The sequence below is a fragment of the Siniperca chuatsi genome, linkage group LG2, assembly GCF_020085105.1.
Source record: "Siniperca chuatsi isolate FFG_IHB_CAS linkage group LG2, ASM2008510v1, whole genome shotgun sequence".
In the NCBI taxonomy this organism is placed as follows: domain Eukaryota; kingdom Metazoa; phylum Chordata; class Actinopteri; order Centrarchiformes; family Sinipercidae; genus Siniperca; species Siniperca chuatsi.
The window spans coordinates 10602413-10724308 of NC_058043.1; the positions used below are offsets into that span (position 1 = coordinate 10602413).

At 39.5% G+C, this 121896-nt stretch overlaps 8 protein-coding genes across 12 annotated transcripts; 3 read left to right on the plus strand and 5 right to left on the minus strand.

The window, feature by feature from the left end:
* Positions 1–4328: 4328 nt before the first annotated feature.
* apcdd1l (adenomatosis polyposis coli down-regulated 1-like) lies at positions 4329–19648 on the plus strand. The gene is made up of 4 exons (XM_044215370.1): positions 4329–4848; positions 14573–14756; positions 15597–16116; positions 18583–19648. Exons 1-4 carry the CDS (start codon positions 4770–4772, stop codon positions 19354–19356), a joined length of 1557 nt encoding a protein of 518 aa, XP_044071305.1. The 5' UTR covers positions 4329–4769; the 3' UTR covers positions 19357–19648.
* Positions 19649–29548: 9900 nt separating this feature from the next.
* On the minus strand, positions 29549–51723 carry LOC122884900 (vesicle-associated membrane protein-associated protein B/C-like). Its single transcript, XM_044215393.1, has 6 exons — positions 51453–51723; positions 43266–43418; positions 37901–38004; positions 36209–36289; positions 34946–35125; positions 29549–32239 (listed from the first exon to the last, which is right to left on the minus strand). The coding sequence occupies exons 1-6, from the start codon at positions 51508–51510 to the stop codon at positions 32084–32086; spliced, it is 732 nt and encodes a 243-aa protein (XP_044071328.1). The 5' UTR covers positions 51511–51723; the 3' UTR covers positions 29549–32083.
* Positions 51724–53102: 1379 nt separating this feature from the next.
* Positions 53103–66366, minus strand: rab22a (RAB22A, member RAS oncogene family). 3 transcript variants are annotated; one of them, XM_044215440.1, is made up of 8 exons: positions 66229–66366; positions 64818–64897; positions 63339–63420; positions 59211–59282; positions 58297–58403; positions 57555–57664; positions 56700–56805; positions 53103–55281 (listed from the first exon to the last, which is right to left on the minus strand). In XM_044215440.1, exons 1-7 carry the CDS (start codon positions 66262–66264, stop codon positions 56708–56710), a joined length of 585 nt encoding a protein of 194 aa, XP_044071375.1. In that variant the 5' UTR covers positions 66265–66366; the 3' UTR covers positions 53103–55281; positions 56700–56707. The 3 variants fall into 3 exon arrangements, with proteins under 3 accessions (XP_044071375.1, XP_044071365.1, XP_044071384.1); XM_044215430.1 differs by lacking the exon at positions 53103–55281 and having other exon boundaries at positions 56528–56805; XM_044215449.1 differs by lacking the exon at positions 53103–55281 and having other exon boundaries at positions 56787–56939.
* A 367-nt stretch (positions 66367–66733) lies between these two features.
* On the plus strand, positions 66734–86148 carry ppp4r1l (protein phosphatase 4, regulatory subunit 1-like). The gene is made up of 20 exons (XM_044215403.1): positions 66734–66830; positions 68974–69018; positions 69564–69693; positions 71312–71418; positions 71643–71785; positions 71963–72109; positions 72655–72762; positions 73664–73729; positions 73928–74086; positions 74884–75008; positions 77407–77921; positions 78017–78324; positions 79167–79241; positions 79391–79576; positions 81052–81213; positions 81509–81609; positions 81944–82064; positions 82928–83062; positions 83474–83615; positions 84332–86148. The coding sequence occupies exons 1-20, from the start codon at positions 66824–66826 to the stop codon at positions 84475–84477; spliced, it is 2928 nt and encodes a 975-aa protein (XP_044071338.1). The 5' UTR covers positions 66734–66823; the 3' UTR covers positions 84478–86148.
* Positions 86149–86558: 410 nt separating this feature from the next.
* LOC122884912 (pre-miRNA 5'-monophosphate methyltransferase) lies at positions 86559–88251 on the minus strand. The gene is made up of 2 exons (XM_044215417.1): positions 87795–88251; positions 86559–87405 (listed from the first exon to the last, which is right to left on the minus strand). The coding sequence occupies exons 1-2, from the start codon at positions 88038–88040 to the stop codon at positions 86854–86856; spliced, it is 798 nt and encodes a 265-aa protein (XP_044071352.1). The 5' UTR covers positions 88041–88251; the 3' UTR covers positions 86559–86853.
* Positions 88252–89832: 1581 nt separating this feature from the next.
* On the plus strand, positions 89833–91585 carry LOC122884950 (cytochrome c oxidase assembly protein COX14 homolog). Its single transcript, XM_044215500.1, has 2 exons — positions 89833–89989; positions 91100–91585. The coding sequence occupies exon 2, from the start codon at positions 91110–91112 to the stop codon at positions 91284–91286; it is 177 nt and encodes a 58-aa protein (XP_044071435.1). The 5' UTR covers positions 89833–89989; positions 91100–91109; the 3' UTR covers positions 91287–91585.
* Positions 91586–91628: 43 nt separating this feature from the next.
* cers5 (ceramide synthase 5) lies at positions 91629–114405 on the minus strand. 3 transcript variants are annotated; one of them, XM_044215461.1, is made up of 10 exons: positions 113507–114405; positions 103059–103164; positions 102047–102177; positions 101598–101655; positions 101383–101433; positions 100909–101001; positions 98441–98569; positions 97678–97784; positions 95061–95217; positions 91629–92799 (listed from the first exon to the last, which is right to left on the minus strand). In XM_044215461.1, the coding sequence occupies exons 1-10, from the start codon at positions 113677–113679 to the stop codon at positions 92635–92637; spliced, it is 1170 nt and encodes a 389-aa protein (XP_044071396.1). In that variant the 5' UTR covers positions 113680–114405; the 3' UTR covers positions 91629–92634. The 3 variants fall into 3 exon arrangements, with proteins under 3 accessions (XP_044071396.1, XP_044071402.1, XP_044071409.1); XM_044215467.1 differs by lacking the exon at positions 113507–114405 and adding an exon at positions 111915–111952; XM_044215474.1 differs by lacking the exons at positions 103059–103164; positions 113507–114405 and having other exon boundaries at positions 101971–102176.
* Positions 114406–115785: 1380 nt separating this feature from the next.
* LOC122884945 (glycerol-3-phosphate dehydrogenase [NAD(+)], cytoplasmic-like) lies at positions 115786–121668 on the minus strand. Its single transcript, XM_044215486.1, has 8 exons — positions 121513–121668; positions 119593–119770; positions 119350–119490; positions 119036–119174; positions 118356–118468; positions 117467–117703; positions 117242–117348; positions 115786–116429 (listed from the first exon to the last, which is right to left on the minus strand). Exons 1-8 carry the CDS (start codon positions 121557–121559, stop codon positions 116333–116335), a joined length of 1059 nt encoding a protein of 352 aa, XP_044071421.1. The 5' UTR covers positions 121560–121668; the 3' UTR covers positions 115786–116332.
* Between the last annotated feature and the right edge of the window lie 228 nt (positions 121669–121896).

A 121896-nucleotide genomic window follows, 5' to 3' on the forward strand; every position in this document is an offset into this window, starting at 1 on the left:
TAAAAGTCTCCCTTTGTGAAACTTCTGTGTTCTAGTTTCTTATATTCTTTATTCTTTTCTTGTCTCTGTTCTGTTCATTTCTGTTTGCTTTTTTTGCTCCGTTCTGTTCTCCTCTTTTCTGTTTTGTTCTTTGTTGACTTCTGCTCTCTTTTACCCTGTTCTCTCTCAGTTGTTGTTTGATGCACATTGACTTTCAGCCCTACTGGGGGGCGCTATTAGCTCGTAAAGGGACCAGAAACAGCTTCGAATCAACCAGCCAGAATACAAAATGACCAGCATGAATGAACCCAGTCTAAAGTAAATATGCAGTCCATATGCACATATATGTGATTATTCAAGTGCGTATGTGTGTGCGCACGTGTGTGCACACGTGTGTGTTGACGTGTGGGTTGTGTGCCCAAGCAAACACACACCGCACACATAGCCCACCGTAGTTGATAGCTCGTGCTTGGTGGAGGGGTATTAGTTACAGGATTGAGAAATTATTTGATTATAAAATACTGTTGACTGTGTGTTCTTAGGCAACTCATGCCAGCTCCTGTATGTGTGTGCCAGCAGGCAGGGCCCAGTAGTTTGTCTGTGTGTGTATGTGTGGGGGGGGGGTTGTGTGGGTCTGTGTATTAGAGACAGGAAAGGGAAAAAAGGGAGTGAAAAATTGTGTATGCATGAATTTAAAAATTACATTTGAGTGCATTCAATTATGTACTTGATGTGTGTGTGTGTGTGTTTGTGTGTGTTTGTGTGTGTGCATTCCTGAGAGGACCCTGAGTGGATCAAAGCTGCTGACACCCCAGGCAGTGTCCTCCTGAGGGAGTCAGCTGTCTGATCTGGGATCAGAGATCAGCAGCGTCTGTCCTTCCTCCCCTTGGCTCTCTGTGCGGTCTGTCACAGCAAGTTAGCACTTAGCCAGAAGCACGATCAACAATCAGATTAGACTCTCCCAAAATAATAGCTATGACGACTGGCGGTGGGATTGGACTGTTCAAAGAAAGGTGTGCTGTTGTTTCTTTCAGCATTAAAGGACAACGGAGCAAGAAACACGAGGAGTCAGACAATTTGGCTGTAAACAAACCAACAGTTTTGCCAGATTATCTGAACAAGTCGTCTCCCATAATAACTTTACCTATCAAATCCTTCTATCGCTTACTCTGACAGTTGCTATTTCCTGGAAAACTCACCTTGCCAGGCAGCATGTTGTGTTACTATGGCATCCAGCAACCATGAGCTGTCATATCAACAGTGTTTGCTACAGAATTTCTGCATATTTAATAGGGTTTTTAATATGGTTATTTCAATGTTTTTTGCTTATTTCTTTTTAAAAGCATAAAAATGTAGCTAAAGCAAGTAAATGTTGCCTTGTGTTTATGCAACCCTGTCTCCTAAGAATTACATTTATATATTACTAATTTGAAATAGCAACTACATTCTAAAGGAAACATAATGCCACCCCGGTTAGGTTTTATATCAATGAGGAAACGTTGTTAATTAACGTATCTGACAAGTAGCAAACTGTTGATATTGAACGTATCAGTAAAATATTCACCAACAACATATTCTTGTTTTCCTACAATATCCACTCGTCGCAACTACAGCGTTATTAATGTTTTTTATAGTTATGTTTAGGCACTCAGAACTTTGTCAAAGGTAGGTTAAGATTGTGGTCTTTTAAACAGAAAAGTTCTGCAGTGACATCAAGATGTGTTTACTATATTGACATTTAACCAAAATCACGATCTTTCCCTAAACGTAACCAAAGTGCTTTTGTTGCCTAAACCTCAGGATGAGACTTTTGATGCCGAAGTCCGGCGCTTTGTACTCCAACCATGCACCCCGACCTTCTCCTTACAATTTCTGTGTGGTACAAAAATTTTGCTTCACTTGAAAAACACTGCCAGTGAACACAATATAGAAAGCAGTAACATTTCTTATCACAACGTAATTGGGAAAACAAACCGAAACGCACCCGAAATGTCCATAAGAATTCCTCATTGCACAGGAAAACATGTATCCACAACTATGGTAAGCATGATAAATGCTACAATTTAAACAGAAGGTCGGCCTGTAAATTGTTTTAGTAATAAGTTTACCGTTTGCCTTCATTTTCTCATTCCCGGTTTGACTAACTCAGGTGTTAGTTTCTAAAATTCTCACATTGTCTGACCACTCATGTTTCTTGACCTGTCAGACTTCTTTTTAGAGAAGTTGCAGTGTTTCCAGATCTCAGCAGTTAACTTGGGGAGTGCAATGTTATTATTACAGATAGGAATGATGGCAAAAACTACAAAAACAAGACCCAGATTGTAAAAACAAAATAAAACCAAATTATCGTTTAATACCCATCCATGTAGTGTTTCATGACCTTGAGAATATGGCATAAAGACTATGAGAAACTGTGTGCGAGTGCTTTGAACATACACAGATTTAGGCGAACTGACAATTGGCAAAGAAATGTTAATATAAGCAAGATGATGCATTACAGATCTGCCATATAAAACACAGAACTGGTGGTAAAATTACTCAGCCCAATTGCATTGGCCATTGCCTGTGTGTGTAATGGTGTCGGGAGTGTATGCACCCCTGACCGTGTGCCAGGGCTCTGGTCAGCCCACCCGTTGTAGATGTGCTGCCAACTCTCGCTTGGCAGGCACTTTGAAACCCATCTTTACCTCTGCAGCGGTCAACAGTGTCAACAGCTCCCTCAGACCACATGTATACGCAGAGCTGATGAATCAGTGTGACTGGAGCATTTGTGTGTGCATGTGCCTTTCTAATAGGGTGCGATATGGGTTTGTGCAAACTGTGTGTGTGCAGTTGCTGCACATTTGAGTTCAGACATTTCTTGCTGCTGAATTTCTCTCAGTTTAAAGGGTCGTTTCACCCAAACTACAAAAAACATACTTTCCCACTCACCTACAGTGGTATCCAGCCATGTAGACAGTTTTAGTTTTATGTGAAAAACTTTTGAGATGTTCGTCTCTAAGATTTCTGCCTCCACCCCAATAAAATGAAGGTGAACGGAATTTCATTTGCGGTTCTCACAGCATTAAAAAATGACGTTTAAAAAAACAGTGGCATCTCTTCCCAGAAACAGTGTTCGCATTACTCTCAATAAGCCACAGACCTCACTGTCAACAGTTTTCATTGGGACTATTTCTTTGGTAGAACATAGTTCCAATAAAAACTCTCCACAGTGAGGTCTGTGGATTACCCAGAGTCACTAAGACATTTAGACACGTTTCTGTTGACTTCTTTTTAACTTATTCAATAGTACAAACTTATGCTGTGCAACCAAACATTGTTCAAACCAACAGAACTTTATTTTAAATTCTAGAGGACATCCCAAAGTGTCCAAAAACCAAATAGGCTGGATTTTGTGGAAATGTGTATAAAGTGATGCACAAGATATATAAAATATTTCCATGTGATTGAATATCTTGGCTTAGTTTATGAAAACATCATGAAGCTTTAATGAAGAGGTGGAACAAGCTGTTAAATAATATATATGAAACTATCAGACCCTATTTAAAGGGGAAATCAAAGGAAACTGGAAGTTAAGGGGATAATAAACAGTGCTGGACAAGTTACTTAAAAAATGTAATCAATTCCTCATTACATATTACTTATTGAAAAGGTAGTTACATTATTTTACTAATTACACAGTCAGAAAAATTAATTTGTTACATTACTCAAGACATTACTTTTGTCAGCCCAGCTCCATGAAAGGTGCCTTAAACAGCTCCAAAGCCTCCACACCAACATGTGACATACTCTGTATCTAACACGTGTAAAAATAGAAAACGAGATATTAGAGATAACAAGCAGAGGTACTTACTGTACTGTCAAGCAAACCAGTTAAGAACACACAAAATGTAAATACAGTAACTGGGAGGTGCATTTCTCCTCTTTTTGTAGAGGCTGACCAACTCCCCACACCTCCAGCTCCTGCGCCAAGCTAACACATCCCAGACCAGTTTCTCGACTGAACGCAGACAGAGCAAACTGGTATCAAACCCCCAGTAAGACAGGAAACAAGCTGACCTCCAAATTGTTGAGCATTACTGCGATTAGTAACTGTAATGTAATAACTGGATTTCAAATTGTAATTCCTTACACTACTTGTTACTAAATAAAGTAATGACATAACTGTAGCATGTAACACTTACTGCTCAACTGTTAGTCATTTTTAAACGCTGTAAGAACATAAGAAATTTCATTCACCTCCACACACACACACACTGAAACTTTCTCTATCTCTGCCCTCCCTCCATCTCTCTCTCTCTCTCTCTTACTCCCTCCTCTCAGCTCAAAACTATAAGAGCCAGACAGGAGTGCACACACACACAAAGTACTCCTGCTCACATGCATACACACACACACTCGCCTGCACATGCATTGAGTGGAACAGATCCACAGGGCTGCACAGTAGTGAGGCAACGGTGTGTGTTTGAGAGAGGGGGGTCGGAGAGAGAGAGAGAGCACTTACTCTCCCTCTCGCCAACTTAAGGAAAGCACCAGTGTGGAGAAGTTGCATGAAGCGTGTGGTTCCAACTGAAGACTTTCTTATCAGACCATGGAAGCCAAGAAGTGGAAGTAGACGAACAAGAAGAAGAGAGAAAGCTGAGACCAGAGTTTGATCTGAGGGATTACTGGACTCATATATGTGCTCGTGTCATGGTGAAAGCCTACATGATCGTCTCTTGTTGACAGGAGCCTCTCTGTGTCTTGGATTTCCCAAGGATCAAAGTTTGTTTTTTGAGCAGAGTGTGTGAATGAAGTGTGCGGAAGCAGGAAACATGTCAAACGGACGTTTCAGTCACCTGTTGAGGGGAGTCTGGCTGCTGTGGCAAGGTGAGTTCAGGCACTGTCTACAGGATGACAGTGTGTTTTTTTAAGTCTTCCAGCTGTCTAAACAGCTTTTTGAATATATAGTTTTTCTATATATTTTGATCAAAATTTGAAGATAAATGTTTTAAAAGATTAAACTGATGCTGGTGTTTCATAATCACATGGTACATGAGTCCCAAAAATGCTAGTCAAAATTGCATTTTACTAAAGGTATTATTCCTAAGTATGAGAATAACTTGTTGCGGTGTAAATCTTGCGATTTTAAAAGATTGTAGCAGATTTCCTCCTGTAATCCAAAGTTTTTCCTTTATGAAAAAAAAAATAGATAAACGCTCTCTCGTGTGAGAAATCAGCTGAACACTTGCGGATTTAGCTTAAAGAACACATGAACACAGAGACAAAAAGGAAGACATTATAACAGACAAACTCATAATTACAAGGAAGTTATTATGTAATTTGTCACAATTCAAATGATTTGCAAAAATCAAAATGTGGATCAGCACTTTGAAAAATAAAAACACAACCTATGCTGACGTTAGACTTATGAATAGCTAGTCTGTGTTCCCCCTCTCCTCCTCTGTGTGTCTTCAAAGCGTCAGTCGGATCTGTGGCCAGCGGAGGAGTCTTAAAAAAGAGCTCTGGCTGGTGCCTTTAAACAATGGTTCCCTAGGAGCAGGGAAGTGTGGCCCTGGAACTAATGTTGCCATTATGTTAATGGTTAGAATAACAGGAGACAGCCATTACTGACCTTACCTCAGGCTGCTGTGTAGAGCCGATTGTCCAGCTACCGCAGCCTCGATCACGGAAGCACAGCATTTTGGCCATCAGTGCTGGTTAGGGTGATGAGCGGCGGGGGACAGACAGGAGGAGGCATCTGCCCAGTTATAATAATCATCCAGCAACCCAACATCAACCCCCACCCCTCCCTCCATCCCTAGCTGCTTCAGTGGTAGACTGGTAGACTGGTATCTGTGAATTGTTTTCTTTTTCACAGCTCAAGTCTAGTAGAGGAGACAGGCGAGGTTGAGTCACTGGCCCTAAACAGATCCCATAAGGAGCTGAGCAGTTCTTCAGCCCAAACAGAGCAGAAAACTGATCATAAAATTAAAAATAAAACGGACCATAAAATTTGTATTCAGATGAATTTTGACAGGTGCAATGGGATTTCTGTGAGAGGAAAGCTTCCCAAGCCAGTGTACTTTGTACTGACTTTTGAGATGAGTCGCAAATATTGATTCCCGACTATGAACTCTTTGCTTGTAATTTTCTGAGCACCCTTTGAACCCAAATTTTGACTTTAAAGCTACAAACACTCAGTTCTTGGAGTTTTGCCACACTTGATGAATTGCTTGAGAAAGATAAAAGTGACCAATTTGCTGTATGGAAGAGACCACAGTGAATATTTGGATAAGGTCTGGTGGACCCTTGGAAGAAAGAATTTCCTGTTTTTTCTTGTGTTTCCTAAACTGAACTGAACTGAACTGGACTGGATGGGAACATTTGGTGATCCCACCCTTTCACTGCTTCATTTTACCATACAGAAAAACCCCTAATCATATTCATATGAATTAAACTATGGATGCAGTGTTCCAGTTTTGGCCTGTAACAGTCCTGTTCCAACTTGAAAACTCTCCAAGTGTGTGATACAGCCACCGACCGGATCTCCCAAAACGTCTCCAAACCGAGCTTTTGGATTAAGGTGAAACCGATGTAATCTCAGCTCGAAAACATCAACGGACCATCAACTTCCCCTGTCCGCTATCTACATCTCGACTGCCTTGGCTGTCCACCAAGAAGAGACACCACAATGCACGTAAGGTGCTATTATAATCACGAATCCTCTCTATGGTCTAATAGCACAAAATCAAATTTACAAGTAACACAGCGCATGAAAAGTTGAGAAAATGGTGGAGTAGGCGGATGTGTTGGCTTGATGTGGCAGCTGTTTTATTCATGGTGAGGGTGTGAGATGCAGCAGGACGATGTGTGTGTTGTTGCTTTGTGAACAGGAGCCAGAGTTCGCTAACCACAGTGGAACTGGCAGCAGCGTCCAGTGGGCAAACCCCTGTAGATCCCTTGTCTAAATAAATGAGGCCGCTGGATTAACCAGCTTACACTGTGATGAAAAGACAACAGTGGTCGTCCATGCTCTGCCCGGGGACAGAGGGATACTCCTGGTCCGGGAGACCGCTATGAGATGCTGGGGTAAAAGCCCCAAAAATGTAAGGGGGACTCAGGGTTAGAATAACACAACAGACCTCATGTTCTTTGAAAATCCTCTAAATCACCCTGACCTTCGCATGACTTTGGCGACAAGGGAGAGAGGCAGAAACAGGGTACTGCAGCAAGAAGGCCTGGCCTGGCAAACTTAAAAATGCCTTGCATGGTTTCTGTTAGCCGTCCTCAGTCTCTCAAAGTGTTGGGCAGTAACACCTTACTTAGTAATGTGTTACAGTAGTATGATTACTTTTTTATAGTAACAAGTAGAGTAAGAGATTACAATTTTAAATCCAATAATTACATTCAGTTACGAATCCCAGTTACTCTCCAATATTTTGACAATTTGGCGGTCGACATGTTTGCTCTCTTCAGGCGCCTTTAGACTGCAACAACAACAATTGTGTACGTTTATTGCATGTCACACTGTGTGAGATGGGTCTAATCAAATCGTGGTCACAATCTGTGTCAGACTGTACGATATCACTTTGAGGCATGTCAGATTGTGCGATGAATGCGCAGCGAATCATAGCACTACGATGTAAATAGAAAAAAAGAGCAGACACGTTATCAGCTCGCGTCATCGGTGTATGCTTCTGTTTTAAAAATGCAGCAATGCAGGTTTTCTTCTTTACCACAGTCCCACAAACTTATTTGTTGTTTCGCCTCCATTGTTTTGGTTTGGGTGTGCACATGCGTATGTTTATTTTTTCTAAACTTTATTCAAAAATGGCACTCACGAAATGTTGCGCCGGTCCGGTGTATTCTGCGTCATGTCATGCCATATTCTGTTCGGTTGGTTTGTGGGTCGTTGCAGTAGTCACATTGTGAGAATTTGGAGCTAAATTTCAGACAGAATTTCGTCGCAGGCTATCTTTAGTCGCCAAAGTCATTAGTGGACGTGTCTCACAGCGTGATCTAGGACCACTATTTTGGATTGGAAAGATTTGTCTCAGACAGCTCAAGATTGCACAGTGTAAAGGGGCCTTTACTTGGAGTTAGCTGGAGGGTTGATTTCAATTTATACTGCTGTGAGATGTGTTAGCTTGCCTTAAATGCACCTCCTAGTAAGTCAAAAGCTGTCTTATTGACATGTTGTGTATTCTGAGCTGCCAGCTAGCCACCGTTAGCTTTGCTTACATTCTGACAGTTAGCCTACAGTTGAAGAGAGGACTTCTCTGGAGAGCTGCATGGAGTCAGTCACTGGGGCTCAGCTACAGTTAGTTGTTGATGGTCAGTAAATACCTCCAAACAGTAGGCTGACTGCCTGTTAAATGTCTTGTTTTCTATTTCTACATGTGATAAATAAAGAATATGTGCTTTGGAGTCATCTTTGTCTTTGAGTATTACATTTTCATTAGATTTACCCAACACTGGTTCCTGATCTGATATACAATCAAAGAAGAGGGAACTAATTTGAATAGTCCTAATGCAGTAAACTTTATCTGCAATAGTAAGTAATAGTTCAACCATTTAAACATGAGAGCTGCAGTGTGGCAGGACATCTAAAATGGCTTCCACTGTATAAATGAAAAACAAAACAGTTGTTCTTCGCTGTGGTCACTGAGATATTTATATCCTGTGTGTGTGCATGCTGGCCTCTGAGTAGAAAAATAGGAAGAATCTGCAAATCAGAAAACGGGACAGAATATGCAGCTGGTCATATTTTATGAAGAACTGTGGATAATTCTGGCGAAAATGTAGATGATTTAAAGGAAATTGATTTACCCATCAATACTGTATGTGCATGGTGAGAGCTTTCCCATTAGAAAACCAATCCAAGTATATTATAGCAGTGGTTCTCAACCTCGGAGTAAGGAACCTTCCAAGGGGTGACAATATAAATCTGAGGTGTTGTGAGATAGATGGGAATCACGGTCTTATAACACCTATCCAAGATCTGGAGGACAACTCAGCGACTCATTGAGCCTGGAAAAAACGGTGGGAACTGTGAATAATGTGCAGCAGTCACCTAAATATGTGGAATGAGCAGGATCTCTGAGCTACTGTAGCATCACCTCACCAATCTTGTCACTCCGACGCATGAAGACACCTCCTCCAACCCCTCATCCTCCTGACTAACTTCATTCACCTCATCAACCACTGACAGACACACAGAGAGAGAAAAAAACTAAACAAAGGCAAGAAAAAAGAAGAGAGGAATCTGAAATCCATCCAGGAGAAATGAGCCGTAAACATCATGGCTTTTTCATCGGGTGGAGTGGGGAGGAATCAGTGGAGGGGGAGGAGGGCCAGGAGAGCATGGGCACTTCACGGACAGTTTCGAGGGTTTTGTCCTGCAGCACTGAGGCAAAGAGAGATGAGAAAGGGGCTTTACAGGACACTGGGGGTAACCACACTGAAAGAAGTGGAGTGAGGATATTGTAAAAAAGTAGGAAACACATGAGGAAGTAGTTAAAATACTGGAACATGGAGGGATTGGTCCTGCTTTGCCATCGTTTCAGTGCACCAACAACATTTTTCTGGGACAAAATAGCTATTTTCTTTCACCTTCACTGCCTCCACTTTGGCAGGTTTAATCATTCTCCGTTAAAAGCCTCAATAGAAGCAGCTATGAAGCAGACAAAGGGGTCTCTCTCTAATGAACGGGGCACAGGGTTGACTTAAACGTCAAGTACTTGATTCCCCCTGTAAGCCCTGAATCAAAAGTGCCTGGATCTGGTTCTTGTTTTTACAGGATAGCTCCAAATAAAGACGCACATAAAACTGTATTTTGACTTTGGCGCTGTGGATGAGACATAAGAGAGGAGAGCGAAGGCTGCCAAACCGTAATCACAAATGCAAACAAACAAACAGAGTGCAGCCTGGAGGTCCTTTATAAATGGTATCCCTTCTGCAGTGTACTGTAAATCAATGTGTGCTGTGTGTTTTTGTGAACGTGCGTGCATGCATGTGTGTGTGTGTGTGTGTGTGTGGAAACAGGATGAATATGGGAGCTCAAAGACAGGTAGATTACTTTGGCCGGTCATCAGTCAGCTGAAGTGAAGGCCAGTGGCAGCGTCAATGTTGGTGGTGATGACAGACTGACCGTTCAGACCACACGCAGGTCACAGTCTGCTGCGCTGACCCCTTGTGGGAGAATCACAATACTGCATGAGGACAAACTGGGGGATGAGTGTTGTCTCTGCCTGTCTGTAATTTAATATCTGTGGTGTGTTGTTCAGCTGCACTTGACAATGAAATCAGGTTTACCGCAGCAGAGCAGAAAGGCAGGAAGACAGAGAGAAAAGGTGGCTTTAATCAGTCACAGTGGAACGACGGCTTCCCGCCCACTGTTTAAGGAAGGCTTGCACACAAACCGATTGGTCTATTGCGCTGTCAACCAACATATTAATAGCCCTGGCCCTCATGAGTAATGAGCTATCACAATTTGTTGTAACCTCCCTTTGTATGTTGTTATGGCAATCTAAGTAACATCAAAGTGCATCAAAGTTTGGCTGTGTCTCATTCTCCTTAAAGGAGAACAGTCAGGTGCCCATATGAACATTGAAACAGGCTTTGCTTGTTGTAATCATTCCTCTTAATCATACTGGTCATTAAGAGATCCCTTCCTAATGTAAGAGATAGGGGACAAAATCCACTCTTTGTCTTTGTTCTGTGCAAAAAATGTATTCCAAAGTTTATTTGAAGCTAATATGAAACTTCAGCAGTCTGAGTTGGACAAATCAAGTGAATATCTTCCAAAATCCCTTTAGTTCAAAATTTCCTCTGTGTTTCCCGGACAGTGTTTCTCTGCTGAGCTGCAGCGGAGGGAACAAAGAAGGAATTTCATACTAAGAAGACTTTGGAAGAGACTTCTGAAGCCTCATATTAGCTTCAGATAAGTCTTTAAACACATTGTTGCACAAAATGAGGACTTTGGATTTTGTCTCTTACACTGGAGACACATAAGAAATGGATGTTGTAATGGCCAGTATGAACATGAGGAATTACTACAGTACGCAAAACCTGTTTCAATGTTCATATGGGCACCAGACTTGAAAAAATATGAACATACCCTTTAATGGGTAGTGTTATTGGCTATGATGCTTTAATGAACAATTCACATGCTACGTGTTGATCCTTGACCCCTATGAGTCACAGAGGTTAGTGACATGGTTTGACTTAAGTAAAACTTGAGTCAAAGTTAATTTGAGTAAATGTTTGTTGTTGCACTTGCCTGTATTATGTTTTAGTTATGAGGCTGTATGATGCCCATAGTTGCTGTCAGATTCACCCGAAACCTCACAGATGATTAGTTGGATTACTGTTTTGCAATGAGCTTTCATATCTGACACCAACATAATTCTAATAAAAAGCACATTTTTTATGTGAATCTAAATTCTACATATGTATGTGTACACTCAGTTGCCAGTTTATTAGTTTATTTACCTTGCTAAAACTAATGCAGTATAATGCAACAATCCTGCAATAAATCCTTCCTTTATGAAGGTTATAATGTTCAGTTTTTGCTGAAACTGAGAGGTGTAGATTCAATTGTATGATCATTTTGGAGGATGAAGTTTGTAGTGCTGTTGAACTGTATTGTGATATACAGAGAGGTGTTTCTGTTATTTAGCCTACCCTCATTGACATAAATGAGATGGGCAAAATAATAGAAACTTTTGCTAGTATAACGCAGTATAATAAATCTAATAAACTGGCAACTGAGTGTATAATCCAACATAAACCATAAATGTAACTATTCACATGGGAGTTAAATCAATCTTACAGTGAGTTTTATTGGTAAAAATATGTGAAATCTGTTTTTGAAAGATGCACTGAGCACTACACTTCGATAGGGAGGTGCAGACTGCATCAAGGGGAAGTTTTAGGGCCCATAGTGGAAAAATAAATCAGTGGGAACCATTGCAGGGTAAAACTAATGATATCTGACTGCCTGTGTAGGAAGTGAATCAACTAAAATGGTCCCCCATCTCCTCCAAATTGAGATGGGGGTTGGATATTATCATATGTATTACAACATTGCCTCCCTTGTGGTTGGAATAGGCTCTTTTGTAGAAGAATACTTAAAAAACCCCACGATGAGCAATTTTGTTTTACTAAGCTCTGCTTTTATGAGTGCTCTTTTAGTAAATGCAACCATATGCCCAACTGGAATGAGATGCAAGAGAGGGAAAGGGGCTGAATGACAAGTGACCTCAAGAAACACTATAGAAATGCTTTGGCAATAACAGAAACTCAAATATAGCAACCCAAATGACTCCACATCACATACTGTGACTCTTGCCTTTCTGTCCATTCATTGCACTCTGTGTGAGTAACCACTTAGGCAACATATTGCATGCAGCTACAAAGGGTGGATAACACAAAACAGACCAATTGGATGACTTGCAAGAAGCAGTGGAAATTAATTAATCCTGATTAGTATTTCTGCTGCGAGCACTCCCGTGGGAGCGCAGCTGGGTCCGACTGACCGGGTTCCCTCGCCAGCTGCTGTGACATGGAGCATAAACAAACACATCACCGTATGGGGAAAATTGCAAACATGTTTCAATGCCTGTGACAGGAAAAATAAGTATTAATCATATCAACAAATTGACAGACTGCTCAAAGGAGGAGAAATGTGCCTTGAGCTTAAATCTGGTTTTGTGGTCTGCGACTGCACAGTTCAAACAATCCAAGCTCTACATATGTGCGTGTGTGTCAGGTGGAAGGATGCTAGGAAATGACTGCGCTGCACACATGTCTGTGGTTGTGGTGCATATGGGAAGCATTGCAAGAGTGAGGGGAACAAAAAATATCCTCCGTCTGACACTAACAAGTTTAATAAACGCCGATCACTCAGCCGCCATCTTGGAGCCTTTTACAGAAAAAAAATCCATCAGCAAGTCAACATCACACACTTTCCATACAAAGTCCCCATTTTCCTTCAGTTCCATCTGCTCAGTCATGAGAGAACAAACTTATCTGTGGCTCAACAACTAACTCCCAGCTCAACTGGAAGCTCGGCAGGTGATGTTCTCCCCAAGTGCATCTAAAGTCAAATGAGAGGAAAGTGGAGTGAGATTACACCCATAAAGCTGTCTAACCACAGATGACCCTGAGGAAAGTTGAGAAAGTGAGAGAAAGAATGTGAGAGCTATAAGGATGAAGGGGAGCAAGAGGGAATCAGAGAAAAGGAAAAAAGGAAATAGAGGAAAAAGCAAGCTGGATACGCTGACTTAAAGTAAAAGCTCAACATTTTCTGAAATAGTCTTATGGCAGAGAGTTAGATGGGAAGATTGAGACCAGTCTCATATTTGTCTGTTAAATCTAAGGCTACAGTCAGCAGACGGTTAGCGTAGCATAAAGACTGGAAGCAGGGGGAAACAGCTAGCCTGGCTCTGTCCAAAAGGTAACAAAATGCACCTACCAGCACCTCTAAAGCTCACTTATTAACATGTTATATTTAATTTGTTCGATCCGTACAAAAACCGATGTGTAAAAACAACATTTCACCATTAAGAATAAAAGTGAATGGACGAGTGCAAGAGGAAAACAAGAGAAAAAGTCAGAGAAAAAACGGGAGATGGAGGCGTCTGTGAGAACTCATCCCCCTTGCTTTTTGACATTTGTTGTGGGAGGATGAAACTGAAGCCATAATTTTCACACACACAAAAATGCACACACTGCCAGGACAGACCGCAGTGGGTTTCCTCACGTTGCAACCATGAGGGTGTAATCAGAAAATCCCCTTGCCGTGTCGACAACACGCACATCTCTGTGCAACAAGTGGATACAGCAGAAAGTGCAGTTATGACCAAAGACAGGCAGACCGATTGCAAATGTGCACGTGTCAGATCAATAAATGTTATAGAGTGAATAATGCTTTCATTTGGATTAACTTAACTGTCAGTGTTTGAGAAAACTCAAGCGAGAACATTCATCATTTTAACAGTTTTTCGAATCATATTATCAACAGATGTGTTTGGCTCGGCTGGCCTGCTTCTGTCAGTGACCCACTGTTTGCTTTATCTTGATGATAGAAATGCAATATATACAAAGAGCATACACTCGCACAGGTGCTGATGTGTACGCAAACACACAATCAACTACACACACACGCCTCCTGCCTCCAAGCAAATCCCAAAACAAGGCCTGTATTGCAGCTGCAGGCTGATTGGAGTGACAAGCCAAAACTGTCTGCACCGTGGCCAATGTCCTGATTCACAGCTATGTATGGTTTCTATAGCACCCACTCTCTACTCATTACATGGAAAATTTACCAAAATTACAGCCCTGAAATAGTTTGCAGTCAACCAGAAATGTGTTTAGATGTAAAGGGGAGATGTGAATTTTCCCTCAAGGCTATTATCTGTTCCCTTCATTTTCTGATGAAGGAGGCCGATAATCATCTCTGAACTAAATAATTTTGGTGTTCCCATTTCCTACATCCACCCAAAATCAGCCTGGAAATGTAAATTAAGTGTAATGGAACCTCTGTGTTTATCTATGGGAATACTGTGATTATTTACTCACTGTTTTCTGACTTTCCCTTCCTCTGTAGCTGTGTTTGTGGCTGGAACTGGGAGTAAACTATGGGAGGTGCCCAGAGCCTCCTTCACTTCCTCCTCCAACCTCAGTGAGAGCCTGCAGTGGGAGCAGGACTGTCAGTACCGCCACCTACAGGACAGAGTGAGAATCACAGCAGACATCCCCCCAAGGCTGGACGGCACATGGGTGTCAACAAGGTGATTTTTTGGTGATATTTAAAGCAGCTATGATCAATTAATCAATCAATTCTATTAACAATGGATCACATGACTACTTGTATGTGAAAGGAATTGCTCGTAGTGACAAACCTCCAGAGAATCACCCAAATCTATGAAGTCTTATAAGGTTTTTCAGCTCATTGTTTTGGTTTTTCTGGGCTGCATCTTTACTGTTTTGGTTCTCTCTCTTATCAGTGTTGTTTCCAGGAGCAGCAGGCAGCTGTTTTTAGTGAAAAAGCTCTAAAATAGTACTGTACACTACCTGTTCAGCACCAAACGGCAGGCAGAGTTAGTGACTAGCTGGTGAACATAGTGGAGCATTTAGCTGCTAAAGACTCAGATATTTCCTTCAGTTGGTGGAGACCAAAAACAGAGCTAAAATAAAGTGAATATTGGACTTAAATTAATCAGGTGGCCAGAAATACAACTCCAAACTAATGATAATGTTGCTAAGTAACTGCTGGATATGTGAATAAGCAACTGTTTACTAGCAAGTTTGCCATATCAACTCTTTAAGGTGATCATATGTTGCTGTTCCGCTGCTGCCTAGTGGCCATAAATCAGTTAATGCAGATTTAATTATTGAGCCAAAAATATGGAAAGGATTTAGATTCAGTTGTGTAAAAATACTATTAACTGCTCTGAAAGAAAAATGTTCAGAAACCTGAGATACTTTTTTCCTTAGGAAGACTTGTAACTTGACTTGGACTTGAACAGCACTGGATATGGCAGGAAACTAATCTCTGTTCACTGCTGCCAGAAATCTATACATGACACAACTAATCACTAATTTTAACCATTTCATTCCTCTGTGTTCAGATGTGAAGTTCGGCCTGGTCCAGAGTTCCTCACCCGCTCCTACACCTTCCACCCCAGCCGTCACTTCCAGGCTTTGCAGCACTATTACACAGGCAGCGGCTGTGAGGACCCAGCCTACTCCCTGATGATCAGGGGGAAGTTCCGTCTGCGCCAGGCCTCCTGGATCACCCGTGGGGGCACCGAAGCTGAACACCACCTCAGCAAGGTGGGCATCGTGGTGCACAGCCTGGCAGCCAAACAGAGGCTTGCCTCCAGGCTGCCGCCGACCTGCGTGGGTCTGATCCTGGGTCGAGTGGTGCCGGGGAAGCTGTATGAGTTGTACAACAAACGGGCAGGGAGGGGGTGTCTGGCAGTGTTGGGCTTCTCCATGATGGAGATGGGACTGATACGGGTGGAGACGCAGCACCACAGCCATGGAGGGAAGGTCCAGGAGCTGTTCTTAGGGGATATTCACACTGACTGGACACAGAGAACTCAATACAGACCTACAGGGTACCAACAGCCACTGCAGAACGCCATGGTGAGACATTATTGTGTATTTTTCAGTTTCTATTTACTAGAGAGAGATGATCAGAAGAGGGCGTGTGGAAGATGAACTGTAAGGGGAAACAGAGGTACTACAAACATCTTAGCTGCTGAGCAGCTCAACAGTAAAACAGTTAGGGTTTCAGTGCCATGCCCAAGGGCACTTGAACAATTTCAAAGGTCAAGAACCTTCGAGCCCAACTTTAACTGTTGTTTCAGGGAGTGTGGAAAATGTTCACTCCTCCTCATAAACCCACATTTCACACCTGTTATTTGGTTTCACAGTGGCACAAAACCTATTATTACATTTTATGTGATTACCACAATATACATTCTGTACCAAAAATAGTTTCTATGAACAATGAGGAAATGTTCATTATCAAAAAGCTCCTCTTGATCAGTGTAATCTTTATTTTTTGGAAAACTTCATTTATCAATTCATCCAGTTTCAACAACAATATTAACATTACAGACAAGAGAGAAAAAAAACATATATATATATATATATATATATATAAAAACAATATATTGTATATACACATATAAATGTATATACAGTGCCGCTAGAAAGTTTGTGAACCTGTTAGAATTCTCTGTATTTATGCATCCTAAAACTAGATAAAGAGGACCCAGTTAAAAAAAATAATACAAAAAATTATACGTATTCATTTATTTAGCAAAATTATCCAACATTAAATGTCTTTGTTGGAAAAAGTATGTGAACCTCCAGGATTATCAGTTAATGAAAGGGGAGTCATCAATGGGATGACAATCAGGTGTGAGTTTAGCGGACCCTGCCCTATTGGGGCCTGGGTCTTTACTTTCAAAGTCTGGTCTTCACCACACAGGTTTGTGGAAGTGTGCCGCCTCAATCAAAGGAGAGTTCTGCAGAACTCAGCTGAAAAGTTGTTGATGGTCACCAGGTTGGGAAAGGTTACAAAACCATTTCTAAAGAGTTTGGCCTTCACCAATCCACCGTCAGGCAGATAGCGTACAAATGGAGGAAATTCAACACCACTGTTACTCTCATCAGGAGTGGTCATCCAACAATCCGACAGCAAGGCGTGTAATACTCCAGGGGGTCACAGTGTAACCCCAGAGTAACATCTTGGCTAATGTCAATGTTTGTGAGTCCATCATCAAACACTGAACAAGAATGATGTGTATGGCAGAAGAGTAAGGAGAAAGCTACTACTCTCCAAGAAGAACATTGCTGCCCATCTAAAGTTTGCTAAAGGCCAAGTGGATGAACCAGAAGGCTATGGGAAAAATGTTGTGTAGATGGATGAGTTCAACATAGAACTTTTTTTGGTTTAAACAAGAAGCGTTGTGTTTGGTGCATTCCAGCATAAGAACCTCATCCCAACTGTGAAGCACGTTGGTGGTGGCAGTATCGTGGTTTGGGGCTGTTTTGCTACCTCTGGACCAGGGCGGCTTGCAATCAATGACGAAGCTATGAATTCTGGATCGTACCAGCAAATTCTACAGGACAATGTCAGGGTATCCGTTCGTAAACTGAAGCTTAACAAAGGTGGGTCATGCAGCAAGACAATGACCCTAAACGCACAAGTCAGTCTACCAAAGAATGGTTAAAGCAGTAAAGCTGTATGACGTTTTGAAATGGCTGAGTCAAAGTCCAGACCTTAATCCAATATAAATGCTGTGAAAAGACCTGAAGAGCAATTCATGCAACATCACTGAGTTGAAGCAGTTTTGTAAGGAGGAATGGGCCAAAATTCCTCCAAGCCAACGCGTGGGACTGATCAAAAGTTACTGCTCCTCAAGGGTAGATAATGTTAGATAATTTTTCTCAATAAAAAATTAAAAGGGTGGGGGGTTGTACTCTTTGTGTATTTTTTAGAACTTAGATGAAGCTCTGATCACATTTGAGATCCCATTTATACAGAAAATTCTAAAGGGTTCGCAAACTTTCTAGCAGCACTGAATTTCAATGACAGAACAACAGTTGTTTATTTGATTAATTGGTAAATTGTTTTGTTTATGAAATGTTAACAAAATGTAAAAATTCCCCTTACAGTTTCTCAGAGCACAAGGTGACATTTTGTTTTGTCTGACCAGAAGTCCTAAACCTGAAAATATTCACTTTTCTATCATAATGACAAGTAAAAGCAGCAAATCCTCATATTTGAAAATTGAAGGTAATTTTTGCTCAAAGAATAACAAACAATTGATTTCTAAAAATTGTTACTGATACATTTTCTGTTTGACTCAATTAATTGTTTCAGCTTTAAATATATACTTTGAGTTTTGGACTGTTTCCTGAACACAACAAGCCATTTACGGACATTTTCTTTGGCTCTGGAAAATTTAAATTTATCACAATTCTCTGACATTGTAAATTACTAAGCGATTAGTCAAAGAAAAAAACTTAATCGATAACAAAAATAATGAAGTTGCAGCCTTAAAACACATTGTCTGACCTCTACCTTAATTTTTGCAGCATCACATCCACCCCTGCCCTGTCTGCGCCCTGGTGTACCGCTCCTCAGAGCAGCGCCCCCCGCTGTTGCCCCGCAGCCCTGCAGCTCCTCTGTCTCTGGCCGGCCGCTGGGTCAGCCAGCGCTGTGAAACCCGTCCCAACGTCCTATTCCTCACCCGAGACTTCACCTTTGATACTGACCTGCACGCATGGGAGGGCATCTACCGGCACTACTCGGACCCTGGCTGTTCTCAACCCACTTTCACCCTGAGAGCCTCAGGTCACTACGCTCAGGGAAACCCCTCTGCCAAGGTCTCAGGAGCCACTGAGTTTGTCTTCAAGGTCACCCAGGTGAGAGTCACAGCTGCAGAGGAGCCCACAGCAAAGTTGCTGAATGGGACGAGGCCAGGAAAGTGTGGTCGGGCAGGAGGCTGGGAGGTCGGGGTGGAGCAGGACTTGACCCCCACAGATGGGTGCACCCTGCTGGGAATCAAGCTGCCACATAAGGAGTACGAGCTCTTTAAGACTGAGCTGGACCACAGGACACACCCGCTGCTGTTCATCGGAGAGAGGCCGGCTGACGGGTCCAGTCCAGAACGACCGCAGAGGAGGCCCACTTCCTTTCAGGCTCCCATGATGCTTTGCAGTGGGGGGGAGACACAGCCTTCACATCGCTATGGCTCAGGTTTTAACAGCAAGCAAGTCCAGTTAGCAGCCAGTGGGACAGAGAGACTGGCACAGCTGGTGTTACTGGTGCTGGGATCTGTGCTGTGCAGCTGGTTCTGTGTTTATTAGAGACATTGTTCACAAATCAAGCCTGTTACACAGCTGAAGTCATTGATGGACATTGTTTTCTGGCAGCTTTCTTTCACTCTTCCACCATATGATGATGATGATGATGATGACCACATGGGTGATGGTCAAGAAAAATCATGAGACACTCAGGAGAGCTGAATAATTTTTGATATCTGGCTTTCAGACGCTCCCTGTAGGTTCACTTTAATGCCTCTTAACTTCAGCTGCATTTCTACCTAAAACTAATCTGTATATATCATCAGTATGTAAAAATAAAGTCTTTTAAACCGTGTTCCTTTTTTTAAATTTTTTTTTTATTTTCTTGTCATGCTATTATTACAAAGCAAGATCACAGGGTTGCAATGTGGATCAGTTATTTCCACATCAAAATGAAAGCCATGGACATTCCTGCGGACTTCACACGAGAGCTCATTTTCATCCAAGATGCAGTATAACTTTGTTTTCTCAACATACTGGAGAAAAAAAAGCTAGAAAGTAGAACATTTATAATCAGCACTCTAATAGCTGCCATGTTCATTGGTCTGATGCCACTGTGGTGTGAAATGTTGCTTCATCTCTATCCTCTTTCAAAGCTTGTGTATTAGTCTGCTTTTCTAACAGCAGTCAATCTAAACAAATCAAATGAATATTTATTTTAACCATTTATACAGTACTTTTTGATAAGAGGAAGATTTTGGTCTAATATTTTAGTTAGTTTCGCCATTTAAGAAGTGATTATTTTCTATGTGTATTAAAAATGGCTTTTCATAACATCTTGTGTTCAATTAGTCTTTAAAACAAGACTGTCTACAGCCACACTGGCAGCTCTGTTAGACACAGGTAAATGTCAGCATGCTAACATGCTTACAATGACGATGCTAACATGCTGATGTTTAGCAGGTATAATCCTTGTTCACCACCTTAGTTTAGTGTGTTAGCATGCTAACATTTGCTAATTTGCACTAAACACAAAACATGGTTCAACTCATGGGGATGCCATTAGTTTTGTAGGTATTTAGTCATAAACCAATGTATTTGACAAATTGAAATTTTGACCTGATAATGGTACTACATAAAAAGTTAAAGGATCACCAAAGTTATTGCAATTTCTCCTTAAAGGGACATGAAAGTCTGTTTCATGGAATTTCATGGAAATCCATCCACTAGTTGTTGAGTTAGTCAAAACCACAAATGTGAACCTGGTGGCACTAATGGAAAAGTCAGGGGATCACCAAAATCAGTAGGATTAATCCTCTGGTGACCATGCATGTCTTTATAAAATATCATGGCAATCTGTCCAATAGTTGTCGAGATATTTCAGTCAGGACCAAAGTGGTGGACCGACCAACCGAAATAAAACTGCGGCTTTGGGACACAACAAAACTTTCATTTTTACTTGTGTCGTTTCCCAAAGCTGCTGTTTTATTTCAAGAACCAACAGAAAATTGGGACTGTAGCATCAACTGGATTTTGTCCTCTCTCTGGTGTTCATACTGTGGTCTGATTCAAAGCCCAGATAGTGGATGAGCATACTGCCATTTGATAAATAACTGTCATATGGCTCACACATTACACAAGGCATTCCAGTGCAGGTCCAACTGCTGAAAACACACAAGGATATCAGATTGAATGCACAGTGTTTCATGAGAACGCACAGACGTCAGCCAACAAAATAGATTTCGCAGTCGGTCTGACAATAAATGAGTCGAGAGGAGCAGCAGTTAGGAGACAACAGGAATATATATAGCTCCAGATTTTCAGTGTTATGACTGAAGCAAGTGAAGCGTCACACTCCACGGAGCGATATCCTCCATTTGTAAAATCCTGACGCCTGCTTCAACAAAATCACTGCAGGCAGTTCAGCTCAATTTAGTGCAGAATATCACCAACAATTATCTGCTGTGTCACATCTTTTACATACAAAATATTTTGGGTTTACATGCAAATAAACTGTAGTTTTGAACCAATGAGGAATGAAAACAAAATCCTGAAAGTGTTTCTTCTATTTTTCCATTAAAAGACAAATTGCACATTGGAACAAAATGTTTTAAATGCCTTAAAGACATATTTTCTCAATCTGTTTCTTAATGTGAGCAATAGGATCCTACATGAACACACAATTATCTGTCAAAGTTAGAACAGTTTTGGTTATTTGACAGAATTCTGTATTTATCTGTTCCTCTGCGCTCTTCCCACTGATTTGAAGTGGACGGGGAGACAGATCAGAATCTGATGACGGTTGGTTGGTTGTTTGGTAACTGTCAATCAAATCTGATCAAACCACACAAACACAGCCCTGATGAAGCACATTAGCTGAGTGTTAAACTCTCAGGAAATAGCTACTAAGGATGCTTTTTTCTAAATTTTCACTTTAATTGTTGCTTATGAATATATAATGTTATATTATCACCTTATAAAGTTGATATGGAGAACCTGTTAGCAAACTGTTACGGAGCAACATTATTATTCATTTGGAATCATGTTTTTGTCCACCTGGCGAATTTAAGTCCAATATTCACTCTCTTTTAGCTCTATTTTTGGTCTCCACCAACTCCTGAGAGAAATATCTGGCTCTTTAGCTGCTAAATGTGTTCGCAAGCTAGTCCCTAACTTTGTTTATATGCCATTTGGTGATAGGCAGGTAGAGCTGCCTCCTGCAGCAAGAAACAACGCTATGAGAGCTGTGAGACTGAAACAAAACAGTAAAGCTGTGCTGTGGGCTAGAAAACCAAAACAATGAGCTGAAAGATGCTATAATGCTGAGAGCTGCAGACACAGCAAATTCTCTGTGTGTTAATATAAACACTGCTTAAAGATTTGAAACCAACTTTTCAGAGGCTATGACATTACACAGTTTTGCATTGTAGGCTATCTTCTATGATGCAGCTTTAAAATGAGGGTGGAGAAAAAAATGTGGTTTCCAAGAAAAGCTACACAAAAAAATACATAAATAAATAATGAAGGCAAAATTATGTTAGCTGACTCTATAGCATTCAAATAGTGGGGACAGAAAGAGAGAGAGAAAAAAAGAGAGAGAGGTAGTCCTTTCCAGAGGCTACATGCTGTTCCTATTAACTCCTGCAAAAATGGTGATGGCAGCTGCTAGACCCATGAGGTCATCCTTCAGGCTTGGATGGAGAATATAGGTCTGTAACCCCCCCTAAGCCAACATACAAAGAACACAGACAAAGAAGAACTGGGAGTGGATGAGTGACATTTATCTGTACAATGATGTGCAGAATCTGTCATTAAATTAACCCAGAAATATCCTTGTTCTCTACCAGTAAATCCAACAGCAACCACACAGATCCACCCAGGTTGGTGATGATGACTGAAAGCAGGGCCAGGGGCAGCATAGTTTTTCATAGTCTGTTTGTGGTTTCTGTTGCGCACCATAAAGTAGAGACTGTCAAGACAGAGAGGAGTGCAGGGCCAACCTGTTAGCAATCAAGCCTATTGCCTTATTGAATGCATCCACTGACCAACAGAGACAAACAAAAGATAAAACACAGACCTCATTTAGATAGTAAAGTGAAAAGCAAGCATGATTGCATTCTGGATGGGTTTGTGTGTGTTTACACCAGATTAACAGACTGATATTTTGAGTCACTACCTAAAATAATGTGGATCTCCGAGGACAGTAAACTCCTGAAGCCAAGTTCCTTGAATAATTATTGGAGCTCAATTAAAAGAATAGTTTCATATTTTGGGATATACTCTTATTTGCTTTCTTGCCCAGAATTAGATGACAATATCAATATAACTCTCATGAGTATGAAGCTACAGCCAGGAGACAGATAGCTAAGCATAAAGACTGGAAACAGGGGAAAACAGCAAGCCTGGCTGTGTCAAGGTAGCAAAATCCACCAAACAGCACCTCTAAAGCTCACTAATTAATTATATCTTGTTTGTTTATTACGTAGAAAAACCATGAATGTAAAAAACAGCCCAGGCTAGCTGTTTCCCCCTGCTTCCAGTCTTTATGCTAGCTTAAGCTAACTATCGCCTAGCTATAGCACAGCTATGAGACTTAAATTAATCGATATGCTTATTCGATTTCTGGTAGAGAGTTAAGAAGTGGTATCAATTATATAGATCGATACCACTCTTATTTGTCTGCTAAATGTAAAGCTACAGCCATCAGCCGGTTAGCTCGGCTTAGCATAAAGACTGGAAGCAGGGGGAAACAGCGTGTCTGCCTCAGGTAAAAAAGGCTAGTTGTTTCCCCCTGCTCCCAGTCTTTATGCTAAGCTAAGCTAAGCTAACCGTCTCTGCTGATGATTTATATTTAACAGACGGCTGTTAGAGTGGTATTGATCTTCTCATGTAACTCAGAAAGTAAATACATTTATTTCCCAAAATGTCAAACTATTCTTTTAATACAAAAAATCCTGCGGTATTTGCATTACTTCATATTTAAACAGGAAACCAAGTAAACGATTTTTAATTTAAAATTCCTTCACTGAACAAGCAGCTGAAATTCTTCAGACTAGAAGTTACATTCAAAATGATGTTAGTCCAGCAATAAATGTAATGAGGAAACTCTTAAAAGTACAAGAGGGAAAGCAAAAATGGCGACGCTGCCCACCCTGGCCACTGTAGGGCATGTAAGGTTTTAGCTGAGTTTGTTGTTTGACTTTCTGTAGCCTTCTCTGAACTAGGACCATAAAAGACCCAACCTCTTAATACGACTTTAGGAAGAATGTTCCTATACACTGATTAAAAAAAAGGAAAACAAAACAAGCCCTAAGGAGTTTCCTTTCAGCTAAACCAAGTTTCCAAACCACAAACAGTTTGGTGGTTTAGTCTGACAAATGTTCTGGTAAAAGAAAGACACAGTGCTGCTTTTGGACAGAGACTCAATAGAAAATACAGCAGAGGTCCCATCTCCTGCCTTCCCATAAAAATCTTGCATATGCAGTTAATGCACACACACATCACTGAGATGACATCACTGCAGTAGTATGGGTAACTTCCAACCTTTCTTGCTCATTCAAATTTCAGGCTCTGTTAAGAAAATCCCATTATTTCGAGTATGAGCTGCAGCTGCCCCATAAAAGATAACATCAGCCATAAGTTGGCTGGTTCAGTAGAAACAAATGAGTTTCTATTGAAAAATGTGTCCTCTTGGCTCAGGGACAAATGAACAAAGCGTTGTGTTTTGCCCACAGAGCTGCAGCACGGGGCAGCGACTGCACTTTCCTGCTTGATCTCATGCCAAACAAAAAACGGGCTCCTTTCTGTCATGACCTCATGCTCATATACTTAACCAACTACTGAACAGATCCCGCTTCTCCAACACCTCATTCCAGCCCGTAATTTTCTTTTTCTTGAAATGAACTCCGCATCTATCAGGACGCCAGTGGTGGAAGAAGTATTCACATCTTTTATTTACTGTAAGTAAAAGTACCAATACAACAATGTAAAAATACTCCATTACAGGTAAATTTAAAAACCCTACTGAAGTAAAAGTACAGAAATACATACAGCAAAATGTACTTTAAGTAAAAGTACTTGTTCTGCAGAAAAATTGCCCCTGTGACTGATATATTATTATATATTACAGTCAAGGGCGTCATTTCCACTGTTCCCCTCACTTTTCAAAATCCCATTTTTGTCTTACTTATACAGTTCAAGTTGAATTTGCTCACAGAAATAAGATTAATGAGCAGCAGCAAGTTGTGCATCGAGTGCCTTGCAGACATTTCTTGCCATGCGTTTTGTATCTCAGGAAGTTGTATGCAGCCTGAGAGGAAGACTGCAGGAACTACTAATAGTCTGAAAGAGTACCTTCACCCTCTCTGCATGGTTAGAGCAGAGATTAATTAATTAATTCTACTTAAAATCATTAAATGGCTTTAAGTATAAATATTTTCTTTTCCCCCACTGCGTACACATTAATACTGATACATCAATTTGTATGCACTGGTGGAAGTATTCAGATCATATACTTAAGTCAAACTTACAATACACTTTAAAAATATTCCATTACAAGTAAAAGTCCTGCATTTAAAATGTCACTTAAAGGGACACTTCACCCCTAAATCAAAAATACATATTTTTCCTCTTACCTGTAGTGTTATTTATCCATCTAGATTGTGTGAGTTGCTGAGTTTTGGAGATATTGGCCGTAGAGATGTCTGCATTTTTTTAATATAATGGAACTAAATAGTACTCGGCTCGTGGTGCTCAAAGCGATGTCTCTTTCCAGAAATCATGACCCGGTTGCTCAAGATAATCCACAGACTTTGTTGTGAGCAGTTTCATATAGGAATTATTCTTTTTAACTGTTCCTTTAAGTAAAAGTACATCATTAGCAAGTATTATCAGCAAAATGTACTTAAAGTATCGAAAGTAAAAGTGCTTAGAATGCAGCAAAATGCCCCCCACACCCCCTTACTGTACTTCAGTATAGTACTTGAGGAAATAGTTACTTTCTACAACTGCAGGACACAACAGATCCCAGAAAACACATAAAAACATAACAGATGGGCAGTAACGTGCATCATCCTGTATGAGACAATCTTTTAAACATATTTGTTGCCATTGGGACTCATTTTGACAGAAGCATTCACCCTAAGAGCTATCTGTCATTTCTGGTGGCTTTTTAAATCAGGTCATGTTTCTGTTCTAAGGTTAAGATCACACAAATGATTGAAAAGGTTTTGCTGGAGCGATCTTCCACGGGACGATTCTTCCAGACTTCATCCCTTGCTGCCAGTTGTTCTGCCTCCAACCTTTCTGGCACGCTGCAAGTCCTTTTCAAACAGTTACGGCCCCAAAAGTCTTACAGGGACCTCTTGTAAGTAGAAAATTTGCATGAAATTTGGCTTATTTATGTGCCAAACAACTATGCTGTGCAGAGTATTTTGTTTCACTTGTGCAACTTTGAGAAGGAAAATAAATTAAGGGTATATATAAACATGCCAAATATGTAAAACCTGCCCATGAAGCAGGAGATGGATTGTTTTCTCTGTGTACTTTAACAACAGTGTAAAACAATACTCATCACATTGCCAAAAGTAATCATGGCACACAGTTAACACCAAGAATAGAAATGTGTCAGGCTGATGCATAATTAAATGTTTTATACGTTTTACAGCGTTGAAGCGCAGCCAGACATCAGGTTTATTTTACAGACCTGAATGAAGACCAGATTCACTGAAACAAGGTGGGGGCGAGGCAGATGGTTAAAGATCAGTCAAAGCCTCTGGACAGAGGATAAAACAATCTGTGGCCTAGACAAGACATCCTGTACAAGGGTCAGAGACCAGTGTCTGATGTGGTTTCCTTGTGGTCAGTATGAATAATAAGAGCCAACAGTTCAGGATAGTGCAGGATAAAGTCAAGAAAAAGTGCAAGGTCTCTTGTAAGCAGTTTTCTAATGCACATTTTAGCTTTGACCATTGCATTGTCTTTCCTATGATTGGTAACATGTAAAATCTACGTGTTGTGATGTGGGACTACACTTTCTCCAATGACATAGAATACAATGTCATAGAATAGCTGCTTTTCTTAACCCTGGTGTTCTGTTTGGGGTCCTGGAGGCCCCGGGCCCCTCATTAACAGCTCAAAAAACACACGTAACATTGTTTTTTTTTCAGCTCAATACTTCACGACTTTGCTTAAAAATGTAATTTTGAATGGATAATAGTTTCTGAAGTCCGCCATAGAAAATGGCACACAAAAGAAAAAAAGGTTTGGAGTTTGAGAGACTCCAGCTGTAAAACATGGTTATATACAATAGATTATCTCATTATTATCTATATCTTTTTATTTTATTTCAGTTATTAAGACTTTTGTAACAGTTTGTACTTTGTTCATAAGAGATCCAAAAGGCTTTTGATGTTTAATTAACCCCAAACATTTCTTGTCTGTGAATTCTCCTTTTTGGCAAACAAGCAGAATTTGTTCATGCACAGCCATATAACATATGAAATATGAAATGTATCCTTATTTGATGTAATAATAATGCTTTATTGTTATTTCCGTGTGTCACCTTCATCGCATGTGGCAAAGGGAGAGGTTACCACTTCATTACTTTTCTTTAAAGTGGATTTTAATATGGTCGGAAGAAAAGCAAAACATTTGAAGCAAAAAAAAAAGGTTGATTTTGCAAATAATAATTTTACACATACAGCAAAAAACAAAAGGGCAAAAGGAAGGAAAGAAAAGGGGGCAAAACAGTCTTAGAATTTGCACTGCAGTTTACACTTTAATAATAATTCAACATTTTGGGAAATACACTTATTCACTCTAGTGCCAGACTATTTCTTGGTTCCGTTGCCGCCACTTTGACCTCTTCTTCAGGAAAGCAGCAAACCTCAGGACCTCTTGACAACACTTTTGAAACATTCCTCTGTGATTTACCTTGGAAATGGATTATTTCCCAACAGAATGAAAAAATGTAAATTTAATATTGGTTGGTTTCCACCATTGAGTTTGCAGCTGTGTCTTGCTGTGGCCAAGCCAAACAGCTGAGGAGCTACCGGGCCCAGGTGCGCACCGCGGGGTTCCTGACACAAACTCCGCTCTGCTGCCTCCAACCATGAGGTGCGGACAGAAACACTGTCAGGTTGTTACTGATACAATAACACTGGATGAATCACCAGGATTTTATTTTACTTTACACCACAACTGCAGAAGTAGAAATCCAAGGGGTAATTAATTTGCTTGCAGCCATATATTTTAACACTCTTATCCCACTGCAAATTGTGGTACTGCCAAATCAAGCAAGTGGTAGCAACTAACAAGGCAGCAAGGCTTTGGATGTCAGTGGCGGCAGGTCTGGCTGTGATGAGAGCAGTAAGAGTAGAGATTAGTGTCTCAGCCAGTATCTTTCCTTTTGTGATGGTGCGTGTGCTGTCCTTACAATGTTTTACACTGGTAATTTGTCTGGCAAACACTCTCAGCTAATGTGATGAGGAAAAAAAATCTGCTTTGCTTTCACAAACACTCACTGGCCACTTTATTAGGTACACCTGTACAATCAAATGCAATCCAATACAACTGTTCTTGTTGTTAAAAGTCCACTTTCATTCTATAATGTTCAGTTTTGTTTTGTTTTTTGACACCATTGCAGAGGTGTTAATTAAATGTATTGTTTTAGCATTGAGGTTACAGTTATTGATAATGTGGTCCAGCACACCACCTTTAATGACCTCAATAATAAACACATAACTGAATTTACACATTTCCAACGATAAAAAACGAACATTATATACTTCATAAGTGTGGATTTTATGGCAGAGCTGTTGTATTGCTCTGCCATTGCTCTGCGCATGGCCGCCCACCATTGAGTCTGGTTCTGCTTGAGGTTTCTGCCTCTTAAAAGGACGTTTTTCCTTGCCCATGGTGGGATTTGCTGGGCCTCTGTAAATAATATTATAAAGAGTACGGTCTAGACCTGCTCTATAGGAAAAGTGCAATGAGATCTGTTATGAATTGACACTATATAAATAAATTGAATTGAAAAATTGAATTGTATTGAATTTCATTAGTTGTACATTATAAAGTAGCCACTGAGTATACTAGACTTACAAGCAAGTACAGTATAACAGGATCAACCACCTTGACGTAATTCGGACCACCAGCTGACAACACCAAAAGCAATTGGGAAGCCAAGAGCATCGCTGAATGTAGACCCAGTTTGTGTCTCTCATGTATTAACATTAGCGGTACTCTTGAATCACAGTGGTAACCATATTGTATGTTTCTCTAAAAGACAAATTAGACTAGATTGTCAGACTATCTCTAGTTTTTCTCTCTTGCTTTGGCGGCAGAAATGTTTCACTTGTATTTCTAATTCATAATAGTGTGTTCATCCTTTGTCAACCTCTGCAGTAATAGTTGGCTGATGTGAGCTTCAGAAAAGATAGTATAGTAAGATATTAGACCTGTGCAAAGACAGACACACCACCAGATCGCACAATCATAGACCTAACTACATGTACAACACACCTTTCAATGCATGAATAAACCTGAACTGTAAGTAGGGCAGAACGATTCTGATCAAAATTAATCACAATTTTTTTCCCCACTCACAATTGAGATCTCGCTTTTCTCCCATGATTCTTAGGGACATTATATATATATATATATATACATACACACACACACACACACACACACACACACACGGTCACCTTGTAGAGCCTGTGTGCATAACAGGAAATGACTTCACACGGTTAGGTAGGGGCTTTATTCATTTAATTTATTAAGATGCTACATAGTCCAACCAGGTTGGGTTGTTTTTATACACCAGAGACTACTTGACTAGGAATATTAATTTTCTTCTCAGATAGACTTATTTATTTATTTATATACATACAAAACAGTTTGCCGACTGCTTACATTGATTATGGTGATGGTCAGAGACTCCAGAACAGGTCAGTGTAGTGTGTTTTACAACCAGGCCTGGATCAATTAGTATTTACATGTAATTATTATTGTTTGTTTAATCCTACTTGGAGTACCACATCAGTGGGGTTTACTGTATCAGAGCAGGACAGTGGTAAAATCTTAATTACATAACAGTATATACTGGTACTTTGGAATATTTTCCTTAAGTAAAATATTCTAATACTCCAAACAGGATTCATTGAACAAGAAGAATTTTCTGCAAGTACTATGTGACCCAGGTCTGGTAACCCAAGATGGGACTGTAGCTCAGGTCAACTCTGCCCTCCCTCTAAGCAACAAGTCATCCTCAACCCAGCAACTTTACAGAGATACAGTAGAAACACAAGCTCATGTTTATGTTAATCTCTTCCCCACCAGTCAGATCCATTGTCTTCCACTTCACTTAACATGAAAAGACAGTGGCATTTCATAATTTTTCTTTCAGATTAACAAAGGGGAATACACTCCTGTTTACTCATCTTATGTGGATACAGTGGGATAAAAATATGACTGACTGCTCTTTTCTCTTTTTCTGTCAAATATTTCAAAGTAGAATGACACTCTCCATTGCTTTTTTCCTCATGCAAATTTAGAGATGAAACAATTTGAGTTTTTTGTTTGTTTATTTCTGACAAAAAAAAATAACCATCGGCTATGGAACAGTACAATGCCATCATGTGGTCCCCTCAAGGCTATAAGCTTTCCCCCCCTCTTGCTTGAGAGGAAAAAAAAAACGTTGTATGCTGCAGGAAGATCAAAGGAGAGACACTCTTAATCTTTGTGCATTTAAAATGAACACGACTTCAAATGCAGTGAGGATATAACATTAATAAGCAACAGATAAATGATGAAATGCAAACACCGCAAACTGAACACAGGCCTGCAGTGGAGTGAAAAAAAGAAAACAGCAAACTCACCAGCAGTGGAGAGCTGGAGCAGGCAGCTTAAAACACTCAGTTGATCTCTGACATACATTTGCCCCGAACAAAACAGAATGTCAACAAATGTATGGCTCAGTAGGAAAATATGAGAAAACTGGAAAAGACCATGGTCCCTTTATTAGGACATTGTAACAGGACCTTGGTGTTGTTGATGTTGCCAAGGAAACACATAACCATTCGCTTCTACATACACCTGTATATATATATATATATATATATATATATATATATATATATATATGTGTGTATGTTATATGTATATTAAAGCACTGTATATGCACCTCCATCTTGGCCTGAGAATAACTTGCCCAAACAGGTCACAAGGCAAGGCTTTCATCTGGAGAACATTTACAGAAATGATCTAATCCTACAAATCTGGAGCTCATTTCTGGTAGCTGCAATACTCTTAAATGCTTCAACCCTTAAAACAAAAAATTACTTAAAATCATAAAAATGCAACGGAACACAAGAGGAAGAAAAAGAAAATCAGAAAATGTAGTTGTGCAAACCTACAGCCAAATGACATATTATTACCACCATTATAAAAGCAATTAAATTAGATTCAAAAGTCCAGATGCAACACTCTGTGTGAATGCATGCAATCAAACATCCCCCACTGACAACTGGGGATGTGGTGAGCACTGAGTGACAGGTGACGGGATTAAGGTAGAGTGAAAATAAAAAGGACAAGAGGAAAGAAAATACCTATGGTATAGTGTTTCATACACTGATCAAGGTTGCTCAACAATCAAAGACAAGCCGATATGACAAAGCCTCTGATTGGAGGAGTCAGTTTGATAGCCCTGTGTGTAACCCCGACTGTGTGGATCATCTCTCTGGTAAATCCCCTCCTTAAAGGGGGTTTAGCTGTAAGGAACACCTGGATATACTGTACAGTTTGGGGGGTTACATATACATATACATAGGCTCTGGCCTCCGTCATTTAGAAAAAGAAACAACAATACACTAAAAGGACATTCACACAATTGCAAACTGACTCAATCGCACCAACACTACTGCGTCGGTGTTAGAAAAACCATTGGTCTGAATCACTAGCATTAAATCACGTTTCCATTCCCCCCCGCCCACAGAACCAGTCATCTGTATACAGGAAACTTTGGGAAGAGGGCCAGAATGATTATGTGATGATTACGTAGAGGCAAGACCTGTAACAGTAGGTTTGTTCATAAGATGATGAATCATCGTTTCTTCTTTTTTTCCCCTCATACATTACTTTTGAATTTTTTTTACATAAATAAGACTGAATCAAAACTAGTACCACCCCCCCACCCAGCGGATATGGCATTTCTGATCCAAAATCCCAGATCCCGTGTTTGTTTTCATCCCCTGAAAGCATGCTGCGGCCGACCGAACTGCGCTGCCATCTACAAGACCAACTTGCCCACGATGACGCCCACCACAAAGAAGAGTACGATGAGGGCCACCGTACGGGCGCTCAACCCCTCCTCTTTCTTCATGCCAACTGAGGAGTGCTGAGATGACACCATGTTACTCTTCCTCATCCGCAGACCATCGTCCTCCTGAAATGGGGACGAGGGTAGAAAATAAAAAAAATAAAAAAGTGAAAGGTGTAAGGAGGGTAAAAGAAATAATTGAGAAATTATGAAAGAAACAAAGTGTGTGGGAAGAGGAAGAGGGGTGTTGGTGGTGGGAGAGTGAAATAAAGAAAGGGAATGTAGAAGTGGAGAAAATACGGTCAGTTTGTCAATCAGTCAATAAGATAAGACAGTATTTATTTACTAGCTCAAAGAAATAGGATCTGCTTAAATCTTCATCTGACCCAGGCCCCCAAGGACCGCAGAAGGCGCCAGGCTTTAACACACTTCATTTCCCAGCAGCGGGTGGGGGGGCTCTCTGTTAGTTTAATCTCAGCCGCAGGAGCAGCCAACAGTCGTTCTGCCTCTGGCAAGAACTTAAAGGGGAGGAGGTGGTGGTTCTCTTAGCTGTCTGTTGTGTGTGTGTGTGTGTGTGTTTGTGTCTGCCTGAGTGTGTGTGTGACTTGCTTCCAACCAAACCTTAACAAAACCCAATTGTAAACCTTCACTGATCGTTGTGATTAATGGCATACTCATTGATTTGCAAAATTGCCTTACGAGCTTCGGACCCTGAGGTCTGCCACTGATTATGGATGTGAGCAGTTGCACTTAACACAAACCTCAATCTTGAATTAATGCAAAGGGTGGAGGACACCGCAACGTCATTTGTGTGAATCAAATTTCCACTTAATTTGCTTATCTTGATTGCGAACATCAATCAGTACAAAAAAATAACCAAGAAACACAAATGTGACTCTAGATGTTCAGTGATGTCATCTGCTAATTTTGAGGGTTTTCTTCATTCGGTTGAATCACATTTTCTCTCTGTCTTTGTTGTAACCCTGAAGTTAGATTGGTTGTTTGAACTATACAGTGTGTTACAAGATTCAACGTACAGAACGTATTAGAGGTGAAAAATTTAGCCAAGTAATCAGCAACAATTTTGATAATAGAGTAATCGTTTTAAGTCATTTTTTAAAGCAGAAATGCCAAATATTCACTGTTTTTTACGGATCCCCCTAAAGGTCACAGAAATAATTTTTTTGAGGACTACTTTTGCATTCCCTCGCAATATTTTTATGTTCTCTCACAATACTTTTGCGTTACGTCACAATACTTTTCTTCTTCCATTCCTTCAGAGCCATATGTCTATTTCCGCTCAGCTGCTCTCAGCACAACAGTATATCAGCTCATTGAACTTTACTGTGAACTGGACGTTAAGTATGTTGATATAGTACTACAGCTCAATAGGCATGCATGGGTATGTAATTAGTCTAATTAAAGTAAAATTAAACGAATACTTAGATCAAGAGGTCTCTCCAGAAGAGAGCAGTATAGTAATCTGCAGGATGCTGTCGGTTTCATTCGTGAATAGTTATTGTACTCTGTACTGTATCCCAGAGAGGTTTCACTGAGGAAAAGGAGACTTACAGATTACAGAGAATTACAGTTGTGCATTTGAATCTACCTCATAAAGCTAATGCGCAGTATTTGTATGAGTCAAAAAAAGCAACAAACAAGAAGGTGACTGAAATGCTGTAAACAGAGTCTGTGGTTCTGTCACAGAAAGAGCAGACAGCATTGAACCACTTGCAGAGATGCATCAGGAATGCAGACCAACGCAAGTTGGAAAGCTTATTGCGTTTTTTGCAATAAGGGTCCTCTGTTCTTTACACCACACAAATTAAAGTAACCTTTAATGCTGAAACAGGTTTTGGTAGTGTGGAGCAATAATTGATGTTCCTAATACATACAGCTCCTACCCAGAAGTTTGATAATGTTCTAACTGATAACTTATTTGCAATGGACATCATATAAAGGTGAGGTGTCCATAAACAACGCTTAATGCATTAATTTGAGATTCTCCACACTACCCTCCATTACAAGTAGACATATGGCTCAGAAGGAATGGAAAAAGAAAAGTATTGTGAAGTAACGCAAAACATATTACGAGGGAATGCAAAAGTAGTCCTCAAAAAAATTCTCGCCATGACCTTTAGGGGGCTCCGTAGGTTTTAGCATCTAAAGTGTGAATATTTGAGCACCAAAGCTGAGTGCGATATAGTTCCATTATCCCATTATATTAAAAGAAAGGCAGACATTTCTACGGCCGATATCTCCAAAACTCGCCAACCCACACCAAAACAAACTAGATGGATAAATAGAACTACAGGTAAGAGGAAAAATATGTATTTTTGATTTGGGGGTGAACTGTCCCTTTAAGCTTTGGGTAAAAAACAAGCTGTGTTTCTACATCACACAGCAAAGGCCACATATTTCTAATGAGTGAGGCGACTGTTTAAACCGTCATCTAACATGGATAACGAGATGAGATGCGTCAGGATCAGCAAGTGACTGATTGATTGATCACATCGTAGGTTTGCTTTGCAGTAATTAATCCAAGCGGCAAGTTGCAAAGTTGGGAAAAAATAAATATTTAGTTTGATAATCACCAGTTCACCAGGACACGTTTTACCCAACAGAGTCTACATTCATTTGAAGTTAGTTTAAAGTACGTATTGATCAGCTGGACTTGAATCATCAATAGTTTAACACCTACGCTAACCAATTTACTTGGGGGAAACCCTGCACAAAAGGGGTATATCTGTGAGACTGAGACTACAGTGATACCTCTTGGAAAACACAGCAAAATGAAAAAACTGACTGTGGTCCTCGAGTAGTCTCACTCACCCTTATCTGTTTGTTTTCTTCCCGTAGCCTCTGAGCCTCCATCTGCAGCCTCTTACACTCCTCCATGATCTTCTTTACCTCCCCGTCATCAAGGGTGGAGCTCATTGACTTAAGAGGCAGCGCGGAGGACTCTGACTTCAGCAAGTTGGACGACATCATCTTGTTGGACTCCATGTCATGCTGTAAGTGGTTTACAGGGCAACAAGTTATAACCTAATAAGTTGTCTGTTGCTTCTACAGTGTTTCCATGGCGATTCTGACCGATGACTTGGCTGGCACACTGGTGCAATTTTATGTTTATATTTGAAGACTTTCATATACAGTATGTATGCACACACACACACAGGCGTGCAGGAACAAAGAGCCTCCTCTCAAGCCGCCTATCTCTGTGTTTGTGGGAAAGTTCACCCACGGGTGCCTTTCATAAGTGGATCAAGCTGGTTTCTATCAGCATTATCTCTGTCTATCGGACTCTGTGGTGCACAGTGCTGACTGGGTACCAGCCATATGTATGTATCGTACTGCTCATAATGAATTGAAAACAACTACCACGGGTCCTTTTCCTCCTTGTGTTCATGAAGCCAGTAGACTCGGCTCATATCATGACGAGTTAATGTCTCTACAGCTGCGTGGGGTCTGAGAGGAATCACAACAATAATAAACTGCATGTGAGAATGAACAAAGTGGCCCTCTGAAGGGTAGCTGATGCCTCAGAGTGTAGCTGAGGCAAGGAGAGAGAAAGGTGGACGAAAATGGGGAAAGGAATCAAGAGGGAGATTAATGCTAAAAATGTAGAAACAGCATAGACAAGATAGAAAGAGTGAGAATGAGAAAGAGAGAAGGAAAGAGAAATGGGACAGGTGAAAAAAGAGACAGGATAGAAAGAGAAAGAGAAGGCAGATACAGCAGAGCAGTAAAGAGGTGGGGTGCTGGAAAACAACAATAAACATCATCTATAAATAATGCAGCCCCTCCTTGAGACAAATATTAACAAGCACACAAATGTTGTGCTGTACAGAAAGAAGCAATAAAAGGCATCATTCTGTTATGTTTGGTGAAAACCAACAGCATGATAGCTAATGAATGACATGCCAACAATTAAAAATACATTGTGGCACCCTGCTGAGGCCAATTAGTGTGATTTTGAAATTTATGTCAGGAGGCAATGAGACGTATCATTCCCTGTAGTTTCTTTGATATCCAATCTGTAGTGACAACAAAAAACTGACACGTGAGGTGAGTAGAACAATATCATATGCTTACCGTTTTTTCGTTCTCTGCTGGCATCTCAAAAACACACCTCAGCTTGGAGTCCATCAACTCTTCTGGCTTAGCCTCCTTCCACTAGAGAGACAGAGAACCAAAAATAAAGAAAACTAGTATCAACACATTATTACTTTATTATCTAATCAAGGCAAAAGGGAGCATTGCAACTGTCTGTGAAAAAAGTCAAAACAACATTTGTTTGTATTTTTCTATGTTACATATTTATAGCACGTCACATTAATTGGCTTCTAAGCTGTTTGCTGTAAACCATTTCAAATACTTATCGTAAGATTAAAGACAAAGGGAAGGATGGTTTGAAGTACGTCAGAACAAGCGCAACAAAGGGAGTATAAGGAGGTGGCTGGCTGCTGATAATGGCTCTTCACAGGAGGACAGAAAGTTCAGATAACCCTCCTGCTGTCAGAGTCTGAGGAGCAGAAACACCAGAGATGAGGGATAACAACTTGTGTTTGTGCTTTAGTCTTAATTAGTGAGAGTAGGGTGTTTTTATTGTTATCTACTTTATTCACTTTTGTCTGTGTAAAGTCCTTTGAGACTTGTTCATGATATGAAATCCAGTATTTGTATCTATCATTTGTAGAAATGTCTTGATTTAGGAACCAGCATTGATTGAGAATTGATTTAAATCCAATATTGCATTTATCATTTAATGACCAACATGCATTTCTAACTGAACTCCTCATTTTTATGTATTCTGCCAGCACCTCACCACTTCTTTTTATAGTTTAAGAAAAAAATAATTTAGATTCATATATTTATATATTGTAAGTTAAGTTTGACAAATACTTTTTAATCTCTCCAACACTAAAGTGTGTAAGACACTTTCACAGTTTAACAGTTTACATGTCTATGACAGTATATCCTTATGTGGAATTAGAGATATTTAAAAGGTACATTTTAGATTCTGGTTATTTCCAGAATGTTTTATAATATGTGCTTTCAATACTTTATCAAAAGTGGGAAAAGCATTTACAGTAAATAGTTTGAATCTTTTAGGATATAGGCAACTATGAAAATATAATATTTTGCAGTAGGTTGCAAAGTACTGTTGAAGAATTTTGAAGCTGCCAGGTATAACAATGTACCTGAGAGTACCATTGTCCCTTTGCAAATACTCATTCAGGCTGTGGCTGTGTTCTTATCATTTTTAACATTTTCATCAACAGCTGAACTGTTATCAGGGAGATCTGCTCTGTGCATTGTTCCCTGACTCCACATTTCATGTGAAACAACATTGGACAGAAATTTACCACAAGGAAGACTGCATTCTATCTCTGTTGTGCTCTTCCTATAACCCCACAGCCTCAGCGCAGTGTCTCTTTTGTAACCGTCACTCAGGTTTATTTTGTGTCTGTATGTGTTTTTATATACGAGTGTGAGTCACAATATCATACTTTGAGAAACTGTGCTCATTCTCATTGTGTTTCTTATTGCTGTGTCAGCACTGCGACACAGCCTCTCATCCAGGCTGGGAGTTGCAGATCGACTGCCTCTTTCCTTACAGTTATATTCAATGGATGTATTTCCTGTCCTGTTAATGGCAGAGTTGATAACAGTATCTGCTGTATGAGTGAGCAAAGCATTTTTGTTTTAAAGCATCTGCAAACACTGGTGCAGCTAAAAATATACTACTGGTGAAAGCTGATTTTAGGAAGGAGATACACTCACCACTCCCTCCATGTCGGTCATGTCAGGAGGTGCTAGCAGGGACTGCACCATGAACTTGTGTTTGCTCTTCTCATTGGGGTCGTAGTCAAAAGGCTGCAGCATAACTGAAATACAAAATGACAGTCATAGTCAGCATAGGAAGGAAAACATAAGGTAAAGATTTCAGGATGTTTTCTTTCATCCTATATGAAAAAAAATGTTAAAACAATTCTGCAAAATCACAGCAAACTGTAAGCTCTGTAGGATTATTAAAATTACTTAGGACAGTCGTTCTGGAGTTGGGACGAATCCCAGGGGACGGCAGGGCAGGGTCGTGAGAAAATTAATGGGACAGGAAAGAAGAAAAATTATTGTTATGCTACACAAATTTGAATTAATTTTCTTCTGACTTTTCTCTAATCTTTACTTTTTTTGTGAGCATTTTTAGGGGAGAAAATCTCTCTTTGGTGGCACTGCTCATAAATCACAGATAAAAGGTATAGAAGGAAAACAATATATCTGAATTAATGTGGTTTTAATTTCCTTAAATTTAAAAAGAGAAAAAAAAAAAATCGGGGGAAAAAACCAAACACACAAGTTTCACAAATTCAGATAGAAAATTCTAGTTTCCAATATTTGAATAACTTTTCAATTTGCTTAAATTCAACTGGTCATTTTTGGATCTTTTTGAATATTGGACTATTAGATCTAGACTAATACTATCTGAATTTGTGAGCCATAAAAATAATTAAAAATGTTTTTGAAATTTAAAAACTTGAAATTATCTACACAGTGGGGAAACCACATGAATTCAGGCAGATGATTTGCAATTTGCAATTCACAATTTGATAGTAATTTGCTCATAAGATTTAAAATATCATATATTATTTTCTCCCATACATATGTGACCTGTGATGAGGGTGTCGCAACTAAACACTGCTTCAGAAGTTAAAAAGGTTGGGAACTACCGCTCTACGAGGTCATGTATGATACTACTATGATAAAGTCACTACAGACACAGACTTCACATAGCAACTTATTTTAAAATGATTTATTTCCCCTCAGTTAACAACAGAAAATTATGATTAACAGGAAACATGGGGAGAGAAAAATGGGGCTAAGTGTCAATGGTTGCAAGTCCCCACGAGATTGTTTTAGTCATTTTGTTTTATGACTCTCTGTTTTATTTCCCTTTTTTTTAAGCCTCATCCTCACTTCCCATCCTCAGGAGACTCAGGAAAACGTGTCAGACAGTGTCTTGTTAGTAGCCTTCAAACTGTAGCAGACAGACACAAACACAATGTGATTTGTGGGTAAAAATCTGCCGCCCCAAATATGAGACGAACACTTATGGAATGCCAGCGATTACGCTGTTACTTCTCTTTGTCAGCAACTTTCCATCTCTCTCCCTTTCTCAACTCTGTGTCCACTCCTTGGATTAAAGAGGAATTACTGAGTATCAAATATGCATGTATTTGTCAAACAGTAAACTAGGGCCGCCACGTCTTCAAGGCTCTGGGCTTGCCCCTGCTGCTCGGAAAAAGTGGCGGAGATGATTTATTTCTAAATTCATGTTACCATGACAGCGAAACACTGACAGATCTGCAAATACCCCAGGGGGTAATCTTTCTAACAGCTTCCAACCCTGTCTTTTTGTTTCTTAACATTACATATCGCTCTAACAAAAAGCAGGTGTGGGGTTGGAATACTACTTTAACCCATCACCACATCAGTCCTCTCAGTCAGGGGTGCGTTATTTGATGTCCTTCCAATGACTGAGAAGGTATTTTAAAGCTGTAACGATGATTTACAATGATCACTTTCTTATGTCAGTATTCAAGCGCAGAGGGGATGAAAATGGCTATTGATTGGTGATCTTTTTCTGCTTTGACTTCAGTTTTTAAAATGAGGGTGTAATTGAAAGGCATATTTTGACATCAGTACCAACTGTGTCTACAATGCCTGCATGATTCTTTGGCTTTCATTAGAAACAAATGACCTCCTAATTTCAAAGGCGGTGTAGCTAACAGGATGGTTTTCATATATGGCACATGCCAATTCTCCCTAGAGTGGAAAACCTCAGAGATGTAGTGCACCATTACAGCAATCAGGGCAGTTCAATATCGCAAACCAGAAACAGACGGCATGAACAGATTGAGAACGTCCTGTTTGAGTCAGATCCAATTTGCACAGCCATCTACCTTAGGTCCAAGGGGACAATACTAGAGAATGGAGGCAGGAATACATGTACGTTCTTTGAGCAACAGTGAATAACAAAGAAGGTCCTGAACCAAAGCCAAAGCAGGGGAAAAAAAGTGATTTAAATCATCTTTGATCTACAGTCTTTGAAAACACCTTTACAAAAAGCTACTTCTACTAATGGCAGGATTTAGTATTCTTACTTCACACTGGGCAATAATTTATAAAACTCACAGAGGCTAATTGTAGTCAACACGGTCAAGTAGGATGGTAATCGCCTGCCTTCTTGTTGATGATGAATGGAACCATTAGAGGGGTGAGGGAGGCAAGAAAACTTTCCTTTCCTGTCACTAATTAATTGTGTCCTGTGAGACAAGATGCTCACAACAGATTTACCACTAACAATTTACTTGAAGTGCTTACAGAGGTTCATCCATGGTTCCTGTTCCTTCACAATGCCCACACATACAGAATATAATTATTACAGGATTTGCACAAGATTCTCTATAGTAGGGCTGCAAATTATGATCATTTTCACTCTCAATTAATTTAAAAAAATATCTGCTGTTTTCTCGATTAATCAATTGGTTGATTGGTTGGTTGCTTGGTCTATGAAATGTCAAAAACGAATGTTAAAAATTAATTTACAAAATTCTTGTTGTGTCCAACCAACAGTATAAAACCCAAAGATATTCCATTTGCAATGATAAACTAACAGAAATAAGCAGCAAATCATCATCACGTTTAAGAAGTTGTTGAATTGTTTCAGCTCTTCTCTATAGCTTTGGGTGTAATTTGGGTGTCAAAATTCATGGCTCAGTTCCATACAAAACCATGGTGTCACTATTTGATATGTCCACGATACAGGAAAAATAACCAGTGCCTGAGAATATGCCTTACATTCCCATTTTCAAAGTGTTGTTTCAAAGATAATGTCACAGTTTAATGACCAAAGCACTACACTGATCAACAAATTCAGAACAAGATACGAGGTGAATTCGCTTTGAACGTTACGACACGAAGTGACGCGAAACGAGATGTGATATGACACGTGATACCATACGGCTCATTGTTACACCCATATCTATAACAGTAACCTTTTCCCACCGATTTAGAGACAGCTCACTTGTAAAAGGGTGCACCCTGTCTACTTTGTTCAATATTACTCAACACAAAAACCTGGTCAAAGATCAGCAAACCTACCGAGACAATATAGCGTGGGAGTGAGGAAGAGAGTGAAGTCAACCAGAGCTGTCGAGATACAGGCCCAGAGGGCAAACTCACCAGGATGTAAGAGCTAACTCTCATAAAATGTATTCATATTCAGGCTTCTCAGGGTAGCAGGATCTCACACTTCTGATTGTGCTCTCTTGGGTCCATCTAATTCAATATAATTCAAAAGGACAAAAAATACTGACTATACATCAGCAAACCTATTTCAGGGTGGGAAATAACTCTGGAGGCAAAAGCATTCAATCCACCACACTTTTACAGGAATTAGCTGCCCCTTAGAGGTTAAGTTATGTTAGAGGAATCTAGTTGTTGGGTAAAATAGCAAACGTGGGTAAAGTAGCGAATGTGGCTTTTAAATATATGAACAGACTGCGTGTGTAGCATATTAGCAAAAATTTTTACAAATATGGACATCAGTGAAGACAAAAGCAAACCAGAAATGAGTGAAAGGGCAAGCTAATGAAGCTTATTCAGATAACTGCCACAAAAGAATTTTTTTTTTATCACGGTGTGTTATTTTGCTTTCTGCCTCCCTTGGAATGATAACATGTTCCGAGAATATGTCAGAAGTTCATCTGACATATTCCCAGAAGAAGTTCAATATTTGTCGACACATTTTTGAAACATTCACGCTACATATTTTTCCACTGGATGCTGCTACATAACACCAAATAAGCTCAGCAACATTCCTGTGGTCATGGCTATACTGAACATATACAGTTACAGCTGGGTTGAGCTTCAAAAGCACTGTATGTATCCTCAGCTAAGCCAGCAAATGACACATCTCAGGTTTGTAGGTATCCTATGGCAGACTGTTCCCTTTCGGCCCGATGCGAGTGGATGTCTATGTGGCGTTTGTGCTGCTTTGTTAACAATTAAAGGCCAGAAATACGAGACAAACTGGACTGCAACAAGTTACAAATCCTATGCAATCTTCTTAGATGGAGGACAAAAAAAATCAATATAACAACACTTTTACCTGAATACCTCAGTATGGACAGTGTGATGGTAATTTTGGGAATGAATGTCTACCCAAGAACATTTTTTATTAGTAATGTTGGTATGACAACCAAGCAGTGTTTATTTCACTCAGCTAGAACAGTCTGGTGTGTTCAGAGATGTTTATCAATTTACTGTAATGTAGCTTTTAAGCCCAGGAAGAAAGAACAGTTAAACAGGTGCCCTGTGGCATTTTGTTGTAAACAAACAAAAGTTATGTTTGCATTCAGTCTTACACAAAACACATTATATGTATGTATCCTTGAGGTCTAACAGACATGTTGAACGCACTTCCTTCTGCATTAATCAAACAGCAACATGTAGTGGAGATACTGTGGTAAACTTCTATTTAATCTTTTGACAGATTTTAAGTGCTTTAACACTTTATCTTACTCACAGTATCTTTACCATACCACAGCTACAACAAGCACAAGGTTGCAACAAGGTTTTGAGCACACCCATTGATAAAAATGTTGTTTGCCCCAGCCTATTAGGTGCAAGAAAGCTAACAGCAGAGTTACAGGTATGACATAATGCCTGCATGATAAGAACCCACAACCCCTTGTTATCCTGTTCTCCCTGAAGACAGATTGGACAGAAAGGGGTTACAGACCATGCCTATGTTTGCCTATAGTGACTACATTCTCAGAAAACTAATCTCCTTTTGGGACTCAAACCTGTGACCTTTATCAGCCTAATAACAGTGAAAAATTATGGCAACTGACAGAGAGGACTGTGCTGATTTTTCGCCCACTGCTGACTACAGGCCCCAGTGACACAGTTTGCAGTTGTTGACACCAGATAGGGGAGGTTGTAAAATGAGTCTGAGGCTGTAAATGGCAGAGGTGGCACAGTGTAGAAACACTAGCTTGTGCCTGTCTCCCTCAGAGTGCATGACTGGGAATGGGGCCTGCCAGGAGGGAGTGGGGCAAGAGGACAGGGGAATACTGGGTACCTGAGACGTTGATTGAGGTGCCTGCATCGATGATTCCACTGTTTGGCCGCACACAGTACCGGCGCGGCGCTGTCGTCTTCACCTTGAAACACACATTCCTGTCTGTAGGGTTGGAGAGCTTGAGATTTGTGGTGACCACGTCTGAGAAAGGACCTGTGAAGAAGAAAGATAAGGTGGACACTTAAAAACTGTTTTTGACAAGACTGTCTTTGGGTACTTAGGAAAACATCTTTAAGTTCCCAGTTTTTTTTTTTAATAAAAAAGACTGATGGAGAATAAAACTGCCACTGGCATACAAACTCAAAGAAGCTCGTAATGTGTGTGAGCTGAGCGGTTAGAAAGTGACACAATCAAAGCAAATGAGTGTCTCTTAGTCAACTGATCAAAATACATCAAAATGCAAATCCATCATCCACTGCTGCAGAAAAAGCACCAGTTTGAATATAAAATAAAAAAAAACTGACAAAAGCTCAGGCAGACACAGCTCTTTATATAAAATGATAATATTTTAAAAATTACACCTTTATGCTAACATATCAAGGAAGAAAATGGAGTAGAGCTTAATTTGATTCAGTAGATGTGTGGAAATTGTAATTATTATGTTGCAATTATATGTAATATATGGTACCATTAATATTGAAACACTTTGTCACAATAGAGAACCAAATTTCAGAAAATTCTGCCAAATATTTAACACTGATTTTATATTATTATTATTTGTATACAAAGCAGAAACAGACTATTCTGAGCTTTTGTTTAACCACGGGACTGTTTAAGTAAATGAGATGACTGAAATACCAGTGGGTAAAGCCTATTAAAAATATGTGACATGTATGTTAACACATTTAAATGTGGTCTATCAAAGCATAATTGGATGTGACTTTAATTATAACAAATTAAATCTTCTGCCCACAATGTGGACCTTCTGCTCCATATTTTCTTCATTTGACCTGACATTTAGATAAACAGTGTTTTACTGCCAATTCAACTAATGCAGGCTTTTAATACGTTTGACTGGAATTTGTCCTCAAGATAAATAATTCCAGTCTGTTTCTCACATTAAAACCTCAAATATTGCATCTCAGTAACACACCCTGGTGAGAACTGGACTATTGTAAATATGTCAAGGATGCAAACCAAGCCATCTGTTTTTTCTTTTTCTTTTAACATTACTCTCGAGATTGATGTTGACTACTGATGTCTAGTCTGTCCTCTTCATTAAGAAAAACAATTCTAGTATCAATTTACCAAAACCTTTAAAGAGTAAACTGTGTGTTCAAATCTACTAAATTCTACTACTGCACTACCATCAGAGTAGTTGATGCAGTTTGGCTTGAACTAATTACAGCAATCATTTCGGATGCAGGCCACATCTCTCTGAGGCTCTCACAAGGCCAGATGCATCTGCAAAGATTTATCAATAATGCATAAAACCCTTACAACAAAACCCACAGTAAAATTACACTGTGCCAAATCTAAAAGGTGAGCAAAGGTTAAGTGAATTATCCATCCTAACTGCAGCACTAGATTGTCAGTGTTTTTTTATGTTAGTTTAAAAAAGGTCATTTGTTTCAATTGTTTCTTGCACATGAATCAACTACTTGTATTTTAACTGTAAAATAAATTGGCTAATTTAATTTTGTTTAATTCTTTCCCAAACCTGGGAAAGTCTATGTGTTGACACATTTTTCTCTGGTCTTAACCTCTTTAAAAAGCCTGGGTGGACAGCAGCGACATCCAATTAGTGTCTAATAATTTGTATTGGTTATGAAATTTTATGGTGGTCAAGGTAGTGCTTGACCTTCAATAATGTCTGAGGTTGAGGGAGTAAAGAGAAATGAGGACATGAAGGAGGGCAAAGTTAGGAGAGGCATCGGAATAACCAGCAAGTTCACAAAAGCTGTGTGTAATCACCCCGTTTAGACAATACAAGACAAACAGGAAATACATATTTGTTGGTAATGTACTTTCTGGGGCCCAGTTTTGACAATGTCAATAATTTGATAATTGTAAGACTTAAATCTGAAATGGTCATTCACTACATAACTGAGGGGAATCATGAGAAAATATCGGACTCAGGGTGGGAGCAGGACTAATGGCAGCTAATGCATTAGAAGCTAGCTTGCAAACATTATGCAAGAAGCCTATCCATCCTGTTACCATCTGCTAAATGGATAATAAACCAACTCAATCTTCAGTAAATATTCTTGATTGGCTGAATGATTTGTCATGAGTTAATAGCCTCCTCTTTATTTCTTTGTCCATATTGTTACAGTGATCATGTCAACTGAGGTGTCTTGATACAGGAAAGAAAACTGACCCAGCAGAGGGAACTCTTATTTTGCGTTGTGGAAATCTTAGATTATATCTTAGATAATATGGGAGGCACCCCTATTATTTTTCTATGTCAGATTTCTTTGCAACAACATATTCTCAATGTCAACAGCAAAATTCCATTAACTTCTGTTAACTTGTGATATTGGAGCATCAGTGACGTCATCCCCCTATGAAAAACATCTAATGAGTAGGGATGGGGATCGTTAATTTTATTGATATTGATACCATTTTCGAGAATGTGTAACGAGCCGAATCTTTATTGATACCACTATCGATAAATACTTTTCTATTAATTTAGTGGAAAGACGAGGCGACAAAAATTTCGAAATAGAACTGGTATTGCTTTTATTGCTTAACTGTGAGTCTGTGATTGATTTCTGAACAGAATGAAATTTGCCTAACCTTCAATAAACACTGCTGATCCTGGGCATTTATTTGAAAAGAAATACACAGCACCCCTTCAACATAACAATAAAGATGGGGTGAGCTTGAGCTAAATGAATGAAGTTGGTGAATGTTAAACATACTTTGGCCTATCATTAAACACAACTCATCACTAGGCCCTCAAAATGTTCTACTATCAGACAGAAGGAAAGTGACACCTTTTTAATTTGGTAAAATGCACTAAATATTGAAGACACTGTTTTGTTTAAATTTTAATAAGTATTTCATTTTTAAGTGTTGGTTCATGTCAATACTGTCACTTTAAGAGATCACATATTTTTGGATTATTATATGGAACGGGACTTGCTAGTTGGGGGAAGATGGGGTGCACGCACCATGCACCTTGGGTGGAGGAGGATAGTCCCGCAACGGCAGCCGGAGTTGACGGTGTTCCGACTTGAAGAAAGTACTGCATTTTGGTTTCAACTGATACGCAACGTTGAGGTGCTTTAGCATTGACATTATGTCCCCACTCCCTTACAAGATATGAACTTAGAACATAAATGGCATTTCGCTTCCTCCTTATCTTTGGCTTTACTGAAATGTAGCCAAGCCTTTGACCGCTTTGCACGTTCAGCCATCCTAGCAAGCAACCAATTGACCAAATGAGAAATTAAGCGAACAAGTGCATGAGGCAATTCAATTCTTCTTTGTTTAGTTGAATGGCGGTTGGCAGACAATTCAATTGAATTAAAAAACTTTATTAGACAATCGATGTATGTTTGTGCACCAGTGATTTGATTTAAATGACATGACTCTCATTTCTCGAGACATATTGTTACGTTATAGGACCCGCTAGTCTCGATAGCAGTATCGATAAGCTTGGACCTTATTGATTTTCCAGTTTTGAGAAATTTGGAACAGGGTCCTTATAGAACCGGGCGTCTATCCCCATCCCTACTAATGAGAAGGTAATATTGAAAGTAAAAAGATAAAATAGAAGGTAACATATTGGACATTTAGTCTAAAAATCAGGCTTGCTCTGGCTCGAATTATTACTATTCCCATGATGTTTGTAATTAGTGGCAATTTTCAAAACAGGTGAATTCAGATTAGCCTAATAATCAGACTTAAATGCCTTTTCTTTTCACTTCATTATTTACAATGACACTGTGTTAGCCATTTTATGTTTAGTAAGGAAGTGTTGTTTTGTTGTAACTAATCAGCAGTAACTGATGTCTCCATTTTCGGGCACATTTTTCTGTCGCTGCTTTTCTGGCTCTGGCACGGAAAGATGACACCCCCATTCTTAATCCCCCATACAAAGATCTGATTGGCTCGGTTATTTCTTTCCCAACATGGGAAACAGCCAATGAGTCAATGAGCACAAGACCAGACCTATTTGAATTGCTGAAATGAGATGTGGGCAGCGATTTAGAGGTCCAGAGGTACTAGACAGATTCATAAGTATAGTTATTGCACTCACATTCAATACCCGCCACAAGAGCAAGCAGCGTGTAATGCTTTGATTCATCCTAAATTGATGAATGAAGTGATTGAATTTCCACTTTGGTGTAAGGTTTTCTTTTCACTTTAGTGGTAATGACATTAACAGAAAAGTAAAATCTGTTGGATATGAGAGCTCTTGCATGAATACAGTAAGAAAAGTACCAAAGCGTGCAGACCTGATCTGGCTAATGAGTCGACCCTGGAGAAAGCCCAGAGTCTAATGAGTCTTCTTTGATATTATCGGCACATTACACATATTGTAGGGGGTGCACGCTCACTGGTATCCCAGTTTAATTCCAACAAATCTCATTCTATGTATTACCTAAATGCTCCCTCACATTACCACAGTGTTACATGTCATTAATTTATTCCTATTATTTCTGGCAACAGTTTCTTTATTGACAGGACACTCCAGAACCTACATAGCGAAATGTATCCAGATAGCTAACTGGCAACCGTTAGTCACTTGTGTGTTTTTCCAGTACCTCCAGTGAGAGCAGAGCTAATTCATAGTCAAGTGAGGGGCAATGACGAATAACTGTATGACTTCCCAAACTTAGATGGATACAGTGCCAATACCACACACTTTACATCAGTCAGACTTACGGAAACTAAGTTTCAGTTTGGAACTTTACAGTATCGTTAAAAGCCATATAAAACAAATATTATTCATAAATTATTCTACGTCTATGAAAGAGGTCCAAATTTATTTGCAGCCCATGTTTTTTGTCACATTGCTGCTGCATACGGTTCATATCAGACACATCATAGTTAATATGTCGCCAATATGTCCGTAGACATCTATACTGGTTGATTTGGGTTTTGAGACATTGATGGTCTGGTGATGTTTTTCAAGCTACTGAGCCAGTGAAAATATTCATAGGAAAAGCACAACTCATGACTTAGTGTTGACAGTTAACCCAGCATTTGTTGACCAGCTTCCAGTTATCCAAATAACATATTAACTTGTGCTTTTATTTTATGACTATTGCAAACCCCAAAACTCAGCCAGGCCCAAGTTTTCTGATCAAGTATAGTTTTCTAACAAAATAACAAATTAGGCCACTGCAGTAGCTATTATGGTGAGCAAAACCCTTGCAGTTGAGAGAGGCACACTCACTGTGCAAGAAAACATGGAGCTGTTTCAGAATTAGCACATACACCAGATTCAAGATAAAGTTTCAGCTCCGCAAACATCCAGAGCAACTGACACTTCCCTTCCCCTTTGAGCAAAGACAGAGAGGAAATTCAGACCCTCACAAGCTTGGCTTGACTTCTAAAGGCTTTTAATGAAAGGGACTCACACCACCCGCTACTGTATACCTGATCTACTACTTCCTGAAAGTTTCTCGGGATAGCATCCAACTCACGAAAACCACAAATGGCAGTTAAAAACTATTATGAAGAGCTGATATTTGAAGCAGTCGTCTTTCAAGGTTAGACTTTATAAATAGCAGATAAAAAGCAAGGAGATTTTTGTAAAGGTTTTTTAATTTTGCCCCTGACAAAGATTAAAACTGATTAAAAAATGAAAAAGTCCAGTCGCTAACACTTAACAGTATTTGGTCCACAGTTGGTCTGAGCCTAGGGCTAACAAGCTGCTGCTAACAGACCTAGTCTCTCTTTCCTGAGGTTTCACACTGCGTGCTTACATATTACTTGAGGCCTGAGTATTGGCATGTGATTTGTGGTATTGTCGAGTACACTGAGAAAGCACACGGTTCCGTCTGTATGTTTAACACTCATGCATAAACACATCTGATTAGACACTCGATATACTGTATATCTATGTCACATACTTGTTTCTGATTGGCTAGCATTTGTCCATTAAATCATATAATGGAATACCTCAAACATACTTCGAGTCAATGCTTTCGCCACAGTTCTAAATCAGTGTGCAAGGTATATTAAATTACAGGTAACCATAGCAACAGTGCTTCTGCTTCATGCTAAGTTACCAGTTAAATGTTAAGCTGGAGATATAAATTTGTTATAAATCCCATGAAAAGACCAAAACCAACAACAAATAGATCCTATTAACAAGTATTTTTTGTATAGCCAATGCCTGATATATCTTATCCCCCCAAAAACTATTTGACATATATAAATGAGACACACATTACACTGCGTGGCATGCTCCTTTATTTTGATCAACATAATTTTGAGTCAATCCCACATTGTTCCAGTCCCGTAAATACTCACAAGCACACCAAATGTGTATTCATCTGCAGATGAAAATAATCCCAACATTTCCCGTTATTTGTGATCCTTTTTTTTTTTTTTTTTTTAAAGATTTACGTCGTTAGTAAGAAATAATGGGCTTGAGGCTGAGAGTCACAGACAGAGCAAGGAAGCTGGAAAAGTATTGAGAGACGGACTAAAACATTGTTCCTTTTGGGTCTTCTCATGGCATTTGCAGACAATGAGAAAAATGTAGAATGACAACAGTCTTATTACTACACTCCCAGTGGTGAAACGGACCTACCCCCAGGTTAAAATGACAACAATCAAACTTGACAAACAAATTGACACACAGCTTCTCTTTTCGCCTGTGGCAGTGATCTACAATACACTCTGAGGTGTCTTACAGTGAAAATAACAGACCTGGTGGAGGAAACTGTATTGTGGCATTTTTTGCCTCTGCTTTGTCTATTATTTCCACATATCAGGGCACCTCATTGTGTATTACTGGTTATGTAATTTACAGGCTCACAAAGGACTCTGACACTGTGAGCCTGATACAACTCAGATACTTACTATCTGCAACACAGGTGGCTCAAGCATAACAACACCTTGACGTGTTGAACACATGTATAATGTGCCATTACACTGTAATCATAGTAAATAACATAAGTTAGTAAGGTGATGCCTTAGCTGAGCACAAGCTCAGAATTATTCTACTTTAAACTGACAGTTCACATAAAAACACAGTATAAACAACTTGTCATCCTTTCCATAGTGTAATCTATTAAATCAGTTTTGGTGTAAATTGCAAAGCTCATCCCACTACAATGGAACCCAGTGGCTTTTGGGTAAACAGTGGTTTATTTTTTTGGTGGTGCATCATAAACCAAACACCACTGGCCACACTGTATTTGGAAGTACAGCTGATATCTCCAAACCTCATTACTGTCTGGAGTGAAAGTTTGACTGTGTGTTGAGGTTAACTGTCCTTTTAACAATTAGAAAATTGTATAAAACTATTTAGCATCTTACTCCAGAGTACAAGGTGCAGTATTTCAAACTGTGGCAGGATCTCTGTAATCTCTTGCAAAACGGATACAATAGTACCATATGTGTTTATGTAACATCATTTGGGCCTAAAGCAACGGGACATGCTGCAGCCAAATGCTTAGCCTAACTAAAATGTCCATTAGCCATTGTAAAGCTCAAATTGAGGATAGTGGGCATGTTGATGACCCGTAACTAACACATATCAAGTTGCAGAGGTTGCCCCGTTATTTCGTCCTGTGACTTGTCAAGTTATTAAATGACAGCTGGCTGGCCAACAGAGCGAAACAGCTAATCAGAGAGCGAGCTAATGTTAGCTAGCTAGAATAAGGATGTTGCATCTTATGTGCAATGAAAGGTTATGAATTTAGAAGGCAATTGTGTTGTCACATATTTATTTATGATTGATATTTCCCAGTGGGCATACATTTCGTGTCTTGCACTTGTAAACTGCTTTAAAGGCAGTTCCTGCAGCAGAAATGTGTGACAGGGCCTGGCTAGCTTAGCCGTCGGAAGCTAATCCAGCTAGCTTGCTGCCGAGCTGTCAGTTGACCTGCCGTCCCTTCAAAGCATTCTTATGCTTTTCATACGAGGGCAATATTGTCAAAATGTGTAGTGCAGCTTCTCCCCGGTTTGGTTACACTGGCCTGCCCCCCCCCCCTCCTCCATACCCTGCTGGCAGAGGCAGTTCCCCCCTCCCGTCCAAGCCGGGCCCTCCCCTCTTACCTCGGAATTTCAGTTCTTGCTGAGGCTCCAAGAGCAGAACCTGTTCCGGCCTGGCCATATCCCAACAGCTGGAGCGGGGTTATCGCACTGCAACCAGTTCCTGTCTGTTACCCCCGTGTTAGGATGTTGTTGAGTGTTGCAACGTCAACAGAGTTATTTTATCAATGAATTAGCTGTGGATATCCTGTCCCCCCGGTCACTAGTGCTACTGGAGCTACTAACGGCTGTTGTGATGCAGCAGGAAGGGACTGAGAGACAGCCCGGTGACGTCACTGCCTCTGCATAGCCAGCCAGCCTGCGGGGAGGGTGACAGGGTGATGATGGGTGATGCCAGGGTCCACCCAGGGGTGGTGGGACCACCACCTCAGTTTTTAGGAAACCTAAGCCAAGTGAAAGGACATGGCTAAAACATACAGGTTTTCATTTCACCCCTCAGAGTTCAGCATATAAGTTTACCAGTTACTGTAGCAGTCCTTCTGCTTTAATGTAAATAATCATGAAGGGTGCAAACTTGCATACTCTTGACTTGATCTCTAAAGTAATATTATTCTGGTGGATCTTTAATATGGATTGCACGTTCTTTACTCATGATGAGTTTTTATTACACTACAACATCCCTGTAACACCTGGGGAATGTGCAAAGGTTTTTGGTGCAATCCCTTCTGGTAGGTTATTTAGGCAATACAACTAAGGCTTACTCATTAGTTGTTGCCCTCTCTTACTCCAGCACACTGTTTTTTAATTAATCCAAAGGCTCTGAAATTATTAAGACTTGTTTTTTGGTGCATTATGAATTCTCTCACCGTGAAAATGTTTAATTATTATAACAGAACAAACACAGGTGTAAGTAGTAACCTGTAATGATGGCTCCGTTCCAATTAAGTGGATCAATGAGCCAGTATGCACAATGAGAGCACCCTGGCACACCTTAGCATCTAACGGGAATATGCAGCCATGATTAATGTTTTTAGTTACACCTGTGTTTGACAGACTAAAATTATGGCAACAGCATAAAGTAAGACATTGTGAAACACTCATGTTTTCCTGGATAGAAAGCAGCTCAACAGCTAAATTAGGAAATTGGAACTATACCAGTGTCAGTGTACCTTTAATTAATTTAATAAATTAATTTATTTTTCACCTGTCAAGTTAGCTTTCATTCTTTTCTCCTCATTTACACAAGCCCCCATGCTATTCTCACACTGCCATGTAATGTTTAATTATCATATTGATACCTCAAAGAAAGATGTGCTCTGTTGCACAATTAAACACTGGATAATTTAAATGTAAACTTATTGGGGTTTAGTAGGGGATGGGGAGATTGTCAAATAAGTGTTCTGCCCTCCCAGCACGATTCAAAGTGCAGTGAAATGCCCTCTGCCAGTAAAACACACATCTCAAGTGTCATACGTACATATATATATATATACATATATGTATATATATATACACATATAGTATGCATATATGACACTTGAGATGTGTGTTTTACTGGCAGAGGGCACTTCACTCAATGTGTATGTTGTATGTATATATACATACATGTGTATACCCAATCATTCACTCTCACTCTCTCTCTCTCTCTCACACACACACACACACACACACACACACACACACACACACACACACACACACACACGGGGAAAATATATTTTGTCAATCTTTTATTAGTAAACAAATTGACAATTCCCTTTTTACACATTTGGAAATACACTGCAAACAAGTGTTTTCAGGCATTTTGTTACAATCAATATGAAACATAGTAAAAAGCTAAATATGGTAACTACAATGCTGATGGAATTACTGCAAATGGTGTACAGGTCTATTGTGGTGACACAACTGGCTTACAATAGAATATAGTCATTGATTTGTGTGCAATTTGATGGTATATATCTACACTGAAAAATATACATAATATGGATTAATCATATTCCCAGGGCCAGCCCAAGACTATTGGTATTTTTCAATGCAAAAACCGGCATACAATTTCTTTCCATGCCTAAATAAGGGAAAAACATGTAATTATCAAACTTCAAATATTTTTAAGCATGTATGTGATTAGCACTTCATTATATCACATTGACAATAAAAAAATTGTTAATTATGTGTAGTAAAATGGCTTTGACATTATTTGGCACCATGTTCTTCATAGCAATAAGAACTGAGCAAACAGTCAAAACCTAAAATAACATCAAGGGACATCTGAAACCTTTACGAGAATGTTTCATCTAGTGATATCACAGACATAATAACAGACTGCAGACAGAGTGTTAGTTAGTAATAAGGGCCAGTTAATACAAATAGTCAGTCAAAGTGCAGCTTTCAAAGTACCCGAGTGCTTCCCTTTTTGATATAATTGCTGAAGCTATATTAAATACTAGCTAAAATTATCATTACAGTATGATGTAGTGCAGGGTAAATTATCAATGACAACAACGAATGCCACAAGAGATTTGGTTATTGATCAACTATGTATGAGCAAAACTGTCATCAAATCAGCATAAACTGAGGTCAATATAAACTTGTCATTATCATCCGTTTGAGACTGTGGGGAATGAAATCACATTTTTGCAAGAGTGTGTGTGCTCGACTGTGTGAATGAATAATTCTGTAACTTATTTCTTGGATTAGGTCACATTTTACCTTTCTCATAGTAACAACAATTGCACTCCATAGGCATATGCCTATGCCTATATGCATCAGTAACAAATACATTTAAAATGCTTAAAGGCAAATAAAGTGGCTTGCGCTGACAGAAAAGCACAAAATCCAAATTTATAAATGTGGAAATGCAGTCTAATTGAGCCCACATCTGTATTTTTTGGCAACTTTGCAAAGAGGTGTTGGGACTAAAAGGGCTCAAAAGATACAGACAAGCATGACATTACACAGAATTAATAAGTCTGTGGGGGCTCATGAGTCAACTGCTACTGAAGTTCAATTAGGCCAATACAAGAGGTAAATGAAACAATTGTAACATAGCAAGGATCACAGAGTAGTAATGATTTTCATGAATGTAAGAGGGGATGATAGAGCTCTATGAAAGCTGTGGTACTGTGTATTTGAAACAAAGTGAAAGCTGGACCTACGATAAGTGCCTGGAATTTGGAGGAATGAGGCAAAAGAAGTTGGAAGAAAGGAAAATCAGACCTTGGAACAGAATGGAGACTAAGGTTCATTAAGGGGTCAGCATGTCGACACAGTGCCACGTCTAATTCTTCACCTATAAACATTCTGCTGAGGGGAAATTTAAGCTCAAAAATCGGAGTTTCCTCTGAACGATATCTAGTTTCCAGATCTCACTGTTTTCATCGCAGGCCAGGTAGTAAAACAACATTGCATGTGCGAGCCACTGCTGATTATGTGAAAAAAAAGGAAAGATGAAAATTGTTTATGGGACACTTAAAGAATTTGGCAAGACCTCACAAATATCAGCCTCCCCTGTAAAACTGTTGTAAAGTAGCAGCAAAGGAATGAGGACTGACGGGCTCACCAGTGAACAGTTAAAATAAGATTAGAGAAAAATAAAGCTAAAGGAATATTGTGAGACAATATTACACAGTATAGTACAGTATACTGTGTGCACTATGGGGAACTTCATATGCATGATTAATTTAATACCTTCAGTAATTACAAGTGGAAGTGTGGAGCACATGTGAGCAACTGGAACTGTTATCATATAATAAAAAACTTGAAGACTGCAACAGAATAAGCATTTTCAGCCCTGATTAAAGCACCATCACTGGGAGATGTGGATGGTGCAGTTGTTCTCATCACACAGATGAGATTTTCATCATTCTCAGGGGCAAGTGATGATCAAAATATCCTTACAAGCCAAAGAGAGAAAAACAACAGTTCAAAATTAAAGGAATAGTTAGTTTTGGGAAATACCATCCTCATATCTGTCCATTAAATATAAGGCAACAGCCAGCAGCCGGTTAGCTTAGCACAAAGACTGTCAACAGGGGTAAACACCTGGCACTGTCTCATTTATTTAATCTGTGCAAATAAACCAAAGTTTAAAAACAACAATTTGCCATTCTACAAGGGGTTTGTGTGACGGACTATTTCTTGGCCAGAACCAGTAACTTCCTGGTGTCTCTGCTGGTTGCGTGGTAGCTGCTCAGAGCCAAGAAATAGTTTATACACTTCGGTTTATGTACGGAATAAATGAGATATGTTGTGTTAATTAGTGAGCTTTAGAGGTACTGGTAGGCGGATTTTGTTACCTTTAGACAGAGCCAGGCTAATTGTTTCCCCCCGTTTCTATTCTTTATGCTAAGCACGTTAAACGGTTGCTGGCTCCAGCTTAATATTTACCATAAATATTGGTAAATATATTGATGATATTTGGTATTGATATTCTCATCTCACCCTAGGCATGATCACAAATAAGCATATTTCACAAAATGTCAAACTTTCAAAATGTCTTTAATGTAAAGGAAGTAGGCTCCCACATACCTTTCATTTCTGCATTTTTAACCGTGTGATTGCAATTTACATCAAAACACCCACTTGGTATTTTGCCTTGAAAAACATCTTGATGAAAACAGCAATCACACAATAAAACTTAAATTCTGTGTGCACAATCCTTCTTGCTTGACTGCGAATCACCAACATCTCTCTAAATATCCTTCCAGAAAGATGAGGGATTGGTACTGTTGACTACCATAACCTCTTTCATCAAAATCTATGATCTTTTAATCTTTTGATAAATTAGTGATTACACACATTAACTGTATAGATGGATCCTTCACAAAGTTGAGGCAATAACTTACGTACTATCAAAATAATTTGGTGAAATTGAACCATTTTCAGTCCATATTTGGTTGAAAGTAGATTTATACAAATTTACAAGAAAAAATGACTTCTGAATCTATGAATCTATAGCTGTAAAGTTTCTCCGATCAACCTAGGGCTATAATACACTAAACAGTGGTTGATGTCCATAACAGAATATATATATATATATATATATATATATATATATATATATATATATATATATATATATATGGGGTCTGTCACTTACACATCAACGCAATTTTCAGACGATATGTGATGATTTGTTGTTGTTGAGTGCTGCAAAAATGCATTTGCTACAGCCATCAGTTTGGCAATGCTGCACCCCGGAATCAGTGATAGCAGGGTGTTTGAGGGTGTGTGTTGGCTGTAAGCTGAAGCAGGCCAGGGGAGACAGAGGGTAAGCAAAGGTCAGGTCACAGGTCATGTGGGCACAATCACCGGCATCATCAGCAGCACGTCCTGCGAGACTCTGAGGCCTGTCGTCCCAGTTTGAAACCTTTTCCTGAAGGTCCTCCTGCTGCGTCTGCAACGGGGATGCGCTTACCTTTGAGGACACACACACACACACTCCCAGCATTCAGCTTCCCTTTTCTTTCAAAATCTCCATTAGCACACACACACAGTTTTATCACAGTAAAGTATATTACCTTCTTGTATACTCAGCGCAAAACCAGTATACTGTGAATATTAGAATATAGTACATACATACAATTAGTATGGAATGGGGAAACGAGCTACGTCCAAATAACATAATGAAATGATACAATACATGCGGCATTGGGTGTCAATCAAGTTTTTAGTATGCAGAAAAACATATGTATCTTAATTGTTCTTCTGTTCCCCGTATGAACACACTACATACTCAAAACATGCTTAGAATTAATATGTAGTATGAAATTGGGACACAGCTACTTAATACATCTCCTTTATCTCTAGCTTATCAACTGCTCTCACAACCCCTCATTTTGTGTTTCGAAATGTGTGTCAAGATGTCATGATTAAGTGGATTCTGCTTTACTTCCAACATCACATTATCTGCAGCTTATTCTGAACTAGCTCATCACTGTCAGAAGTCTGATACAAACACAGAAAAGAATGATAACACTCTTGAACTGTTTAGAAACTTTGAATCTAATAGGCAATACTGTTCAAAATATAGTATACCTGCTTTAAAACACAAAAGGGAGACAAGATACTTATCTTAATGCTGCACAATGCTTAATTTGTCACAGCCTAATGGGAACCTGAGGATATACAAGCCAATGGCACCAAATGTTCAAGAAACACACTCACTTATCTCTATAAACACCTCGTTGATGTTAATGGCATTCTTGGCACTGGTTTCTACAAAGATGGCATGGATGGAGTCAGCATAGTCCTTGGCATCCTTCTCTGGCACTTCCCTGTAAACACAAGAGGTGTGTCAAAATTATTATGTTGCAATATGCAAACAGATTCTCCAAGTTCATGTATTACACGATAACCATCAAATGTACTGCTACAGCCATTATGTGGAAGATTTCCCAGTTTCATGGATGATCTTATTACCAAAAGTATATATGTATCTGAGTCTGGGAGATATTTCAATTTTGTGGAAGAATAACAACAATAATATCTACTCCTCAAAAATTTAAATATGAAAGATTTTTTAGTCCATTATACATAACCACAACATTCCTACTAGAAACCTACAGCACCTCAATAGCCATATAAAGACCAAGAGAGGTGAGAGTCGGCTCACCTTATATTCCACAACAGACCAGCTGCACAGAATATTAAATCAGTATGAGAGCCAATATTCCTCCTTGCAGAGCAGAATGCACTTTAGCTCCACACACGAGAAACTCTTAGTGGCATTTCTAAGCAAAACATCAAATATTATTCCAATGCTAAAAGGTCATAATATTTCCCTACAAGAATTTTCCCCATCTAAGCCAGACATCATCACTCTCAAGTTGTAAAAGAGGTGGCATCATCATACTGCGCACTAGCATTGTTCATGACACATATAGTATTATCTCTAATTCAGGTTCACCTGGCGTCTGACAGGTCACATTTGTTGCCAGCGATGGCGACCACTATATTAGGAGGACCATGCTGGCGCAGCTCCTTCACCCAGTTCTTCAGTGTTTGGAAGGATTCCTGATGATACAGGTAAATAACATGTTATACTGAATGAACCAGTAAGCAGACTAGCACATTATCTTCCATGAACGTTTAAAGGAATAGTTTGACATTTTGGTTAATATGCTTATCTGCTTCCTTGCAGAGAGTTAGATTAGAAGATAGATACCACTCATGTCTTTATGGTAAATACAAAGCTGGAGCCAGCAGCCGGTTAGCATAAAGACTAGAAATAGGGGGAAAACAGCTAGCCTGGCTCTGACCAAAGGTAACAAAATCCTGTACACCTCTAAAGCTCACTAATGAACATATGCCATCTTGTTTGTTTAATCCGTACAAAAAACTAATTGTAAAAAAACATAAAATTTGCCCTTTCACATGGTGGTCAGTAACTTCCTGGAGTCTGTACTGGTTGCCTGCCAACTGCTCCTGGACAAGAAATAGTCTGGCACATAACCCGCGTAAAATGGCGAATTGTTGTTTTTACACTTCTGTTTCTATACGGAGTAAACAAACAAGATAAGGTGATAATTAGTGAGCTTAGAGGTGCAGGTAGGCAGAGCCAGGCTAGCTGCTCCCCCGGTTTCCAGTCTTATGCTAAGATAAGCTAACAGCTGCTCGCTGTAGCTTCGCATTTACCGTACAGGCATGAGTAGTATCAAGCTTCTCATCCAACTCTTGGCAAGTGTATTTCTGAAAATGTTGAACTATTCCTTTAATACACATATGAATAAAAAAAATTAAGGAAAGTAATGGAACAGAACAATGAAACTATACAGTAAGTACTTAGTGGATTAGTGGTTGAGGAGAAAAAGTAAATAATACCTCTTTCGTGATGTCATAAACAATGATGGCAGCAGCTGAACCTCTGTAGTACATTGGTGCTAGAGCACGAAACTATGGGAAGACAAAGAAAGTAAGCAATTATGAGTAATGCTGGGAGGAGGCTTGCATGTCTAAAGCCTCTGAATGACCTTCATCTCTGGCTAACCTAGACTGCTGTATCTACTGGCATCATTAAGTCTGCATATAGCTTTGAAAACATGTGAAACTGAACAGAGAGAGATCAATCCTGACTCATCTTTAAAGACTGTTTACCATGATTTCCTTCCAATTTATCATTTTTTGATATGAAAAGGGTACTAAAAATATCATTGGAGTATAATTGTAGTATTATAAATGTATTATTATATTTTCACACCCCATAGATCAAGAAACAGTGTCTAGGCTTTTCATAGACTATGGCTAATCCGTTACACAGGCAAAGACCATGATGATTACATCACTGTGAGTTTCATTAGACTCAATAATACTGACTGTAACAAACTCAAAACAAGAGTCTAAAAATGAGCAAAAAAGACACCAAGTACCATTTTACTAAACCAAAGGCCCAGTGTTCTGAGCTTATAAGCCAAGTAGCTTTATTTAAAATGGAAGTATGGCAAGTCTTTCCACCAAGACCTCACACATGTGGTAGCCATCATGAGAAAGATGAGCAGAATGTGTCAAAAGCTGTTAGCATTTTGATATTTATGGAAGACTATACATTTGATCTTAACCCAATAGATCACAAAGCCCTGTATAATCAAAACAACATGTGCATTTCTAAATCCATAGCTGCCTGGGAGGCTGGGGGTTCTTCTTTTTGCCAGGTTTTGGTATTTTTCTGGTAAAATACTTTCCAATGCTCATTGAAACCTGGCTTCAACAATTAGCCTGCTGTCATAATATTTTAAAACGTATTGTTTTTAGCCATGCTAGTGGCATAGCTCTAGAGATGGCAATGTCTGTCTGACTGTCGGTTGGTCCACCACTTTGGTCCAGACTGAAATATCTCAAAAACTATTGGATGCATTGCCAAGAGATTTGGTACATATATTCAATGTGCCCAGAAGATGACACTTACTAACTTTAGTGATCCCCTGATTTTTCCTCTAGCACCACCATGAGGTTCACATTTATATTTTTAGTGAAATGTCTCAGCAACTATTACAGACATTCATGTCCCCTTCGGGATTAACAACTTTGGTGATCCCCTGAACTTTCATTATATTTTATCATCAGCTCCTTCATTAATTTTTTAATTTTTTAATTCCTCCAATACTTTGGCTTATGACCAAATACCTGCAAAGTATTCCCAAAAGCCTCAGTTGCACTTGCTGTTTAGTGCTAATTAGCAAATGTAAGCATGATAAAAATGGTAAAACTGGTAAAAATTATGTTATGTTGGTAGCAGTAGATCGCTAGGTTTCAGAGTCTCAGACAGCATTTTGTAACAAACCAAGCTATCTTTTTTGTCAGGTCTCGATATAAGGCCAATTTGTTATTGTACAGTTCTGGAAGTAATTTGTCTTTCGTCCATCCTTCAGTTCAAGCTGTGGTCAACAGTGATTGGCTGCGCCCACAAAAGTTCAGCGCAGCCAATCACAAGTTCAACAATATTGAAGTTTCGGCACACCCGTTCTGCTGGGCTCACCACGGACATTTGTGCAGAGCTGCAGCGGCAACCACTCGCTGTCTGAAAGCACCTTAACACAAAAGTGGAGTATGAATCCATTCACTCACTGATCTCAAGATCTCTGTTAAAATGCTAGCAATGGCCTCTATAGGATTTTGAAGTTGTAACTGTTTTAAAATTTTTGTTAGCAAAACAAACCTATAGTATATTTCAAAATGTAAAAGTTCAAATTTTCCCTCTCCGACTTCTAACCTCTTTTTATGCCTTCTTGCAATATACGCTGGAGTGGGGCTTTTAACAGACTAATAAAACCATGTGTCATGTATTAACTAATGATATTTATTTGAAAAGAAACAACCCAAAAAAGACCTTCACTTGGAATAACCCTGCCTTCCCGCCAATTCTATTTTCCTTTACAATATGATGGAATAAACTATCCATCTTGGAGTGAGACTGTTACCTCAGGAAAGCACACATTCCACATAATTATAGTTGTTACTGGCCCCAAGTCCACCGACGGGAATCCAACTTGGGATATTTGGCAGAGGCACTGAGGAGAGTGCTGTCTGTTTCATTGGCTAGTGTTGGGCCGCACCACCACCAGTCCTGTGTGGTCTATCTCTGCCTTAACCCAAAGAGCAATCACAGTGAGGCCAGACGTCTGGCCACACAGCAGCCCAGAAAACAGCCCCAGTGATGGTAAGCGAGTGCTGATTAATTGCTGAAACCACGAGCTGGGTGCATAATGAAAGGAACCCTCCTATTCCAGTGGGACGCAAGGTTTCTCTCGCTTGTTTTCTGTGAGAGGGAACAGTCAGAGGGTGAGGCCTCGATGGGCTGTTGACAGCTGGGCTCAGATGTACTCATAAGGCCTCATCTGGTCTTGAGATATGGATTGTGGAAATCACAGAGCTTTGCTTTTTGCCCTGGTCTCTCCTTCCATGTGCATTGGTTGGCTTTGTGTTCCCCTTTCTCAATTCAACAGCTTTTGATAGGCCAAAGCTCCACAGAAGTTAGAAAACAAGCCATGAAAGGCTTCAAAATACCACAGAACACGGACACATGCAAAACCTACCAAAGGAATGTTGCTACTTTTTCCCGCACAGATGTGAAACCCATGGGAGGCTAAGAGGCCACATGGGAGTGAAAACGTGAATTTGTGGGAATGAAAAAGGTGGAGAAAATGGAAAAGAACACAAAAGAATCACAGAAAAATAGACTGTTGCCAAGAAAAGAAATGAAAAGAAATATTCCACAGGAGAAAACACAAAGGGAAAAATAGAGGACACTCTGACGTAGAGCTGCAATGACTCTCAGATAAGACACAGTAGCAGCACACGCTAGTGGGCTGAGACCGCTTGGGTTTCATCCTTTCATCTTATCTTAAACAGGGCTGCATTGATGTCCCCTCAAGGCAGTGAAAAAGCCGAGGCCCCTAAGGGGAAGGAGGATAAAAGACAAACAGCATCTTATCTCACCTCTCTGGAGAGGACAGCAGCAGGGATAAGACATTACAACAGCAGGGGATTGTGCATGGAGAAAAAGAGAAGGGCATGTACAGAAAAAGAGAAGTGATGTGGAGAGCTAATGCAGAGAAATGTGGGATGCAGGGTGTGAGTCAAAAGAGAAAGTAGTTCCTTACGCTACTGTCTGGGGCTTGGTGTTGTTTGGACAGGCTTAAATGCTAAAATTGTACAAAATGTATGCTGTTTCATATATCGCATATCATCTGTAAGTGGTTTCAGTCCTGAACGTTGTGTGAGTGACAAGGCATTTCAAATATTGCTGCTATAGATACACAGGAGTGTAGATTACATAAGAAGTGGTACCTGGACATGATAGAGACATACAAACGACACTTTTCAGACGTGTATGCAACATAAAATAACACAAAAGGAAAGCAATGGCCTTTAACTGTGTCTCAAAATGTATGAATGCAATGAGGAAGAAGGAGTGAGAGGGAAGGGAGAGGGAGGACAAAGATTAAAGGTGACAGGAGGGACAAATCATGACAGACTTGCTGATGTTTCTACTAAACTAAACAGATGCCACTTACGGATCTAAAGAATGCAAATCTGTTACACCACACACGTCATTTAAATCATGGAAAGGGGGACTCCTAAAACAAGAGCACTAAAAGAAGTAGGTTAGTGGGCAGAACTCTACCTATAGAAAGGTAAATGTTGCCCCCTATCAGAAAAAATTAATAACTGCACTATTCACTTTCTCCCAGGCTGGTTCAGGGAGTGGTACATGCACACCACTTTCTCACTTCCTTTAAAACCACATTGAAGGAATCAGTAGATTTTTTAATAATCGAAGTCAAACTGATTGATTACAATATCAAAACTGTTTGCTGGTGTGGTCTGGCTGGCCAAAGCCAAAACACATGTGAATCGTGCTCAGGTTTGCTATCCACCAGTCCATTTAAAAAATAAAAAATGGAGGTTGGAGGTTGGAGGTTGGAGGCCAAAACCTCAGTGGATATTACTGACCCGCTCCTGTCCTGCCGTATCCCAGATCAGGAACTTGTGCAGCTCGTTTTGGTATTGCACTGTCTTGGTCATGAAGGATGCCCTGGTGAAGAGAAATGACTTCATGATTGATATACTAAATATGTCACATTACAAAAGTATTCATTTCATTTAGCTGTTTTACAAAATATAGACAAATAATAGAACTGCAACTAAAGCTTGCACGTTTTATCCCAACTTGTTTTCAAGAGTCTGAGACAGTGAGAAAAACCCATCTTCATTTAGATCATCAGTTGGTTTAAGATATATTAAATTGTCTGCTAGCTTTATTAAACAACGTCCCAAATGTAACATTTAACAGTACTGAGGCTTACAACAATATCAACATTTGGTTGATTCTAAAATAATATTGTGATTTTGTTATAAAAATTCAATAACAATATATCTGTCAATATTGTGCAGCTACGTCACATTTGTCAGTGTCAGTGTAATGGTGATGCTGTTTGTAATTTACCTCAAACATATCTGGCATTCCTGTATTGCAATTTCCTGTTATTTATCGACCGATATATACTGACACAGATATATCTGGGATAAGGTCAAATTGGTCCATAATATTGGCAATGCCAATATGTTGGTTGATCTTTAGTACTGACTGATCATACTGTCAATAAAATGTCAAAAATTATGACAAATGTCTATCACAAGTTGACAAAGCAATGCCTTAAAATTAGAACACATAATGCAGAAAATTATGCTTGGGGTGATTAAGAAATGGTGTCATCACGCCGTTTGTCCAGCAGAGTGCGCTCCGACTCCACTGTTTACAAGTCAGCACTGTCTGCAGTACATGTAGCATAGTGCATCACAGCTGAGCAGACTGCGTGTGTGTGTGTGATATATATTTTTTTTATTTTTTTATTTTTTATTTAAATATTCTTTAATAAAGTTACTTGTTTAAGAAAGCAGCCTTCTGAGTACCTTTGCATAGTCATATCGGTGCAAAATCAGTGCACAATCCACATAGAAAAGGTCTATTTTCATTCTTGCTCAAAAATTCTGCCTTATCAGTAATCTGTGAATTTTTCCACTCTAAAATCAGGTATTGGTCTCAAAAATCCCGTATCGGTCGGGCTCTAATAATTGCTTACTTGAGTTGACCTACATTTATAATGTCGTGAAACAGAAAAGCAAGCGACTTTTTGCAGTTGTGAAGATGGAAGCCGCACATATTGTGTATTATTAATTGATAAATGAATAAAATTGACTAATTATTTTTTGGAATTGGAATAGAACTGGAACTAACGATTGTTTTCATTCTGAAAAATTATTGGCAATTAATTTTCTAATTCTTTCAGCTCTAAATGGAATTGATTAATCCATAAAGTGATGAACAGAAATTAACTGACTACATGATAATGTCCTACAGCAACCCTAAACACAACCCAATGAAACAGAGAATAAACATAACTTCTAGCGTGAACGGCAGCAGGAACTTACCCAATTGTTGGGTTGATGTTTGGATCAAAGCTGTCCTCCACAAATCTCCAAACAATACTCGACTTTCCAACGCCAGTGTCCTGCAGAGACAAAATAAAGACGATGCTTACTAAACATGGCCAGAAACCATTACTAGAAGTATAATCACAACTACAAAAACACATTCTCCGGCAATATGCCCAGACATTATTGCTTTTTCATGGTATCTTCCACCTTCCCGCTCCAGTTATAGCCTATCACTTGATGATACTTAAACAGGATAGACGTAGTTAAGCTTACATTGTTTTTTAAAATGTATTAGTTGAAGAAGAAGAGGAGGTGTTACTGCATGAATGTATTTATGAGATACTGGTAGAGAAAATGATAGCTTATGCTGTTGTTATAAACAATCTAGACATACATGAATATTCTTCCTGTGACCGATTTGTAAATAGTGACTGCAGCAAAGACCAGTAATGTTATTTAGTAAAGTTATATAAGGATTAGGGTTGCAACTAACAATTACTTTCATCATCTATTAATATATCTGTCATTTGTTTGAATAATCAATTAACCTTTTAGTCTATAAAATGTCAAAAAATTGTGAAAAATGTCCAGCACAAGTTTGCCAGAGTCCACAGTGACAACTTCAAATGTCTTGTTTTGTCTGACAAACAGTCCTAAAGATACTTACTTTACAGTGATATAAAACATAGAAAAGCAGCAAATCAAATCCACCCATGAAGAAGCTGGAACCAGAGAATTATTTTGAAATACTGAGTGCAAAAAAGACCAGCACTGTTATTTAAGAAAGCTATATAAGAAATAGGGATGCAACAACAATTATTATTTTCTTTATTAGTAATTTTTTTAATGCCCAGCACTAGATTCCAATGGCCCAAGGTGACAACTTCAAATGCCTTATTTTGTCTGACAAACTGCCCAAATGATATAAATCAGCAAATCCTCACATTTGAAAAGCTGTAACCAGAAAATGTTTTTGCATTTAAGCTTGAAAAACAACTTAACAATGAATCAATTATCAACGCTGTTGGAGATTAATTTTCTATTGATCGACTAAACAATTAAATCGACTAATTGTTTCAGTTCTATTTTAATATTATCAGTAGATGATGTTATTTCCTGTTCCTGTTATTTCTAGGGTAGTATTAATGAGATGCAGGTAGAATAAATGCATAAATGTTGTTTCTGTGACAGATTTTAAAAACGTTAAAGTGCAGAAAAGACAGTAACGTTATTTGCCAATGAAATGTACAGTATGTATTGTCACCCACTTGATCATAGGTATCAACACATTTAACTCATGCAGACAGAGCTGCCCATCAATATGGTGTAGCAGTATGGCTCATTTGATGCCACTGGTACAGTTAGGTGTACAGACATGTTTAGATAAAAATCGAAGCTGACTTACCCCCAGGAGACAAACTTTTAACTCTCTCAGCGCCATATCGATCTCCTCTCTCTTAAAATGAGTTTGTGATGATGACCATTGACAGTTTTCTCCTCTGGTTACCTCTTATCTTGAATATTTTTCAGGTGGTCTATGTTTACAAACAACTTTACTTCATCGTGGTCAAAAGCTGCCAAATGCACATCTCAGGTTAGGTTATATCTCTTGCTATTAGCGTTAAAACGTCCAGTAGTCCGTCGTATTTGCCATATTGTGATTATTGTAAACAGCTAGCTAGCTAACAGTGAAGCAACCAAATCGCTCAGTCTCCATCTTGAACTACGGCGTGTGGTCACGTGACTGTTTCGGCTCTTTTTTGTTTGGAGATACACAAAGCCCACAGGCTGTATTTATGCTGTACAGCTATGTCGAGTTTGTGCACAGGTTGATAAACGCTTACCGGTTTAATCTAGTTGTTTAAAAGATAATCGACCGGTGAATACCAGCATCAGGAAGTAGTTTCAGGAAGTAGTTTGCTGCCTTGTTTGAGTGACAGCTGTGCGGTGGTGACAGCCCACACGGGACGGCAGCCCGCAGAGCCGAGCCGAGACTCAAGATGGCAGGTAATGGCACTTTATAAATACTATTTTCTCAATTACTTTGACGCTGTGTTGGTACGTACAAAGCGGTATTGTGGTCTTTAGAGTCGAAATACTTAAAATAGCGGCCCCTACTTTACAGCATTTGTGGTATCCCCAAGTGCTAACGTTAGCTAAGGCGAGCCAAGTCAAGCGAAAGGGCTGGACAAGCCGTGTTAGCAAACTTAGCACTACTAGCCAGCTAGCTAACGAAAGCTACTCAGGGGTATTGAAATGTGTCACTTTGAGGCTACATTTAAACCTATAACTACTCAGTACGTGTAGATATTGTTTTAAATTACCGCTTTCTTCTGTAGTTAGACATAATCGCTTGCCCCCAGCCGTGTTTATTATCGAACTGTTGTCATAGCAAAGGCTAGCGGGTTGACCTAGCTAACGTTAGCCTAGTTGCTAAAGTCATTTTCAGCCATAAGCTGACCAAATCCTCCTTTATACCATAACAAAGGGGAGATGTTGTTCTTTGCCAACATCCTTTTGGGGCTGTTGTTAAATCAGTCGTAACGTTATTTACTCCACCAACGAAACACCACATTTAGCTAATGTATCGAGATAGGAGTTGTTTTTGTATGTGGAGCACATTCCCTTGCTTGCCCAGCTGTAAACACTGGCATTAGCCGTCCCACCACATGCATATCTTTCTGGGCTCTTCTTTTGACTACCCTACTCTGAATTATTGTCCTATAACGCTGGGTGGTATTGAAAACAAACCACGAAAGAGAGTCTTCTTGTAGTGTCGGTATGTTACGATACGTTAAGGCACTGAAAATGACCTCTTAAGTGTTACATGTCTCGTTTGTGTTCTTCACATTGGACTGCGTGATCATGGGAAGCCAAAGTGGAGGTTTCATTTTCAACCAACTAGTTTAAAAATTGTAGAAAATTTTGACTTAGTACCCTGAATGGCATAAACAACTCTGAAGATGTTTATGTATTTAAAAATCAACTTAGTTTCTGGGTGAAATCCCTTTGTGGGATCCAGGGAAAACATCACTTTGGATTGCATGATAATAGAAAAACAAACTGGACATGTAATTTTCAGCCACATGCTTTAGAAATTATTCTGTGAAAATTCAGATTTTAGTACCTCATTTGTAGTTTTAGTTTAGGCAACACAGTTGTCTAAATGATCTAACAAATGAATTTAGTCTATGTTTGAGATTTGAGCTAAAGTAACGTAGATAAGGTAAGACCAACTTAACTGATCTCATGCAGGGAAACTGAAGTGTCACAGCAGCAAAAATGCATAGTATTGATAAGCAAACTAGGGTAATATATACTTTATGAGCATCTATTATATTCAAAATGAAGCATGGGAGGAAAAAAAATAAAGGTTCTAAATACTATATACACCAATCATAAATAGAAACTATAAAGGGCATGGAGATAAAAACAGCCCCAAATAAGTGAGGAAAAATTAAATAGAAATTAAAAAAAATGCACCTGAGGGAAGGGAGGTGGTTGGTTAAGTGTCATATGTCTGCAAAAAGCATAGAGAAGATACATAGATATACAATAGAAAAGTAACTACACAATGAAATCAGAGTTTACTGAAGTTTTTATTTGCGACGTTTCGACCCTATACAGGTCTTCCTTAGGCGAATACCCGTATGAAGGAAATTAAAGGTGTATATATACATAGACCAAAATGACCAGTGACATTATAATCACTTAATCGCATTCATTTTGTGGGATCCTGCACCTGTATCAATGAGGTTTTGCAGGTGTGCACAAAACTCTTTTAGGTTATTGCTAGCTTCTCTTATTGAGAAGAGGAACCTCATATATTAAAAAATATCAACTAAGGCAATAATGTGGGATCCAGGAGAAACATCATGTTTATATTTACTGACTTGTTTTAATTTCTTCCTCTGACACGTCACTACACCGACAATATCATGTGAATGCACAAAGTTTCAGTTTTGCAGTTATTAATCAGCGAAACAGTGATTTATTGTCAATCTTACTAAAGGAGACTTTGTCCTGTTTTAGTAATTGTCAGCCTGTAAACCTGCCAACACAGAACTCTTTTCATTTTGGTATTGATTGATGGTATATTGATGACATGTTTGCCACCATGGATTCCCCTCTAATTGCTTTATCCTTGCAGGTCTATCTTTATACTTTGAAGATGGCCATGACGATTTGGATGACTGTGAGTACTCCAGTTACTTTAATTTGTTAACAAAATGACATTAAGCAGTTACCTGTATTTATGGATTCATTTCTTGCATATATGTGGAACTTTGTTTTCCCTCCCTTCAGCAGGGAGGTATACAGACGTGTCATCTGGGCAACCCCAATTCACCCATGTGAAATTTAAAGCTGTCAACAGTGTTTCATGGTTTTACAACATGCTATTATTAGAGGTTATACAGACCAACAGTCCCTGTTGTCTGCTTTAGCCAGGGTGATGAAACAGCATTTAGATCCCACTGCAAAGCCAGTGTGTATTTATGGCTGGAACATTAAATGGAATAATCAGTTAGATTTGAGCCTTTCTGCTTTATTCACGCATTGGAGGTTCTTCATTCTTGACATTTAGTCTGACTCAGTATCTTCAACATGGCACAGTGACTACAGTGGTGCATCTGTTAGTCCTCATTCAAATGTTTTGTTTTTGTAGGCACTAGCTGTGTGCTTCAGAGATGGTTCCAATGGTTACGTGGCCATAAAATGATTTTTCTTTCCCTCCCGCAGTTGGATTTGATGACTATGGTTCAGAGTGCGACGGCATCCGCATCACAGCCTTTCTCGATGCAGGACAAGACAACCTAACTCCTCTTGGGAGGCTAGAGAAGTATGCCTTCAGTGAGAATGTCTTCAATAGGTAAGTAGAGCCCTGTGGTAAAGCTGTTAACTCATCACTCCATACAAAAAAACAGACAAAATGCTAAATGTCAAACAGACAATGGGATGTTCATGAGTCGTGTTTTGGTTGTGAGTATACATTGTCAAACTATATAGTGCGATGTAAACACATAGTGATGCGTATTTTAGCTGAACCTGCTAAAGCTTCGTTCTCTAATGCTACTTCAGGTCTTGGTGTCCATAGCAATGTCAATAAATGTGAAATGCATCCTTTTTCTACATTGTGGGCTTCCATCTACACTAAGCCCACTTTATTTCTTGGTGATAACTCATTTATATTTTTCTTGGAACATAAAGTAATGTGTGTGTGTGTGTATATATATATATATATATATATATATATATATTGATTACGTTTTTTTGTTTTGGCATTTCGGTTAAGGAAGCCAAGCTTGAGGAAAACGAGAAAATTAACCCTGTTTGACGTGTAAACCGTATTGTGAAAGCATTATGCCACCTCTAGTGGGTGTTAAAAAAAAAAAAACAACAAAAAAGGAAACATCTGCAACCTAGTATCGAGGAAACAACTGGCAAATGGCAGAGGTGTCACTTGTAGAAAAAGTGATGAGAAGAAGTAGCCAGATAGAACTTTTCATCTAACTTAAAAAGTGTTAAACTCTACCAGGAAACTCTTCAGCGATAACTTAGCTTTCATACCAAATTAAGTTATTTTTTCGGCTGTTGTTGTATTTTATGCTGTGTAAACAAGAAAATGTAGTATTTGCACTATTAAAAAATATGAATTGTTAGATTGATCACTTAGTGCTCACTGACTGCAGGGTTATCATTGCTGAAAGGTTTATGGCTCAAATAAGTTAATGGCATAATGTTGCACAATGATATGTTGTTGGTATTTGACATTCTTTTCTTCATATTCATCGTATAAAGTGCATTGAATAATTTGTATCATAAACCCCACATCAAAAAAATTTGATGTGAGATTAACACATCGTCCGATTATAAGTAATCGGTAGGTGTGTCTTTTCATAGTCATCTGGACGACTGTCTGCATTCCTGTCCATTTACTAATCACATACCTGTTTTAACTCTGTAGTGCAGGAATGCCGAAAGACTGATTGTTGAGCCATGGGTGGATGGTGTCTGTCTGAACATGACATTAGGTTGACAGTGCTAGTCATAGTTTTTCAGTGTTTTCAACTGAAGACAAATTTTGGTTTATGTATATTTTTGTGAGATTTATATTGTATTTTTGATGTGGTACTTTCTGCCTAGTAAACAGTAAAAGCCTGCCAGATTATCCTTTTGTCCAGGATGTGCATTTTGATTAGTCTCAACACAGAGTCACTGCAAACATTAAATACTGCTCTGCTGTTAACACAAAAACGTGTTTAGTTCCTGTCTTCATGCTTTTCATGCTCAGCTTTGCAGGGTTCAAGCCCTCCTGTCATTTACGTGTGTGTGTGTGTGTGTGTGTGTGTGTGTGTGTGTGTGTGTGTGTGTGTGTGTGTGTGTTGTACTTGACAGCTTTGTCAGTCCTGTGTGTCACGCTGTGTACATTCAGCACTTGTAGGTATTGGCAGGCAGTCTACTAACTTGACGCTCCTGTTGCTTTCTAGGCAGATCGTGGCTCGTGGCCTGCTTGATGTGCTTCGAGAGTTCAGTGACAATGAAAATGACTTTATCAGTGTCATGGAGACAGTTGCCAGAATGTCAGAAGATGGAGGTAGATGCATTTTCCTTTTCATCTATTCAGTTGTTCTGTCTCTAGATAATTCTGTACTTTTTGACTGCGGTTTCTTTCTCTTTTTTTAATTTTCTTTATTAAACGCAACTAAACTCTTTCAGGATTTAATCTTTACATGTTTGCGCGCACATAGCACTTGTTGCACTGTAATGCACGCATTTGATGTTAGAACATTAAGCTTATACTTTAATGTGTGTTCTCAGAGCCCACAGTGCGAGCTGAACTGATGGAGCAGGTCCCAAACATTGCCATGTTCTTGCATGAGAGTCGGCCCAACTTCCCAGCAGCTTTCTCAAGATACTTGGTACCCATTGTAGTCCGATATCTCACTGATCCAAATAACCAGGTAGGTTTTTCCATTTTTACAATGGAAACAACAATTAGTACTGGTCAAGACGGCCAAGCAATACTTTTTTGTTTGGTGTTCATTTTCTGTGAGCTCCTTTTCTCTCAGCTTTTTAGGAAATAAGAGATATAAAAAATATAGTAAAACTGTTTTTTAACTTCCTCCCATCTTTTCCAGGTGCGGAAGACCAGCCAGGCAGCACTGCTTGTTTTGTTGGAGCAGGGCCTCATCTCTAAAGCTGATATGGAGACCAAAGTTTGTCCAGTTCTACTTGAACTCACAGAACCCAGCAGTGATGATGACTACAAAATCGAAGCAGTTGCTGTAAGATTTACAAGAGATTTAATAAAAATGGTTATTTATGATCAGGGAAATAGGCTTGAATGAAATTTAGCTGAAAACCACATGGTGCTAGACAAACTGCTTTTAAACTACAAGTATAGTTGGCGGCTCAGCTATTAAATCAATCCAAGTTCATTGCAGACAGAGAGGCACAGTGGCTTACTACTTTACTGTGATCAGTCAATGCCTTTATCTAATCCAGTCACCAGTCTAAAATTTAAAATGTCCTTTATTTTGAATAAACATGACTGATGCCAGCAGAGATTGTTTTTTAATTATATAAATTGTAATTTGTCATGTGTTATTGAACTATGCATTTGTTGAATTAATTAAAAAATGTAATGCAACGGCTCAAAGTTGAATTAGATTATTATTTATATTCTGTTCTATTTATATTGTATTTAGGTGTTAGCTATTCACTAATTCACTTTACCCAATTCAAATCAAGTTTTCTCATATCAGGTTCAGCCTCCCGAAACACGCACAAGCTGCTCCTCATAACGCTCTCCATGTATCTCCTCTGACAGATCATGTGTAAAGTTGTCACCATGTTGAGCAAAGACACAGTGGAACATCTATTGCTGCCACGCTTCTGTGACCTGTGCAGTGATGCCAGACTCTTTCAAGTTCGCAAGGTAACGACCTCCAAACCATTTTCATCTCCTCCAAAGGTCAAGATACTTTTTACCGTCTCAAATGACTTATGATTATGAACCTACAAGATATTCTGTTTCAGACTGCAGTCACAACTGAGCAAAAAGTTATTTGAGTTGAGGTTAATTGTGTTTCGCGTGTTCCTTCAGGATAAATTCACTAACACTGTGAGTCAGCCTTAATTCTGTTTTGTGCATCACCTTAGCCTACACTATGTTGTTGTTGTAGTTTCTGTGAGGAATGTTAATTCTCTGGCGTAACTGGTGCCAGTTGGGAAAGGGTATTTAGGAGTTGAAAAGGTTGACCAAAATTGTGAATAATTTTGGAGGTCTTTTTTTGTAATTGTTAAGTCTATTTCTGCTTTCGTGTAATCCTCCTTTTGTCTGAAGCTAAACTTGATTTTTTTTTTTTTTTTTTTTTTTTTTTGCAGCTTTAGCCCAGTACCCCAAATAAGCATACGTGTTCCCCAGTCTCAATTGTGTTCCAAATTTACATTTAAATTTACATTAAGTGTTTGGGATTTTTATTTTATAAATTAAATTCATAAGGTCATGTAAATACTGCATGAACAATGCAAACAAACAATATATACCACAAAAACAAATGCACATGGCTCATGTTGCTAGGCGACGATGAAAGTGAAGATAATAGAAAAGTCCTACAGAAATACTGAGTGATCGAGCCAGAGGAGGTTTAGTAACCTGAACAGTCTGTATAATGATAATGATATTAGAATTATTAATAGTCCTATTAGCGTTATTGGAATTGGCATCCTTTTGATGCACCATGCAAATTTATAACCTTTTGTGGAGTTTGTCTGATGGTTTAAAATAAACATAATTTATTATTTATTTGGTGCTTGTTCATTATTATGTTTTACAGGTCTGTGCAGCTAATTTTGGAGAGTTTTGTTCTATTGTGGGTCAGGAGGCCACAGAAAAACTACTGGTGAGAAGCTCCAAGACTTTCTTTTTCTTTGATTGAAAAATTCGACAGCACAACATTTAACAGCTTCATTATGTAACATGAAATTTTAACAGTGGTGTCCTTCCCTGAGGGAAGTCTTATAACAGTTCAAGTCAGCTGTGTGTAATTCAGTCAATATTAGTTTCAAGTTATACTGACTTGGTTTTGTTTTTAACGTAGATGCCCAAGTTCTTCGATCTGTGCTCAGACAGTCTGTGGGGCATTAGGAAAGCCTGTGCTGAGTGCTTCATGATGGTCTCCAATTCCACCTCTCCAGAGGTGCGACGTGCGAAATTGTCCCCCCTGTTCATCAGCCTCATCAGTGACCAGTCTCGCTGGGTAAGACACACTCTCACGCACACACAGGAAAAACTGTAACTCATACGCTTGCATAAAATTACAAGCAACATTTATGTGTAACTTCCTCTGTACTATGATGAAAATAGAGCAGTTTCTGCTTGGATCTAGATGTATTTTTTTCTTCACCACTGTATGCATCTTCTTGTTGGAAGATAGATGTCTTATCTTCATTTAGATTACAATTCTTTGTTGTTGTTGCTGAAAATTTGAAAAGGGCAAATTCATAGAGAGAAAACATCTTCACTGGGACAAGGAACAAGTGGTAGGTAACTGATGAGAAATGCGGACTCTCTGTAACTTGTTACACCACTTGACTGGCAATTTTGTATACTTTCCAATTGGTTGCAAAAATGATCATCAATGGGACTTGAAGCATGTCAGGGTTTTAGTCTTAAAGGGTCTTTAAACTAAAATCCAATCTGTACTTTCCGCATCTGTGTGGGTCCACATGACGTAAATCTTGGCATCTACCCATGTCCATCATGACCACATGGAGCCCAAAATTTATGACCGCACAGACAGTTTGCGCTGACAAACTTGTGATCTTGTCTGTGTATGCAGGCACCCAGTGCACTATAAACAGAACTGCTTGTGGTTCCGCTGTCCATGTCTGTGTGCTATTTTGGACTATATCCGGCCGTTAAAATGGTGCCCCATGCAAATAATCCTGTTCATGAATAGAATAAGATCATAAGCAAATAATATGAGCTTTAGAGTTATGAAAAATGTCTGTTGTCATGATGAAACTGACAGATTCCTCTCTGCCCCACTTTTAGGTGCGACAAGCTGCCTTTCAGTCTCTGGGGCGTTTCATCTCCACCTTTGCCAATCCCTCCAGCACAGGCCTTCACTTCAGAGAGGACGGTGCCCTACTAGAGGTTGCCAGGTGTACATTGGACAGGTAAGACCACTTTCAATGACTTTCATCACTGCAGCAACTGACATTTATTTACAGCTGTTGGTTTATTTTGATGAATTGTGTGCCGCTTTTTGGTTTGTTCACTCTGGACTGGACTCCATCAATCCTGGTCATAATTCACTGGGCGTTATCAGTTGAAGTTGACCAGATGTGTTTTCCTTGAATCCTTTTTATGTAGAAAGTCATGTTACATTTATAGTGGTACTTTGTAGAGTTTGAAATCCATCCATCCATCCATCCATCTTCTTCCGCTTATCCGGGGCCGGGCAGCAGTCTAAGCAGGGACTCCCAGACTTCCTTCGCCCCAGACACTTCCTCCAGCTCCTCCGGGGGGATCCCGAGGCGTTCCCAGGCCAGCCGAGAGACATAGTCCCTCCAGCGTGTCCTGGGTCTTCCCGGGGCCGCCCCGGTGGGACATGCCCAGAACACCTCCCGAGGGGGCGTCCAGGAGGCATCCGGATCAGATGCCCTAGCCACCTCAGCTGGCTCCTCTCGACGTGGAGGAGCAGCGGCTCTACTCGAGCTCCCCGTGTGACTGAGCTCCTCACCCTATCTCTAAGGGAGCGCCCAGCCACTCGGCGGAGGAAGCCCATTTCGGCGCGCTTGTATCCGCGATCTTGTCCTTTCGGTCACTACCCAAAGCTCATGACCATAGGTGAGGGCAGGAGCGTAGATTGACCGTAAATCGAGAGCTTTGTCTTTCGACTCAGCTCCTTCTTCACCACAACGGTCCGATACAGCGCCCGCATCACTGCAGACGCTGCACCGATCCGCCTGTCAATCTCACGCTCGTTTGCTCCTCTTCTGTGGGACTCTCTTTACTCACTGACTGAACCTCCGCAGATTTGCTCTCCACAGACGGGCTGTCAGTGTTGAAACTGACTTCACTCACACCAGTTAGCTTCATGTCCTCTCTCACTACATCCATAAATCTCCTCTCTGGTCTTCCTCTAGACCTCCTGCCTGGCAGCTCCACCCTCAGCATCCTTCTACCAATATATTCACAGTCTCTCCTCTGAACACGTCCAAACCACCTCGATCTGGCCTCTCTGACTTTATCTCCGAAACATCTAACACGAGCCGTCCCTCTGATGTCCTCGTTCCTGATCCTGTCCGTCCTCGTCCCTCCCAAAGAGAACCTCAGCATCTTAAGCTCTGCTGCCTCCAGCTCTGCCTCTTGTCTTTCCTTCAGTGCCGCTGTCTCTAAGCTGTCCAACATCGCTGGTCTCACCGCCGTCTCCAACACCTTTCCTTTCATTCCTGCTGAGACTCTTTTATCACACAACACACCTGACACTTTTCTCCACCCGCTCCACCCTGCTGCACTCGCCTCTTCACCTCTTCTCCACAGTCTCCGTCGCTCTGAACCGTTGACCCTAAGTACTTAAAGTCCTGCACCTTCTTCACCTCTGCCCCCTGTCACCTCACCGTCCCACCTGGGTTGAAGAAGCCATCAGAACGACATCATCTGCAAACAGCAGAGCTTGAGATCCTCTGTTTTCCAGAGCAGACCTCCATCTCTCTAGACTTTCCTCCACCTGCTCCCTGCTCTCACTAGAAATTCAATGTCCATATAAATTAGTGAACAGAACCTGTCTAAAAGGGCATCCCTGACGGAGTCCAACATGAGCAAACAAGGGAACAGGTCTGACTGATACAGACCCACCTCTGCAATGCGAACACAGCTCCTGCTCCGGTTATACAGGGACCGGACAGCCCTTAGCAAAGGGCCCCGGACCCCATACTCCCAGAGCACTCCCCACAAAGAGCCCCGGGGCACACGGTCGAATGCCTTCTCCAGATCCACAAAGCACATGTGGACTGGTTGGGCAAACTCCCATGAACCCTCGAGCACCCGATGGAGAGTATAGAGCTGGTCCAGTGTTCCACGACCGGGACGAAAACCACTCTGCTCCTCCTGAATCCGAGGTTCGACTATCGGACGAATTCTCCTCTCCAGTACCCTGGAATAGAGTTTGAAATGTACTCTTAAATGCTTCAGTTTACAATTTGACTGGGTTTGACTAACTTCTAGCTAGGGTTTAAGGTTTTGTTTCAAAGCTCAACAATGGTCAGCTCAGATGCAGGTGGGAACACACACACATACATATACATATATATATATATATATATATATATATATATATATATATATATATATATATATATATATATATATATATATATATATATATATATATATATATATATATATATATAAATAAATAAATAAATAAATAAATAAAATATTGGCTTTGGCTAGTGCTTAACATTTACAAAGAGGCTAATTACAAGATATAGTATATCCTCTCTCCTTTATTCTGTTTTAGATATAAGGGTTTACCTGAGTATTCCTAAACATTTTTTTTACTCATTTCAGCGACTGCTCCCTAAACTCTCTGAACTGCTCCGACATTAGTGGCTGCCACACAGAAAGAACCATTACTCACACACCTCCCAATCAGGACGGCCGTGCCACGCCGTCCCCAGAGCACGTGTCAACAGCTGACTGCGAGGAAATGCACAACATTGATGACAACCACACTTATATTCCCGGAGAGATGCGCCATGGCTTCACCCACACAGTTTCAAACAGCAACGCCAGCCCTACGACCACAAACAACGCTAAGAACACAAAAGAAACGGAGCAGACGGATGAGAACTTTAATTCTTTCCACTATTGGAGATCTCCTTTACCAGACATCAGCGGAGAATTGGAGATGCTAAATTGTCAAACATCAGAGAAAGTGATAGACAAGGAGGAAAACAAAGAGGAGGAAGAACCTGAAGATAATTGTCCTGATTCCAAGTCCAGCCCTGGCAAAGCTACCAGCGACCAGATCCAGAAGGTCTTGGACTGTTTGCAACCCCACATGGATGACCCCGATGTACAAGGTGGGTATACAGAGCCAAAATATGTATGATTAGCTGTAGACTTTTGGCAGTGTATTGGCATGTAGATTGAGCAGTGTATGTGAATTTACCTCCAGCTCAAGTCCAGGTGTTGTCAGCAGCTCTGAAGGCAGCCCAGCTTGACAGCCCAACAGACGAGAGCCCAACTGAACCCCAGCCAGAAGACCAGCCAGAGAACAACACTGACAGCCCGTCTGTGGAGAGCAAATCTGCGGAGGTTCAGTCAGTGAGTAAAGAGAGTCCCACAGAAGAGGAGCAAACGATGGAAACTCCTTCAGCCTCGGAGTCGAGCCCTGTCCAGGAGCAAGGAGACGAAGAGACACAGACGGAGCCCCTGGAGAACCAGGAGGACCAGGAAGAGTCTCCTCCTGACTCCCCTGTTCTAGTACGAGACAATTCATATCTTTGCAGTGTGTTAAGTTAGCTGTTGTATGTTTATATGGCTGCACAGATATACTCAGTAACTGCATATACTGGACTTAAGCTGGATTTATACTTGGCACAAGGGGTTAACAGGTGTTCTGCTGTAGATACCTACAGCGTAGGTTTAGATTTATATTAATCTTAATTAATAATCTGTTTTATCAGGACTGAGTGAGCTGGCAACACAAGAAAACATTCCCACAACTGTCATTAGATTTTGATTCAGATCCTAATCCTGGTTGCACTGAAATATGTGACATCACCGTTTTTCTATCTGAGCCCTGCTCACCTCAAACAAGTAAAAAAGGAGAAGACAAATGCAGAAATCTCCCATGTGAAATAACCTAAACAGTTCTAATCTTAGCAGAAAATTATATGTTTATGTACAACCACCACAATCACTCAGAGTAAGAAGCTGATTTACTTTGTGATATAGGACGATGCTGGGCTACACACATACTTATAGAATTGGAGTTAGATCCAGGTTACTTCTGTTTCGCCTTGTCTCATTACTCAATAGGAGACTACTGCCATGAAATCGCAGTGTTTGTTCTTTCATTCAATGTGTTAAAGAGCTGTGATCGCTGTTAGCAGGGGATTGCAGTGGAAATGGGTTTACTAGATGTGTGTTAGAGGAAGGCTCTGTAGATACGCTGTAACCCCTTAACGCTCAGCCATGAATCCAGCTTTAGGTCTTGTGCATCTACGGAGAATTAAGAAGAATGAGGAGAAAGTTTAGCTTCTTCAGTGTGTAGTGCGCTTACTTGTTCCCTCATGGTGTGTGTGGATTTGTATTTTCCCCAGGAGTCGGAACTAATTGAGAGTGTGGAGGAGGAGGGAAAGGAAGACTCTGCTCACAGCCCAGTGCCTAAGATCCAGGTCAGTCAGCACTTCTATCATACATAGAAATATTGATCAGAACCTTACAGTTGGTATTGATTTGCACAGACATTGATTATTAAATACCTCCCTCTGCATCCACATTCCTCTTTAATCATCACACTCTTTAATCTCTTGCCCCGTTCCAGAATGTCATCCCCCAGCAGCTGTTGGATCAGTACCTCTCTATGACGGACCCGGCCCGGGCCCAGACGGTGGATACAGAGATAGCCAAACACTGTGCCTTCAGCCTGCCGGGGGTAGCGCTCACTCTGGGACGACAGAACTGGCACTGCCTCAAGGACACATATGAAACCCTCGCTACTGATGTGCAGGTAGGCAGAGAAATAGGAAATTATGAGGGTAATGTGGGATTAGATTTGCTCTTTCATTCCAAAATGAGTGACAAACCACATGAAGAAATATAAGCCAAGAACTAATGTCCAGTACATTAGTACTTTTGATTTGGTCATCTTGAAGTAGACTGCTTAACAGTGCTGTAATTATGTGATATTTTGTTGGAAAATCAAAACCAAAACAACAACGATACCAACAGCTGTGGTAGCAGATGTGGTAGAAATGCATTGTGCAATCTCTGCCATAAAGGCATTCTTTGTGATTGATTTACTGAACTACTCAAATTCAAATAAGCTTTATTGGCATGAATGTTACAGTTACATGGTTGCCAAAGCTAAATTACATATTATTGAATAATTACATTTTACACAAGAAAACAAAATAGATAATCACAAGATAACAGATTAAACACTTTAATGGTACAGTCCATTAGAACATAAAATCACAAACACGTGTGAATGAATGAGGAGACCCGTGTTTTCTCTTTGGTTTTGGATATACATATTTTGTAGAGCTATTTTGCTGCTTTCTCCTTAGATGTAGTGAAGTTTACCCTCATTGGTGTGGTGGAGTATTTTTGGACACATGGTGCTGGCTTTGCGAAGACATTAATCACTTATTTGGGAATATTGAGTGCACTCAGTGAGGAAGCGAAGCTCTGTCTCAAAGGCTCGTAGATGACCATGAAAACACAGCCTGTTTTCTGTTGGCAGTCTTGTGTCGATGGCCAGGCTGTACAATGTAAATGTTTTCTTCAGCTTTGCATCAGCTATAGTGCTAACATACAGGTTTAGTGTACAGCTGTGTTTTGGTTCCAAATGACAATTGGGCTTGTGTTGCGTTTTTGGTCAGGTATTTTCTGTTTTAGTTTAGTTGGGTTGGAGTCTTTGTGTTAGTTTGATGTTGTAGTGATGCTCCTCAGTGTTTGTAATAGTGGATGGTGTGAAGTCACAGAGTCTTAGCTGACTGAGGGGACTCCTCTAGGTAGTGAAGTGAGTGAGGGTCACTTGTTTTAAGATGGTGCCAGAATTTCTCTCAACCATGTTAATAAGAAAGTAATCCACAACAACGTGCATTTTTTTTTTTTTTTTTTTTTAGTGATGTGCTTGGCTTGACTTGTGTAAAATAGCACTTGTTGTACAAATGTGTTACTTGAGAACATGTGAGCAAGAAAGGGAAATGTACCGAGGAGAAACGTTGCTTCACTTCACAGAAGCAGAGACAGCGTGACAGCTCTGAATGTCACTGTTAGCATGGCAGCATTGCACTGTACAGCTGTGGATTCAGACCTGTCACTGGAGGGGTTCAGATAAATGGCATGTTTAACTAAAAACATTTACTGTTTAAAAAGTGACCTAAAAGGATTTTTTTTTTTTTTTTTTACCAAGACACTTGCTTGTTCTGTGACTGGTGCTATAATCCTTTTCTTTTCCTTCTACCTTCCCACTCTCAGTGGAAGGTGCGGCGTACACTGGCGTTCTCCATCCATGAGCTGGCAGTTATCCTGGGAGACCAGCTGACAGCAGCTGATCTGGTGCCCATCTTCAACGGTTTCCTCAAAGACCTGGACGAGGTCCGCATCGGCGTGCTCAAACACCTCTATGACTTCCTCAAGGTGAGATTATAGATTTATATACTGCTGATCCAAGAAAGATTATTTGATTTGGTCTTATTTCATACTGTTTGAGCATTAAAGAGCAGGAGGCTAGTATGTTTCAGATTGGGACATTTCAGCAATGCTGTTGTTGTGATAGATGACAAAAAAGGACTCACAGCTCAGTTAAGATTTGAGTGCACTGTTTTGCAGCAGTTTTTGTTTTCCAGTTAAAGAAGAAAGTCACAGTTGGATTGATTGCTTCACAGGTAGTACTAGATAACTAAGCAGCTTCATGTGCATCTTCTTTTTGCAGCTGCTGCACGCAGACAAGAGGAGAGAATATCTGTACCAGCTGCAGGAGTTCATGGTGACAGACAACAGCCGCAACTGGAGATTCAGATATGAGCTGGCAGAGTACGTCTCCTTTTCCTCTTACAATCTGGAAATAATACATTTACATTTGACCAGACTCTCATCCAGATTGACTTCCAATCAGACACTATGGCAGGGCTGAATTCTGCTCTTATAACACTGCATATGGGTTAGATTTAATTCTGCAATTAATTTACTGTCAGTATCACCTAAACAGTGAATTTCCTAATTTCGATCCATAATAGAATATTCAAAATTGCAGTTCATTTAATTTTGGTCATTTTGTATTTACTATATTGTGCTACTATTTACAGGAAAAGTTTGCATAGCCCTCTTGTTTGTCTGACTGAAGTGCTCTCTCTCTGTCCCCCTCCAGGCAGTTGATCTTAATCATAGAGTTGTACAGCCACTACGATGTGTATGACTACCTCAGACAGATAGCGCTCACACTCTGCTCTGACAAAGTCTCAGAGGTCAGGTGGATCTCATACAAACTGGTAAGTGTGCAATATTGAATTAAATTTTTTTGCTGGTGAAGGAAACATCTGGTGAGGAAAAACGTTGGCTTGTGACAGATGGTTAGCAAAAACACTGGAAAATCAAATGGGAAATGAGTCACACTGATGGATAATGTTCAGTGTTGTGTGTATGTGATGCCCTGACTGATAGTTGTATTTGATCATCTTACCTTTGCTGGAGAAGTTATGTAGTCACTTAGAAGGTACTTGTACACATGCTAAGTTCTTATTTGTTTAAGGAATGGTTTGGCATTTTGGGAAATCCTCTTATTCCCTTTCTTGCCAAGAAAAGCTCACTAATTAACACATTTATTTGACAAGACTCCAGGAAGTTACCTCACCCCTCCAAGTAATTGTGTGGTCGTTTTTACACTTTGGATTTTGTACAGTTTAAACAAACAAGATATAACGTGTTAATTGGTGAACTTCAAAGGTGCTGGTAGGGGGAAACAGCTAGCCTGGCTCTGTCCAGAGGTAACAAAATTCACCTGTGTCCAGTCTTTATGCTAACTGGCTACTGGCTATAGCTTCATATTGAAAAGAGAGTCATGAGAGTGGTATCGATCTTCTCATCTAACTCTCAGCAAGAAAGCGAATAGGCATATTTCTCAAAATGTTGAGTATAACTATTCCTTTAAACGCAAATGGCAGTGTGAAATCTTTAGACTATGCAGCAATCATTATAGCTACTGTAGACAGCATCTCATCTTTTCATCTCTTTTTTTTTTTTTTTTTTTTTTTTTTTTTTTTTTTTACTCTGTTAAGTCCATCTGCAAAAAAATGCAAATCTGTGTTTGAGGTGGTTAAAAATGTACGTGTGTCATTACCTCTTGTGTTCTCAGGTTGTAGAGATCCTCCAGAAGCTGTATGCATGTAGGGCCGATGATCTGGGCCTGAACTTCATCAACGAGCTCACAGTCAGGTTCTGCCACTGTCCCAAGTGGGTGGGGCGACAGGCCTTTGCCTTCATCTGCCAGGTCTGTAGCTCTTATCTCACGTTACTTTACACGAAATGGTGGAACAGCAGCACCTGCATTCTTTTCACCTGTTTTAAGAGTGATACTTGCTAAATGGATACAGACAAAACACTGGTTGTTTTGTTTATGTAATATTCACTTTAGACAACCTGATGACAGATAAGAACGTGACTAACTTCAGCTATGTATTACGGTAATACTATAGTGGAAAACTATTTATTCATGGGCTTGTTTGTCAACTTCTCTTTCTGATTAGATGCTTTTGATTTGTTGTATCTGCTGGATCTTGTGACAGAGGTTCATCCTCACGAATGCCTCTTGACTCCCTTCTTCCTGGGTTTGGCTAGCTGTCTTTAACACCAGCCTGTCTGTGCGACTGTGTGTTTTACTGTTTCCTTGTATTTTCTGCAGGCCGTAGTGGAGGAGGACTGCATGCCCATGGAGCAATTTAGCCAGCACCTCTTGCCCAGCCTTCTCAGCCTCTCCTCAGATCCGGTGGCCAATGTCCGCGTACTGGTGGCCAAGGCTCTACGACAGAGTGTCATGGAGAAAGGTAAAATGCAAATAAACAAAATGATTAATGTTATCTTTTAAGGATAAGGCTGACAATTCTCTGTTGCTTTTGGTCTTTTCATGGGAATTGTTGGCAATAACAAAAATACAATGTGTTAGTAAAGCCTCTAAGTACTTTTCCAACTTCCCTAGACTATGGCTCCTAGTCCATTGGTTCTTATTGAAGACATAAATATATAGCAAATATATAGCTTCATTTATTAAAAAAAAGGAAAAAAAGAAAAAGGCTAAGTAATTTCCTAAAACAGCTAAGCCGTGTAGTTTTTAACAAACCTTACTCAAACAAGAGTAAATTGTACATTTGTTGGACTATTTTCTGCCGCGGATTTGTTGCGCTAGCAAGTGTTTGCAGCAGCCTGATGGCGTTTGTGTGATCAACTCAAAATAACGTAGTGTATTGCTCATTGTAATGAAAGAAAATGTCACCCAGTTTAACAGTGTGGCTCTCTAATGTGGTTTTAATAGTTTTTGGACAACAATGGAGGTTTATGGCACAGAGGAATAATATATATCAGGCTTTGGATAACAATACTAGTTTAGTGTTTTTGGTCTTTTCATGGGTTTTACTTACAATAAGAAAAATATAGAATATTGCCAGGCTTATCACATGCTCTGCCCCTTCTCTCAATTACACACATCTCGTACCATTTTACAGGTTTCTACTTAGACTAAATGAGTCTTGTGTTTTGTGTACAGCATACTTCAAGGAGCCTGGCTGTGCCTACTCTGATGAGCTGGAAGAGACTGTGATGGCTCTGCAGTCCGACAAGGACCGGGACGTCCGCTTCTTTGCCAGCCTGGACCCCAACAAAGGCTTGATGGACACGGCTCCCTTGATTTAGCCTCATCTTCTGAGTCCCATTACAGCCCACCTGCCTGTCTACCTACATACCTACCTGTCTGTCTGACTGATGCACAGTCAGTGTAACCTGCAACACCAGCACCTGACTAGATTCCCAACTACTCGCCTGCTGGGCAGACCTGCACCAACGACCACTTGAGAATCAGATGTTCAGATAACAGTATAAACGTATGAGCATGCTCAAACAACACAACCCACTCTCTGGTTGGGCACTACATAGCGCACATTGCATTCACAACACAAAATGCATACTTCTCAGAGTTTTCAGAAAATGAGCAGGACTCAAAGGTTAGCTTCATCACTTTGTGGGAGCTGCCGTATTTACACCTGAACTTTTCCCCACCCTCCTCCACACTAACAATGACTCAATCCTTCCCCAAGCACAGACTTGTAAAACTATGACGGGCTCTCTCTCTCTCTCTCTCTCTCTCTCCAAAGCTAATTGTAAGCTTGATATTAAATTGCAGAATTGAATTTTTTTATTTTATTTTTTTTATTTTATTTTTTTTCTTAATGCTTCTTTTTGTGGATTTCTTAACGAACAAGCGGGCGAGGCCTGCCTGACTCTGACGTGTGCACTAACTCAGGGGGACTCTTCTGAACCTAAACAGCATTATTAGCTTACATGATGAGCAGCAGCTCCTGGATCCCTGGTGAAAAAACTCCAGCTGTCTGAGCAACAGACCAGCCAAACCAAGTAGCTCTGCTGGTGTCTCGCCTCATTTCCTCCTAAATGCCTCTGTTGTCTCAGATGTCCTTTGTCTTCTGAGATGTCCTCTGGGTTATTGTCTGTTTCCCTTCTACCTTCTCTCATCCACTCCTTTTCTCTGCATTTCTCCACCTGGTCTTCATGGGCCAATGAAACCACTACTGCACAGAAGGAACGGTGATTCTGCCACTCAGCGGAACTCTTGATTATAACCATATCTTGTTTTTGAAAGAACACCTAAATAAACTGTTGATTGCTTCCCCCCCTCCCCCCGTGTCTGTTTACCAAAAATGTGACACAATGCGTCTCCCAAATGGCAGGAGACTAATGAAATACCTCTGTGTGGACATGACTGGCCAGTGTGACATGTAGAGGGACATCTGCGGTTCAAACAGGCTCTGAATGTCCTCGATGGGTGATACCTTTTGAGTGATGCTGCGGTGTTGACAAAAACATCTTAACAAGGGCTCATGATGACGTGACACAGGGTGACGTAAATCTCAGCAAGAAGAGGAAGAAAGCAAGCACACTGTTGGAATATGCATGTGTCGTTCTCCCCCCCCCCAATGTAAAGTGTATTCCAATTCCTTAGGTTGACCTCCTGATATTGAATTATGTGACCATGGTAGCTTTCAGTGGATCTGACTACTGACCAGTTGTACAGTAGGATATAGGAATGGCTGTGTTACGGAACTGAAAGCTGATCATTATTTCACTGTCTTGGTGGAATGATTTAAGTATGAGGTTTCTCAAAACTCTTTGTACAGCTTAAACCTGTGGAAAACGGTATGTGTTTATGGAACCAAGGCCAGTTTTGTCAGGTTTTGAGATGTGTGAATATTGGAAGCAGCCACCAAGTCACTTTTTGTAGTCTTTCGAGCTTGTTGGTTTTCCTCTGTTGTAAATGGTAACCCCCCCCCCCTTTTTTGGGGGGAACATAGACATAACTTGAGAACTTCAGCTGATTGTGGTGTGTGCTGTGCATCTCAAGTCTTTCTTCCTTCGAAAGGAGAGTTCACTGCAGTAATGGCGGTGTCTACTCATCTCGTCTGTCTGCAATTTGTGTCCATCTCATTTTTTATGTATTAGAACAGTTAATATATACATTTTATGAAAATTATTTTTCTTTTCAATTATGCACCACTGTTCAAAGATTTTATATCCTAACTTTACAAAATTTACAACCTTTGTAATATTCAATGGTTTCTTTTAAAAAGACATTTTATGTAATGTTATTTTTAGTATTCTGTAATTAAAATGATGAAAATTAATATGTTGTGCTTAAGTTTTGTTTTGCATTATTGACCACTGTGGTTCAGTCAGCTCTGATACAGAAGGAAGTAGCAGCTCGATAATGGCAAACGCTGTGTTTTATCATTTAATCTGCACGGTAATGATTGCATACATAATGTAAACAATTGTGTAGCTAGGTTATTTCTGGCAAACATTTAAACGTTTTAATTAACAAAATCAGTGTTGAGGCAGATAATAATACAAACTTATCAAGCAGAAAATAAAGGTTTTAGCCACAAAAGATCAATTTAAATGTGCTACAGCCCCCAGTTTTCCTTTCCTCTAGAGCTGCAATAATTTGTGGAATTGACAATCATTTTGATAATCGATTCTCTTGACTCTTGTCCCTCAGTCTCATCTCCTTTTGAAGAGCAGCAGCTTGCGGTCCCATGCAGTGCTGCCGAAGCTCTGGATGAGCTCCATGCCGCAGTGTCTCTCCAGGTGCTCCCTGGCATGTTCTGCTACATCCCCACGGATCTTCAGGGTCTTGAAGTGGTCAAAGTCTGAGCGGCCCAGCTTCCTCAGCCGTCGGGCCGCAGAGCGGTAGCACTTCCAGGGCTGTGCCTCCAGCAGGAGGTGCTGGCTGATGGAAGCCAGACGAGAGAGCAGCTTCAGCAGGCCGGGGTCTCCGTGGTTTAGGTGGACCCACATGGTGACAGCCAGGCACAGACTCAGGTGGAAGTGGGAGCAGCCGTGCTGGTTGAGGTAGTCCTGCAGCTGGTCGGTGTCTTTAGTGATGTCCAGAGGGAGGAAGGAGATGCTGCTGGGCAGAGGGTTGGTCTGCTGAGCCCGTTGAATGAGGGTCTCATCCAAGTCGAAGCCCAGGAGTTTAACTTTCCTCCTGACTGACTCCTTGTTGCACACATCCTCCTGCAACAGATGCTTGTAAAAGGCTACACTCAGTTCCTGCCATTCACAAGGGGGAAGAAAAGAGAGGCTAGCTTTAACTACAAAAAATAAGTTATGTGGACAGATGTTGTTCAAACTTAACTTTATTTCACATTTTATTCAAAATTATAAGATGAGTCCCAAAGATGCCATATATGTCATGCTGGATCACCATATGCATCACGGGAAAATGTGTATGCAAAAGACTTCAGAGCTTTGATTATGACGCTCATAGGCTACTATGAGTTATACTGTATGTGATGCTGTCGAAACATGTCGAAAAAAGTCCTGCCTACTTAAAGGGCACATTTAAGGGAAATGTAGGGAATAGTCCAAACGGTTAAAGATACATTTTAAAAAGCACTGTTTAGAGAGAGTGTGCACCTCTCTGTCCCAGAATCACATACCCCTGAATTACATCCCACGTCCAGGATCAGTGTGGTCTGATGACCGTCGCTGTAACCTAAATCCTGAAGGAGTGTGGCTGGAACCAGACTCAAGCGGTTCTCCGGGGGATTGAAAGTGTAATAGTTTATAAAGTTGCCGTAAGGAGCGGCTCCTGGATCATTTATTTCATCAACAGAGTCGCTACCTATCGAACATGTTGCCATTGTAAGGTGCGCGCCTCCAAAATACTTCCGGGTGGAAAACATGGGCTGCGGTTAAATTCAGGCTGTTGTGTTTGTGCTAGGTTCAGTTGATACTAAACCCTCTGTGTAGGTAGATTTGAATTAAAAAAAGAGAGATGAATTTGAATGTCTCCATCTCCATTATATATTACGCTAAATATAAATTCGGAAAAATGTTTTTTACAGGCAGAAACTGCCACCACAGTTAAAAATAGCCACCAATAACCATAGCAACGCCAGATCATGGCGATAAGATGCAGCCAAAGTTCACGTAAGAAAAAAACGGCTCGAGGTTTCACATGTAGCGGTGGAGGACGTATTCATATTGAAAGTAACAATAAAACAATATAAATACATTTACAAGCAAAAGTCCTTCATTCAAATTATTACTTTAGTAAAAGTACAGAAGTATTATAAGCGAAATGTACCTCAAAAGCAGTGGTGGAATGTAACTAAGTACTTTTACTCAAGTATTTGAGTTACTCGTGGAAATATTGTACTTTTTACTACCACATTTATTTGGCAGCTTGAGTTACTTTACAAATTAAGATTTTTGCATATAAAACTTATGAAGAGTTTATAAAATATGATGTTTTGACATAAATTAAACTACCCAACAGTATACACAAGTGCAGCTGAAACAATTAGTCATCAATCAATTAGTCGATTGACAGAAAACTAATTGGCAAGTGTTTTAATAATTGTTTTTCATGGTTTCAACATTTCATGGTTCCAGCTTCACAAATATAATAATTTGGATTTGTTGCTTTTTCTTTTAATCATTGTATTCATTTTGAGGTTTGGACTGTTGGTTGGACAAAACAAGCAATGTGAAGGTGTCACTTTGGGCTCTGGGTAATTGTGATGATATTTCTCACTATTTTCAGAATTTTTACAAACCAAACAATCAATTAATCGACAAATTAATCCATAATGAAAAGACTCATTAGTTGCAGTCGATACAAAACAGTTCAAAATGGGCTCCACCTCAACCAACTACAAGAGTAAAATGCTGCTTTTATGTTAATGCATGAGTAATAATAATCTAATGATCGGTACCTTTACTTTACTATTTTTACTTTAAGTACATTTTACTGATTATACTTACATACTTTTATTAAGTAACATTTTCAATGCAGAACTTTTACTTGTAACAGAGTATTTTCACAGTGGGATGTTAGTACTTTTACTTAAGTAAAGGATTTGAGTACTTACTCCACCACTGCAATAGGACGATATAAAATACAATTACAAGTAAAAGTCCTTCATTCAAAATATTACTTTAGTACTGAAGTATAATCAGCTAAACGTAATGTCAAAAGTAAAAGTACATCTGTGAGTGTTATATTATTTAATTATTATTTATGAATAAATATGTTAGATGCATTTAAATGTTGTAGCTGGTGGAGAAGCTAATTCTAACGACTGCTGGGTGCTTTTATCCGGTGCCTCGTATTTTATAAACTGAGCATATATTTTGTATGCAAAATCTGAAAGTCGTAACTACAGCTGTCAGATATGAATGTAGTGGGGTAAAAAGTGCAATATGTCCATCTGAAATGTAGTGGAGTAAAAAGTATTAGTAAAGTAGTCCATGTACAAGTACCTCAAAATAGTATGGAAGTACATTTATTTCAGTAAATTTAGGGGCAGATCAACTAGCTTAAAACTGTGGGGTTGTAGTAAAGAACTAGCTGATGGGTTTTACTGTGTATATTAGCCGCATAACACTAAGAATGTAAATGTACTGTAAATTAAATACAGATAGTAATTTGTATAAACTCCGGGTCAGTAGGTGGCGCGCTGCAACTTTGTTTGCAGTTTTGTCAGAATAAGAGAAATGTCCCCTCTAGCTCTCCGTACCTTACGAAAGCGAAGGTTAATTAGCTTGTGTGCTAACTTTGCAAGCTGGCTTGACGACATTGAGGACAACTGCGACAACCTGCGCTTGCTGTCGCTTTTTAAAACAAAAGGTATGAAAAGACAAAATTGTTAGCTCTGACAGGAGACGTGACAAAGACGTGAGGTTTTCCGAAGTTAATAAAATAGTGTGCATACACAGCTGACCGACTGCTCGCTAGCTTGTAGTGATAACGTTACGTGGGTCTTTTATATTTCAGCAACGGTACTTAACTTTTATGGACATAAAATCAGACGTACCAGTTGGACTGATGAAAAGAGACCGATAGTTTCCACATCAGCATAGACTGTTACATATAGCCAATGTGACTGATATCAGAGCCAAGATCCTCATCAGTAAAGCAAATTAATAATAATTTCAGTGTAAATGACTAAAAAAAATATCGCAAATCTCCGCCATTCACAGCAGTTGTGAGGCTCAAAAATGTCAGTTTAAGTTATTTACAGGCCCACAGCTGAATCTTAACTGTTTTTTGTTTGTTTGTTTTTTCACAAACTCAAATTTCCAGTGTTGTTTCATTTCGTCCCGGGAGAGTTGTCACCATTTATGCGTATTGATGTTAAAATCGTAGGAATATGTGGCTTAATTTTACATTACTTAACTGTATAGCAGTGGTGGAAGAATTATTCAGATTTCTCTCCATAATGCAACAGCACTCAGTTGTAAGTCAAAATACAGTATTCAAGAGTCACATGAGTAAAAGTACAGTATTTCACTCTGGACATAAAAGTATTTGTCATCAGCAAAATGTACTTAGAATGGTCACTTTCAGAGTTGTTATATAAATTAAATGTAAATACTCAAGAAAAACAATTCAAGCATCTTTTAAAAAAATAATAGTACTATGGGTGAGCGAAGTGGATAAAATCCTCTATCATGGTGTATATAATTTTATATTGCAATATTAATATGCATCAAGATATGGAAACATTGTCTGGGAAATCGATTGAGGAACTGTTAATGGATAAAATAATCAGACCAAATATATTTGGCAAATCTGCAAAGTAAGCACAATCAAACATCTCAAAGTTATATTGTCATAAGTACAAAACTCTAATTATCACACTAGTACTTGAGTAAACATAGTTGGTTACTTTCCACCACTGCTGTACAGTATTTTGCTGCTGAACCTGCTCTGACTTCCTGTTCCTGGTTCCTTCAGGATCCTCATCATGGTGTCTGGAAAGCGCCTGGCTGACATCGGCTATCGGGCCTTTTCTGCCTCGATGATGCTGCTGACAGCATACGGAGGCTACCTGTGCGCGATGCGAGGATACCGCTACATGCAGAAGCAAAAACAGCTGAAATTGGCAGCAGAAAACCAGGATCCTGAAGTCATCAAAGACTGAAGTCAGATGGACTGCTGCTCTTTTTGCACAGATGTGGACATTTCTCATTCTTTCTTTTTTATTTTGTCCATCGCTAAATCATGAAGATATTTATTCTTCTCAGGATGTTTGTGTGATTTTCATTGTGATGGTATTGTGCCTTCACAAGGAAGATGTTTTGTTTATAAAAACTTCAGAGCTAATTAACCAAGAACATATTTGCATCAATGGCCTGAGTAAAATCCATGTTGTGAGTGGCACTGTTTCAGGAGTGAAGATGGCTGTAATTGTTTGTATTAAATGAAATGCCTTTAACCACACAGTGCGAAGTAGTGTTTATAAACAGGACTGCAACAAGACAAACATGTTTCAACAACAGGATATATTTGGAAATACATTTTGTTTTACAAGGCACTCAAGTGAGAACTTAATAGCAGACATTTAGTATAGTCCTCATACCTGGATTCTTCTATAAGCAGTGACATAAAACTATTTCATAAACATTTGGTCACAGACGAAGTAGTAAAAAACATTTTAAAACAAATCAACAAGTCACAAACAACGTGGTTAAAGTGTAAATCCACAATAAATCGCAAAGGGCAGAAACTGCTGCTGTTAAAACTTTCAGGTGTGTTGTACTTCTGGTCTCTCTCTCTCACTCACACACACACTCTCACACACTCTCACACACTCTCACACACTCTCACACACTCTCACACACTCTCACACACTCTCACACACTCTCACACACTCTCACACACTCACACACACTCACACACACACACACACACACACACACACACACACACACACACACAGAGCAGGTGCCCTTCTTTTAAGAGCTGCTATAACCACAGCTATAACAACAGTTATTTACAGTGTAACACCTGCTGTGACATGACTGATTGGAAATGCAACATACTTCAAAGTTTGAAGAGAGTAGCGTAGCAGCTGTTTGTGATCCAGTGTGAATTAATCCAAGACAAAAATAATCAAGTTCATCTGACCAATAAAACTGGGAGAGAACATTGAAACCAATCAACATCTGCAGCCGAACTCGGCACAAAATAAATCCCATCATTAGAAAAATAAGGTTATGATAATCACTAGCTTCAACTGATTTCCACATCAATTCAGCTTTTACATGTCACCTCGAGTGGAGTCATACATGTCATTACAGGGCTCTTCAAAGCAGATATCAATGTCTCTATATCCACCATCACTTCAAAAACGTATGAATCTGTCTTCTGATGGTAGACTGTGTGTGTGTGTGGGATCCTTGCACGTCAAGGGAATGTCACAAGACAAACAGCTCTTGGAGATGTTGGGAGGGACGAACTGCAGGGGGCTCCCAGCTTCAGGCTGCATGTCACCAGCTGCTGTGGTTCAGCACTCGGGCTTTGGCAGCAACACAGTGGCCATTAGTGCCGTTTTCTCCCTTAGGAAAATGAGGAGAAGCCTTGAGGCCTTCTGTGGGCGTGTCGGGCTCTTCATCTGAGCTGCTCTCAATGTCACTGCGGACATCGTTGCACACCTAGAAGGCAGATGGAGGAGGAAACATTGATAAGCTCTTGCAGGATATTATTCTTTTATTATACACTTAAGAGAAAACAGTACAAACCACAGAGGTTTTAAAAAAAACCTAGACAAAATAATATAAACACTAAATGAAAAATGTCCAGCTTTGAAGTAACTTCATCACCATTACAAACACTGCTTTAAATGAACAATGAGCCATTTTAAGTGGAGCAGTGAAGTTTCTTATGATTGTTCTTCCATGACAAATTATTTACATATTAAAGTTCAGTTTTTTTAGTCTATCTTAATATAATACTCACATGTACATATATGTGAAAGAGTTTTTTTTGTTTATTTTGACCCCCATCTTTTGGGTTCACACGAAGAAGGATCTCTTTTGGCCATTATGAAGAGAGGAACAATTCATCATAGAAACTCTTTAATGTACATATGAGCATGTGAGTATTGTTTTAAAACAGACTAAGAGAACAGACTCGACTGAGCTACACAGGAGACAATCTGTGGTGCGCTAGGATTTTATAACTGAACTATGACCAGGACGCACACTTTTTATTTCTATTTGGAAACGTCACAAAACAAAAACAAAGGCATCAAAATGTCTTACAGGTCAAACATGAGACTCAAGTAGCTGTTATAGGAGTTGAGTGTGGGGCGGTGGGCTGTACTTGTAACTGGGCAGAAGAGTGAATAATATATTGCTCACAATTGTAGGTAAGGTGAAGAAAAAACATAAGTAATGACTGAATATCCTGATTCGGGTACAGCCCTACATTGAACTACTCACAACAAAGAGAAACACAACCGATGACGAGTGGTCACAAGGAGATATTGCTTCATATTCAACAGTGACATGCAAAAAAGGTTGGGAACTACTGCTTTAGTCTGATTTATTTTATAGTGCAGCTTCATACTGAAATGTTTAATTCAGCCTGCTACTGTTGCTCTGTTTGAAATAAGTTACAACTATGACAAGATTTCTTTACAAAAAGAAAGTGTCATGTCATGACACTATTACCACATTACTCATCATTTCAACTCTCCTCTTACTGCTGTCTTTCTGAGTGAATCTAAGTACAACAGCTGTTAAGTGAAACCCACTGCAACTACACTGAATCCTTATGGAAATGGATAGGACAGATTGAACTGAGATGTGTGAAAAGAACCACAACAGAGGGAATCAACAGAAACTTACAGCCAGAAACAGAGAAGGTAAAAGGTCTCAAGCGGACAAAGCAAACAGAGAAGCGAGAGAGTAGTGGAGAAGGGCTCATTGGACAAAGACAGAGAGAAAGACAGGGTCTCCCTCTCTCATTGCAGAGGGAGAGGAAACAAACAGCATCTGCAGAGAGAATGAGGCACAGTCAGGGACAGCTTGGAAAAAAAGTGTAGAGGCAGCAAATTCATCACCAAAAATAATCATGGTACATTTCAATAATCATTCTGATTGGGGCTAAAATTTATTTGGTGTTCTTTATAGCCCCTCCAACATTCATCTAATTGTTATAACCACATTTACTCATTTATAAATTATTTGAAAAGCCTTGTTATGTCCCTGCAAAACTTTGGAGTTAATGTTTTGGAGTCAATAGGTTTGGACATTTTTGTTAATCTTTGCTCACGTAACAGTATTAAAGGAAAGTTCTGAATCATGTGAAATGTTTTTTTTTTTTTTTTTTTTTTTTATCTAGGCCACTCTGGACGGAGTTTGAGCTGCAGTAATCCTCAGGAAATTACACTGCACAGAAGTGAAACTAACAGGTGATCGTACCAGAAAACTAAAGATACCTTGTCAGAAGATTATTTGTATGTATTAGTTGCAGAAAAACACACTTTTTTGGGGGGGAAACAATTTTTCTTGTGCAGAAATAGCTTGGATGTGTAGGATGTCAAACCACTCAGCAGGTCATTACAGTAGGGCTGCAATTAATGGTTTTCATTTTTGACTGATCTGCCACTTATTTCCTCAAATAATCGAGAAAATAATCATTTGGTCTACAAAATGTCAGGAAATAGTGCAAATGGTACCATTATAGTTTCCGAGTGTCCAAATGCCTTGTTATGTTTGAAGTCCAAAACCCAAATATATTTAATTTACTATCATATAAGACAACGAAAAGCAATTTATGTCCAGAGTGAAATTTTTTCGATAAAAATATTTGTCAAAATAGTTTTTAATTAATTTTCTCTCGATCAACTAATAGTTTAATTGACTAATTGTTTCAGCTCTACATTACAGTACTTCTCAGTATGACCCACCTTGCCCCGCAGCATGGCTTTGACAGCTATACAGCCTATGAGGTAGAACCAGATGATATGCAGCACTTGGAGGACCAGCAGTAAGAAGTTGAAGAGCCACCAGGACGGGTACGGCCCGACTATGGCCCAGCTCTCAAACATAGTGGAGTTCAGGACCCTGGAAAACAAGGAGAAGTACATATAGATGTATATTTACTTCATAGTCACATGCAATAATTTCTCTCAGTGAGAGCAAAAAGTAGTCAAGCTGTACTAATCATATTATCAACTAGCACTCTCCTAATGAGGCCCATTGTAACAGTACAGATTGTAGTTTCCATTTGGATGCCAATGGCAACCAAGCAGGCGAGTAACATAGATCTACTGTAATGTTAGGTGAGTGGTTGGTGAGGTCATGTCTTCCTTTAAATCCAGGTGAGCGACAGCAGGTTGTCAACAGACCCACCTCCCCCATCAGAGGTATGGATTTCACCCGGGTAGCTGCACCAGCAACATTAGCTTTATCACTCATCCACACCAAGACACTGAATATAGCTGCTCAGGTTACTTTCGCCAATGATAGGTTCCCTATTGTCTGTCTCTGTAGAGGTTGAGCTTCAACATCCAGGGCACTGTACTACGAAGCAAGTTCAACATACCCAGGAAATCTTTCCGTTATCTGGCTTCACTAACCCTAACAACCGCAGACACGCTAAGCAGTCACACGACGCTGGTTATCAACTTGGTAAGTCAACCCAGGTTGTCCCAATCCAGCCATGAGCGCGTTCACAAAACAAAAAAAAAGGGGCGGTGTTTGCAGCATATGACCAATCGCAAACATGGAAAAGTCTAATGGCAGCAGAGCGGCATATTTTACAAACGAAGAGCAAACTTTAATATCAGACAAATACGAAGAATTGAAACACATAATCCAGGCTAAAAGCTACACAGCTGCCAAATGCTGCAAGGATAGCTGGCAAAAAATCACCGACTATGTGAATGTGTACATTCATTAATAGGCTTATCACCACCATTATTAGCGGACAGCATCTGACTATATTTACATTTATAATAATAATAATAAAGTTTATTTGTATAGTACTTATGAAAACCAGCGTTACAAAAGTGCATTACACATAAAACACAACAATAAAATACACAGTGAATAAACAGGGACATAGGGAATAAAAGAGGAATAAAACTTAAACACAATGGATGATTAAAAACCATAAATAAAAACACCAAGGATAAAATGTAAAGACAATGGGTGAATTAAAACTTAAAACAGAGCAGTGCAAGACTTAAGTGCAGCTTCAAGAATAAAGTATAATGTAATTCAATACTTAAGAATTAAAATAAACCTAAAAACTGTAAAAAAAAAACCCAAAAAAACAAACAAACAAACAAACAAAACATATAAAGGTATGAAGATTTGTGTATTCCATTGAATTGAAGTGTTGCTTAGATGTGCTCTTATGGCGTATATGATCATTTTAGGCTTATTCTTGGAGCTGCAACCCGAGCGGTGTGAAACGGACAAATAAAAGATAAATACAAAAACATAATTTAAAGTGGTAAGTAGGCATACTTTCATATCTTATAAGTACAACAAGTACAAGGCTTTAGTGCTTCAATCAGTTTCTGTTGTAGGATGATTTCGGTATACTAACGCACAAGGGTTTTGTTGGTCTCTGAACACTCTTGCCCTCCTAAGAGACCCTCTCATGATCCACACACCAAGCTTTTATTTTTTAATTATTTTTTAATCATTTTTTATTCCATGCACCGAGCTCCACAGGATCATCTATGAATGGTGATGCCATTCATAGATGACATTTTCCAAGACAACTGATTGGTCAGAAGCCTATATGGGCGGTGCTTTTATACGTGTTGTTAATCTCTTATCTCAAACATGACCTGCTCCAGAGCAGCATAACTTGGCGATCTACCGACGATATTAAGTGAACCACTGTCTGAGGACTGAAAACCCTGGGTTAAACCTGAAGTTCCCTCGAAATCCTGCTTCGTAGTACAGGCCCCAGGTCTCTGTCAAGGAATAGTTGCTATCTAAACAGCTCTGATAAACCTAAACATGAGCACAAATCTCTGCAGTGCTCCAGGCCAGAAGTAAAATGATGATAAATCTGTCAGTTAGACACTGTAGGCGTGCTGGAAATTGCCTCATCTGATTTCTGACAAACCGCTGGTAGTTGTATCACTACCAAATTATTTCTAAACAGAGCATGGAGGTTTTCACAGCGTTTTAGAGTACAGGTTGTGTGCTGCTGATCAGTGTTACAAATTACAGCTACATGATATGTACTGAAGTTAATTTAAGAAACCAAAGAACAGTAGGATTATAATGTTTTCTGTGCAGACATTTGCTTTAAAAAACAAAGCTCAAAGACAGTGTTATGCACACATTTTCCAACATGAGCTCAGGCACCTTCAAAGCTGAAGCTAAAATATCATTCTTGATTAAACATTTCCTGCCAAGATACAGATATTGTCTTGCCAGAGAAATAACATAAAAGTGTTTTATTTGCAATGGGCTCTTGTGCATTAATACATTGATAAATATTATGACAGAGTAGTTATAATATTCATTCTGAAGTTGCAGGTGTCACTGAGAACTCACCATATTGGATATATAACAAGTCGTGTGATGAAGAATGCCACACTAAACACAATGAAGAGGAAGTCACACAACCGCTGGTACTTGGCGTAGTTGGCCAGCTTGGCTGCCTGTAGGAAAAGAAAGTGACAGAAGTTCATGATGAGTTTTGTGTAGAACATCGTTATTTTTTCCATGCATCAACCCTATCCAATTCCTGAGCTCATAGCAGTAATCCGTTTGGATTTCAGTGAGAGGAAGAGACTGTAAACACCAAACAATTCATCTCAATTGTTCAAGAAACCAACTGATGTGAAGCGAAAAGGTTAATGAACAACATCCTAAAATGAAACAATTACTGTATCTAGAGTAGTCATATGTCCCTATATCTTCCATTATTATTATTATTATTATTATTATTCCTTTTTTTTGTTTAGTATTAGTACTAAAGTATCAGATGTGCTTGAAATGGCAAAACACTTTTCTGATTTCAAATCATCACATCATACACTAAGTGGCCATTTCACTGGATAAACCTTCCCTAGTATAAGGGCCGGGTGGAGAGGATCAGTTACAGTTTGAGTGTATGTCAATCTAAAATATAACGGTAGGCTTTGATCAGAACAATGCCCAGAAGTAAAGTTAACTACAGTATATTTGATTTGTATTTAGTTGCTTAAAACATGTAATAGTATGGTCATTTCAATGCAATTCAAACGTAAAAATCATGTTCAAGAAATCTTGCAGTGCGTGATCACAGTCACCATCATCACTGTGTCTCACTGACCTCTAGCAGGAAGTCAGAGGCATCATGGACACACATCACGAGGCTCCCTACTCGCGCCATGTTGTTGACGTAGGAAAAGCTGATCAGGCTAACTGTAGCGAGGTGATGGATGAACATGATCAGGAAGTCCTGAAATTAAAAAGGGAGAGTTGGCTGTTGTGTTACAAAGGAAATGCAATTGATAATTAAAAGTTGACCCGTCCTGGTGAACTAGTGGTTAAGACACATACATGTAACCCCAACGTCCCCGGTTTGATTCTTGTTGCGTGTCATTCCCCTCTTTCTCTCCACAGGTTCCTGTCTGCACTGTCACTATCAAATAAAGGCAAAATGGACCCCCCAAAAGAAATCTTCAATTGACACGAAGCATTTAGCACTTCTCAAAATCAAATAATAATGTCAACACATAGCCCTTGGAAAATAAAGTTACAGAGTGCCTTATAAGTCAAGAGAAATAACATATTGAACAAATGGCAGACCACTAAAACAGCAACAAAAAAAAGTAAGGTAGTAATTTAAGCTGTGATCAAGTACATAGAATAAATGTTTCTAGCCACATCAATGAGGGAAATAAAGGAAACGAAGGTAGCAGCTGTGTTGGGGATGCAAATTTATATTAAAAAAAATTGTTTTCATTGAGTAAAGATGTAAAAGAAGTTTTTTTCCCCCAGATAGGCTGATCCAGTGTTGGGATCCATGACAACAAACACACAATCATCTTTACTCTTAAGCAAGGGCCTGCTTGTAGTGGTGTGTTACAGAATCCAAGATAGACATATGGTGGACATGGCCTGTTTTTAGGTGTCAGGCTGCAGCATTCTGTATGAGCAAAAAATGACAACACATAAGAAACTCTCTTAAAATCAAAACCATCCTGATCCTGTTACCGTCACCACTACAAAATAAACAAAATGTTGCTTCATGTCCTCTCTCAGCCCCACACGTCACACCATTACTTATACCAAAACTATGTATTCATGTCAACTGTCACTAGATAGAAAGAAATGGCAGACTGTGCATCAAAAGGCCATGAAACAGTAAAAATGGCAAAATAGACAACACATGCACACACTTTAGAGACAACACATTGAGGGGATCAACGCTGCCTCCATTCATGACATTCACAGCTGTACCTTCACAAAAGCCTGATGTATGACCAATGTGAGAGGGCAGACCAAATTTTGTAGCAGCATGAACAAAACTGCTAATATGTATTGAATTGCATCACCACTGTTTCTTAACAGACAATGTTCACTCTTTTAGAGGAAACAGTAAATTAAAATCGGACTCAGTGGGAGATAGGAGGCGTGCATCTGTCATTTGGGCCGACAGCAGCAGATTGCAAGGGTGGATAAATAGATATGTCTTTTCTTAAATTGAATGGGTTGAGGTCTGATTGCTCCATATTTCCAACCAACTTTCTATACAGTATCTTTCACTTGTTTAACATTATCATAATTCTGCAGTTTTAATGATCTGTCGGTTTCTACAACAGCAGGGCCACTAAAGAGCATTGTGTAAAATGCCATAAACATAATGTGTACATTTTTGTACAACAATTTTTAACATTTTCATTTCCTGACTGTGGGATATTAAATAAATACGTTATAAGTAATAATAATAATAAAAAAGTTCCAACTACAAAGAAGTCTGTAAAGCCAGCAAAGTAGAATCTTAAAACCTGACATCTTCCTCCGTGGACCAGTTCAAATTTGAAAATCACCATTGCTTGCATGAATACTGGCTCTTTCGCTTGTTTGGAAATTCCTTTTAATGTGCATATCTGCTCACTACCTTTGTGGTTTGGAGCAGACTGTAAAATAATCAAACAGTGAGAAAGGCCTTTCCTACATGAATAAAGACCTTTAGCTGGATAAACACAAATCTACTGAAACAATCAGCTGAGCAGGAGCTTCATCTGCTTCATCTGAGCATCATATCATGAAGATAATATATATTATATAGAATGCCTCTTAGCGTTCAGCGCGACTCTTACAGCTGTCAAAATAAAACAAGAAGCGCTGGCCTACTTTTCAAGTATCACATTCCAGGAATTTGCAGTGTAAAACATCTGAAACATTAAAAGGCAAATGTGTGTGGCTGTAACTAACTCCAGAAATTCTGTGGAATTTTTAGGAATAGTTAGGCCTGCTCCATCCTGCAGTCACATGACAGCGGGTGCCCTCGTGCTGAAAATACAAAGCATGCACAGACTGAGCAGCACCAGCTATGCCCTGCCCCCCCTCCCAAAAAACAAAAACATGTGACCTTCCAAAATTAACACAACGGTAAGAACATGTAACAAAGCATACATTTGAAAAACATGAACGCACACTCACCCATACACACATTATCTGCCAAATGAGGAACAATAGACCTATTAACAAATGTTTCACAGGGAGTGGCAACTGTGGTGTATCCATCGTGGTCTAACCTCACAGAAACAGAGCCAGTGTTGTTCCTCTTACCTTCCTTTTAATGTCTATGAACTGGGAGAACATTAGCGCCCAGTAGAAGGCCAGTTCTGTCACATAGTAGTGGTAAAGACCCGGAGTCATGACCTGAAGAGACAGAGAGGTGAGACAGGTTCGGGGAGTCATTTGAAAGGGTTTAAAACTAATTATTCTGGATATTACACAGCATTGAAAGTGAAAGAATGACTTGACCATCACTGTGCAAATATGTTGAAAATCATGACAGCACACATCCTGGCCCAATGAATCACCACGATGTCAATTATTTAAGCAATAAGGTGTGAGAAGCCTTGCTTTCTAGGGCATCGAGTCATGCCTGACAATGTGTCTTAAACTGGGATCAATTTACACTATCACTCATTTCATAATGATAATGATGGGCAGTCTGCAGTTTGTAGTGTGTGAGGGTTTAAATTTCTGAGGTTGTATTGGATTGCATTATATAGACAGATTGGAACTGCATCTTACCTGATAGGGGTAACCGTACCAGCAATGCCGCGTATCCCACATCCAAGGGGACTAAAAACAAACACGTATTAGTTCAGCAAACAATAGATAATGCTATTATCTATAAAAATATATACAGCCAATTAAATATTATCAACTAAAGAACAACCAATGCTAACAGCAAATTTCTCCCCCCAGTTTATCAATGTTTCCAAGCTATCTGAAGGTGTGCTCACCTGCCACAGAAACCGGAACCCATAGATAAATATGCACAAATAAAATATAAACCTCCACCTAGAAGTAAAAGAGATGAAATTATGGTCCAGAAAAAAAGGACTAGTTTAATAGAGAAATAACACATTAAAAATCAAACATATGCACATCTACTTGCCCCTACCCTAACCATTAGCAATACATGTCTCACCGCAATCCTTACTCTAACATAACCAAATGATCATTATTCTTATTTTAAATCTAAATCCAAGTCCTAACAAAAAACAGGCCTTGAAGAAACAAGGACCAGCCAACATGTTTTCACTCTGATGGTCTAAAACTTGTCCTCACAAAGACAGCAATACAGGAACATACACACACATTATCATACCGCACCTGGACAGAAAACACAACCATTGTGTGCTCAGGCCTGCAGAGAGGTTAAAGGTGAACACAATAGGCATTGACCTACATGCTCTCGCAGAACTTAGTGTGTGTGCTGGGTTTATCTTGGTTCCTGCGGTGTCTGAACCAACGCTGGATCTTTCGCACCTCCCAGTCCAGCTGCTTGGATAGGCCATCAAGATGGCGAGAGTCTGGATTCTGTGCGGAGAGACAAGAAACAACTGTATGCAGTGCACAGTATCCAGTCCAAGCATAAGCATATTGCAATTTTGCTAATAATTCTCTCAAGACTCTCAAGACAACAGACTCAACAAGAGCATGTGAAGTCAGCAAATATAAAAACTATCAGGAGAATGTCTGCACCAAAAGTTTCAGTGAAAACTGCAAGCTGCCAGGAAAATTGTTTCCACTAAACTCTTGCATTTGATTTCATAAAAAATGCAGTTACAAAACATTAAGCTTTTTAGACATGCTTATTTTAGGTGGTTTTATTTTAACTTACGTAAAGTGTCTTGAGTAGCCTGAAAAGCGCTCTATAAATAAAATGTATTATTTATTTCTTATTAAGAGTTTTTTTGTTGTTACTTTTATTATGTTGTTCAGTGAACAGTTGTATTAGTGACAAACTATAGAAATATCATTAGCACAATTAGCCAAATATCGATAGTACTGGATTGTTTGGACTGGTAATGCTGTGTTCATGTCATATCAAAGTTTTTGTAATTACAAGTTTCTGACTTGTAAATAGTGTTCATGTCAATATCCAAACTGTAATAACGACCGGGAAACTTGGATTTTGTTCTGAAAGCTCCAGTAGATCCGACTTAGCGTTCAATAACGTGGAAGTGACTTAAAACCAAAGCAAAAAAAGCCTAAACATCCGTTCCACGTAACCAAATTTAATAGATATAGTGTTATATTGTGGAGGCACCGTATTTTTAACCCTCATATGACCAACTCTGTAATCATGTATCTATCTTGAGCTGTCAGATGATGTGAATGATGTGGCATAAAATAAACCATTACTGATTCTCCAGTACATAAATGCTTCTTTAAAAGGAGAAAGAAGAGAAAGAAACCTTTGTGATGGATGTAAACACTTTCTCCAGCACTGCATTGGGCTGAGCTCTTCGTCCAACACCTGGCTGAATGCGGAGACTCCGGGCACAAGTACTGGCAATAAATCTGATTCAGAGGTGAAAATGGGAGACACATGATGTTGTTAAAACATGCACACTAGCCCTGAAAGGAAAACTTACAGGACCTGTTTGGCCCAGGTTTTAAATAGCATTCAAACCGTGATCAGATGGATAACCAGGGTTCCTTCACACATTCAAAACTGAGGAACATTGTGTCAAATATCTGAAAGTGAATATATGTTAAAGGGATAGCTCTTTTTTGACATTAAGTGGTATGAGATTCTCACCAGTAATAATATAAAATCAATGCATGGATATTAGCTCCAGAAGGGAGCCCAGAGACCTGAGACTGGTCAACAAATCAAGCTTTTTTGTTGTAAGCTTAAAGATAACCTGTGGCACTTTAGACCTCTAGTAGTGCTATGGAGCTGTTTTTCTATGAGGGGGTCTCCGTTTCATTTGTCTCGAGGATGATGCAATACACATTCCTGCTAATTGTGTCACTATTTCACTGATCCAAAGGCACCAAAACACACCAAAACATGCAGCAATGCACCAGCAAAGGCAGGAATGAAGAAGATTGCTTGCTAGTAAATGTATGTAGTACAATGCAAACTTTTAAGGAAAATTGGCTTTGCAAGTAAGAAATGCATTCATCGTGTTTGCTATATCTCAAGGATACACACGATGTGTTTTGGTGAGTAACATTAAATATAAACATAATTTATATTAAAAACATAGTTTATAAGAAAACTCCACAGGACACTTTCTCCCTCTTTTATCTCTGTCTCTCTCTCTCTCTCTGTCTCTGTCTGTGTGTGTGTGTGCATCACATGTAGACAAAGAGCGTGGTTAATGTGTTGCGTTAGCTTGGCTGGCTAACAGCTAATAATGGATGAAATTAAGCAAAAACTTGAAGGGGAGCTTCTCAAAATCCCCAGTGATTCTGGGATGTCTTCTTCATTATGGGAACATTACGGCCTTGTACGACCCGTCTGTAGTTCTGTTCTGCATCATTCATAATGAACTGTCACGTTCAGCTGGAAAAGAAGCTCATAGCTTACCATTAATGTTTATCAGACCAAATTTGGGAAAGCTGTGCAGTGACTAACAGGTGCAGTAAGAGAAACGGTTTATAGAGTCATATGCTGACAGTTGGCTGAAATTAGCCATTTAATGTGTACAAAGAATGGCTTATTAGCTATTAAGCCTACATGGCAGCAGGACTGCTGTGATGTTTTGTGCTGGTGGATTGCTGTGATTTATTTAGGCTTAATATGTATTATGCCCATAATTATTTATTTGTGAGAAAGCCTTCTTGCATGTCCATAGCAGCCATAAATCCTTATTTTTGAGGAGGGCATTACTCAAATATAGCATACAGGTTAAAATTGGTAACCTGTGAGTCTTGCAGAGAGGGGTATGGGCCAGATTTTGGTCTGAAACATGTGCAGATTGTGCAGATGCAACAACAGGTCTTTGTGCATAGTAATACACTGACTTTAAAAGCCTGCTAGATATCTCTGAACACACCGCACAACTACCAGCACAAGTATGCATTAATATCTCTCTCTCTCTCTCTCTCTCTCTCTCTCTCTCTCTCTCTCTCTCTCTCTCTCTCTCTCTCTCTCTCTCTCTCTCTCTCTCTCTCTCTCTCTCTCTCTCTCTCTCTCTCTCTCTCTCTCTCTCTCTCTCTCTCTCTCTCTCTCTCTCTCTCTCTCTCTCTCTCTCTCTCTCTCTCTCTCTCTCTCTCTCTCTCTCTCTCTCTCTCTCTCTCTCTCTCTCTCTGTGTGTTAAAAAAATCTAAACTATCCCTTTAAATACTGTTTTATTGTCAAGCAGAATAAAAAGAGGCTCAATCATTTACAAGGTTGTGCACTGTCTGTGTGGCTGATGCAAAAATGTACACAGAAACTCTCTAAGAAAAACATTCCTGTGGTCTTAACCTGTAAAGCCCCTTGAGGCAAATCGTGATTTGTGATACTGGGCTATGTAAATACAACTGACTTGAAATCTACATCTGCAAACATGTCTCTCTAAAATGGAAAAAAAAAAGAGACCCAAAACCTCTTTTGTCAGACACATATTTGGAGCTGCTCCACAGAACTGATTTCACAGCGCAGACACAGTGGTACTAACTAAGTGACCACAGTGGTCTGTCAACAGCTTCTTCTGGTTCAGGCTAGAAGAAGTAAATAAAGCAGTAAAATAAAGCTATTTGGACATAACCAGCTCCACAAGGTGAATCTCAAATTTGTTTCTGCAAGATAGATCAAGTTTAGTTTGTTGTTGATTTAGAGCCATATACAAGGCTATATAAATAAACAAATACGTAAGTAAATAAATCAAATCCAGACTTTTCTATTAGACCGTCACCATGTTTCAAAAGATGACAAGACAAAAAAAGCGTGATTCTCTGTTTATGTTGTTATGTATTAGAAGCATTCAATAATACTGTGCTGCAAACATTTTGGTCTGTTTGTAAAGAAATGATTTGTGAATGCACAGTAAAGGACTACTAGCAACAACAACAACAGTCTAATGTAATTAAAGTGTATGAAAACAAGCTGTAAAGTACATTCCAGTGGTATTCTGTAAATCACCACAAGTCCCTCAATATTCCAGAAATTCTGTAATTCTGCTCCGCTGACACATAATAATAATAACAATAATAATAATAATAATAATAATAATAATACGACTCTAAGAGACTGCATTGTAAACCTTAGTTTGGGGTGAACTGTCGACCTTTCGTCTGGCTACGCTCCTCAGTGTTAATGAAGACTGCAAACTATGTTCGTGCCTCTGAGAAAAGTGTAGACACGTGAACTTTGTGAAGGAACTTTGATATAAGTGAGTCAGTGAGTGGAGAAGAAAAACGGCCACCTACAATTTGAAATGTCACAGTCTTACTTGATCATGTGATCATATAGCTCTCAGCATACAGCATGGCAGCTGAAAGAATTTTCCGCCTAAAGAAGCCTAAAATAAAAACATATATTAAACTCAGTTTACTATTATTTAATGATAATGATAATGTCAGTTTTGCTATGACTTCATTATTCAACATTCATCCCAAGAGTCTATGATGATTTTATTTCAGGCAGACTTTGTATTACTAAATTATAAACTGACTGTCTACATAAAGAACAAAAATACAAGTGAAAACTCTACTTTTAATCCCCAGTTGCACATGTGTACTTGGTTTTATTTTATAATATAGATCACGGAGGGGGCGATTACACACAACGCAGCAGTGTTAATGATTTTCTAAAGCTCTGGATGTCTTGGGGGTTTTCCCTTCATATTTGCAAACTTCCAAAAATAAATAATGAGCATGAAAAGGTGAAACACACAAACCACAACGGTTTCCTCAATGGGCAACTAATAGTCACAGGAATTCGTCAACTAATTATTAAGTTAATTTAAATGAAACATTTGACAAATTGTGTCTCCAGTGTACAGAAGAATGTGGTCATGAAGAAGCATCTACTAAAGTCTAGTATTTAGTAAAGACCCAACCCCCAATTATAATTGTGAATATTACTGATAGCAGAGATGGGACTATTTTCCGGTATTGACTAATAGCTAATTCCCCATAAAGAAAAAGACCATTGTGAAACAATTAGTTCACTGGCTGGCGGGGTCCAAATAGCAGCAATAGGGAAATGTGACAAATTTATACTTCCAGACCCAGACATCATGCGCACCTATGTTAACAAACCTGATCAACCAGTGTCATATTATTTTGTACCCTGTTTTTAAAAATATTTTTAGGTTTAAAATAATTTTTTTAATTGTTTCTTCTATATGTGCCTTTGTGTCTTGCTAGCCTGATGGAGACCTGTAGGGTCTAAATGTTGCCTGTTTCAGTTCAATAACGTCCAAGAGCTATAATCCAGTGTGTGGCTACTCTCTACTTTTCCCTTCACTGAACAGAATATACCTTTCTGCATGGTCAGTCTGTGACATAAACCAGAGACACCAGAGAGAAAAGAAACAAGAGATGTAATGCTAGTGAGCCCAAATTTCTTTAGACAAAGTGCTCACTGCTGGTGTTTAGGAGACTGTTTTACTTTGTATATGTTTCAATTTAACACTGGCAAGAGTAAATGCCCCACTGGTGCAGAACCACTTATGGTGTAGGCTGATGAAATGGCTGCGTTTTAACATACAAATCTCACCTGGTTCCCCTTTAAGCCTAACAGCCTGATATAATCAGATTCTTCAGGTATTGCTTCAGCAATACTGAACTACTATTGAACTGTAGAAAAATCCTCTAAATTATGCAAGCTTCATTGTCTAAGCGGTGTACAAGGAAAAGGTTCCTGGTGATGGGAATCTGACACTCACTAAAAAAAAGAAGCTGCCTGAGCCATTGTGTAACATAATGAGCAAAGAAAAAGAAAAATAACCCACGCCTCATGTCTGACGTAAAACCACAATGACAAGTATGTAGATCAAAGTGGTTGGGTTAGCTAGCAACTGTATTTGATCCTTATTCCTTATTTAAGCAACGTTTTTTTTTTTCAAAAGATGACTCCTGACTTAGTTCTTTAAGTGACCTTGAAGAACACTTTCACTTCTCATACTGACACTGAAAGTAAACCATGGTGTAAATGACTCTGTGGCACTGAGGTGCAAATGAACCAAACAAAAGTTAGACTGGATGGATCGGTTTCATTTGGCATGATGTTAAACATTACTAAGGGAACGGGGTTTTTTGTTTGTTCTTTATCCCACCCTGCTCTTGTGATTTTATAATTATTACTGTTGTTACTATTATTGCTGTTGTTATTACTGCTATTAACCCCTCTCATCGAGCTGAACTTCCTTTTCCTTTATCTTTTTTTCCTTTTCTCTCTCTTTTTGTTTGTTGGTTTGTTTTCTCTTTTTTTGTTTTGTTCTGTTTTGATTATGTCTGATTATTTTTGTGACACTGTTACCTCTTCTGTCCTGTCTTTCAATGCCATGTTTTGTATTGTTACCACTTTATTGCACAAAAAAAAAAAAAAAACTTTACTAAAGGCAATCTGCAATACAATCCACCATTTACTGTTTAAGTGCATCTTAAGCATAAAACGCTTTGAAATGAGCAAAGCCAACATGCATCACTGTTTGGCACTTCGATCACCGAAAAGCTCAAGGGCGACAAAGCCCTGAATGTGATGCAGCTTGTTTGTCTGATTCCCCTTGAATTGACTTGTGTGAATATTGTGTAAATAACCCAGCGCCTCTTAAATCATTTCCATTTCTTTCCGTTCTCACTTTGTCATAATAGGTGGAGGTAATGCACCTTAACGCTGGTTGCCATGTGCCATAAAACGCAAAAAAGATTTTTTTTAACTAGCTAACTTTTTCACATTTCCTATAGATATCGTGATAATATTATCATGAAATCTTTTGGCCATGATAATCGTGTAGCAGGGGTGTGCCATATCATATTGTTCACAATAATACCGGTATAATTTTTAACATATTAAAAAAAATCATATCATGATAACATTCTGACTTGTTGACGAAATGACGTTGTACTGTTACGCACAGCAACAACAAGCATCGCTGAAAACGAAAGTAGCATTGCTAGCAGCTCCACGGTGGAGGAGAAGGGGAGCTACTTCAGTGGTGTGGAAGTGGTTTGGTTACAAAAGATCAAGCAGTGTTTCCACATATCGTGATATTATTTTAGGGCCATATCGCCCACCCATATCGTGTAGTGAAAATCTGATAGAGACACTAGTGTCTACATTGGCTATCTAACAATCTCTCTATTAAACTGTTACTCAGTCACACGGGTAAAACGGCTGAAAGATGACCTGATGTGGCACAGATAGGGGCAACAGTCTAGGTTCTCTTGTAAATTTATGAAAAACAGTAGGATGATTCGACAGAAATAACCCACGCAAGCCCGAGCCTGCAGTGCTAATCGGCGGGCAGCGGCAACAAGACGGAAAAAAGCGAGACGCGCAAGCTAACCTATTTATTTTAAACGTCAAAACATCCCTGTTCCTCCTCAGAACCTGACCACTTCAACATACACAAAGCCTGTTACCAAGAGACAGGCTCAGTGTGGTCTGTGTACACGGACGCTAGTAGCCCTGACGGCTGTGAAGGGAAGAGCAGCAAGCTACATACAACCTTGACACTGGAAAAACTTCCCAGTTCCAGGGTCTAGCCTGAGGCACAGGCACGGCTCTATTAATAGCGCAGTACTGGATGTAATTGTGGCCTTCATTTGACCTGTGAAGTTACAGCATGTTTCAAAACAGAATTGACAGTTCTGTGGAGATAACATTAATTTAGGGAGAGACAATGCCAGATTATTTGGGGAATAAACTGAACACTCAACAAGGAAGATGTTTAATGCACCAATATTTTGTTTGGTATCTACCCTCACTTCCTTTAGGGTTCTGACAGAGAGAATACCTGGCAGTTAGTTTATGAGGAACCAGTCAAAACAGGCCACAACAGATTACATGGCAAGTCTGGCTACTCATAATCTCATCCACATGTCAGTTTGTAGTCTTAACACCATTCAACCCATGACTTGGCTTAAAAGGGCCTAGGCATGCACACACAAAACAGCCTGACTGCTCCCATCTAGTCACTGCCAACAGCAAGGCAATGATTATGATCAAACAAGAAGAAACTGGCCTAGAAGAGGAGGGGCTGGTTGGGCTGAGGACTGCAGTCATATTAGTCAGAAAGAGGAACTGCCTGCAGGTAGAAGAGGAATCCAGCACATATGCTTGATGATTACATCTAAAAATTATGCCCTTCAAGGACAAAGGCAAATATGATTGGAGACAGCGACAGAGGGTGGTGAAATGTCAGACTTTTATAAGCTGCATTAAGAAAAAAGATCATGTATGTGTTACTCATCTCTCCACCGTGTCTGCAGTTATTCTTCCTGACTGACAGAACTGCATTATCTCAACTTTAGGGCTTGTTATCACCTACTACAGTTGTCAAAGATAAAACTGTAAGACAAAGACTAAGTAAGATACGCAAACAGGTTCTGGGAGCATAACTAAAATTAGAAAAGTAGTTGAAATAGTTGAAACATTAAAAACAGACAAAGTTGTGGTTGAAGTGACAGTCAAAATACAAATACTTAAAAGAAGTTGAAACAGAAGTTAAAATAGTAAAGTGCTGCAAGAAGTTAAAGTTTTACTTTAGTGTCAGTTTCAGTTTAAGCACTGAAAGCTACTGTAGTAAAATGTGTATGAACAGTGGAAGTTGTTGGAGCTCAAGAAGCTGAAGGTTATTTTTTGTTGTTGATTAAAAGGCGAAGACCTGAGACCTGAAAGGGTTGGAAGTAAGGCTGCAACTAACTCGACTATTAACTAACTATTTACTCATGTTTCAGTGTTAAGTAACATTTAGGATATTGTTTAAAGAAAACATTTTAATGGGAATACAGAATAGAGAAAAACACTTCCAGAACCAGCATTACCTCCCACTTCGCAACTCTATGTAAAAAAAAAAAAAAAAGATAAAAGAGAGCGCATAACTAGAACTAGGCCATGAATCAAAACCAGTTTTTGGCAGGATGTGTCTGAGATAATACCCAAATCAAAACTCTGCCTCATCAGTGTGTGATTGTGTGAATGCCTGACCTTCTTATTGCATGTGTGTGTGTGTGTTTTGTGTTGTAAGTGCCCTGTGTGCGTGCCAAACACCACAGCCTGTGTTGAGGTTCTGCAGAAAGGAACTCAAGCTGTGGTGTGATGTTTTTTTCTGATAAATAAATGAATGAGCGAGTCCGCCGGTCGGGCAGTGACAGAGTAAACGCTCTCTGATAACATCACTGTGGATCAGTCTCTCCCCGAGGCCAGCCTTGTGTTAGAGAGGGACAGACAGTCTGCCCTGGCACCTGAGACAGGTGGCTCGGCGCTGTGTGCATCTTATCGAACGCCTCTGCAACTCTCAGACATCTCCAATATCTGATTGCTCCTTATTTAAAGCCACTTGACCATGTCTAAATTAAACAGACAAACCTGTGTTCCTATGTATCATTTATAACAAAAGCGGTGTAGTCCCTGACGTTTGTTTCTGTTTGTTCTCAGACAACTATAGAAAGCCATTTGATTAAAAGGTCACACACTGCTAACTGGCTAATGATGATTCCTGGGATCTTTTATCATTATGTGAACTGTTCTATAGCCATTACTCGGCTAACAATAGCAACACCAAGATATTTCAATGACGACACCTGTCTTGTGTTATATGTTATATTGAAACACAGTCAGTCTAGCAGCTTTGAGAGCAGAGCTATATATTATATATAACTTGCCAAGATGAAATGGAAGTGTGTTAGGTTACACAGACAACACTGATTCATTCATCAAACATCTACACTTGCAGCGTGTCCAACCACAGACACAGTGAAATTATGGGTAGGAGATAAGAAACCCTTTACAGATAAAATAAACAGAAGTGAATGTCTATTGTCGGCTAATCCTGTGAATAACTGACAAATCAAGGTACTTCATTACACTGATACAAAACTAACAGAGGTATTAAAACAATAGCTACTTCGCCATATACTGTATGACAAAATATCCTGATTTTGGACAAATTTCATGTTGCCCAACACTAACTGAAAATGTACACTTTTCTTTGTTTTACCCTATCTCTTATCGCTACTGAGATATAATCCAGCAACTATATCACAATTCCAATATTTCTCCATATAGTGAAGCCCTACACCTCACCTGGAACTGGCTTCAACATCGTGCAAACAAAATACTATAGCAACTGTTTAGTAAAGAAACGAAAGAATAAGAGCCCTACCTGAAATTTGAGTTTAGGGCCATGTGTATAGTCTGCCATGATGTCCATTTAATTAGATTCAATGTAACACTCCTCTAATACTTTTATACTAAAGCTGCACAAAACAGGACTTCCATTACAGGTTTGTCAGGATTTAGAAACAGGAAACAGATAAGGATTATACAAAGGCAAAAGTCCCTCTACGCATCAGTGGCAAAACAAATACTTTACTGAAACTTTCAACAAAGTATGGTGTTGACATCAGTGAAACCACTGTATCAGGTAAATTAGTACACTAATCAAAGTTTCAATTAACAAATGAAACTTTGATTAGTGTACTGATCAAAGTTTCAATTAACAAATGAGTGGAAATGGTTTTCTTGTTGCCACTGTCTTCCAACAAGAGTCATACTTTCTGCAAATCAAATAAGAAAGCAGAGCAGCAGAGCCTTTTCTTTAATGCCTGCCGTTGTTAAGCTGGACCTCATCTTCAGCACCCCCATCACACCTCGCCTTCCCAGACCAAAAGCCTAAATAAAAACAGCTGTCTGTTTTGAGGGAGGAATTGTGAGATCTTTCTAACAATCAGGGTTCACTGGTGGGCGAATTACAACTCCCCTGTTTGTGACACCAGACTGGCCCACCTACAGTCGCCTACACCTTCCCTGAAATTGCTTAATGAGTAATTCCACTCATTCCTTTCTTATCAGTATTATAGTAGTACGCTTGGACTTGCCTTATCTTTATTTGAGGAAGAGGGTCAGCTCAGTAATAAGATAACTCCACAACATCTCAAGTGCTATGCAACAACAGTCAAATGAACGACAGAAACCCCATTGCTCTAGTTTGCCCAAGCAAAATGCCTTCAGGACATCTCCACTTGGCTGTGTAGCAGGGAAGCAAGTGTGTACCAAGCCAGAGTGTGTGTTCCTGTGTGTCGTTGAATGCCATTGTCATCACATGATTGTCTTTTCCACTTTTGCGCCTGAACAAGCGCACAGCTTAACCTTTGCACAGGACTGGATGGATACCTTGATAATATATGTGACAAGAAGATGTGGCAGTTTCACAGAAGCAGCAGGCTGGCAGGGCAGTGGCAGCACTTCCTAGCATGCATGCATCAGTTAAGGGCAGCTAAAGACACATAAGCATATTGGCTAACAGTCATTGATTACCAAACTACTCTGGAGTTACCCAAACATCAATGACAAGAGTTTTGAGAAGTGGTGCCCCCGCAAAATGTATAGTATAGTGTTAGTTGGAACGGTGTTGCATGCACAGTTAATCCCAATAGACGATGTTTTAAGGCAATTGCGAACACACCTTTGTCTTTAAAAGTAGGGAAGAAAGAAAATAAAAGTATATAGTTAGACATTAGATAGACATTATTGTGAAGGCAGAAGTACCGACAATGATGAAATAGTGGTGTTTGACAAAAGAACATTTTGGGAATCCCCGAGTTAACACACATTTAAAGATATTGGCCCACCCACAGCCAACAAACCCATCATTCCGTTTATGTGAAAAAGAAAAGTCCGTTAAAAGAAGTTTAAGAGATTTCCTCCATCACTTACAAGAAAACACCCGACAAGAGCGGCAAGTAGCCTACGAACCTTTCGAAGAGAATCCTTACGGCGAAAATCCCCAAAGCCAGCGGCAAGGCAGTGAACAAGTGTCCAGCTTTGGGGTACTCCACCCCGGGAGCTGGGTCTGCCAGATCCGCCCAGGTTACGTTGTGTGGCAGCCAAAACCTCTCGTTCCAAAACCAGGCTGAAAGAGCAGCCATGTTTCAGAGTGTTCCTGTCCCCGGACGACAAGAAGAAATTAGTTTCTTATCCGAAAGAAAGGATGAGTGAAACTTGTTGGACGCCTCTTGTTTCTCTGGGTCACGATGACTTGCCACACTCTTAACCGCACTTTAACGCACCAGTGTGAAGAAGACTAGAATAGGAACTGCACTTCCGGTTCAGATTTTCAAAATAAGATTTTCAACGGTCAACGATTTGTGTTTGTAGTTTTAAGCAACATTATGTGGCAAAATTACTTCAGTATTGATTTTGACTCAGTTAATATTCACTGTTTTGTTCAGTTAGGGTTTTTACAATATTGGTTTCTTAACTTATTCTTGACTCATCGAACTTGAGTCGTAGAAAGGAGTTGACTCGATTTGGACTCTTCTGCTTGAAGACTCAACTAAACCTGAGACTTGAAGGCAAAAAGCTCAGGAGACTTGACCTCAGATTTAAAAAATGAGGCAAAATGCTGTGCTACTATTTGCAACTGGACATTCAATGAACTGTTTCCATTAAACAAAAATAATTATCTGTTGTAGTTATGGCCATTCTAACTACCATACTAACTGACAGACCGGAAAGACTTGCAAGTCAAGACTTGAGGATTTGTGTCGAAAGACTCAAAACCAGCTCTTCTTAATATTTTCTCACAACTGCCAATTTTACTTTTAAGGTAAAACAGCCCAGCTTCCTGTATGTTATGCTGTCACCACCAGCGACCTTGACTAATCTTGGCTGCCGCCCCGAGATGAGGAAGTGAGGCGACTCTCTCCTCCCTGCATGGCATCCGTCCCCGCTGTTTTGCTGTTAGTCAGCCTGTAGCCAGATACTACTAATATTTGAGTTATCATACCTTATTATACCTTGGGAGATCTGACAGCTTCCGCTCAGTAATCCGACAAATAGAAAGGTACCGCATCAAAGGTAAATAAAGGTAACGGGAGTGATGGGTTTGTGATTGATGTGATGGCTCACCCATGTGGTCAATGGTTGAATTACAACTATACATTTTCAAGGAATATTATGTACCGTCTTGACCTATACAAGTATAGGGTATTTTATTTCTGTAAGGGCTCAGACATACGTTGCGCCCCGGTGAAAGTCACCATAAATATTGGTAATTATTCATTTAAAGTTTGAAAACTTTGAAATGGAGCTCAAAGGGACTGAAATATGACAGTCACACTTTGATTTTTGATGGCACCACAATGGTGTAGTATTTCAAAAAGAGGCATCCCTCCATCTGTGTTGTTAAGCAGGGATGAGGCAGCTGCAGTGCTGTCCGCCATCTAATTATAGATGGACGTTTGCCCCTTTGCAGCGTGTTATTATTAGAAATCTCACAGGGCAGTTGACTCAATAACTATGCAAGGGATATCAGCAAGGGAATCAAATTTTAAACAAGTGGCAAATGATGTAACTTCATGGTCCACGACATAACTGAGCAATGGAGCTGATAAAAAATAAACACATGTGAGGGATCAAAGAGCATACACGGAGAGGATTAATTAGTCATTTTTGCTTGAGTGTCAGAATATTGGCAAGGCAGGGAATGTATAATACCACTTCAAGGCCAGAGGAAATAGGCTACTCCCTTGTCTTCCATGGTGCCTTTGGCTAAAACTCTTATCCACCGTGACTTACGGGGACTGAGCATTGATGGGATACATTGGCATATGGTGATGGACAGATGGCTGTTTATGAACACATTGGTTTCTTGCATTTTAACAGAATGCATAAAAAGTCAGAGATGTTTGTGAATTAATCAACAGAATACAAAAAAAAACAAAACTTGCTAATCAAGTGGGTTGAAAAACACAAGGAAAAACTGCTTGATTACGAAGGCATTCATAAACTCGCTGAATTAATTACAGCACCAACACAGCCATTATCTAGGAGGACTGAGGCAGGATGTGAGCTTAAAGAAAGGTTGAAGTAGACACTCTAGAAAATGGTAAAGGTGAAGAGTTTAGAGTGGCAGCCTGACTGAGCTCAGGTCAGGTTACAGTGAGGCTGCAGGGTGTGTGTGAGCGTATCCTGCAGGCAGATACCAGCAAGTTAAAAAGAAAACATTAAACACGAACACAGGCACAAAGTCAACAAGTTCAATAATTTATTCCAAAATAAATCTTGTTAGGCAATTGGCTACAAAGTAAGAAGTTCAGAAGAAACACAACACAGTGGGAGTGGTAACTGTTGTGTGTGCAGTGCTTTGTTTAACATTGGAAAACATAAATGTCAGTGAAAAGGCAAGTTAAGGCACTTTTAACCAAGAAATGATGTAACATTTCATAACATTCAGGTCGGGGGTTTGTGTATTGTGTAAGGCAGGGTAATTAAAATTCTTAAAACTTTTAAGACTTGATAGATGTATGCAACAATTTGTGACATGTATGTGTCTAATCAGTAAATACAGGAGTTACGCTTCTGTCATGTCTGTAATAGAAGCAGGTCAACACAGCAGCTCAGGTGAAGAAGGCAACGCCGCTCCATTTTTTTTCCTTTTCTGCTTGAGATTAAAACATGAAAGTAGTCAAGATTAGGCACGGTCTTCACTTAACCTTCCCCCTCTAAAATCACCTGGGTTATACAGTGTAAAAGTCCTTTCTCAACTTCCACCCGTTCATCAGGCCTTATGTCAGTCCTTCACATGTGCTCTGGGTGGTTCTGCAAACAGTTGATGAACTCTGTGACTGGGTGGCCGTTGAAGCAGATCTGGTAAACAGCAGTGAAAAGAGGAAACCTGGAGAGGCGAAAGAATGATTTAAAAATGAATGAATGAATTTTGGGTAATAGGCAGCTGGGTAGCTTAGCTTAGCTTATCTTAGCATAAAGACTGGAAACAGCTAGCCTGGTTCTGTCCAAAGGTAATAAAATGCACCTACCAGTATCTCTAAAGCTCACTAATTAACATAAAGTAAGTTACATTCCATTTTGTTTAATCCGTACAAGAAAACAAGTTGTGATTTTATGAAGACTTCCTGAAGTCTTCGCTGGTTGCCTGGCAGCCTCACAGTGACAACAAGACTCCAGGAAGTTACTGCACCTGGCCAAGACATAATCTAGCACATAACCCCCCATAAAACCACGATTTATTGCTTTTACAGTTTGTTTTTTTGTATGGATTAAACAAACAAGATATAACGTGCTACCAGTGAGTTTTAGAGGTGCAGGTAGGCAGATTTAGTTGCCTTTGGACAAAACAAGGCTAGCTGTTTCCTCCTGTTTTCAGTCTTTGTGCTAAGCTAAGCTAACCGGCTGCTAGGTGTAGCATCATATTTACCATACAGACATGAGAGTAGTACCAATCTTCTCATCTAACTCTCAGCAAGAAAGCATAAAAGCGTATTTCCCCAAATGTCAAACTGTTCTTTTAAATACCATGTTAATTTTTGCATAACATGATGTGAACACTATCAGATTTTTATTTTCTAAAGATACCAGTCGAATCCTACTTCAGATGCACTCAGTTAAAGTGACATGTATGAGAAATTGTAGAAATGATAAACAAGCTTGTGATTAAGATCCTCTTAATAAAATATGAGACAAACTTACTTTTCCACCATGTTTTTCTGTTTCAAGATTTGGTGAACCTCAGTTGCAGTCGCTGGACCTTGAAGCTTCTGACCGTTCAGCAGCTCATTCTCTAACTGCTCAATGGTCTAAACACAGAGAGAGACGTTTGGTGTTTCATGTTACATTATCATGGCTTTCATAAGAAGGGAGTGATAGAGATTATCAAAGAGAAACACTGAGGGAGACAAAATCTGTTCCTCGTACTTTGCCTGTTTTGGCGAAAGCTTCCCCAATCTTGCGGTTGCGTCCACCGTAGCAGGTTGTGATGAGGTCAGCGATGCCGCAGCTCTCCAGGAAGGTGGCGGGGGAGACGGGGCAGTCTGTGCAGAAGACCCTGGCGAAGGAGATCATCTCCGTCAAGCCGAGACGAATCACAGCTGCCTTGGTGTTGTCGCCGAATCCCAGGCCATCACAGAAACCCGCTCCCACTGCTACGATGTTCTGCAGCAACGAGAAAGAGGAGATGCTGCTGATATTGTATTGCACGTTTTAAATGTTAGGGTTTGTACTAATGCACAAGAGGAATCTAATTGTTTAGTTGAGAAGGCAAGGCCTCCAAATGGATCATTTACATATATTTTTTGACCACTATCTTCTATTGACAGGTGTCTGCCAGCAAATCCTGTTAGATTTGTGTCTTTACTGCTTTTGATGCATACACACATTCTAAAAAATGGCCAAATGACCAAAAACACAATGAGATTATTAGTGATCAGTCTGTAACATTTACTATTTAACTTTTTTTGGACCAAGATTTATCTCTTAAACATGTCATTTTAAAGTCTTCTCTGAAAAGGTTTTAAGCTGACCGGCCTGTTAGCCTTTTAAAAAGATGTCTGAGTGATTTCAGATGTTTAGGCAAATGGTGAATTTGAGGAGAAATATCAGTAGATGTCTAAAAATATTAAACTACAAGAACATTATCTTGTAAACAGACTTCTTTTGACCATTACAACATTCTATGCACTGTTTATTTGTGTAATAATGTGTTTTTACGAGCTTAAGCACAGACATGACATTGGAATTTCAGCTAGTGCTCAGATGGTTGTGAAAATCGAGGAGTACATTTGTTTGATGGAGGAGAAAAGCCGACCTTGAGCGCCCCGCAGATCTCCACAACATCAGCCTCTTCCACCACAGTCACGCGGAAGTTGGTGGTCTGCATCAGGTCCTTCAGCATGGGCCCGTAAGCCTTGTCTTTGCACCCTGTGTCCAAAAATAACCAAAAAAATCATCATTTTCCAAATCTGAATTAAATAATAAATATGCATCTTTTGAATTAGACAGAACAAATCAAATTTTCACAATTTAAATTTCAGGATGCTCTGTGTTAAATACTAAGGATTTAATTTCAAATACACCAAAATGACTCAAAGGGATGTGTTTACATGTGTTGTGGGGTGCTCTGGTACAATCATTCACTTAAATTAATGGGAAAAGACAAAATCTAGGGTTTCACAATACACTCGTTTGATGATAATTTTGACCAATATACTGTATGTTTATTATATATCAAAAATCATCCAATCATGTCCTCCGTAACTACAGCTGGAGCCTCACTCAAAATCACTGTGTGCATCTAGTATTGGGAAAAAACTAAATGATTTCTTTATATTTCAACAGATGATTGTATCCTGTATCCAGATGCAACACATTACTGTGTGTTACTTTCATAGCAAGTCATTCCTAAAAGACAAATGTCACTTTGTGCCCTTGATTGTTGACCTCTAACCCAAGAATTAAACTCGTCACATGTTGATCTATCCTCCATACCGATGGTTGTTTCACAGAACTTCTCCTCAGCAACCTCATTGGCGATGTTTGCCCCCATGAGGACCGTCACGGTGATTCCCAGCTTCCCTCGGATGACCTCTGAGATCAGCTTCAGACCGTCTGGACCTGCATCGACGCCCTAGAGCCCACAGGGAGCCACAGAATCAACAAAAATGGCTGTGCATCATCAGAGCATACTTCCCATTCTTAAATGCATTGAGAGATCTACTGTAATTAAAATACCTGGTAACTTCCTGTTCCATTATTGTACTTTATGAATACAAAATATTTTGATAAGAAAAAAAAAATGTTACCTTGATGAGAGACATTCCTACAGCGTCCTTCTTGATGTGGTCTTTAATGGTGTCGCACACTTTCACAATGAACTGGTGAGGGACCACAAAGATCAGGATGTCAGCTCCTTTCACAGACTCAGCCAAGTCTGGAACAGCCAACTGATGACGAGAGGGGAAATATGGTGAAACTTCAATCGTATGGCAACAAAACAAACAGTGTATGACTTCTACTAGTCATCAAAGAATAGTTTTCATGCTCACCACATTGGGGGGCAGCTTGTGACCGGGCAGATATTTCACATTTTCATGGTCTGTGTTGATGATTTCTGTGAGTTTACGGCCGTTCACCATCTCTTCGAACACCCACATGTTCACCGTGGTCTCAAACTTGTCATACTTGGCTGCGTTGGCACCCACAATCTTGGCAATGGCAGAGCCCCTGTGGACATGGAGACAGTGATCATCCTGGTGTCAAGACGATGGCTGGTCGAACTTTAAAAAAGGGGGTTAAATGTCCTCTGTTTATTTTCTGTGATATGTAAGTTATATTTTGGTTGCAATGGATTTCACACTGGGCCTTGGTCTGGTTTCTCAGTTCTGATGTGGTGCCGCTCTGATATTAAAAATGATCAAAAGGCTGTCACATATCTAGTCTGGAGTTAGTTCATATTGATTCTCTGATGTTGCTCTGGCTGATACTGACTTTTAATTTATTTGTGTATTTTTATATAAAATGTTCTTTGCGTCAGTTATTACTGATATTAAGGAGGTCCTGCACTGATCACTGCTTCATGAACAACAGTGTGTAAGAAACACAAATTTCACATTTAAAAAAATAATAGTTGATTTTAAAAAGATCATGGATAATTTCTTAGAGTTAATGATTAAATTAAAGACTAATGTTTCTCTAATGGTGAACAGATTTCAAAATGACCTGTGACAATTGGACCTCGATTAGTCTGGAATGTAGTGAAGAAATTTAGTGTCACGTGACTTACATCATTTTTCACATGCTTTTACTGACAAGAATAACATTACAGGTGAAAAATGAATACCAGAAGACAATTATTTAGGCATGAGGAGAGTTTCATTTAAAGACAGGCTATTGAATATTCACATAACATGGGCTAAGAGCTATGAGAAATCCCTTTTTAAGATCATATATCAATATTAAGTATCAGTATGTTGGCATTTATTAGCACATTTCATTTTGACTTGTAAGTACAGTACAATTTTAAGGTGCTTGTACTTTACTTGATTATTTCCATTTCATACCACTTTACACTTCTACTCCACTACATCTCAGAGGGAAATATTGTACTTTTTACGCCACTGCGTTTATTAGACAGCTATAGTTACTTTGCAGATTAAGATTTTACATACAAAACATATACATAAAATATGAATCGTTAAAGATTAAACTGCCCAAATGTATATAACTTAGTTAAAATGACCTCCCCCTCGACCAGCAATGCTGCTTACGTGTTAATGCATCCATAATAATAATAATCATAATATAATACATTTTAATATACACTGGCAAGGGCCTCTCTGCTACTTAACGAGTACTTCTAATACTTGAGTTACATGTTGCTGATAATAACACTTCATTACTTTTTCTTAAGCTTTCACTAGTAATGGAGTATTTTTACATTGTGGTAGCTGCTTTAACTTAAGTAAGTATCTGAACACTTCTTCCACCACTGACTAACCCAAATGTCATGCAGGCTGAGGGACACCAACACCACATGAAGGCTGATTCAGCACAAATACTGTTGCATAATAAAAGGCAGGAGATGCTTCTTTAAAAAAGGTAGAGTGTTTTGTAGAGTGAGGCATGACCGGTCTTCAAAGAGACAAAACAGTCAGAGTCTCAGAGGACCTCCACTCTGCAAAGCAAAATCCACTCTGCAAAATAGCAGGTGAGTTTATTAGCTTTGTGAATTATTTATGTGCTGAAGGCTGAAGTTATCTTCTTTCTTCCAAGTTTGCCAACTTATAGACCGCATTCACACAAAACTTCACTGTGTGTGAAATCCAATCCAGAGAACAAAAATACCGACCTGGTGACTATAAACGTATTATTGCGCACCACTGACAAACCCCCCCTTATTCAAGCGGTGAAAGACATCCAAAAGTGCATTAAAGTGAATTCAAACACCCTAAAACCCCTTCACTCACCAGTTACCAGAGCCAACCACGCATACTTTCTTCGGCGCTGCCATCATGTGTTTGACCTTCCAGACGGAGCTGCTGCCGGTGCGAAGACAGACTGAAGAAGGGACGAAAAGTATTTATACCGGACACACAGCTGAGGCTCAGGCACACCCTCTGCTGTTGGTTGGTCTGCTCTGTTGCCTCTCAGGGACAAACTCTCTCACACTCACAATCACACACACAGACACACAGAAGCAAGCAGGATAGTTAATGATTCAAATGTGTTGCAGCCTGTTTACACAGTGATTTATTAAATACTCAGGTTTTTCTCCTGCAAGTTGACATTTTACAAACTTGAGTACCCGAGTAATGTGATGATTTTTAAGAGAACAAGTCCACATTAACACA

What these genes read in the sequence shown, in the direction of transcription:
- apcdd1l (XM_044215370.1), top strand. Translation starts at nt 4,770, where the DNA reads ATGAAGTGTGCGGAAGCAGGAAACATGTCAAACGGACGTTTCAGTCAC. An exon ending in AGTCTGGCTGCTGTGGCAAG is followed by an intron (nt 4,849 to 14,572) that starts GTGAGTTCAGGC and finishes CTTCCTCTGTAG; the next exon opens with CTGTGTTTGTGGCTGGAACT. An exon ending in GGCACATGGGTGTCAACAAG is followed by an intron (nt 14,757 to 15,596) that starts GTGATTTTTTGG and finishes CTCTGTGTTCAG; the next exon opens with ATGTGAAGTTCGGCCTGGTC.
- cers5 (XM_044215461.1), bottom strand. Translation starts at nt 113,679, where the DNA reads ATGGCTGCTCTTTCAGCCTGGTTTTGGAACGAGAGGTTTTGGCTGCCA. An exon ending in ACTAAGTTCTGCGAGAGCAT is followed by an intron (nt 101,656 to 102,046) that starts GTAGGTCAATGC and finishes TTTTACTTCTAG; the next exon opens with GTGGAGGTTTATATTTTATT. An exon ending in CTTGTTATATATCCAATATG is followed by an intron (nt 95,218 to 97,677) that starts GTGAGTTCTCAG and finishes CTTGTTTTCCAG; the next exon opens with GGTCCTGAACTCCACTATGT.
- LOC122884912 (XM_044215417.1), bottom strand. Translation starts at nt 88,040, where the DNA reads ATGTTTTCCACCCGGAAGTATTTTGGAGGCGCGCACCTTACAATGGCA. An exon ending in ACGTGGGATGTAATTCAGGG is followed by an intron (nt 87,406 to 87,794) that starts GTATGTGATTCT and finishes TGTGAATGGCAG; the next exon opens with GAACTGAGTGTAGCCTTTTA.
- ppp4r1l (XM_044215403.1), top strand. An exon ending in GACTCTTTCAAGTTCGCAAG is followed by an intron (nt 72,763 to 73,663) that starts GTAACGACCTCC and finishes TATGTTTTACAG; the next exon opens with GTCTGTGCAGCTAATTTTGG. An exon ending in CTCCTGACTCCCCTGTTCTA is followed by an intron (nt 78,325 to 79,166) that starts GTACGAGACAAT and finishes TATTTTCCCCAG; the next exon opens with GAGTCGGAACTAATTGAGAG.
- LOC122884950 (XM_044215500.1), top strand. Translation starts at nt 91,110, where the DNA reads ATGGTGTCTGGAAAGCGCCTGGCTGACATCGGCTATCGGGCCTTTTCT.
- rab22a (XM_044215440.1), bottom strand. Translation starts at nt 66,264, where the DNA reads ATGGCGCTGAGAGAGTTAAAAGTTTGTCTCCTGGGG. An exon ending in TAAAAGTTTGTCTCCTGGGG is followed by an intron (nt 64,898 to 66,228) that starts GTAAGTCAGCTT and finishes TTGTCTCTGCAG; the next exon opens with GACACTGGCGTTGGAAAGTC. An exon ending in CGAGGTGTTTATAGAGATAA is followed by an intron (nt 56,806 to 57,554) that starts GTGAGTGTGTTT and finishes GTGTCCTCAAAG; the next exon opens with GTAAGCGCATCCCCGTTGCA.
- LOC122884945 (XM_044215486.1), bottom strand. Translation starts at nt 121,559, where the DNA reads ATGATGGCAGCGCCGAAGAAAGTATGCGTGGTTGGCTCTGGTAACTG. An exon ending in TAGGAATGTCTCTCATCAAG is followed by an intron (nt 119,175 to 119,349) that starts GTAACATTTTTT and finishes TGTGGGCTCTAG; the next exon opens with GGCGTCGATGCAGGTCCAGA. An exon ending in CTTTCGCCAAAACAGGCAAA is followed by an intron (nt 117,349 to 117,466) that starts GTACGAGGAACA and finishes CTCTGTGTTTAG; the next exon opens with ACCATTGAGCAGTTAGAGAA.
- LOC122884900 (XM_044215393.1), bottom strand. Translation starts at nt 51,510, where the DNA reads ATGGCCAGGCCGGAACAGGTTCTGCTCTTGGAGCCTCAGCAAGAACTG. An exon ending in GCAAGAACTGAAATTCCGAG is followed by an intron (nt 43,419 to 51,452) that starts GTAAGAGGGGAG and finishes TCTTCTTCACAG; the next exon opens with GTCCTTTCTCAGACGTGGTC. An exon ending in TGACCGACATGGAGGGAGTG is followed by an intron (nt 36,290 to 37,900) that starts GTGAGTGTATCT and finishes CTGTCTCTCTAG; the next exon opens with TGGAAGGAGGCTAAGCCAGA.